The following is a 138,672-nucleotide window of genomic DNA, read 5'->3' as shown; positions in this document are numbered from 1 at the left end:
GCCTGTGTACACATGTATTCACACTACACATTGTGTATACATAGAGACTGTGTACACATGTGCTCACACTGCCCATTGTGTGTACATAACACTCTATATGGACATGTGCTCACACTGCCCATTGTGTGCACATGAGAGCCTGTGTGCACATGTACTCACACAGCACTTTGTGTGCACATGAGAGCCTGTGTGCACATGTGCTCACACTGTCCATTGTGTGTACATGAGAGCCTGTGTGCACATGTGCTCACACAGCCCTTCTTGCTTCCTGTTTGTCTGACCCATCCTCCCTCTGCATGTGAGCATGGGGCTAGTGCACATCCTGCTGAGGAGGGGACACAGTTTAAGCACACATTTTGGTAGTCACACAGAGGGCCCCCACATACAGAGACTCCTCTTTTTCCAAGATGAATCTAAGGTTCAGTGATCTTCTCTGGGATTGAGGAAGGTCCCTGAGAATGGAGCACAAGACTCTCTGGCTTCAGTGTCCTCCTTTGTGTCAGGAAGCATATCTGCCAGCTGGATGGCCACACAGTGTAGACAAGAAAGGTTCACCTCTGCAGTACTCACCCTCAGGGTGTCTTGATACAGGAGGCTGCACTTCTAATGCAGACTCACTTTCTTACCAGGGGAAATCTGCAAGTCAGTTTCTCGATGCGGTAGCCTGTCTCATCATCTTGTGGGCTAAGGGTATTCTCTAACAACTTCCAACAATGATGACATTTTATCTGCTCCATTGCAGAACTGGCCAGTGTGAATGACCAGGAAGGGACTGGTGAGTACACCTTGCCAACTTCCCTGGGGACCCTGGGCTGAGCAGTATAAAGGGCAGCTGAGTGAGGTCCCAGAAGAGTCTCCTCAGTCTGCCAAGTGACCTGCTGGGCATCTGTGAGCATAGACTCTGGAGATGAAGGCCCTGCTCCTGACCTTTGGCCTCAGCCTCCTGGCTACCCTGCAGGCCCAGGCCTTCCCCACCATACAAGAGAATCAGGATGTAAGGCTGAGATGGGCAGGGGCTTCAAGTGGCTTTATGGCAGATAGTGGAGCTGAGGCCCCATTCCTTCTCCATCTAAAAGGACATCGTTTTAGAGTCAGGCTTGAACCCTGACTGAAGGAATGCTAGATACAACAAAGGAGTCTACTTAGATGGTCCTGGGAGCAGAGAGCTGGAGGAGATAGGAGTTCCACATTTTGCACTATTCTTTGGGAGTGAAGGCGTCTGGGAGAATGTCTTGCCTGTAGAGGTTGGAGACCACACAGTTGTGTCCCTGATAGTGCTAATTTACTTAGTGTGTTGGTAGAATGATTACCTGGGAAATACTTCACGTGTCCAGAATTTGGGGGGCAAGGTAGAAGTGGGATATGGACTAGAGGCATTCCAACTTGTCTCCCTTAGTCCTGATAGCCAGGTACCTTCTCCAGGTTTCAGGAACGTGGTATTTGAAAGCTACAGCATGGGACAAGGAGATCCCTGACAACAAGCTTGAGTCTGTGTCTGTGACTCCCATGAACATCAAGATCCTGGAAGGGGGCAACCTGCAAGTAAAGTTGACTGTCCTGTGAGTATGTGCCAGATTCCTGTCATTTGCTTTCTCCACACAGGAGATCCGGGCACTGAGCTGAGTCAGCTCCCAGAACACCCAGAACACCCAGTACCACATGTTTTGTGTGCAACAGTACCACTCAGGGTGCCTCAGCTTACAAAGGACCATGGGATGGTAGGGCCATGGGTCCAGAGAAAAGATCTCAGCTGCAAGGGAGCACCATCTTTCTACTCTGATATAACATCCATTGTCAGGGACTCATGTTTGGGGAAGGGTTTCACTCCTAGACCCAAAGTGAGCACACAGTCTGGCCTTGTTCTTCCTCCAATGTGAACTTCTCTTTGGGACAAAGGCAGACACCAGGATTTCAGAAGGATCAAGAGTATGCACAGGACCCCAGGGAGAAAGGTTCTCAGGCTCTGCACAGACACTGTAAAATCCCAGCTTATTCCCCCTAGTATCTTCCATCACCCATGCGACCTCATTTTGGGGGGCTCTGTCACCTCCTCAGCCACTCACTTGTGTGACCTGCCATCTGTGTAGACTCTCACCTGTGTGCTCTCACACCTGTGTGACCTCCCATCCATGTGGCTTCTACATTTGTGCCTTATCTCACATCTTGGGGCCTGCCACCTTAGTGACCCCTGAACAACACGAGAATGTCTATGCTGTCCTCATGGGATCTGGCATTTGTCGGTCCCTGATGTGGCAGTTTATCTTGGAGTTTGCCCTTTGTTCTTTTCCCTGATCCTCCCCACTCTAGCTTGCCCTCGTTTGTCCAGGTGACACTGATTGTAGGGCTGGTCTCCAAATAGCTCCAGAGACAGGGGATCAGCCACAGGAGGCACATAGCATGAAGGTTAGGAAGGGAGTGTTTTGCTTGGGATAATATTTACAGATCAAGTAGATGAGACTCCTGAGGAGCAAGCAAGGGGCTGTCAGACTGCAGGCAGCAAGTGACCCAACCCAGAACTGGGGTTACTGTGAGAAGCAAGGCACTGGAACATGTGACTTGGGAGGCCTGCTGGTAACATAAATAGAACTGAGTGAAACCTGCACTTGCTTGGCCACCTTGGAAACAGAAAAGTGCAGGTCCTGATTTGGATGCTGCCAGCAGGGGAGATGTGACTGGGCAGTTTGTCTCACAGACCTTCTGTCTTTCAGGATTGCAGGACGGTGCCAGGAGATGAACACTCTCCTAGAGAAGTCAGATGAACCTGGCAAATACACAGCCTGTGAGTCCTTGACCCGTGATGGCTTCACCCAACCCTCAACCTCCAGTGATCCATTTGAGGCCAGTGTGGCCACACCAGGGTGCCCATGGCCTGAGAAACCTCCCTTCCTTCAATTCCTGTAGTATTCATGATCAATCACTCCCCAGGAGGCCGTTTTCCTTACAGATGGGAACAGCTGACATTGAACACTAAACTGGGTGTGGTAGATGTGTCCCTAGAAGAGAATTGACTGTTTTGTCTCAGGGTGGGTTGCTGCCATGCAAATGCATGAGAAAAAGCAAGATGAGCAGAAGCATAATTTTGTTAGCATTTCCACATCCCTGTCATGATGAAAGGAAGTCAGGGCAGGAACTCAAACAAGGCAGAGGCCGTGGAGGAGTGCTGCTTCCTGGCCTGCTCCTTATGACTTGCTCAGCCTACTTTATTACAGAGGTGGCCCTGCTCACAGTGGTTTGGGCCCACCCCTATTAACCACTAATTAAGAAAACTCTGTACAAGCTTGCCTACAGCCTGGTCTTATGGAAGAGTTTCCTCAATCGGGCTCTCTTCCTCTCTGATGACTCTATCTTGTGTGAAGCTAACATAAAAAAGTAGTCAATACAACTGCCCGGAGATGTCTCACTGGCTATGGCTGAGGTCACGGAGGGAGTGAGAAAGGGGCTGCATTTAGCTCCACAGGCAGACCCTCCTGTATGACACACAGGTTTGGGACATGGCCATCTCTCACATGTGTGGTTTTATGGAAATGAAGGGTCTTTGTACCCAAGGCTCTGGGGTGGTGGACAACCTGGGTCAGGGAGCCCTGAGCAACTGGGAGGGAGTCAGGGTCAAGAGGTTCCAGTCCACCCTTGCATCCTTGTTGAGGGTTCAGGGGCTTATTCAGAATGTACATCACTGTTCCTCTACAGATGGGGGTAAACACGTGCTCTACATCATCCCATCGGCAGTGGAGGACCACTACATCTTCTACTATGAGGGCAAAATGCACAGGCATCGTTTCCGAATGGCAAAACTCGTGGGTGAGTCACACCGTTGTGAGATGGGCCAAGGACTCAGGGTGAAAGGGGCCTTGCCGCTGTTGGGGTTCCACTGTAAGAAGGATGGGTATAGAAAGAGGAGCCTGAGTATAGAGTGCAGCCTCCATCACAGCTTCTCTCAGTGTGTTTTTTCTGGGGATGAAGGCCTTAGAGCCTCCTGAGCTCTCTCTCCCTTAGGCTGGGTACTTTTCCAAATAGAGAGCAGGGAGACAGCATGGGTCTCTCAGCCAATGGTGACTTATCTTCAGAGTGACACAGGTCACACTGCTCTCAGCTGCCCTAGGATGAACTCAGGAACAGTGCCTCTGTGTCTCCTAGGTCAGATATTGTGGAAGAATGCACGTGGTATGCTGGTCTTCCTCCCCCCCCCCACCTACCCCCCCCCAGGCTCTTCTCTCACACAGGCCTCTGGGTCAAGTCTTCACATGCAGCTCCTACAACTGTGTCCCTAATTCCATGTCCTTCACCTATAGGCAGAGACCCTGACATCAACCAGGAGGCCCTGGAAGATTTTCAGAATGCTTTAAGAGCTGGAGGCCTCAACCCAGAGAACATCTTCATCCCCAAGCAGAGTGGTAGGAATCAAGCTGCCATGTTGTGTCGCTACCATGAATGGAAGGCAGCCAGTCACCCAGGACAACTGGCTGCCTCTCATCCAGCTTTGTCCTTTAGGGGTGGGAGAGATGCTGGCTGATGGAGGGGTCTTGGGTTTCTACCTGAATTTTCTGGGTTTCTGAATCACTTTTTCTGTCATGTTTTCCTTTTCTTGGCCAGAAACCTGCCCTCTAGGAAGCAATTAGGGTAAGTGACCAGTTTTGGGGCACCCTTGAGGACCTTGAGGTCCTGGAGTCAATAGGGTTTCTAGAGACCCCATGTTTGAACTCTCAGGATAGAGACCCTTTCTTACCTGTGCAGACAGGTAGGTCCGCCCTTTCCTGCTGGGACATACTCTACCTCTGTGTATTTTGTTCATATTTCCTTCCTGGGTGTCGTCTCTTGAACTTCAGGCATCTGCCCTTGCTGATATTCTGCAATGGGCTTGTGTATCTCTCTTCCTGTATCCCCTGCTATCCTCTGCAGAAGGGAAATTCCTCCTCTGCCCCTCCCTTTCCCTCAGTCATCATGTTGACTCCATGTATGGCATGGATTTATTTAAAGCACATGGTAGTTGTACCTGGGGTCTAGCAGCCTTGCTTGGTTTCTTGTGCTGTGTGATGCCTGGGAGATGTTGTTCAGAGAATTGCCCAAGGCAAAGCCTGAATCCAACAGCATCCCCATCCTCCTTTTGCCCTGAAGTCACCTTTCCTCTCTTCATACATGGGCATGGAGAATTGTGAGAACTCACTTTGGGGGTGTGGTGGGGGAGAATGACCTTTGTCCTTTGTTTAGATCTGGTGAATAGAGCCCTTTTCTTTCTAACATTTCCCTCTCATGAATTATTTTGGTTCCACTGACTCTCCTCCTTTGCACAGCAACAGATAAGGCACTGGGCCTGCCTGACAGCATTTCTCTACTCTGCGCAAACCCACTGAGCACAGGACACAGAAGGAGCTCCTACACTGTCCCTTCTGGCTTTACCCACCCCTTCCCTCTGCTTCCCTCTCCCCTGTTCCTCCATAAAGTACTTCATCATCTCTTTGTGTCTCTGATTGTTTGTTGATATCAATGGACTAGGCAGGATGCTCTCCCTTAATCTTGGTCCTTAGCAGTTGTTTTAGAGGAAGAGTTGGAAAGTAATGAGGATGGAGGTATGCTCCTTTATGGTGGTCTTCCTTGGGCAAAGGCCATGAAGGGCTCGGTTCAGGGTTGAAGTTTCCTGTTCCCCAGGTTTCTTTATTAACTTCTGTGTCCTCTCAACACCAGTTAGTGAGTGTTATAGGAAGTGTGTGAGGAGGGGGGTATATGGCTCCAAGGCCAGTGCCTAGGTTCCCAGTAGAGCTTATTGGCAGGTAGTGATCACCTGGTGGCTATGACAGGAGTATGGAATGGAAGGCCACCTTTCAAGGAACAGGCATGTCACAGAGATCAGAAGATATGGGTTCCTCCACTGTAGATGAGAGCAGTGTTCTGACCTGTTCTGCATCTCTAGCACAGTCCTGCCTCTAGAGGTAGCCTATCTCTAGAGGATATTATTGCCAAAACATTCTAACATCATGAGTACAGTTCCCAAAAATCACTGTAAGGATTTCCCTGAGTCCTGCAATGAACAAACTATAATCAGGTACTCTTTTCTCCTGGGGGAGAAGAAAACCCACCCAGAATTTCCTGGATCCCATGGTAACTCCATTGAAACCTGTCAGGAATGGCCTGCCAACACCTCCATCTCTTCTATTTTTTTCTACCAAATCAGTGCTAATGCAGAGAATAGCATCAGTACATCTGTCACTACTGTAATCTTCCCCTTCAGGAACATGTTTTCTGAGCACACGTCAGCCTCAGTTTCACATGTTGTCATCCACAGCTGGGGTCATACAATACCATAGACTTTTTACAATTCTATCCTTCAACCATGACTAATTTTCAATCTCTGTGTTAATTTCCATCTACTGCATAAAGAAATTTCTCCAAAGAGTGTAGCTGCCTGCAGCCATGAACAAACTTGGTTTACCTGAAAGTGGGGTTGGAAATGAAAAGGAGACAAAAAAGGGGGGCAAGAGAAACATGGAGCCAAGACAAAGTTTTCTGGTCAAGGCTCTAAGTTTAATATTCAGCTCTTGTACTTAAAGAGAAAACCCCACAGAACCCATCCTTTGTTTCAGCTGGATTATGTTTCAAGGCAAGCTCAGCGGGCAGTCTATTCTTCTAAGTTCCTGTAGGAAATTGTACCTGCCTAGGTGGAGAACTCCACCTGGGTCCTATTGTGGTAAACAAGGTCTTTCACAGAAGAAGGTTGAGAGATGCACTAATCTAAGGGTAAAACAGTAGTCTAGGAATTGATTTAACACTATGTTCCTTTAGCAGAATAATAACACTAGGTTTGTAAGACCCCCATAAAGGGAGGACCTCCCTCAAGCCTCAGGAATTCTCAGCTACACAATAACTCACAAGACACCTTTCCTGATGCAAACAGCAAGAGGTATATTTTGGGATCAGTCTACTGAGGCTGAGACTGGAAACCCATGCAGGGGCAGAGGAGTGTCAACCCTGAGGCAGGGGAGTACAGGGTATATAAAGGAAAAAAAATGGAGGGGTGAAGGAGAAACCGAGGAAACATAACATAAAAACAGTGGAAAGCCCACAACCCATAATTTAGTCAGGGTCATGTGGAAAACATCTTATGTAGAGTGAAAAATTATAAAGGCCATTTTATGAAATATGTGTAGATTTTTCACCTTACAGAACACGGAACTGAAAATAAGATTTCAGGCCTTCACATTCCAGGTGAAGGACACTTGCTGGATTACATTCCTCAAGCCTTCCCCACCTATGGGTGGGAGAGGCCCAAGGCAGGAAGGCATTCCTGGCCACAGATAAAAGATGCAGCCACCTAGGTGGGGTTATAGCAGGAAGAAGCAAAGATAGTTAATCTGAAATAGTTGGTAAATGGCAGGATAGGACACAATGGCATGGTAAAACCACATTTTTGAGAGCGATTTCCACATGACTCTAGATCATTTGGGCTAGATTCTCTGAAATGTTCCACTGTTCTTGGTTACCCCTCCCTTGGTCTTCCCAGTGCTATGTTCAAAATTTGTAAAACAACCAATCATGTGTACCCACACGAAAATGCAACCATTCATGTGTAAGCGCGCGAAAATGCCTTCCTTCCCCCACCCCATGCTATAAAAGACCCTTTAACCCACCACTCTGGGCCAAAACCTTGCTCTTGGAGCTAAAGAGCTTGTAGTTTTGACCGCCGGCTATTTTCCCTAATAAAGCCTCTGCTGATTGCATCCAGGTATGGTTTCTTGTGATCTTTGGGTGGTCGTGACTTCTGGAGACTTGAGGAAGGGTCTCCCGAGTATGAGGGTCTTCACTTCTACACTTATCTTTTGCAAGAATTTAACCTTGCCCAACCATTTATCCTGTGGTAGACTAGTTCTTGGGACTACCCAGATGACTTGCATCTTTCTTTTTGGTCAGGAATGTATCTCCCTGTATTGGGCCTTCACCAGCCACAGGTGGGTTCTCTTCCCTGAGGTCTGAGGAATGTTAATCAGCCTCTCCCTTCCTGTCCTGAATGTTAATCCAGCAGGGGTCCTCTGACTCAGGGAGAATGTACCCCTCCTGGAATGTAGAATGTATCCTGGGGCAGTGAAGGCCTAAAATCTTACATTCAGTTCTGCTTTCTTGGTGTATAGAGTGAAAAATTATAAAGACCATTTTATGAAATATGTAGACTTTTTCTTTGCCCTTAGACCTGGGCAGAAAATGTGCAGGTTCCAGAACGAGGAACTGAAAATAAGATTTCAGACCTTCACTGCCCCAGGACACATTCTGGGTGGAGGACATTATCCCTGAATCAGAGGACACTTACTGGATTACATTCCTCAAGCCTCAGGGAATAGACCCCACCTGTCTTCCAAGGCAGGAAGACGCATTCCTGACCACAGAGAAAGATGCAAGCCATCTAGGTGGGGCTATAGCCAGAAGGAGTGAAAAATAGTTTACCTGAAATAGTTGGTAATGATCGTTTAGGGTAGGTTCCTCTGAAATGTTTCACTGTTCTGGGTTACACCTCCCACCCCCGGTCTTTCAAGTGTTACAACCTGTTGGTGTTCAAACTTTGTAAAGCAACCAATCATGTGTAACCACTCGAAAATACAACCAATCATGTATAACTGCGCAAAAATTCCTCCCTTTCCCTATAAAAGAAACCCCTCAGCTTTCTGGCCTTTTGTCAAAATTCTGTTCCTGCGTGGACAAGCAGTTTTGACCATTGACTAGCCAACTCCCCAATAAACCTCTGCTGATTGCATCCAGGTATGGTTTCTTGTGATCTTTGTGTGGTTGTGATTTCCTGAGACTTGAGGAAGGGTCTCCCGAGTTTGGGGGTCTTCAGGTGGAACTAGTATTTTTCATAAGTTTTCTATATCTTTCAGGTTCTCTCTAGGCCTGTAACCTGTTTAGACACAAGGCCTGTTATCAGTGCCAGATATGAGTTCTAGTGGAACAGGACTTATATCCAGTCAGAAAGTGAGTAGTTATTCCCACAACATTCATGCCACCACTACAGTAGGTAGCATAGCAGAATAACTGGTTATAGAATTCTAAAAGACGCAGGATCCCTCAACCATAACATTGCAGGCATCATTTTTCTTTTGATAGAAAAACTGATAGAAACAACAAGCCCTTTTCATGCTGTGGGGACCTTACATTTTTGGATCTTTGTGCAAAGTGTTTATTATGTCTAGAAGTTTTCTTGTGGAGTATGTAGGATCTTTGTAACACAAGGTAATGACACCTACAAACTAGGACAATCTCCTTACTTTTCTATTTAAACCCCTTTTATTTCTTTCTCTTGTCTTATTGCTCTAGCTAGGATTTTGAGCACTGTATTAAATAAGATAACAGAGAGTGGGCACTGTTGACTTGTTGAAGATTTCAGAGAAAACCCTCTGTTCTTCCAGATTCATCTGATGTCTGCTGTAGGCTTCTCATATATAATCCTTTTTGTGTTGATATATGTTCTCTCTATTCTCGATATCTTCAGGGCTCTTACTATGAAAGGATGTTGATGTTTGTCAAATGCTTTTTGGCTTTAGTGGAGATAATCATGTTGTTTCTGTTCTAAGTCTATTAATATAATGAATTACATTTAGGAATTTGTGACCATTGAACCAACCTTGCATCCCTGACATGTGATCCTCTAAATGTGTTCTTTAACTCAGGTTTCCATTTAGAACATTTTCATCTCTATTCATTAGGTAAATTAGACTATAGATTGTTTCTGTGTTTTGTCCTTTTTCAGTTTTCATATCAGGGTAACACTGACTGCGCTCAATCGTCTTATGTCAACTTGACACAAGCTAATATCATCTGAAAGGAGGGACCCTCACTGAGAACATACCTCCCTTAGATCAGGCTGTAAGCAGAGAAGCTTGTAAAGCATCTTCTTAATTACTGATTGATAGGGAAGGCCCAGCCTATTGAGGGAGATGCCACCCTCAATAAGAAAGTAGGCTGAGTTTTATTGATGATGGACAGTGCTGTAGAGCATAAGCCAAATGAATTCTTTCCTCCCCAGTTTATCTAAGGCATGGTGTTTTGTCACAGCAATAGAAACATAACTAAGACATGGCTTTGTGGAATGAGAGCAACAGTGTTCCTTTCCTTCCTATCTTATAGAACAGTTTGAGCAGCAATGGTGGTATTTTCTTTAATGATTTAGTACACTCGGCACTTAATGCATCTGATTCTGAACTTTCCTTTGTTGGAAGACTTTTTGTTACTGTTTTTATCTCAATGGCTGTTAAAGATCTTATGTCTTCTTAATTTAATTTTGATAGGTCATATGTGTTATGAAATTTATCCATTTTTTTCAGATGCTTCATTTTAGGTAAATATGTTTTTAAAATACTCCCTGAAAACCTCTGTATTTCACTGGAATCCTTGCAGCCTTCTCCACCATTTTCATCTCTAATTGTATTAATGTCAAGACGTTCTCCCCACTACCACCACCTTTGCGTGTGTGTGTGTGTGTGTGTGTGTGTGTAAGTGTGAGTGTGAGTATGTGTATGTGTATGAGTGTGTGTGTGTTTGTGTGTGAGTATGTGTGTATGTGTGTGAGTGTGTGAGTTTGTGAGTGTGTGTGAGTGTGTGTGTGTGTGTGAATATGTGTGTGAATGTGTCTGTATGTGTGTGTGAGTATGTGTATGTGAGTATATGTATGTGGGAGCATATGTGTGAATGTGTGTGAATGTATACGAGTGTGTGTGTCTCTGTGAATATGTGTGTGAGTGTGTGAGTGTATGTGTGAATGTGTCTGTGTGTGAATGTATATGAGTGTGAGTGTATGAATGTGTGTGTGACTGTGGTGAGTGTGTGTGTGTGAGTGTGTGAGTGTGTGAGTGTATGTGTGAATGTGTGTGTGAGTGTGGTGAATGTGTATGAGTGTGTGTGTAGAAATGTGTGTGTGAGACTGTGTGTGTGTGAGTGTGGTGAATGTGTGTGAGTGTATGTGTGAATGTGTGTGTGAGTGTGGTAAATGTGTATGAGTGTGTGTGTGTATAAATGTGTGTGTGAGACTGTGTGTGTGTGTGTGAGTGTGGTGAATGTGTATGAGTGTGTGTGTGTATAAATGTGTGTGTGAGACTGTGTGAGTGTGTGTGTGAGTGTGGTGAATGTGTATGAGTGTATGAATGTGTGTGAGTGTATGTATGAGTATATGTGTGAGTGTGTGTGACTGTGTGTAAGTGTATATGAGAGTGTGTGTATGTGTGAGTATGTGTGTGTATGTGTGTGTATGAGTGTATGTGAGAGTGTGTGAGTGTATGTGTGAGTGTGTATGTGTGTGTGTGAGTGTATGTGAGTGTGTGTGTATTGTATGAGTATGTGTATGTGAGTCTATGTGTGAGTGTGTGTATATGTGTGTATCAGGTTTTTCTTTAAGAATCAAAAATTTCTTTATCTTTTCTATTGTTTTTCAAAATCTATTTCATTGATTCCAGCCCTGATTATTAACTGTTTCTTACTGTGTACTACTTTGAGTTTAAAGTGTTTTCCTGAGGCCTCAAGGCAAATTTTTCTGTTGTGTATTTGAAATTTTCCTACCGTTTAATGTAAGCATTCATGGCTATAACATTTATCTTAGAACTTCACTGGTTATATTCCAAAAGTTAGTTATTCCTAGTACCTTTTTGCCATAACTGTAGTCATGGGTATATATTGCAGTAGCACTCATTATTGCAGCTCACATCTGCATTAGACTATTAAAGAGTATTGTCTTTAATAACAAAGCAAAAATAGCAAAAAATATGGGTGAGAGGAGGAAACATGGGGTCAAAAAAGAAAAGAGAAACCAAAGAAAAGGAAATAAAAATATGGGAAAACATATGAACAAATTTGATGAATATATGAACAGAAATAAAAAATGAAAATATAAATTTTTAAAATACACTACCTACCATAAGTCTTGTTTAACATATAGGAAGAAAAGGGAATCATGTGGCAGGAGACAAAAGAAAAAATATGATTACAGCAGCATCTTCCTTCTCAGTCCTCAGAACCCAGAGGCTGCTAGCTGTATGTATGCATGCAGGGATAGGGTTTAGTTGAACTTGTTGTGTCTCCTGTACTTGATGTTATTGCTAAGTGTACTGGGCAAGTGTGTGATATCCTCCGTGGCTGTCTTCACATCAACCAGTTTCATTCTTGGCATATCAGGGGCCTCTGCTGGCCACACTTAGCTTTGTACTGTGTGTTATAGGCTGATCCTCTCATCCTCTTGAGGTGCCCCAAACTGCTTTCTGAAATGAGCAAACGGCATTTCCAAAGTTTATTAGTCGCTCTGATAAAGTACTATGCCAAATGCAACTTAAGGAAAAGAGGGTTTCATTTATGGTTCCAAGGAGATAAGAGCCTATCATGGCAGGGAAGACAGAGCATGGTGGCCAAAGCAGAAAGCAGAGGTCACCTTTCATCTACACATAGGAAGCAGATACAGAGAATAGGAAGTGGATTGAGGCCATGACCCCTCGAAGCCTACCCCAAGGAGCTACTTCCCCCAGCAACTGGGAAACAAATGTTCAAATACACAAGTCTATAGAGGACATTTTTCATTGAGAATACCACACCCAGTAGTTTGGGGTGGGGAGCAGCCACATCCTGAAGTCTTGTGAGTATATATCACCCCCAGAAGGATGCCATGTTAGCTAGAGTTACTATTTCTATGATAAAACACCATTACCAAAGCAACTTCAGAAGAAAAGGGGGTTATTTGGCTTATATTTCCATTGTTCATTATTGAAGGAAGTCAGGACAGGAATTTAAACAGGGCAGGAACTGATGCAGAGGCCATCTGCTTATGGATGTAGTGATATGTATAGTAAAGCTTTTGTGTCTGATTTTAAGTGGAATGTTTCAGCAAAGCTGTCACTACCCACGTCCGACCAGCGGAATAAGGCAACTGCAACCGTGTTCTTCTACAAGCGGTTTATTCAGCTATCCCTGTACAGCGAGCTTCTCTCTCTTCTCTCCTCCCCAGCTCCCGCATCCCCGTATAAGCATTGCCTTAATCCTATCAGCAACTGCCACAAAGTCACTGGAGATTGGCCAGTCTCAATGATGCGAGGTGGGGTGATCGGGTAACCACACCTCTCAGCGCATACAACTCAATATATGGAGTTGTCTTTTCTCTCAAGCAATGCCTATGCCAAGCGCCACCTTGTAATGGCGAGAGTGGAGTCGTTTCCCACACAAAGCCTTTGCTATGTTTGTGTCAATTAGTAAAGGCTGAGGAATTGTTATGAAACAGAACCTTGAAGAAATGTTGCCTCTCTAGAGACTCTGCATTTGGAGCTATGTGAGAACTTGCAGCTGCACTGACCTTGGTCCTAAGACTCCTGGCAAATCTGGAGTTCTTATTTTTGATTCTTGCTAACCACGGTCAAAGGGGACTGACATTTGTGTGAGTTGTCTGCTCTCACAGACAGTAAGGGCAAGATAACTTTGGTAGTTAGAACCTTTCCCTGCCCCAATTAACCTTGTATAATGTTTGGATAAAGTAAGTGGAGTGAGCTAACTGGGTGTCAGTCTGTTCCATGAAGGCTGACCCCTCTGCTCCTTCAAAAAATGAAGGCTTAGATGAGCTTCTCTTTCCTGCAGCACCTATGACCAACATCAATCAATATACTGGCTTGTTTCTCATAACTTGCTCAGCCTCTGAAAGGACTCAAAGAGGGATTCTCACTCAAGTCTCAGGACGGCGTCCACCCAAAAAACTCACGAGAGACCAGCTTGATGTAAACACATGAGGCAGTGTAATATCAGAGCTCTGGGCCAGTCCATATCCCCATATCTCACATAGGGGATAGAGGGACTGACCTCGAGGCTCTAAGAATTAGGATTTATATAGTCAAGGGGTGGGGGAATTGGGAGATTTTTACATGGGTATACATGATTGGTTGTTTTACATCAGCAGACTGTACCAGTCTAAGTTAGTATAGTATCTAGTTAATTGTAGTTTCTTAGACCTTGAGAAGACCTCAAGGGGAGGGGGAAAGGGTCTGGAGGAACACCAGATGGCCCATTACTCATTTGGACATATCTCTGTTTTTCTAAGGATGTCCTTGTATACTTTTTATCTATGTGTCTAGCCAAGTCCTTGGGAGGCTCAACAGGCCTTCATCCTTGGTCCTATAACTCTATATTTTCTGTAACTAATTAACTGGGCCCAAACCTGCTGACAGGCATTTTTAACTATTTAGGTTAGGAAAAGGAATCACAGGGCCCTGTTGTTTTATTAGTTTGGGCCTATTTCAAAATTTTCTTTCATTCCCCCCTTTTTCTTCTGAATAATTTTAATCTTAAAATTATCTGTTTTAGGTTCTAGAGTCATCTTATTGTAGGCCAAAAGAGTTATTTAACTTTGGGTTAAATATCTTAGGTCCCACCCTCTAAGATTGTATTATCTCTATGTCTCTAGGGTAGAGATATCTCAGGAGTCAAGGCCTGTTGTTCTTTGGCCTTGTAGAACAGTGGTGATCTTGAGCTTGAGGGGGTTGTTCAGGTGTCTGGCTAGTCTTCAGTGGCATCAGGCACAGGTGCTGGTGAACTTTAACAGAGGTCAGATTGTCAATAGCACCAGGAACAGTCTCTTAGTAGCCTGAAAAATCATTTTTCACACAAGAGGGACATTTTGGGTTTGGAACAGGGACAAGGGAAGGGACAACCCCCAGCCAGCACCAGTTCCCGGGGGCAATTTAGTTAATGTCTCTGTTTATTCTCTCTACCTGTCTTGAGTTCTGGAGACAGTATAAACAGTGGAACCTCTAATTAGTCTCTAATAGCTCTGACAATTTTTGACTTATCTTAAAACTGTTATCTGATCTAATTACTTAGGACACTTGAAACCTCTATATTAATATCTTCTTGGTTGTCTCTCTGTATATGTTTTAGGCTGTTCTCTTTTAGGTATTTTCTTATTTATTTTAAGTCTCATAGGCGTTTGTTTGTTGGCATATCTTATATTGTCTTATTATTTCTCTGGCCCAAAACCTGAGGTCTATTATGTGTTTTAAATCTCTTAACTGTTTGGTTGTACTCATATCTCAAGAGTCCATCTGTGTATTTAGCCTAGCAAGTCTTTTGTTTTCTGGGGAGTATAGTTCTCTCTTCTTGTGTGCACCATTGTCTCTTTTCTTCTAGATAGTAGTTGGCAGGATGGTTAGCAATCTGAGTCCCATCGTTTTGTTTTGTTTTGTTTTGTTTTGTTTTGTTTTGTTTTGTTTTGTTTTGTTTTGTTTTAAGTGAGGCCATCTCTTAGGCCCATAACTGAGACAGGCTCCTGAATCAAGCCACTTGATCTGTCTGGTTATTGTCTCAGGCCACTGAGTCTCTTCCCTTCTGGAAGAGCTGTTGGCTTCAGCAGTTGTCTCTCTTGGTATATAGCCCTGCAGATATGGGCTTTGGCAAAGGCATATCTGCTGTCTATGTAGATGTTGATTTTCTTGTCAGCCCCAAGTTCCAAGGTTGTTCTCTGGACCGATGATCTCAGGGGTGGGGAGTCAGCCCAGATGACATTTGTGTCCACCATAGTAGCGCTGGCTTGTCTCTGACCAGCATGGAGAAAACTGTTTCCGTCTGTAAAGTAGGTTGTCTCAGCTCCCGGTCAGTAGGAGAAACCTTTCTTTTATCTGTGAGTTCTTGTCAGTTAGTTGTGGGTAGGAGGTGTATCTGGTCCCCCATCCTGGGGAGTAAGTCTTGACCCAACAAAGGGTAGGGACAGTCTAGGATGACCATGAATGAATGGGATACCCAGCCCATCTCTTGGTCTATCTTTTTTCAGGTAGTCCATGAATATGTTTTGGTCCATTGGCTTGGAGGAAGACCCTGTGTCTATCAAGAGTTGAGTGGCTCCAAACCCCTTCTATCTCAATCGCTGTCTTCACACAGAGTTAATATCTTTGTCATTTAGGGTGTTTTTTCAAGGCCTGGGATTTCTTGACCCTGGCTTGTATTTGTTAGGGCATTCTTGGTCTCCACAGCTGACTCTTTTATTTATAAAGTGTACACTGGTCTCTTTTCTTTTCTCTGTTTATTTTCAGCTTTCTTTTTTCTTTCTTCTCTCTCTCTCTCTCTCTCTCTCTCTCTCTCTCTCTCTCTCTCTTGCACGTGCCTCCCGTGTCCCCTTTCACCCGCGGAAGAGAGACACGAGAGACGGAATTCGGGTAGTTACCACAGCGAGGCTTTAATCTGTATCAGCAGACGTGAAAGACCGCAGAAGGGCCAAAGACAGGAAGAGGCACAGCTTAAATACACCCTAGAGTGACGTATTCACTTCTGATTGGCTGTTCACTCATTACCCATAATACGCCCCGGGATGGGCAATGACTTTTGGCGTGCTTTTGCCTTTTTGCACCTGTGCAGATAGTTATTTACTTGTGGAGGACACAATGTCTGAGCCATCTTGGAATGGCGCATATATCACCGCTGACCACGGCTTCCTACATCCCTCTTTTATTACGTCCCTGATATGGTAGACTTTCTCAGCAACTTATACTAAATCTTTTAATGGCTTATCTTGTAGTCTCTCTAGCCTCCCTGTTTAAACTCAAGTAGCTCTCTCTTATGACCTGTCAATGGGAACTGGCGTGGGCCTTCAGGTGTCCCTTACCTTCTGTCACATGAAGATCTTAGTCGCATCTGGTCAGAAGTAACCCTCTGTAGACCACAGCCTGATCAATTGATGGGGTCCCCATGTCTAAGGGAATGTTCCTTTTTTTTTTTTTTTCAGTATCTTCTCCCGCTTTTTCATCTTGAAGAGCACTCCTGAAAACCAGAACCTATAAAGGTCTTGGGAAAGAAAGGCTTTCATCTTATTTATTGTTTTGACCACCTGTAAAAGCAGTAAATAGTCTTCTAGAACTCTGTACAGACTGATGCATTTGTGAGGCTGCATGACTGCTGTTCACATCACATTAGGGACCACAACCTAGTTCAGTCTGCAAATAGTATCTTGTCTACAGGTGTAATGTGAGCTCACCTCTGAAGCTCTAAGAAAGAAACCAAATTAGAATGAATAGCCTTATCTATAGCATTTCACAGCAAGGACTATTATGATGTTGAAGGTTCACACAGTATTAACAATTTTTAAAAGGCAACTTGAGTTACATTTGACACTTATTTGAATTTAACTTTTGGCAAAATAGAAACTTTGGTCATAGTTCTATGAAAACCTTTTAAAGAGTTATTTCTGATTAGAATATTATTTTAGAAATGATATACAACAAGAAAGATAAAGTAAACATTTTTATATCTAACATAAGAGCACAAGTCTTCACCACTTCTTCATTTTATCTTGTCTGAACTCTCATCTTTGAACCAAATCTTGATGAAAGTCTCATATAAATAATGAAATCATCTCAGACAGCAATGGCTAGAAAGTCTATCAAAACAGAAGCCTATATTTTCTTTTCTGACTCAGGACAGCCTGTAACTTTTTAGCTGTAATTTAAGAAAAAGGTACTCTTTTACTTATTAAACTGGGGAAAACCACTATCAACTTTCTTATTACCTAAGCCAAAAAACTGTTGGCTTGCTTCCAAGAGCTGCTTATAAAAACAGTAAATTCTTTCAAGGTTTTTTCTGCTGGTGCCCTTCTCTTGGCCACAGAGCAGGGCAAATTATCAGTTTTTCTTGTGTAAATTGAGACTGTTTCTCAAGTAAGTTTTAAACTAAATTAAGTAAGCAATTTTAACCAGTTTTTTGTTTTGTTTTGTTTTGTTTTAATAATAATAACTCTCAGGTGAATAATCTTGCTGTGGCTGTTTCATCCAGCATGGCTCAGGGAAGATGTCTCTCCTCTTCTAGGTTTTTAATCACCTGGGCCTTATCTATCTTTATAGGTGGCTGGTGGAAAACCACCCAGTTGTCGTGGGTGGGCCACCTAAACTGTGGTGTCCTTCGGCAAAGGACCCGTCCACCTCTCTGCTCTGTAGTAGCACTCACTGGTGGCTCTATCTCTTTTTCTGCTGGTGGTTATCTCTTTTTAACTCAGGATGTTTTACATAGTAGTTTCAGTCCAAACAAAAACAACAACAACAAAAACGTCAGTTAGAGTCTAAGAACATATAAAATAAACAACAGAGATAGCTCACCCCTGCCACGGGCGGCACTAAATTACACAGTCAGGACATAGAAAAACTGTCAGAAGAACTTCTGTCTTAGTCACACTGTCAGAGCCGCTATCTTGGTTGCAGGTTTCAGAGCCGCATGGCCTGCTGGGAAATGTAGTTCCCAGGCCAGCCACCATCTTGGATGTAGTCTAATGGCGACAGAAGAAACACAGAAACAATTTAAAGACACAGGACCCTATTACATTTAAACACACTCATCTGTGTCTGGACTTAACAGCCAACCAAACGTCAGTTCCGATGGGGTAGGTCCTCGTACCTTCCCCTATAGTAGGAGAACCCCGTCTCCTTCATTCAGAGAATGGGCAGTCAGGATGCAGTCTCGACCCTCCTTGTCTTCTGGGACGTCTCCCAGATTCGCAGCTTGCCAGTACACCTTCCACAGCGCTGAGACTCCTCAGTCTCGAAGCGCAGCTGCCAGACAACCAGAAATCGGAACACAGAAAACAAAATCAGTATACTGCACTCAGACAACAAGACACAGATTCAGCAGCTGCACACTCAGACACCAAGACACACGCACACAGACATAAACCTACCTCCAAGGGGTCTTTGTGAGTTCTGGGTGGTCCCACAAATCCTGGATGGGCTTCCTGGTCAGGGAACCAAAATGAAAGGACTCAAAGGGGGATTCTCACTCAAGTCTCAGGACAACGTCCACCCAAAAAACTCACGAGAGACCAGCTTGATGTAAACACATGAGGCAGTGTAATATCAGAGCTCTGGGCCAGTCCATATCCCCATATCTCACATAGGGGATAGAGGGACTGACCTCGAGGCTCTAAGAATTAGGACTTATATAGTCAAGGGGTGGGGGAATTGGGAGATTTTTACATGGGTACACATGATTGGTTGTTTTACATCAGCAGACTGTACCAGTCTAAGTTAGTATAGTATCTAGTTAATTGCAGTTTCTTGGACCTTGAGAAGACCTCAAGGGGAGGGGGAAAGGGTCTGGAGGAACACCAGATGGCCCATTACTCATTTGGACATATCTCTGTTTTTCTAAGGATGTCCTTGTATACTTTTTATCTATGTGTCTAGCCAAGTCCTTGGGAGGCTCAACAGGCCTTCATCCTTGGTCCTATAACTCTATATTTTCTGTAACTAATTAACTGGGCCCAAACCTGCTGACAGGCATTTTTAACTATTTAGGTTAGGAAAAGAAATCACAGGGCCCTGTTATTTTATTAGGTTGGGCCTATTTCAAAATTTTCTTTCACCTCCTTTATTATAAAACCCACGACCACCAACCCAGGGATGGCACCTTCCCTCCAGGTGCCTTCCTCCATCAATCACTAATTAAGAAAGTAGGGGAGCACCCTTTCAGAGGCAAAGGGGAGGGGTAAAAATCTCTTGGAGGGGGTACTGAGAAGGGGGTCAATATTTGCAATGTAAATAAATAAAACAATTAAAAAGAAAAAAAAAGAAAATACCCTACAGGTAGATCTTCTGGAAGCATTTTCTCAGTTAGGTTCCCTCTTTTCAGATAACTCTAGCTTGTGCAAAGTTGACATTAAGCTAGCCAGCTTGGGTTCATGTACACCCACTGGAACTTTAGAATTGTAGGATGCTACAGACAGCTAGTTCCAGAATTTGCTTACAAGCTGGCCTCAGATGCAGACCTATCAAACTCCAGGGTGATTCCTGGTTGATAAGACCTCTTTCCACCTCCTGGAACTGGACTAAATCTCCTTGTGCTCTTTCCAGCCTATTCCAGCCTTAGGTCACCTGCACCCCTTGGACCTGTCAATGTCTGGCCCTTCTATTCTCCAAAACTGCCTCTCTGGGCCTCTACTCTTCTTTCAGTAAAGCTGGTGGGTATCCCTGTCCACCTGTATCACACAATGGCTTTGTAGAATTTGCAAGTAAATAAGCATGGAGTGTTGCAACCTGCTCCACTCTACCTGGCTTGAGACAAAAGACTTAACAATGCCTGAATAGTAACTATGTTGCAGCCTGCTCCACTCTGCCTGGCTTGGCCTTTCAAAGGCTGGGATTAAAGGCATACGTAAACCACCACTGCACAGCATCAAACTGCCGCTCTGGTCTTCAGGTCAGGGTCGAGAGAGAGAGAGAGAGAGAGAGAGAGAGAGAGAGAGAGAGAGAGAGAGAGAGAGGGGGGGGGGGGGGGAGGAGGGGGGGAATAGGGATAAGGGGAAGCGACGCAAGGAATGGAGACAAGACAGAGGTTCTGATCAAGTCTCTTTTTTATTGAAGGGAAATCTGGGGTATTTATATACTTTTGCCATGCCCCTTGTAGGTGCATGGATATGACGTAAGCCTTGGAGGCATGGCTAGCATGTGGATAGCTGCTTTCTAGCTGCTTTCTGCTAAAAGTCGGCTCTCAACAATGGAGGGAGATATACTGTCCATGTAAAAACTGGACATGGATGAGCACCTAGAACTCTGTGGACAGATGGGGCCTATTCTCCCCCTTTTCAACCTGTGTCAATCAAACATTTGCTCACCTAATGGGTGCCACGTAGCTGAGAGAGGCAAGAGGAGACCAAGAAAGACAAGTTTTATGAAGTCATGCTTCTGTGACTGTCTTAGTCATGTGTCGCGCCCCCGCTAGATCAGCAAGGAAGACGTGACAAACCGGATCCTTCTCAACAGCCTTTATTGGAAGCACTTTTTTAGATTTCTGGGAGAGACCTCGAATGCCCAGAATGGGCTGTTTATATACCCTCAGCCCTGGGCGGGACAAAGCGCATGGAGGTGCACGATTGGTCAATTTGCAGTGCCTCATATGCATACCCCTCAGCATACCCCGCCCAAGAGGGGGTGATTGGTCAGGTTTGTGGTACCCTAGTGGTACCTCATTTGCATGCCCTGTTCGGGAGGGGCTGGAGCCAAATTCCAAAGTGCAATGCGCGTGCGAATTTGAGTCAAAGTGGCGCTGCTTTACTCTGCCGACAGATCTGTGGCGCCGTTTCAGTCAGCTGACAGATCTGCAGCGCCGTTTCAGTCAGCCAACAGATCTGTGGCTCGGTTTAGTCAGCCGTCAGGTCGGCGGCTTACAGTCATGGTTTCTATTCCTGCACAAACATCATGACCAAGAAGCAAGTTGGGAAGGAAAGGGTTTATTCAGCTTACACTTCCACATTGCTGTTCATCACCGAAGGAAGTCAGGACTGGAACTCAAGCAGGTTAGGAAGCATGAGCTGATACAGAGGCCATGGAGGGGTGTTACTTACTGGCTTGCTTCCCCTGGCTTGCTCAGCTTGCTTTCTTATAGAACCCAGGACTACCAGCCCAGGGATGGCACCACCCACAATGGGCCCTCCCCCCCTTGATCACTAATTAAGAAAATGCCTTACAACTGGATCTCATGGAGGCATCTCCTCAAGGGAGGCTCCTTTCTGTGATAAGTCCAGCTTGTGTCAAGTTGACACAAAACCAGCCAGTACAGTGACTCACTTACTCCTCCTATGCCTTATCTTCCATAGGTTCACCACCAACTACACACATTCATCAGAAGATAAAACCATTAACTGGGACAGAGCCCTTGGGCCTGATAACATCTGGCCTAAAATGCCCTCCCAGACACACAGAGAGCTCTTAATCACACAGGTGTCTCCCAGTCCAGTCAAGTAGACCATTGATATTAACTGTAACATGGATGCTTGCGGATGAAATAGATTAGATGCCATAGACTGGTGTTGATGGTGGCATCTTTCTCTTGCTCAGGGGAGCTCTGCCAGCAAGATGTGGAGGACAGCCAGGATCCCAAGCTCCTAGGTCCTGGGCAGTTTCTGCAGTGTTCTCTCCATGCACTACAAATTTCTGTGTAAATCACAGGCATCTTAGAACCCAGAAGTGACATCGGGGGATACTTATGGGGTCATCATTTTACAGAAAGAGAGGAGTACCAAATGTACATACCCAGTGAGAAATACCAAGAAACAATGAAAAACTGTCATTACCAACAGGGGAGGGATAAGAATCTCAGTTCATCTCTGGAGCAAAACGAGCTCTCAGAACAGTCCCTTGTTCATCTCTTTGCTTTCCTCAAACTCCTCAAAGATCCTCTGGCACAGCCCTAACCTCTGAAAATGGAGAGAGTCATGAAGCCAGCACCCACTGCTTGACACAGTTCCAGCAAAGATGAGCAGACTGCTGCAATCACTGTCCTTCTGCCTCTAACTTTTGGGTTTTGGTCTCTGCATGTTGTATTCCTGAGGACTTTCTGCATTATGGTTTTATTTTATCTCTTTTCCTAAGAAAAATTACTTCTGAGTCTTTTTAGGAAAATCTTAAAAATAACTTTATCTAGCAACTATTCAGAAGTCTTTCTTACGCCCTGGAGGTCTTAGAGCACAGATAAGCACAAGCAAGACCAGGCCGCTACTCCAAGCATCCTCTTGAATTATCTGCCCCCTGAGCAAACAGAATAATTGGTGCAGGGCAGAGACAACTGACAAACTCTAACTGATCAGAAGAATAGGTTACAGATTCAAGGTCTCTTTTTGTTATAGGCTTAAAGGTCTCTAAATCTGTAATTTAAAGATAAGGGGGTCATACAAGGTACATTCCTTAAGGAGTAAAACTCGGTAAGTAAGGTAGATACACTAAAATAAACTTTTTCTACTTTATAGCATAGATGATGTAACATATAGTGAAAGAAGTTTTGCTACTCAAAAAAAGACTAGTTCAGATGTTTTCTTTTGTCTACAGTGCTTTCAAACGCTAAAAGCAGGCTGTCATATATTAAATGTGCTTGCTTTAGAGGCGGCATTCTTTAGATTCTTTCAACTGGAGTTATAGGGCTAAGTAAAAGAATCTTCTCTGTATTTTCTAATTGTGACTGAACTTGTAACCCTGGACATGTACTGAAAAGTCAAACATGTATTCTGTAACACTTGGATAATCATTCGTCTGTCTTTGTTCTGTGAGAGCACCTGGTTGCTAGTGAGTCAGAGCCACAGAAGCAGCTTGATTGCTAGAAAGTTGGGGCAAGATTCTCCTGACAATCTTGCCTGGCTCACTGCCTCCTCTTACCAACTCTTTATCTCCTCTGTGAGTTACCCTTTCAGGAAGGACCCTCTGTCTCTCTTCTCCATACCGGAAAAGCCCTCCTCACCCCAAGGCTCCTGGCCATCCTCATGAAGTCTGGTTCTGTATCTAGGCTGCACCCTATAGACACAGAAAGGGTGCTGAGGGGACATGCAGTGCATGAGGGGGTGAGATGACAGAAAAGGACTCTGCCCAGTCTGGTCACTCATTAGTCTGAGCACTGTCCCAGAGGAACCCGAGATGGAGCCCTAAACCTTCTGAGAAGGAGACTAGCCTTCAGGCTTAAGTAGTGCTGTGTGCACATGTTTGGGACATAAGCATTTTAGTAGGCAAATCTGCTGCAATGTAGACAGACCCTGGAGGCACCTTTTCCCTGGACTCTCCCCATGAAAGAATTTTCACCCATCCCAACATTAGTGAAAAGAGAAAGGAAAACCTCAGATCAAGGATTCTAACCTATTCAGGCTCCTGCTGAAGGGACAAAACAAAATTTGGCTGGGAGATCAGAAGGCAGTGGAAGAGAAATCCACACATGAATCACCCATCAGGTTCTCCTGTTAGAATCCCACATTTCCTCTAGGCTCCTCTTGGAGAGCAATGTGACTTCAGGTGCTCCCTTGTATTCTTCTTGGCCCCAGCCCCTCCTCATGGAGACCAACCCCCTAGTATCAGAGACTGCATACTGTACTTCTTTTGACTGAAAAAAAAAAAAAAAAAAAAATATATATATATATATATATATATATATATATATATATATATATATATATATATCAACCCCAAGAAAAGTCCAAGACCTCTGCGTTATAGAGACCACAGCCTGAACTGACACTACTTGGTATGGAGTATTGTCTTACACAGGAATCTGGGTGGCTGGAAGGAAAAGAGGAAAAGAAGACATGAAGTGAGTCAGCACCTGAAAGGATCTGGGCAGCACTGAGTGACTCTGAGGTCCAGGATCATAAGCTGATAATGGATGGTTGTTTCTGCTCCTGTATTCCTGTTCTAACAGAAGATACCACACAGATTGAGCATAATGGCACACACCTTTAATGCCAGCATTTGGGAGGCAGAGGTAGGCTGATCTCTGATTCCAAGGCCAATCTGGTCTACAGCATGAGATCCAGGACAGCCAGAGGTATAAAGAGAAACCCTGTCTCAAACAAAAATCTGAGTGACAAGAGCTTCAGGGCTTGGGATAGACGTGTAGGGTTGGAGGTGGTGGGAGGTAGTCAGGTCTTCACCAGCATTGGTATTCTTAGGGTATTTTCTTTGGAATGAGACATACTGTACCCAGATCCATCCTCTGGATCCTGGGCCCCCACCCCTGCTATGACATCAGCAGCAAAGACTGCAAATTTCAAGAGCCAGTGGTCCCCAGACAGCCTGTCAAAGCACATCATGCCAAAAACTCACTGAGGAGGAAGGCAGTAGCTAAGGGCATCATGGGTTAGAAGTGAACTTGGACTAGGGATACTGGGATTGATCACATAATAGCTGAGAATGAGAGAGGCCAAGAGATTATAACCCCTTTCCTATCTACAGATCGTCTATGTTAGGAACAGCTCCCTGGATGGAAGCCAAAGGGGCCTGGGCAGTGAGGCAGAGCAGATCCCGGTCCATGAGCGTTCCCAAAGAGACACACACCTAAAGCACAACAGACCCAGAGACACTATATCCATAAGCATCACCATCTTGTAGCCATCATTCTTGTCCTTGAAGTAGACAATGGCAGAGTTCCTCCAGACAGGAAGTTGATGTATATGATGTGCCCCCACCATACATGAACACAAACCATGCAGCCCTACGGTGTCTTTCTGAGCTTCAGCTTAATAAAAGAATTTTTATGTGACTGCTTAAAAGGAAGAGAAAGGGTCATGTTTGACCTCCTCATTCAGAGGCAGCTTGAACTGAATGCATCCAGATGGTTTCCTGGAACACAGGATCCAAGCATAGTTCTCCTTCAGACATGGGCCAACCCTTCCCTACACCCACTCAGAACCCTGGAAGTGGTGTCAGCATATTAACTCAGAAGGCAATAAAGACACTTCAACTCTACATCCAGAGACATCTCAGATTACTCAGGAGATACCCAGTGTAGCATCAGATATCCCTATTAAAGGTACACAAGGATGATGGAACATCCAATATTAGTGAGGACAGGTCAGGACAAAGCACCAACACAGACACTAGCAATGTTCCACCCAGCACAAGTTGGTTTTTTCTGAAGCTTTCTAAAGACTTCTAACCTAGTTCTATGGACAAAGACAGGACTTCCTTGCCAGTCCTTCCTTATGACAACAAGCTACAGCTCCAGGACATGGGTTACAATGAACTTCATATCCTTCCCAGTATCTGCAGATGAATCCGTGGGGGGGGGGGGGGTCATTTTCTCTAGCCTCCTTTCTAGTGATGTTAAATCAACATCGTATCATCTCAGCTGTCACATGAAACCTTTTATGAAAGGCTTTAGCCAAATCCAATTTTGGCGAAAGGGCAATTGCAATCAATAGATGTGACAGTTGAGATGCTACGATGCCGATTTAACATCACTAGAAAAGAGGCTAGAGATATCGTGACTCAATGCCAAAACTGCTGTCAATTCCTACCTGTTCCCCATACCGGAATTAACCCTCGGGGAATTAGGCCATTACAGATCTGGCAAATGGATGTTACTCGAATCCCATCCTTTGGCAAATTACAATATTTGCATGTCTCCATTTATACCTGTTCTGGAGTTATGTTCGCCTCTCCATTGACCGGAGAAAAGGCGGCCCATGTTATTCAACATTGTCTCGAGGCTTGGAGTGCCTGGGGAAAGCCTAAAATCCTTAAAACTGACAATGGACCAGCCTACACTTCTCAAAAGTTCAACAATTTTGTCGCCAAATGGAGGTGACACACCTGACGGGTCTTCCTTACAACCCTCAGGGACAGGGCATCATTGAGCGTGCTCATCATACCCTTAAAACTTATTTGATAAAACAAAAAGGAGAAGTTGAGGAAGCTCTGCCCACGGTGCCACAGGTTACTGTTTCTCTGGCACTTTTTACTCTCAACTTTTTGAATTTGGACAGTTAGGGCAATACAGCGGCTGATCGCCATTGCCTGGAACCAACTAGGCCAAAAGAAATGATAAAATAGAAAGATGTTTTGACTGGTCAATGGAAAGGCCCGGATCCTATTTTAATAAGATCCAGGGGAGCGGTTTGTGTTTTTCCACAGGAAAAAGACAACCCATTTTGGCTGCCAGAATGACTGACGTGGCCACCTGCGGTTCCTGAAAATGACTCCCCGAAGGATTCATCTGCAGACGCTCTCAGTTCTCATTTGGACACTCCTAAATTGGGTTCCTAGTATATATAGTGAATTTAGATGGCTATCCTATCTGCTTTTCCAAAACCTATGCCCTTGCCTTCTTAAAAGGCGCCACTTCTGCTAAACAGAATTTCTCCTATACCCTTAACTATAATGCCTCACTCCAGTTTGTGTGTATCCATTTCTTTTCATCTTATCCAACAACTCCTTTAATACTTGTACCAATGTAACTTGCTTTATGTCCCAGTGCTGGTCTGCTCTTGTCTATAAGCAGGCCCTATAGCCAGTATACCACTATGGATCCCTATTCCCGTTCAGACGTCTGGGACCTTGTCTTTATTTCGACAGAAGAGAGATTTTGATATAACTGCAGCCATTATCACTGCTATTACCATCTCTGCAGCTGCAGCTGTGACAGCTGGCATAGCCTTGGCTAATCAAGTTACAGCAGCTACTGTTGTTAATCAAATTTCAGAAAAGACTTCTGAGGCTTTGACCACTCTACAGAAAGTGGATGCACACTTGGCATCGGGCATTCTGTTGGTCAATCAGAGAGTTGATTTGCTCCAAGCCCATGTAGAACAACTCACAGATGTGGTTCAAATGAGCTGTGTGTCAGCAACCCCACATCTATGTATTACACCTCTGAGATTTATGAATGATACATTTATTCAAAGCCATAATCTTTCTGATTATTTACAAGGGAATTGGACTGGGGAGCTGGACCAGATGCAGCAGCAATTGCAGATCCGGATCTTGAGCCTTAATGGAACACGAGTGGACCCTGTTACCCTTGGCGATTTTACTTCTTGGCTTACCTCTGCATTTTCTTTCTTTCTTAAAGGGTGGGAATAGGCCTGTTTGGTGCAGCCCTATGTTGTGGATTAGTGCTCATGTTATGGTTGGTCTGCAAGCTCAGAGCCCAACAAAAACGTGACAAGGTCGCTATCGCCCAAGCACTCGTAGCCTGGAGCAAGGATCTTCCCCTGAAATTTGGCTATCTATGCTAAGAAAGTAACTGATGACTGAGACCCTCAGTTGATGCACCCCAAGGGTTCAGCCCATTGCACTGGGTCGATGAGAGGTCTAAGTCTAGCCAGCCCTTGCCTGAATAACTGTGGTACCTGAATATTTAGAGGTGTTTGCGAGTGGGTACTCGACAGGGAATGTTCCACGAGTGTGGATAGATTTCCCGAAAGTATGCCTGATTGCACAAAGGTTTGATGCCAAAACCTCCTCTCCGCGCAAGGATGGCTGCCGGGTGCTCCAGAGAGAAGGCTCCCTTTCCCTGACAAAAGGCATTGAGATGGGTATGGGAAGTATTACTCATTGCACGACGACAAGAGAAGAAACCCATTACAATATCTCATTTTGCACAGGGGATCAGGCCTCTGCTTTCCCTCACTGAGTTGGTGCCGCGCTTGATAGGCAAAAGGCTATTCCATCTTAATAAAATTGAAAGGGGGAGACGTTAGGAGCCGCAGTGAGCATGACAACATTCGCCATTACAAGATGGTGCAGGCATGCTGTGCTCCCACAAGTAAACAACTAACTGCGCAGGTGCAAAAGGCAAAAGTGCGTCAAAGTCACTGCCCATCCCTGGACGTAATATGGGGTGATGAGTGAACAGCCAATCAGAAGTGAACATGCCACTCTAGGGTACATATAGCAGTGCCTTTCATGGGCTTGGGGTCTTCCGCTTCTGCTGATACAAGAATAAAGCCTCATTGTAGTAACTACCCGAACACTGCCTCCCGTGTCTCTCTTGCTGGTGAGGGGACTTGGAAGGGGTGCGGAACAACTTCAGGTGACACCATCAAGATAAAACCAAGCAGAGAAAGAGCTGATGACCAGCTCATATTCTAAGTTCAGGACAACCTGGCCCACAGCCTCCCTGGCCATGTCCATCAAGGAGACCACACTCTTTCTTGTGTCTCCAAATGTATATCCAAAGATACATCCCAGATGACAGGATTCAAGACCTGTTCAAGTGTATCCTGTTCCCCAGCCCCTAACCCACCTCCCACTAGGTTCCTCGCTATTCACAAAATGTAGACAATGTAGGCTCTATCCCTGCCCAAAAATAATGTGCTAGGAAATCCTTGCCATTCAATTGAGCACCAACCAGAGCATGGTCAATGAACCATGGACTTCCTCGTGTCTTTGGGGCCTGCCATAGAGAACCGTGGAGGGGGCCTTAGACTATCAAGCCCTTTTTAATCTCCCGCTAAGGACTTCTCTACACTCCACTGTGGAGGCCACCAATTCAACCAAGCTAGCCAAGCCAGCCAAGCAAGTGCAGTAACCAAGAGTCTCTACCGGCAGGGTGTTGTCAGGGCTTCTCTCCCCCTCGACTCTCTCAGCTCTGGGCTACGTCCTTCCATCTCAGTTCTTCTGCGGCTTCCAATAGCGTCTGGGGCCCAAAGATAGAGACCAACAGTCTCCCAGGTCAGCCGCATCGGCCCAGAGACCCCTCTCTCCATGCCCCGGTGGAGCCCCAGCAGCTTCTCACAACCCAGCATCCGCCCGGCAGCGGCAGCATGGAGGGAACTCAATCAAATTCCCGTGCTTCTGCCTCCCTGAGCTGCAGTTCCAGCTGCCTGGGGTGACAGACACTTGAGATCCACAACTCCGCCCAACAGGACTCACAGCCAAGTGCAAGCTAACAGCCCCGCACCTCAGTTCAGCTCCTGTTCCTCATTCTCTTCACAACCTTGACCTCAGTGCCCTGTGTGCCCAGGGCTTCAGGGCCATGGATGAGACCCAAGATGGCTGACACCTGTCACTTTGTAAGGAAATAGGGAGGATCCAGATCAGAAGTTTGGGGTGAAAGGGGTAGAGAGGAAAGGTGGAATCCCCAGGACTCGATAGTCAAGAACATGACTAGCTAGCAACTAGACACTTCCCTGATGGAGGCATGGAGGACTTGGAGTTACCATGTGGCGGCCACAGCTTTGAGATGGATGGTTCCACAAGCTGGAATTATCACTAGATGGAGTCAGGGTACCTGGAGACTGACCTTGACTTGGCAGAAGCTTCCTGGATCCTGGGCAGGAAGCAGCAGGCTGAGCCTGGAGATCAGCAAGAGTAACCTCATGATTCTCAAGCCAGCTCTGTGTTCCTGGTTTGTTTCCTTCCCTGCCCTCTGGATGCTGTCATCACTGTTTGGGTAGAAGTGAATGCAAGACATTAAATATCAAAAGTAGCTTTCATGGGTGCTTTTGTGCTGAGGAGCCCTTCTCCGAGGAAGAATATTATCAGAGTGGGAAGTAGCCCACCTAGGCTAGAGTTTGTCAGATGACAAGGACTCCTTGTATTCCTGCCCTCTCAGAAGCGCAGCCCCGGTCCTGAGGTGTTCCCCTGAAGCCCCAATTCCCACCTAAATCAAAGTTGCCACACCTCCCTAGCCCTCCTAGACCTTCCAGCACTATGCATATTTGTCCAGCCCCCACCAATCCCCTCCCCTAGGTGTCTGACATGGCCCAGAAGCTGTGCCCTACTGTAAGGTAAGTTCTTTCCTCTCCTCTCCAACATCCAAAGTCCTCCATCTTCTGTCCACAAATTTTGCTGGCTGTTTCTACCCGTAGTCCTACTTCCCACCAGTCTGCAGTGCAGCAACTACAACTGTCAGTCCCACCCACCCAAAAGAAGGCCATGACCACAATGCAGAGCCAAACTTGAAACAAACTTTAATTAAATACTGGCCAACAAGGATGCAATCTGGCCAGGTCCATCTCTAGGTTCCCAGAAAATAGCCACAAGTCACACCTTGCAGGGGCTTAAAAAGGTAGCCCCACAAGGCCACCATATTCCCTGTCAGGTCCAATCAAGGGCAAGCATATACATCTAGATTATTTCCTGCCTATGTACTTTCCACCTACATCCAATCAGAAGCAAGCACACATCTTGATGTATTTCCTCCCCACATACCCCTGCTCATAAGTGATCAAGCACATCTGGTGCAGATGGGTCAGACAAAAACAAGGAATACAAGGACAAACTGGGGCTTATTCCTGTCTTGATTACAAACAGACTCCTTAACCTGCAAGGTATATTTTTCCTGGTTTGGTCTCATAATTGACGTCCTGGAAGCCTCCATCTCCCAGGACTGCCTCTTTTTTCTTTCTTGACTCCTACTTCCTCCAGGTATTGGGAAGGCTGAAAAGAAAAGCCACTCACTGAGCCCCTGACTGTTCTCTGGTCCCCTCCTTTATCCTCCTTTCTGCTCAGACTTTATGCCATGGGGGAAACTGCATCTTCTTGCACCTTTAAACCTATGAGCGTGTAAGACATGTGTATGCCTGTGTGTGTGTGAACATGCATACATGTATGCAGTCTGTCTCTGTGTATGTAGGTAAATGTTGATGTTTCAGTACATGTGTGAGTAAATTCATTTGTGCTTTGTGGATATCCTTGTGTCTCTGTTACCTTGTGACTTTGTATTTACGAATTTGTACTTAGTTGTCAATATCCATGCATGTATGTGCCTTGTATGTTTTTGTGTGTCAGTGTCTATATATCCATGCATGTTCTATATATCTACATGCATGTGTGTATACATTCATATGATTGTGCATGTCTATGTGTATATGCACATGTGCCTGTCAGCCATGTTGTAGAGGCATATTCTAAAACAGCCCAATCTACACTGTAGCTCTTACTCCATGGAAGGATCATTCTACATCCACCAGGCCCAAAGCATTCCTGACTCCTTTGTTTCAGTTCTATCTCAGTTGCTGGACTAAAATACTCTGACCAAAAGCAACTTGGAGAAGAAAAGAGTTTACTTGTCTTACACTTCCTGTAACCCAGGATCAGGTCTCTAGAAGATGATTCCAACCACACAGGGCAGGGCTCTCCTGTATCAATTGTCAACTGAGACGCTCCCCACCAACATGCCCACAGGCCAATCTGGACAATCCCTCCATTAGAACACCCTTCTTGGGTGTCAAGGTGACAGGTGTTTGTTTTTTAAATTGGACATTTTCTTTATTTATGTTTCAAATGTTATCCCCTTTCCTGGTTTCCTCCCACCTAACCCCCTATCCCATCCCCCCTCCCCTGCTTCTATGAGGGTGTTCCTCCACCCATCCACCCACTTCTGCCTGGTTGATGTTATTATTCTTCCTATGGGGTTGCAAACTCCTTCAACTCCTTCAGTCCTCTCTGTAACTCCTCCATTAGGGAACTCATTGGGGACCTCATGTTCAGTCCAATGGTTGGCTGTGAGCACCAGCCTATGTAATTGTCAGGTTCTGGCAGAGCCTCTCAAGAGACAACTATATCAGGCTTCTGTCAGCATGCACTTCTTGGTATCCACAATAGTGTCTGGGTTTGGTGACTGTATATGGGATGGATTCCCAGGTGAGGCAGTCTTTGAATGGCCTTTCCTTCAGCCTCTATTCCATACTTTGTCTCTGTATTTGCTCCTATGAGTATTTTGTTCCCCTTTCTAAGAAGGACCAAAGCACCTACACTTTGGTCTTCCTTCTTCTTGAGCTTCATGTGGTCTATGAATTGTATCTTGAGTATTCCAAGCATTTAGGCTAATATCTACTTATCAGTGAGTCCATACCATATGTGTTCTTTTATGATTGGATTACCTCACTCAGGATGATATTTTCTAGTTCCATCCATTTGCCAAAGAAATTCATGAAGTCGTTGTTTTTAATAGCTGAGTAGTACTTCATTGTATAAATTACCACATTTTCTGTATCCATTCCTCTGTTGAAGGACATCTGGGTTCTTTCAAGCTTCTGGCTGTTATAAATAAGGCTGCTATGAACATAGTGGAGCATGTGTCCTTGTTATATGTTGGAACATCTTTTGGGTATATGCCCAGGAGTGGTATATCAAATGAGTGGGTCCTCAGGTAATGGTATGTCAAATTTTCTGAGGAACCGCCAGACTGATTTCCAAAGTGGTTGCACCAGCTTGCAATCCCACCAATAATGGAGGAGTGTTCCTCTTTCTCCACATCCTCACCAGCATCTGCTGTCACCTGAGTTGTTGATCTTAGCCATTCTGACTGGTGTGAGGTGGAATCTCAGGGTTTTAATTTGCATTTCCCTGATGACTAAGGATGTTGAATATTTCTTAGGTGCTTCTCAGCCATTCAAGTTTCCTCAGTTGAGAATTCTTTGTTTATCTCTGTACCCCATTTTTAATAGGGTTATTTGATTCTCTGAAGTCTAAATTGAGTTCCTTGTATATATTGGATACTAGTTAGATGGCAGAAAATAAACTCAGGGCTGAAATCAACCTAGTAGAAACAAAAAGAACTATATAAAGAATCAAGTTGACTGTTAAAGCTAAGTAAGACACCTTGCCGTGCTCTTCCCTGCTTAGGATATATGCACCACATCCAATCATGACAGCTCAGGAGTCACTTCTTAAGAGATCTTCTGGACACATTAAGAACCTTGCCCATCACTGGGAGGGAAAAGGGTGTCTGCTTTTGGAAACTTGCTGGGCATGCTCACTTAAGACCCTAAAAACTTCACAGAAAGATTCTGGCTGGAGTCAGAAGCACCATGTATAAGCCTCTCCTATCCAGATGTGGGCCACACACAGCCAACAGCAGCACAAGAACAAATATGGCAATGTCCAGAGGAAGCTTGTGTCTGATAAATTCCCTAACAACAACAAAACAAAAATTCAAGGACTCAGATTCAGAATACTTCTTCACTTTTATTTTTCCTAGAAATAAATTTTCTCCATATAATAACAATTGTTCAAAGCACTCCTTGTTCTAGAACCTGCAGGGAGTTGATACTGGAGAACTCACCCTTCTACAGCATCTCCTATCAGTGGCCAAGTAAACCTTGAGTGGTGGCCTCATTCCAACTCTGTCCTCCAAGGTCATGAGCCTACGTGGAAGTTATTTCCCTCATCTCAGTCGTTCAAGGAAATGAATGTCTCTTGTCGGTTAAGTATCTAAAAAACTAACACACAACCATATAGGCCAGCAACTGCAATCCCATGAACATGTCCCATAGAAGCAAGCCTGTGTTGAGAGGGACACCCAATTATAAGTCCTCACAGATGTTTTGTAGTAATTTGTAATGGGCAGTTTTTCATCACTGTGACTAATAAATAACAAATAGTTTAACAGGAGGAGAGACATGGACTTGAAGCCCCAGAGAGATCAGTGCTGATCAGTTACACCTCAGTCACATCAATATCAGGATTTCATTTGGTTGGTTGGTTGGTTGGTTGTGACATTCTGCAGTTTTGAAAGATACCATTGGGACAGACATGGTAAAAATGTATATGTAACCTCTGTGTTATTTCTTAGAACAGCACCTTAGTCTACAATTAAAATAAAAATTGAGGAGCTGAAAGGATGGGATCAGCAATTAAAGGCTCTTCTTGCTCTTTTCAAGGATCTGTGTTTGGTTCCCAGCACCCACCACTAACTCCAGGGATCCTGGCATCTCCAGGCACCTGCACACATATGGCATACACTAACACAGACACACATTTATAGATGTGAATAAAAATAAGCCTTTAAAATAAAAGGATTAATTTAAAGTGGAAATGAAGGCCTCCTCTACCCCCAACTCGTATCAGTTTATCCTGCATGCCTGCCCTACCCAGCACCCACCTGCATGATGCCTGCTATTCATGAACTGGGCTCCCAGTGACTTTGGACATGTCCCAGGCTCACTGATGCAGTCCACACTGGAGAAGAGTCCCAGGGAGCAGCAAGGGAGGAACACAGCCTCCTTTCATGCCCTCAATAACAGCCAGAATAAGTTGGATGGCAATGGCTCCCAAATGAAACAGCTGCAGCAGCTTCTGGGAGGAAGTTAGCCCAGGCTGGTCCATCAATGTGGAGCACAGTAACAATGGCATGCGGTTGGGACCCCAGTACCAGGCAACCATGCCCAACTTCAACCCCACCAAACTGGCAAGACCCAGTCAAATGCGAGACAATCTTAGCATGTTGTTCTGTGTTGGGGGCCAACTTTTAGCAGAAAGCGGCTATCAGCTTTGCAGCCATCTTGAGCCATATACCCTGACATGAGATTTGGATTACAATAGCCTGCAACAGCTGAGCACACTCCGATAATCTTGGTTTAGATACCTTGAGATTAAAGGTGTGTGAGATTAAAGGTGTGTGAGATTAAAGGTGTGTGAGATTAAAGGTGTGTGACTTAAGAGTATGACTTAGAAGTATAGAGATCAGAGTTAGAGACAAGACCTAAGGGCATGATTAAAGGTGTAACTTAGAGGCGTGGCTTAGAAGTGAGACATATAAAAGGCAGAGACAGAACAGATCAGGATTCAGACTATAGAGGGAGAATCAGACAGGAGACACTTAGAGGAAGAGAGACTGAAGAATAAATGTGATTGAATCATACCCTGTCCGGTCTCCATTCTTTGAGTCTGCCCTCACCCTCACTCTTGCTGAACCCCGACCTGCAGACCGGAGCAGCAGCTTGGGCCGGGATACAGTGGCCTCCCAAATGTGGGTCGGCCCGGGCCTCAACATTTTGCCTGGGCTGCAACATTTATTTTGGCCGCCCCAACGTGGGGCTAGTGTGGACCCCAACATTATTTTGGCGCCCGAACAGGAACTCGAGCTTGGGCCTCAACAGGTCTGGTCACCCAATCAGAATCTTTCAGAAGCAAAACTGTATGAGTACATCAGTGTCACCAAACAGAAACACGAGTACAACACGGAGCATGCTCTTGGAATGCTCTTTTGGCATAAGCATAATACTGAAAAAAAAAAAAAAAACATTGGCCGATTTGTCCAACTTTATCCCCTTTCCAGATGAGTGGTCTGTGGGAGAATAAAGCCTTCTTTGAGCCTTCAGTTTTGGGAAAACTTTTCATAGAATCTAGCAAATGATTTCCTATGCAAGCCATCAGGAAATATGGGCAAGACTCTCAGGCAATCTCAGGTGTGATTGGGAACAAGTCAGTTGTTCAGGTAAAAAACTTCTTTCTAAGTTATCAGCCACTTCAACATAGATGAAGTTTTACACAAATGGGAAGTGGAATACAGTAAAGAGCAATGGACCCAGTAACCAGACACATGGTAAGTCCCCAGATAGCTCCATCAAGATCCACAAGGAAAATATGAGGCTGCCTCTATCCACGGCACCTGCCTCATGAAAACTGCTGGTAGCTTTGAACACTTGGTGTGACAATGTGTTATCTGGATATCATGTATTACAAGACATCACCTAGCCATCTACATCACATCTCTGTGGACAAGCAGCTAGTACCAAAAAAGTCATCTGCCTTAATTCTTTGCTCAATCCTCCATGTTGGCATGACATCCCAGAGAGTGCTGTTGCATCTCCTTCTGCCTAAGGGCTGGGGGACCCACAGCCTGCACGCCTCCAAGCTGAGACCGACCCTCTTCCAGTGGGCTCTTCGGAGCTTCATCAATGCCAGTGCTCCCTGTCAACAGTTTCAGAACAAGTAGTCTTGAAAGGCCCAGCTCGGTTCCTGCATGGCCTGAAGTTTCTATTTTGTGCATAGTGTAATTCTCAGAAGACCCAGTAGGCCTTCTAGAAAATTTCTCTCCCTCTTTCCTGGGGCAGCAACCTAAGTAAAATCATGCTTCTTTGGAAATCACAAGCCCATCAGCAGACCACATTGTCACCTTTATCATACCAAGCCTCCTGATACAACTCCTGTTCCCCTAAAGAGAGGGCAGAGATATGGCTGTAGATCAGGTGGCTTCTCTCTCCTTTCTCTCTCCCCTTTTCTCCTTTCCAAGTGGTAAACACTCCTCATTTGCAGCAACTGTCCTTGGACATTGTAGCCTAATGGGAATGTGGACCTCAGTGCTTTCTGCCTTCGTCCTTCAGTGCTGTAATCCCAGGAAGTGGGTGCACCCATCTCTTCTTGATCCCCAGCTACCACCATCGTCCCCCAGCTCCGAGAGGTTTGGTTCCTATCACTCACTGTTTCTGGTACTTGTACATTTGGAATTGGTGCCTTCTCCTCTGGCAACCATACTATCCATCCCTTTTCTGTTCAAGTGTCTTTCTTAAAAGTTTATTGCTTGTTAAAGATAACCTCATTGGGTATAACAGATGGGGAGAACTTCTGTAGATTTGACTAAGTGCAAACATTAAATGTCAGGTCAGCTCAGTAAAGGATATTAAGGAAGCCACCGATGGTTTCCTAGATGCTACACACCATTAGCTCTCATCTTCTTGGCTTGTCTGGCCACTGTATGTCACTTTATGTGTCCTTTGTGTCATTTATGTACTGGTGTGATCACACAAATACCATCCCCTGTCTTTTAGCAGCTGATAGAACAGGAAAGTGATGAATGTGTTGTTTAGGGAGACCAAGATGAAAAGGAACAATCTACAGAATGGTATGTGATGCCATTTGTTTGTACACTTAGTGATCCAAGATTCAGGGTTTTAGTATCAAGTCAACTTTGCCTCAGACTGACTAAAGACAGTTAGGTCACCTGAGTCTAACAATCATGCGCAATGCCCTTCCCATCATTCCCTGGGTCTTTGCAGCTTCTCCTCACTGTAGTAAAGCACAATTTCAGTCACATTACAGTTCAGAAGGAACAGACAGGGATCGCAACCCCATTGGAAGACCAACAGTGTCAACTAACCTGGACCCCTGGGAGCTCCCAGAGGCTAAGCTACCAACTAAAGAGCATTCCTGGGTTGGTCCGAGGCTCCCAGCACATACATATGGCTTATCTGGCCTCAGTGGGAGAGAATGAGCCCAATCCTGTAGAGACTTGATGACCCAGAAAAGGAGGATGCAGGTGGGGGGCGGGGGATGATAGTGGTGGTGGTAGTGGTGGTGGTGGTGGTGTTAGTAATGTGTGTGTGTGTGTGTGTGTGTGTGTGTGTGTGTGTGTGTGTGTGTGTGATCACATGTCAGGCACCTTCCTCAATCACTCACTACCTTGGTTTGGGGGACAAGTTCTTCCACTGTACCTATTATACCCATTTTATTAAACGAGCTGTCCAGTGGGCTCTTACCAACCTCTTTCAGCCAGATAAAAGAACAATAGAAGCATGCTGGGTTCAGCTTCAGCAGAGTTCAGGTCCCAAAGAGGAAGTGTGGACAACCAGGAACAGAGACTGACAGTGCTCTGAGAGTGAAACGGGATGAGTGTGTTTACTGGAAAAAAAAAAAAAAAAAAAAAACTCTATAATTGCATAATAGCTTAGCCACAGGTAATATTAAAAGCAGACTTAATGATTCCAAGAAATACATGATCTTTTCACAGATTGTTTTAATCTATTTTAACCCTATTTCTCAACATCCAGAATGAAAGAAATAATCAACTTTATTATAGCATTTTTCTTTGACGCAAAAACAGTAAGTTCAGAGAGCATCTAAGTCCCTATTGTTTTCTAAGTTTCTGCAACCCCACAGGCGCCCCTGTACATTTCCTCCTGTACTCTTTCAGCCTTGGTGATCAGGGGGTACCAGACACTGAGTCCTGAGAAACAAACCCTTAAGAACAATTTTCATTCCTCAAAGGGCACAATGCAGCCAGCATTCGTACCATGTAATACAATAAGCATCGAGCTGTTTCCTAATTGTGTTCCTTTGTGCCTTAGTCTGACAGTATGGGCCTGTTCTCCTTGTACGTTCCCCAAAGGGAAGGTCCTGATCGCTTACTCTTTTTCCGTTATACTTATCACCCTAATGCCTGCTCCTATATATGGCAGAAAGGGACTGAGCCAGTCTAACTTCTTAACAGAATCTGCTTATCATAGGACATACCAGATCTTGCCATTCATCTCCTAAATCACATACCCAGGCAATCAACCGTGGTGCTACTTAAAACTTACCAACTGAATGTTTGCCCTCAACTTCCACCTCAGACTCTGGGTCTGGGCCCATTGTTTCTCTCAAGTGTGCTTTCATCCTTGGGACCGGGTACACTCAAAGAGTTTCTGGCACCATCTTTCAGTTAGTAAATCTTTAACTTCTCTACGCTTGGTGCCAACAGGGGACACTAAGGGGATTCTTGTATAGGAATAGGCAGAGTTATCACACTGTATGATTCCACGTTGGTGGAGACTTTTTCCAAAGAATTACTTTGATAAGAGAGACTTCCATTGTACACATTCAGATCCTCTACCAAAGCCCATACAAAACCTCCCAAAGGGAAAAAGCACAAGGAAACTCCCATAACACATCATGAGAATCGTCACAGATGAAAGTGAAAGGAAACTGGAGGATCCAGGTCTGTGATGTCGATGTGCTGGAATTTGTCAAGCAGCAGTGGTCACCGTGCAGTCCATGCCAGATGCACATCACCATGTTCAGGCTGTAAGTGGGTTTGGGGAATCCAAATTCAGGCGCTCATGCTGTGTGTCCATGAACCAATCACCTCAACCCCAAAACATTGCAACAGAGCAACGAGTCTATGAAAATATGACCCAAAGGTTAAGGCAGCAGATGTGAAAAACCCAATACAAAGTTTTTTTAATCCTCTGTTAGTTTCCATCAGACATCTGCAGGCCCTTGCAAAAACAACCTTCGAGTGTCTTCAAACTAAACCATCCTCAGAATCCACAAGTCAGAAGTGTTCTCTTACAGCAAGGCTAGTAAGAGGATAAGAGTCACAGCCTGTCTGTGTGGCCTCCAGGGGAAGCAATGTTGAAGCCTGCTAAACAAATGTGCTATGGTCCGGCTGACAGACAGAGTGACATCTGCATTGATACTGGGGCCTTAGTGAGGACAAATTATTCAATTTTTTTACATACCAATTTACACCCTTGAATTTGTTTATTCTTTGATTTTGAATAGATCAAAGTAGACGTTACAGGCCAGGTGTGGTGGCACATGGCTGAAATCTCAGTTCTCAGAATGTAGAAGCAAGAGGATCAAAACTTCAGTGTCTTCCTGAGCTACATAGAGATCATGTGTATGGCCACTCCAAGCCCCACAAGTTTTAGCTGGTTTAATTACAGGGAACTCCTAGTCTGTAAACAGTCTGGCCTATGGCCTGATCTTGTTTTTATGTCATAACTGTTAAGAGAAATTAAGGAAAGGAAAGGAGACAAAAGGATAAAAACGGGGCTGGAGAGATGGCTCAGTGGTTAAGAGTACTGACTGCACTTCCAGAGGTCCTGAGTTCAAATCCCAGCAACCACATGGTGGCTCACAACCATCTGTAATGAGATCTAATGCCCTCTTCTGGTGTGTCTGAAGACAGCTACAGTGTACTCATATATAATAAATAAATAAATCTTTAAAAAAAAAAAAGGATAAAAACAATCCTCTGAGGTTGTCAGAAGGAGCTGAGTACACTCTGACGCAAATGGCTGTGCTCACAGAAAAGACTTCAGCACATAGAACAATTAGATACTATTACCGCCCAAGCTGCCCCATGTTAGGCACCAAAAATGTCAAGAACCACTCTAGACCAAGTTTGGGGGTCAAAATGTCAGGGACCGCTCTATCAGTGTTGGAACCCGCACTGCCAAAAGCCTTGGGGGCTAAATTGTTAGAGCCCACACTGCCCCAAGCTGCTCCCATCTGAGGTCGGGGTTTAGCAAGAAAGAGAGTGAGGACGGATGTGAGGAATGGAGACCAGACAGGGTGTGATTCAATCCTGTTTATTCTTCAGTCTCTCTTCTTAGTCCAAGTCCCAAGTCTTGAGTTCTTAGTCCCTAGTTCCAAGTTCTTCTTTCAAGTTCCTAGACTCAAGTACAAGTGTCTAATTCCTAGTTGCCTGTCTCAAGTCTCAAGTGCCTACTACTACTTCCAAGTTCTTCCTCCAAGTGCCAAGTGCCTAATACCTAATAATGATTCTTCTGTCTGCCTCTCGCCTTTTATATGTCTCACTTCTAAGCCATGCCTCTAAGTCACACCTTTAAATCACACCTTAAGTCACCCCCTTAAGTCTCGGGCTCTAAATCACACCTTTAAGTCTCACACACCCAAGGAAAAATCCTGGCTGTCTAAAACAAGATGTTATCAGAGTGTGCTCAGCTGTTGTAAGCTATTGTAATCAAGTCTCTTCTCAGGGTATATGGCTCAAGATGGCTGCAAGGATGATAGCTGCCTTCTGTCGGCTCCCCACAAGTTACCATTGGGAACATCTCTGGGAAAATGGGTTCCATCTCTCTTCCCCTAGAATCTGCTTTAGCCACAGATTGCCTTACAATTTTTTTATTTTGTTTTGTTTTGTTTTGGACTTGTTTTGTTTTGTTGTTTGCTTCTTTGTTTGCCTGCTTGATTTTGGCTTACGTTTTCCTGTTTTCTCTTCTTTTAGAGTTCTGTATATATTTATATGGGTTTGTGTTTACTTATTGTTTTACATTTTGGTAGTTCTGCTCTTTTTGGTAACCTCTCCCCAGATGGCCATGTCCTCCAAAGTTCACTAATTCCCAGACAACTGCCTCATCTGAAAATCCTGCCTTCTGTGTGCACAGAGCCCACACCCACCCTCCTCAGTGGCCTCACATCTGGGCCACCATCCATCAGTCCACTAGGGATATCTCAAAGCCCAAGATCTGCAATGACCCACACTAGCCACTCCGCCTCCTCCCTGTGCCCCTGACTACCCTTTGTGTCCCTCACTAGCCACCGTGTAGGCTCCAACCCCATCTCTCTGTTCTGCTTCCCAGGCTGCCCACTGCTGGGCCGTGTGACTTTGTGTGACGTGGCATAACACCTATGTGAGAATTTGAGAAAGTCAACAAAAGTCCTTCCTCCGGACTGTCATGTTCACACTTGAGTGTTGGTCTACACTTTAGAAAAGGAAACCTAAGAGATGAGGAAATGTCCCAGTCAGTGAAGTGCTTACTTACAAGCATGGGGACCTGAACTCCATCCCCAGAGCCCACATAAACAGCCAGGTACAGTAGCAGGCACTCCTAGGAGTGGCAGAGATAGAGGATCCCTGAGGCTCGCTATCCAGAAAGCTAAGTCGAATGTGTGGGCTCCAGGCCAGTGAGAGACCATGTCTCAGAAAATAAAGTGGGTGTGGATAGCTTGGCTCAGCTCTGTTCTTCCAGATAACCGCAGTTTGGTCCCCAGTGCACATATCAGACAGCTCACAGCCACCTAGAATTCCAGCTCCAGGAACATGATGCTCTCTTCTGGCCTCTGTGAGCACCCATATACATGTACCATGCATTCACGCAGACACATAACACAAAAATAAATAAGTCATTTATAAAGTGGACAGAACCTAATAAAACAACACCTGGTATTGACCTCTGGCCTCTACATGTGCACACACACAAATTACACATGGATCCACATACATGCAAATGCATGCAAATGAATAACTAAATTTTAAAGTTAAAAGATTAAAACCTAGGCCCATAAGGTATTATGTGACACACGTGGCCTGGGGACACTAACCAAATTTATTTAAGGCAGAGACCTGTTGGGAAGAGGTGTGGGCCCTTGGCGCCACCATTTCCTTTCTCGGCACTAAGTGTTCTGGCCAAGATGGAAAGTGCCTGGAGTAGCCCCACTCCTGCTGCTACAGTCTCTGAGATGCTCTTCCTGTGCTAGGAATCGCTGGGCAACTCACAGGCTTCTGCAGACCAAGAAGGAGATTAGCAGTTAGAAAGGCATTGTGCAGTCACTCTGATAAACTGAGCACCAGGAAAGAAATAAGGGAAAACCCTTTCTCATTACCAGCATGGGGAGGCTTCTTCGTCTTGGCATTTTTCCCCATTTTACTCATCATAAACATCTTGAAGACTCTCAGAGAATCTAGGTTGGTTTTCAGGGTGCGTGCTACAGAACAGATAGGGTGAAGCTCAGCGTAGGAGGCCAGGGCTTCCAAGTCCACAAGGAGAAGAGGGGAGCCACACTCCACTCTGGAAACAGGCGGCTCCTCCCAAGGGCCCCAGGCATTGACTGGAGCTGCTGACCTACCAGTGCCCAGGTGCAGCATCTCCCCAGCCCAGACCTGAGGGCAGCCAGGAGGAAGCTCTCAGGCTTACTTGAAACACCAGGCATCAATGACTATCCTGTGGGACTCAAAACCCCAAGATGCCTCCCTTCTGAGAGTCCCTAGGACAGGTCAGCCACCCTCCCAGTCCTGGTGAGCAGGAGACACATCTGGAAAGCTCTGCACAGACACTCCTCCTGGGTTCAGGGATGCCCTGCCCCACCCTGTCCCAGCCCCTCCACGACAGAAGCCCTGAACTCCATGACTGAGAAGCATCAGTTGAGAAGACAGAGTCTAGTCATCCATGACTCCTTTCCAAAAATCAGGGCCCAGCTCCTCCTAGTAGAACATCATCTTATGAGCCCTAAAGGCCCATCCCCCATCCAAGAAAGGCTCATCGTGCAGAATGATGTTCTCAGCTCCCCAGGGGTCCCCCTGGCAGATCCTTGGCCCAGGCCTCTCCCCAACAATACTGGGACTCAAAAGGCTGCACCCTGAATCCCTCCTGACCAGAGTTATGTGCTCCACTTTCCAAATCCAACCCACAGACTTTTTCATAATCTGAAGGCAAGGCCAGTGGACAGGTGTTTTTGTCCTGTAGCTCGCTGGTCCATGAAAAGACCCAGGTCATTGTTGGGACATGTGGGCCCAAAACCTCCATGAGGTTAAAGCCAATGGTGATTTTAAAAAAGTGACACGTGGAGATGAGCAAAGAATGTTAACAAGAGCCAAGGAGGCAGCCCTGTGAGGCTACACATCAGAAAGGATCTAGGGTACACCACTGAAGAACACTGGTAGAGGCTAAAAGTAGCGAGAGCTTTGGGGCTCAGAATGGACATGTGGCTCTCTCAGATTCTCACTGCTGACATTAGAAAAGTGTTCTTTCCCTGGGAGTATCCTGTGCCAAGCAGGGTATTGGACAACGTGCCAAGATCCACACTCTGGATGCCATACTCCACCCTTACCACCATAACAATGCCACATAGCACATAACACATCCCACGTGGCTCCGATGTCAAAAATGTCCCTGGGGCCAAATAAGTCCCAACTAGATCTAGGCAAGACTATGGCAAAGACTGACTAGGTCAGGAGTGCAGGAAACATTGAAATGCTGGACAGATCAAGGTGCACTCCAGATTCAGACACAATAATTAATAATATGAAAGGAGAGCAAGAGAGGACCAGATGCTTAAAGCCCAACCCGCCAAGCCAGGACATACAGAGGGGGCTCTGTGAGCTGGGGAAAACAAAGCAGACCTGATGAGAACACATGGGCCAGGTCCACGCCTGTGCCCAAGAATTCATGAGAAAACACAAACAGGGCTAGAACTTACCCATAAGCATCATCATCTGGTAGTACTCATAGTTCATTTTGCCCCTGAAGTAGGCAACGGCAAACCTCTTCTCTGGCAAGAAATGGATGTAGATGATATGCCTCCACCCTGAAAACAACACAGCTATGTGAGAATCCATGTGATGGGCCTTTACTGAAACAAGGCTTGGAATCCAGCTACTTACATGTGAAGAAAGTACCAGGGTCCTCACCCTCATACAGAGGCAGCTTGTACTGAATACAGCCAATGGGTTTCCTAGAACACAGGGTCCAAGTATGGCTCTGCCCAGGCACACAGTCCTTCCTTACTCCTGTTTCTGGGGCCCATGCTGGCCTCTCCAGGAGCAAGCAATCCTGTGCTAGAAACCCTCTCACCCGGGACTGGAGAGGTGGCTCAGCAGTTAAGAGCACTGACTGCTCTTCCAGAGGTCCTGAGTTCAATTCCTAGCAACCACGTTCTGGCTCACAACCATCTGTAATGGGATCCAGTGCCCTCTTCTGGTGTGTCAGTGTGTTCAGCACTGGCACAGAACACAGCAAATGAGATCCCTGACCTCATGGAGAGGTCACCTGGTGTGTTGCCCAGACAACATAGAGGATGCCACTTTCCCTCAATGACTGGCTGAGGTGAGGCAGTGTGTCCTTAGCCACAGTTAGAATGGGTTAGCAGCAGCAGACAGGGATCACCTCCGCAGAGACCACTCACGTCAGGTTCATCCTGAACTCCAACTCATCAAGACTGTTCCTTTCAAAGGTGAAGGGAGGCAGCGGGTCTTTCCATCTCCACTCGGGAATAGGCATGTCTCCTGCCCAGCGCCTTATGTACCACTTCCCTAAGATCTGGAGTTGGAGGACACAGGACACAGGGTTGCAGGGAGAGGGGAATCAGGAAGAGGGCAGATTATGAAGCAGGAGGAGAATGCAGTTGTGTCTCAGTGCAAGGTCCGAGATGTTGGGATGTCAGAAATAGTCCTGGTCATGACTGTCTCTCACCAACAGCAGCGGGTATAGCCAAACAGACAGGACAGAGGCCTCCCTACTGGGAGAAACACTTCCTGGGAAGAACCCTGACCACAGACCCTGCACAGCCATCCAGAGGGAGCTGAGAAAGGTGAGCAGGAGGGCAGAGCAGGGTGGACATGGCTGAGGAGGTGACCTGAGATAAACATGACTGCACCAACTGACTACTGTCCACCTAGCAAGCCTCCCTGGCCCTCCAGCAGCCTCTTAGTCTCTCAGTGCACACAGTGAGAAGACAGATGTAACTGTGGCCTGGAACACCTGCTCAAGCCCCACTCCCACCTCAGAAGACCCCACCAAGCACATAAGACAGGTATCTCTTCAACATCACCTGTGGCTTCCATCAACAAGCCTGAGACACACCCAGTCCAAGGTCTGACCTTGGAAGCCAGTTCCTATCCTCAGTCCTCCCTCCCTCCCCAGGGCCATCACCTGCTCAGAACTGGCAGGACTCAGAGGAGGCATCATGGCTTGAACCACAGAGAGCAGACCCAGTCCTGCAGTGAGTGTCAGCAGCTGCATGGTCCCAGCTCAGCTGTCCCTAGCCTCTCAGCTGCTGTTTGTCCTGCAGGGTGGCTCTGGAGCAGTATCTTGCCTTCCCCAATCCACACCCCTCTGTCCAGGAGACTGAAGTTTTGTTTGGATCAATGTGAATAGAGGAGCCAATTTGTGCAATTAACCTCATGACTACCTCAGGCACTTCTCAGGACCCTGGTCCAGTGACAGTGTTCTCAGAGTGAGAAGTGCCTCACCCGAGGAATCTGAAGCCAAGAGCATGACACAAGAGCCCCATGGACTCACACCCTCCTCAGGAGCCAGGATCAGCCCTGGTCCTGGGGGTCACCCAAGAGCTGCTTGTCTATGCTCAGGCCTCAGTCCCCACCCTGAGTGGAGTCTCCTTGCCTCCTGCTTGCTCCTGAGGTGGGACAGAACCACCAGGAGAATAAAAAGGCCACAGGAAGAGAGAGGAGCCACTCCACTGGGACTTGCACAAGAGTCTGCACAGGGGCAGAACCTCACAGACAAGGTTATGAACCATGTTCGTAATGTGAACGTAGTATAAGGAACAACTATCAGAAGTCCTAGATGTGGTGCCATGGTTCATCTCCATTGTCAACCTGGATGACATCTAGAGCAGCTGCGAGACATGCTGCTATTTGTGACTCCTCTCCACATCCCAATCAGGAACCAATAACAAACCAAAGATTACATCAAAGTCCAGATGCATGACTTCGCAGGCAAAGTTAGATATTCTACTCTACACATATCATTTGGTTGTGTTGCAGTAGCTTACCACTTTGAAGGTGACGGGAGGTATCTGGACTAGTGGGCACTTACAAGGGTCTGATGTTTTATCGTCATTTGTGGTTGAATCTAAGCTGGCTCAAAGCATCTTTGAACACAAGGGAGAAGGTAGAAATAACTGAACTGGAGCTAACTCTACACAAGGGTGAAGGGAGGATGGACATCCCACTTGCCCTCCAGGTTCTGCATGACTAAAAGCAGGAAAGCCTTGAGTTTCCAGGAAGCAGGGTCCCTACAGCCCTCCAGCACCACCTACTGTCCACACAGAGTCCCTACAGCCCTCTACCACCATCTACTGTCCACACAGAGTCCCTACAGCCCTCTACCACCATCTACTGTCCACACAGAGTCCCTACAGCCCTCTACCACCATCTACTGTCCACACAGAGTCCCTACAGCCCTCCAGCAGGGTTCAGGCCTAGATGATAGGGCTCCCATCCCTGTGTCAAGGTAAGGAAAGATGCACAATTCCCTACTCAGACCATCCCTGGGCTCAGGAACATCCTGCCTCACAGTGCCACCCGCCCTTTGCGAGGGAGAGCTGGAGAGCACAATACAGTGGGAAGGACAGGCTCACACGAGGTCTGTCCTAATCCTCTGAGGGACTCCTTCCACTACTTAGCAAGTCCACTATGGCTGCTACTTAAATGGCTCCAACTGTACTAGAGCCTGCCCCCACACAAACCTCATTCTCAGGTCAAATGAAACAGATCTGGAGTCCTTCAGTCACACCCCTGCTTTCACCGGATTTGGGCAGATAGTGTCAGGGGGAGCTAAGTGTCCTCTGAATGTAACTAGCTGTGCCCAAAAGAAAGGCTACAATGTGTGGAAATATTGGGCATGTCTGTGGGAATTTCTATGGAGATGTTAACCAGTTTCCCATTTTGTTTAACCAGGACTCAGTCATGTTCGTGTTCCTGTTTTATATTTTCTGAATTTTTTGGAGTTCTTGCCTCTGTGTCTCTGACAATGGAGAACACCACTCACAGAGACTGAGTCTCTATGGCTAGTAAATTCCTCAGCTGCAAGCCTTACCTTCTGTGTGCACAGAAGCCACATCCAACCTGTTGCATCACTTCACATCTAAGCCACCTTTCTTCGCCGGTTCCCCAGGACACTAGGAACATCTTGAGAGCCCAATCTCTGCAGAGACCTACACTAGCCAACCTACTCTGCCTGCCTGTACCCCGCTCAGCTTTCCACCTCCACTAACCACCATGTAGGCTCTGCCCCCAACCCCCATCCCTCTCTACATCTGCTCAGCTTGCCCATTGCTGTGCCCTGTGGCCCTATGTGCTCTGGCATGACACTAGTTTGGGGAATTGTGAATGTAAACAAACATCTTTCCTTCCTGATGATCATAGCCATATCTGAGTATCTGCCCACACCTAATTAACACAAAAATTGGGGCCCACTGAACCCTATGAGACACACATGATTGGGGGTAGCCACCAAATTTATTGAATGCAGACTTCTAGGAGAGAAGTAGGTGTGCTCTTTGACACTGAGAGTTCTGCACGCAGGTGCAGAGGTCCGTCTGGGGCCCAGCTCCCGCTTCTTGCATGGACTCTGCAGCACTCGCTGGTTGCACTAGGAATCTTGGACCAACTCACAGGCTTCTGTAGAGGGACAAAAAGCAGAGCAAACCTAGATGAGCTATGAAATATGATGCTGTTCATGTGGTCGCTCTTGTATAGGAGAAATATCCAGAGCACAAGCCTAGGTGAGGAGAGAGGAGAAAGAGGGAAAGGAGGAAATTCTCTCCTACCAGCATGGGGAGGGATAATGACCCTTCCAGTTTGGGGCATTTTACCCATCACAAACTCCTTGAAGATCCTCCCAGCATCTGGGTTAGGGCTCAGGGTGCGGCCTGCAGGGCAGATGGGGTGAAGCTCAGTGTAGGAGGCCAGGGCCTCCAAGTCCACAAGGAGAAGAGAGGAAGCCACACTCCACTCTGGAAACAGGCAGCTCCTCCCAAGGGCCCCAGGCATTGACTGGAGCTGCTGACCTACCAGTGCCCAGGTGCAGCATCTCCCCAGCCCGGACCTGAGGGCAGCCAGGAGGAAGCTCTCAGGCTTACTTGGAACACCAGGCATCAATGACTATGCTGTGGGACTCAAAACCCCAAGATGCCTCCCTTCTGAGAGTCCCTAGGACAGGTCAGCCACCCTCCCAGTCCTGGTGAGCAGGAGACACATGTGGAAGCTCTGCACAGACACTCCTCCTGGGTTCAGGGATGCCCTGCCCCACCCTGTCCCAGCCCCTCAACAACAGAAGTCCTGAACTCCACCACTGAAGGGGTACCAGGTGAGAAGACAAAGGGTCTAGCCATCAGTTTGTTCTTTCTCAACACTGGGAACCAGCCTCTCCTAGTGGAACCCCATCTTCCAGTCTGGGCCAAAGAAGCTCACCCACCCACCCTCATCCCCATGGAAGAAAGGCTTATCCTGCAATGTGGGGGGGTCCCTGTTAGGGACACTGTATTTTAAATGCTTCACCCAGAGTCATTCCCGACAGGAGACACCACATCACTTCAAAATCTAACACAAGGCCCTTTCACATCACAACCTTGCCAAAAGCCCTTCTCACTGTGGAGGCCTGTGCCTCCGATGATATCATGATGGCCAGAAAGAGGAAGGACATGGGAACTCTGTCTAATAGAGGAGTAAGCAGTGACCTGAGGATACCAAAGAGAGTTAAGGACAATCCCAGGATCTCTAAGTCCTTGTTTATGAGTGAAGTGGCAGGAAGTTTTGAACCCTGCAATAGCCTGAGACCCTGCAAAAGCCACTTTGGGGGCTTTTCATCCCCAGAGTCTACAACTGATGACTGCAATTGTGGCCGGCATGGGAAGAAAAGAGTCGGTAGGCAGAGACTGCAGGTTGGAAGAGGAGGCCACTCAGTGACACCCAATTTAGAAAGGATCATGGGTGCAGAGCTGCTGAATGCTGACAGAGACAAGAAGTGTGTGACGGCTGTAGGAAGGACACATTGTCCTCAGTGTGCTAACAAAGGTGACAGGGAGAGGCCTCTACGGGAAGTGTCCACCTGGCACTGCTGACCTTGGAAAACAGGACTTGCCTTGGGAGGCATCCTTTGCCCAGCAGAATGCTGGGTCATCTTCCTGTCTCCATCCATCCTCTAAATGCTGCAACCCCTCCTACCAGGACGACTACTCGTGCTGCCCAATGTTCCCAGTGATAAATGGGCCACAATTGGAAGCTGTACAGAGCAGGACCATACAAAGGCTGACTAATGAGAGAAGGAGTAGCCAGGGGCTGGCTGGGTCAGGAGTATATGGGAACTTCTGAAACTAGGATTGGTCATGTGAGGACTGAAAATAAAAAAGGCCAAGGGCTTAAACCTCCCCCTGCCGGTGACCTCAGGAAGTGCAGGATGGCTCCCAGGTAGTAGAAAGAAGCAAACTAGACAGAAAAATATGGGCCTGGTCCATGACTATCCCCAGGAGTCCATGCTCAAAGACAGAAAGAGTGGAACCTACCCATAAGCATCATCATCTGGTAGTACTCATAGTTCATTTTGCCCCTGAAGTAGGCAACGGCAAACCTCTTCTCAGGCAGGAAATGGATGTAGATGATATGCCTCCACCCTGAAGACAACACAGCTATGTGAGAATCCATGTGATGGGCCTTTACTGAAACAAGGCTTGGAATCCAGCTACTTACATGTGAAGAAAGTACCAGGGTCCTCACCCTCATACAGAGGCAGCTTGTACTGAATACAGCCAATGGGTTTCCTAGAACACAGGGTCCAAGTATGGCTCTGCCCAGGCACACAGTCCTTCCTTACTCCTGTTTCTGGGGCCCATGCTGGCCTCTCCAGGAGCAAGCAATCCTGTGCTAGAAACCCTCTCACCCGGGACTGGAGAGGTGGCTCAGCAGTTAAGAGCACTGACTGCTCTTCCAGAGGTCCTGAGTTCAATTCCTAGCAACCACGTTCTGGCTCACAACCATCTGTAATGGGATCCAGTGCCCTCTTCTGGTGTGTCAGTGTGTTCAGCACTGGCACACAACACAACAAATGAGATCCCTGACCTCATGAAGAGGTCACCTGGTGTGTTGCCCAGACAACATAGAGGATGCCACATTCCCTCAATGACTGGCTGAGGTGAGGCAGTGTGTCCTTAGCCACAGTTAGAATGGGTTAGCAGCAGCAGACAGGGATCACCTCCGCAGAGACCACTCACGTCAGGTTCATCCTGAACTCCAACTCATCAAGACTGTTCCTTTCAAAGGTGAAGGGAGGCAGCGGGTCTTTCCATCTCCACTCGGGAATAGGCATGTCTCCTGCCCAGCGCCTTATGTACCACTTCCCTAAGATCTGGAGTTGGAGGACACAGGACACAGGGTTGCAGGGAGAGGGGAATCAGGAAGAGGGCAGATTATGAAGCAGGAGGAGAATGCAGTTGTGTCTCAGTGCAAGGTCCGAGATGTTGGGGTGTCAGAAACAGTCCTGTTCATGGCTGTCTCTCACCAACAGCAGCGGGTAGAGCCAAACAGACAGGACAGAGGCCTCCCTACTGGGAGAAACACTTCCTGGGAAGAGCCCTGACCACAGACCCTGCACAGCCATCCAGAGGGAACTGAGAAAGGTGAGCAGGAGGACAGAGCAGGGTGGACATGGCTGAGGGGGTGACCTGAGATAAACATGACTGCACCAACTGACTACTGTCCACCTAGCAAGCCTCCCCCGGCCCTCCAGCAGCCTCTTAGTCTCTCAGTGCACACAGTGAGAAGACAGATGTAACTGTGGCCTGGAACACCTGCTCAAGCCCCACTCCCACCTCAGAAGACCCCACCAAGCACATAAGACAGGTATGTCTTCAACATCACCTGTGGCTTCCATCAACAAGCCTGAGACACACCCAGTCCAAGGTCTGACCTTGGAAGCCAGTTCCTATCCTCAGTCCTCCCTCCCTCCCCAGGGCCATCACCTGCTCAGAACTGGCAGGACTCAGAGGAGGCATCATGGCTTGAACCACAGAGAGCAGACCCAGTCCTGCAGTGAGTGTCAGCAGCTGCATGTTCCCAGCTCAGCTGTCCCTAGCCTCTCAGCTGCTGTTTGTCCTGCAGGGTGGCTCTGGAGCAGTATCTTGCCTTCCCCAATCCACACCCCTCTGTCCAGGAGACTGAAGTTTTGTTTGGATCAATGTGAATAGAGGAGCCAATTTGTGCAATTAACCTCATGACTGCCTCAGGCACTTCTCAGGACCCTGGTCCAGTGACAGTGTTCTCAGAGTGAGAAGTGCCTCACCCGAGGAATCTGAAGCCAAGAGCATGACACAAGAGCCCCATGGACTCACACCCTCCTCAGGAGCCAGGATCAGCCCTGGTCCTGGAGGTCACCCAAGAGCTGCTTGTCTATGCTCAGGCCTCAGTCCCCACCCTGAGTGGAGTCTCCTTGCCCCCTGCTTGCTCCTGAGGTGGGACAGAACCACCAGGAGAATAAAAAGGCCACAGGAAGAGAGAGGAGCCACTCCACTGGGACTTGCACAAGAGTCTGCACAGGGGCAGAACCTCACAGACAAGGTTATGAACCCTGCTTCCAACCAAATACACCCTCACCTCCTGTGGCTACGGTAAGAATTCTTTTGGCTTTTTTGACTGGAGTTTTTGATGCACTTAATGTTGCCTGTACACTGAGAACCGAAGAGGAGTTATTTGGGAGTGGGGGGGTGAAAGCATGCCTAAACTTTTTTTTGCTTCACTTTTTTTTTTAAGATTTGTTTTTATTTATGTGTATGTGTCACGTGTGTGTGGGTGTCCATGAAGGCCAAAATGGGGAGTCATATCACCATGTAGGTGTTGGGAACTGAACCCAAGTCCTCTGAAGAGCTGCAACTGCTCTTAACCACTGAGCCGTCTTTCCAGAACCATGATGCTTAGTCTTGATTGTCAGCTTGATGAGATTTAGGATCACCATGAAAGCAAACTTTGGGGGAGTTCCCAAATTATGCTAACTGAGGAGGGAAGACCTACCCTGAGTCTGGGTATCATCCTCCCATGGCCTGAGGTCCAAAGCAGGTTGAGTAGCAGCATTCGTCTCTCTCTGCTTCCTGACTCTAGGGTTAATGTGCTCAGCTGCCTCCGAGTGCTACTGCCATGTCTTCTGCATTGTGGCTGTACTGTATCCCCTTGAACTATAAGCCAAAACTACCTCTTCCTTCTTTAAGTTGCTTTAGTCCAGGATTGGGACAGTTCATTTCAATTTGCAACTTGATGAGATCTAAAATCATCCAGGAGATGACCCTCTGGGTGTACCTGAGGACTTATCTTGAGTAGGTTAATTGAGGTGGAAAGACCAACTCTTCGTGGGTGGCACCATTCTCTGGGCTAGGATCCTGGAGAACAGAAGGGAGTTATCTGAGCACCAGCATCCTCTGCTCTCTGCTCCTTGACATGCCGTGTGGACCAGTTGCTTCAAGCTGCTTGTTATGAATTCCCTGTCATGCAAACTGCAACCACAAACTGCAGCCCAAATGCTTTCTGCTCAATCTGCTTCTGTCTTGATATTTTATCACAACAACAGAAAAGGAAAACAAGACAGATAACTAAAGAAAAGGTGACCAGTAACAAGATATGAGGCCAAGATAAGAGCCTGCTCCTTAGGGAGCCAGCTTTAATTTCCAGCATCCACATGACAGCTCAAAACCATCTGTAACTCCAGTTCCAAGTGATCTGATGTCCTCTTCTGGCCTCCGTGGACACATGTGGTGCACAAACATACATACAGGCAAAATACTCATACACATAAAAATAAAATAAAACTTCAAAAATAAGTGGCACCATATCTGTGCTAAACATGACCTTGGAAGCCAGTTCCTATCCTCAGTCCTCTCTCCCCAGGGCCATCACCTGCTCAGAACTGGCAGGACTCAGAGGAGGCATCATGGCTTGAACCACAGAGAGTAGATCCAGTCCTGCAGTGAGTGTCAGCAGCTGCACGGTCCAGGCTCAGCTCTGTGCTCCTGTAGGTCTTTTGGAACTTGTCTGCAGCAAGAATGTATCAAAGTTTGATACCTTGGACCTGAAAGGCCTTTAAATACTGGAAGCAGAGTTTGGTGAAAGCTGAGAAGAAAACTGAAAGAACATTGGAGTGAATAGTATAGGCCCCAACTCGTGAGTTTCAGAGGGAAGCAACAACTCTATCCCAGGAAACCCAGGAACTGGCTTTCTGTCCTGCAGAGTGGCAGAGCCAGGATTTGAACCTAGACCCTTAGAGACCCACAGGGCCCACTGAAGGAGGCTGCATCCAGGTGCTTCAGGAGGGACTCCAAACTCCTCAGGTCTGTGATCTTTGTTCCTGGTGCCTACTAACAGACAGACCCCAGGACAGGGTAAGGCCAGAGCCCAGGAGCAGCCCCCTTCACTCATAGTCTAGCCTAAGCAGAGAGAGCTTCTAGTGTGAAGGTACAGTAACCAGCAATCTGGATACAAAGAGAAGTCGGTGGGAGACAGAGATTAGCAAGGAACCCTGAGGCCAAGCTCTGGGCCTGGGCCTGCTCAGCTCTGAGCCTCAGCACAGTCATCTGTTAAGTAACAATAGCTAAACCAGGTTGATGGGCTGTGTGAATTCACAGAGGCTAGGTAAAACACAGAGGATGGGGGAGCCTAGAGCCAAGATGTATCTTTCAAAAATAGATATGTCTTTGCCCTCTTACTGACACATTTTCTCCAATGAGGCCCTATCCCCCACAGCTGGACATCTCCCATTAGTATCTTCAATTTTTGAACCCACTGATGAATTAAAACATTGATCAGGTCAGGGCCCTCATGACCTGATCCTCTTAGGAAACATACTCAGAGAAGTACTGTCCTGGTCTGCTAAATATCTACCCCCAACCAAACTGACAGTCAAGATTAACTGTCACTGAGGACCAGAGAGGACTCCACAATTAAGAGAACTGATTTGCTCTTGCATAGGATCTGGATTTGGTTCCCAGCATCCACAGAGTGGTTCGTAGCTATCTGTGACTCTAGTTCCATGGGGAATCTGACCTCTATGGGCACTGCACATACATGGTTCACATACATACATGCAGGCAGAACACCCATATACATAAAATAAATCTCTGAAAAGATTAGCCATTACATACTTTAAGAGCCAATTCTTTGAAATAAGTTCCTCTCAATCCCCCATCTATGTAAATCTACCTGTGTAATAGATAAATGACATTTACCCACCAAATTTCTTTGTGTCTACGTCTCATTGGTTCTGTGTCATGGAGAACTCTGAATAACACATCTTATAACAAGAGGTTTTGTAACTCAAAACTCTTCTGTAAATAAAAGCCTGAGCCAGCTGGCCACAGTGAATTCCTCCCAAGCACTTAGAGCAGAAGTACCGAAGACTTGTCAAACACTTCAGGAAACAGAGAAGAGACCAGTTCTTCAAACGCTGGTGCAGGGTGAGACTCTGCTCTGCAGCAGACATTGCTCTGGCTTTTGTTTACCACTGATCCTTGACTAGTAGAGCTGGCTCTGTGCAGACAACGCTGCCTCCCGAGAGGCCTCCAGGACTGTGTCTAGCTCTGGAGCTGAAACTAGAAGTGCTTCTGCCGCTTCTGGTAGCTCTGAATCTCATGCTGGATCCCTGGTGAGCAGGTTCAAGATCTAAAGTTTGTGATGACGTTGCCTCTCTGAAAGGAGTCTGTGATGAAGGCGAATTGGGCAGCAGGGGTGGCAATCTAGCCACTTCCCATTCTGTCCGCAGAGACCTTGTTGCAGTTGGGGGTTGATACCTGAGCCAGCACAGCTCCACTGCTTCACTTGGCTGGGAAGCTAACTCTAGATTCAGAGTTAACAGGCAGCCTTGTGCTGTGGCTAGCCTGGGCAATGCTACTGTCTCTAGCTGGAGTTGGTGTCAGAGCTGGTTCTGAATTGGCTGTACCTCTGTGGACGGTGCTCCAACAGTTGCTTCCTTCCATTTCTGTCATCTGGAGATGGCTCCACACCCGTTAGCATCTCGGGACCACCGTGAGACCCTCTCCTGGCATGGAATGCAGCCCAGTCACAGACACTAGAGCCAGTGACGTGGTAGGCACCTGAATCTTCTTGGCCTTAGGACAGGAGTGGATTAAGGAGAAGCCTCATCTCTTGTTGCTCCTATCAGATCTGTTGGCAGAACAGTTCACCCTGATGGACCTGATCAATTCTTAACAGATCAAGTGAGCTTCCTCTGATCCCTGCTGCTCAGAAATACTTCCAGGGCTCCCTCCCAAGACCACCACTGGAATCATGTGACTAGGAAACAGTTCTTATTCCTGAGGTCTCAATTCCCCTGTGTGGGGGCCACAGTGAAGATGGGCCCCACACTCACATCTACTGTAAGATTCAAGGCTTTGGCCATGCATGCTAGTTCACCCCTCAAATCTAGTAGTTGGAAGTTAGGGACTGGAGGATCAGAAGTTCAAGTTATCGTCAACTACATAGCAAGTTTGAAGGTAGCCTAGGCTATATGAGACAGTGTATCAAAAACCAGGAAGAAAGGAGGAAGAGAGGGAGGTAAAGAGGGAAGGAGAGAGGGAGGGAAGAAAGGGAGGGAAAGAGGGAAGGAGGGAGGGAGGGAGGGAGGGAGGGAGGGAGGGAGGGAGGGAAGAGAGGGAGGGAAAGAGGAAAGGAGGGAGGGAGGGAAAGAAGTAAGGAGGGAGGGAGGGAGGGAGGTAGGGAGGGAGGGAGGGAGGGAGGGAAGTAAGGAGGGAGGGAGGGAGGGAGGGAGGGAGGGAGAGAAGTAAGGAGGGAGGGAGGGAGGGAGGGAGGGAGGGAGGGAGGGAGGGAGAGAAGTAAGGAGGGAGGGAGGGAGGTGAGAAGGCAGGCAGGCAGGCAAAATAAGGAATCAAGAATTTGGGACCATCAGCCAGTGTGGCTGGCCCGGCCCATCGGTAAAAGAAGAGTGCTCACTGGTGTGTCCCCAGGCTCACAATGCACCCCCACCACCTGGGGACCCTCATCAGTTTCAGGACTTAGTAGACATGTGATATGTACTTGTGCAGGACACAACACAGATGGTAGAAAACTGTCTGAGTGTATTATGTGTCTTCAAGCGCTGTCCTGAAGCAGAGGACAGTCAACCTTCAAGAATCTGCTGTGCACCTCAGATCCACAGACAACCCCCAAGTTGGGCTAGTTAGAAGCAGTTGGAATCCATGAACTCCCTGTAGCTCCTTCCTGACTCATCCCCAAATCCTCCTTGTAAAAGAGGAAGCAACTGGTCACCTCCTTAGCTCCTAAATACTGGTCAATCAAAGCTAGCCCTTCCTCTTTACGTAAAAGCTTTGGTATCACTAAGAACAGGAAGAGCAAGGCTGTCCCCACCAAAAAACAGGGAGTTTTGTAAGAAGGCGCAGGACTTCATGGGTCGTTTGAAAAGTCCTGTGAGCTTGGCAACACTCTAAATAAGTCTCTGAGATCCACTAGGCAAGGCAGGATCTAGGATCAAGCAGTACCAGAGAGGCTATTATGAGAAGCGCCGGCAAGGAGCGAAGGGGCCACTAGAGGGCGCTGCACTCAGAGGGCAGCGAAAGTCCCTCGCGGGTTGCCGTAGTCGCTACTATAAAGGACGTGGCGTGGCTCTGCTTCCCCTCTCGGTGGCCATGGCGGCTTGTAGGTTCCTATCCCTGTTGTTTCCGTTGTTGGCCTGGGACGCCGCGGATGACCCTACACAGCCCTCGGCCAGCTTCCCGGAAGACTGCGTCTCGTACTGACGATCGTAACAAAGATTACCGTGCTTTACTTCTGAGGTTTTAGTCGCACTAATACGTGCAGCAGGCTAACCACGTGGTAAGGGGAAGGGCAGTTCAAGATGTGCCCGAGGGCCGGGTGGACGGCACCCAGGAGTCCCGGGAAGGCAAGCCGAGGAAATCTGAGCTAGCACGACGCAGGAAGTTCCTGTGGTCATCGCTGCACCGGTGGGCCCCAGACTGGTCTCCCCGTCCTAGGGCTAAGGAATACCAGGGAAAGTGTCTGTCTATATTTTCTGCATGCATTGATGTAGGAGATCATTCTTGAAAGGACAGCTATTCCAAACCATTTTGAATACCAACTTGAGATAACCCAGATCCGACTGTTTAACCCAGTCCCTTGACTGTTTAGTGTAATGCCACTGAGTTGGAGGGAGAGGTGTACGTTTTTCACTGTTTTACTTGTAGAAAGCCTTAGCAAGGACAAGAAACTATATGGACTCATTGGGATAGGAATACAGTGCAGGCCTAGTGCGATACTCCGGTGTGATCTCGCCAAGATGTGCGCAGAATAATTGTTTTCTTCCTTTCCTTCCCTAGGAAGTTTGCGGGAGAGTAAGCGCCTGTGAGGACCTGTTGGGCATTTGGGTAAGTTGACCGAAGTCACAAAGCTTTACGTTAACAGTCTTGGTGTCACACCGGACACTTGGTTCATCAACACCCTGCCCCTAGAGGCGTTGCAGATGTGGCTGCTGTGTCACATGTGTGTCAGTAGGTGGCAGAGAGGAGCGAGGCTATGTCTACGCTCAGTGTTCTGACCTGTGAACATCTGAATGATTAGTAGCCAGACAGCACTCCCTAAAGCTGCAAGTGGGCTTGTACTTCCTGGCTGTTGATTGGCTTAGGTCATTTGATGGCTCTGCATAAATAAGCCCAATAGAGGTGCTGGTCCGTAAAGAGGACGCTTCAGATGAATTGGTTTGTTGGAAATCATGAAACCAGTAACCTCCAGGAATCGTGGGGCGTGGTGTTATGGCACGTGTTTCTCTTCTCATCAGCTTGGGTCAGGAGACTGTCTCAAAAAACATCAGTGGATGGAAATAATGATGGCGTCTGTCTTACAGGGTTTTTATTGCTATGAAACACCACTACCAAAAAGCAAGTTGGGGAGGAAAGGGTTTATTCAGCTCACACTTACACATTGCTGTTTATTGCCAAGGAAAGTCAAGGCAGGAACCTGGAGGCAGCTGATGCAGAGGCCATGAGAGGGAGCCACTTATGAGTGCTCTGCACACCAGGAGAGGCCCTCAGAGCCTCTTCTAGGGTGCTGGGAATTGAACTCAGCAGACAGTGTTCTTAACCACTGAGCCATCACTCCAACCCCAAAAAGAGGTTGGGCTTTGAGAGAGGGTTTCTCTGTGACCTTGGCTGTCCTCAAATGCAAAGGTCTGCTCTACCACCAGTCCAGGGATGGCACCACCCACAATGGGCTGGGTTGTCCCCACCGCTCACTAAGAGAATGCCTCACAGTTGGATCTCATGGTTCTAACACAGCTCAGTGGTGCTCGTAGGTCTGAGTCTCCATCCTTGGCACCACAGACAAGTGAAACTGATAATGGGAAGAGAAGTGGTTCATCGTGCAGCGCCATGATTTCAGAATATGGGAGTATAGTGGGACAGCTAACAGTGATGGGGTGCCTTAAAACACAAGAGTAAAGGGGCTTACTACTGCCTTAGGCTTCCAGAGATCTGGGGGTGCAACACTTGTGGATTAGGAGGGTCTACACTGATTGTTTTCTTTGGTACAGGAAAGTTGGTGACTACACTGCTTAATTTGGAATGCCCAGTTGAGGTAAGAGGGCTGGACCCACTGGAATATGCTCAGATGGGATGTGAGTGGCTGCCCTGAAGATGCTGCTTTAGATCAGCACCACAGGCATGGCTCAGCTGTGCCTGTGACACTGGGGCACAGAGCAAGCGGCTATTTCTACGCTCAGTGTTCAGAAACCAGTGAGCACTAAGAATGGTTTGTAGCCTGACATTTTACAGAGCCACGGTGGGGTGGCACTGGGGTTTGGCTTTGATGCTGTTAGCCAAACCCCAATGTCAGACAACCTCGAGGGCTCACCAAAGGGTTGCATGGTCAGCACTTTCAGGAGATGGAACTTTGGAGGTGGAGGGGTAGAAACTAGGTTTTCTAGGAGACATTCTGAGGGGCTGGAAAAATACAAGAAATTATCCATCCTTTTCATCTTCCAGATCCAGAAGCCAAGAAGGGGACCTACTTGGCCAAGATGGCTGTATCAGGATGGGTGCACATACGATTTTAGGCCATGGGCCTGAGGTATGCCCTCTGACCTCCCTATCCCATCCAGGCTTTGGGCAGCTCTAAATTTACCCTGGTAATTAGCCCACGCCCTAAATTATGAACTGGATTGGGTTGGCTTGGGTTTGACTCTATTTCTAAGGTTAGTGAAGTGAGATCTGTGGTAGTGGCACTAGGGATGGGGGACCCTCTAAGACTCAACAATCTCTGTCTAACTGTACTCTTTCTTCAAAGAAAATTATGAGTTGGTTGGTGATAGCTGATCCTTTGAGTTCAAGGCCAGCCTGGTCTACAAAGCAAGTTCCAGGATAGCTGGGGCTACTACAAGAAGAAACCCTGTCTTGAAAAACAAGAGAGAATGATACAGGAGGGGAAACTGGCTGGGTGCTGTGACACAAATTAAAACCTGTTGATTCTGGAGTCTGGAATCTTTCTTTGCTGTCAGTACTCTCCCACCTTAGGGTAAATAGCCTACTGAGTCTCTTCTCATCTCCTCTGGAAATAAAATATGCCACAGAAGATGATAAGATTTGAGGTAAGATTTGGGCTGGAATTGTAGCTTTAACAGAAGCTAAGCTTTCTGTATACTGTGGGCAAACATTTCCCCTAAGCTGAATCTTAGGCGGAAACTGGTCTAGGGGGTTAAGGCCCAAAGACAACACTAAAGAAATACTGGTCTGCTAAAGTGTCTGAAGCCCAGACTGGGGCTGCCATTGTGTGCCACGGGGGATATTTTGCTCAGTTGTAGAGCATGATGCTGGTGGCAGAAATGCACAAGAGTCTACAGGTTTCATCCCTGGGACAGTGTAGAACAAAGCTTACCATTGGTGCCCAAAGCTCTAAAACCCCACCCTTCCTGGCAGCTGTTTCATACCAAAATATCCACATGCCCAAGTGTCACAGAAAAACCATTTATTTACATGTTCGGCCCCCATGTGCCGGCCTCTGATGAGGTCTCCTGGCTCCTCTGCTGAGATGTTGGAGTGGGTGAGGAGACTTACAGCAAAGCTGTAGTGGCTGGAACCTGCAGTCTTAGGAGTAGTTGGTGTTGGAGATCTCCCTCCAGAGTAAGGTCTTAAGGTGGCTGAGCACCAGTGAATGGTGAGCCTCCACCTGGCTGGCCAGTCCACTCAGTGTGGTGCATGTACGCAGCTGTTTGCCCAGCTCCTCATAGAGGTCTGCAGGAGCTCCGGGCAGCAGATAGTCCCTCAGTAGCTCACACACCTTGGCCAGGTTGGGCTGGATAAGGTCACCCTTACACTGCCTCATGAGCCTGTCACATGGCGCCCTGCAATCTCTCCCATAGATGCAGTCAGAGCTCTGCTCACAGTGGCGGCCCTGAAGGAAGCGACGTACTGTAGCCTCTGGTGCCACCTGCTGCAGGTCAGCCATCTTGAAGTCATAGGTGGCCGTGTATCCCACATTGGCAAGTGTAGTCTCACACATGTAGAAGGTACCGTAGGAACCATGGAAGAGTTCCTCCACAAATTCCAGCAGACCAATGGCGATCTTCGCACGCCAGGGCCATGCAGGTCCGAACCATTGCTGGAGAGCCCTGTGCAGCACAGATGGCAGAAGTGGGCGCAAGGCAGGAAGCAGCACTGCCCCATGCCAGGAGCCATGAGGGATGCCCTCGGTAAGGTAGAGGTCCCCGCAGTAGCCCAGCAGCCGGGAAGCATGCTCCTTCTCCTGAAGGGACAGCAGCAGCAGGAACTCATTGCGCTGCAGCAGGGCCCACATGGACTTGGCTTCTGCCAAGGACACCCTGCTATCCTTGTTGAAGTCCGCCATGAGAAGTATCTGGTCAACCAGCGCTGGCAGGGAGGGCAGGTCTCCTAAGTTAGCCTGGCATTTGAGACGAAAAGGAAAGCAGTGAAGCATTCCCTGGTGATGCACATCTTTCAACTAGAAGAGTACCCTTGTCTCTACACCGCTCTATGTCAGCAGCATGTGCTGCCTGCGCCACACTCCAACTCTTCTCCCAGCTGTGCACACAGGCCCCAGGACACAGCACTAGCTTCCAGCCCTGTTCCTGTCTCCTTCCAGTCCCTACTTTAGCCACACGCCCAGTTTGTTCCCGCAAGCCCTGCTATGATGCTTCCTTGCCTGTCTCCTGCCCAGGTCTTGGTAGACATCCCCAGCTGTGGGCTACAGTAATGGTCTGAGCACTAACCTTGAGGAAGCTGAGGGTCATCTCCCGGAATTCCTTGATGGAGGTTCCCCTGGTGGGCTTGTCAAACAGCACCAGCTCCCGCCTCGGGGCTGCATCTGGCCAGGCCTTGGAGTTCAGGGCCTCTTCAATGCCACATTTGATGGTAACCTCTTTATCCTGCCAGAGCCCACTGTACACCTAGATGAGGTCACGGGTATATCCCTTTAGATGCCCAGCTTACTGCCAGCAGCAACCCACAGCAGCCCACCAGCCATGCCCAGCTGCACACCTGCTGGCCTGGGGCTGACGACAAGCAGGCCCTCCACTCCACCTTTTGCAGCTCACATAGGTCCTGGCAGACAGAGCCGGAGATGACACCCTTCCGGTACTGGTCACACTGAGGAGACAGGCACCACAGTATGGCTCAGGGCATGGGGCTTGGTACCCACAACCCACCTCACCATGTGCCTTCAGGAACCCCCAGAAGGGAAAGAAAAGCAAGAGGGGGGGAGCACCTGCAGCATTGACATGAGGATGGGTATCCATGTCCTGAAGCACAGAGGCTGCTGGGAATGCACCTATCTCCAAGAGCAACCCTTCTATCCCCTGGTCTCACTGAGTTGTCATCTCAGACACTGCCACTGGAGTAAACAGGTGGCCAGGACCCCAGGCAGGTCCCCCTATCAGGCTTCTCACTGCAGCCCCAGCTGGGCCCTCAGCAGCAGAGCTGTGGTCAGGGTCAGATGAAAGCAACAAGTCCAATGAGGGGCCCTGATCATGGTCAATAACTAAGCCTCAGGCATTACCCAGTGAGCAGCACCTTTGGGCGCTGAGGCCACCCATCCCTGGTCACCCATCTAGGGAGGCTGTTCAAGCTCTGGACTCAGCACGTCTGGGAACTCCTGAGGCAGCTCGGGGCACTCCTCTGAGCAGGTGCCACATTTTTCCATCCACTCTGATCTCTGTCCTGGATAAGCCTGCCCTGTTGGCTAAGGCAAAAGTAGCCCGATGGTAGGGCCAGGCCTTGATGTCTACCTCAGGGTCCATCTGGACTTACAGTCACCAACATAACAGGTGCTGTGAAGGACACCCAGTAACTCAAGTGGTCCAATCCTTCAGTTGCTAGTCACTATAAGGCTTATTTGTCACCATCCCTAAAGAAATGGCATCCAGGGGCCCCACAGCTGCTGGGGGCCTTACTTCCTGCCCCAGGCTACCTCATTAGCCAAAGGCTCAGGGAGAGCCTCTCATCAGATTAAGTCAGCACTACCCAGCCCCTAGTCTCAGGGTAAAGAGCCTGGTGGCTCTCACTTGGGTAAATTCCTGGATATACATCACTGGTTGCCATGGAGCCTGGTATTACTCAGGGCCAGTCTTGGAGGAAAAGAGGTAAAGAAAGTACCCAATATCCACAGCCCCATCCAAGATGCTGAGCCAGTCTTCATGAAGCATTGAGCCACCCATGTGACCCACAAAGACCTGTGTGTCCTATGGCAACATGAAACAGGCTCATCATATATAGATAGAAACAGAAAAGCCATGCCTGTCATCCCACCACCTGTAGGCAAACCCTTCAGCACAGGCCTCTGTGCTAAGACCCCATCAACACCAGTCACAGGACTTGGGGGATGAGAGGGCTCTGGTGCCCTTGGCTCACAACAGATGGAGAGGCAGGAACCTGCTGACCCTGCTCAGCGTTCCAAGGTGGCAAAAAGAACAGCAGAGTTCAAGAGCTCCACAAAAACCAAGGTAGGAGCCAGCAAGATGGCTCAGGAGGTTAAAAAAAAAACAAACAAAAAAACCCCAAAACAAACAAAAACTTACCACCGAGTCTAATGGCCTCAGTTCTAACCCCAGAATATCCATGGCCATGTATACACGTGTGTATACACACACACACACACACACACAAGGAAACTGAGGTGGGTAGTATGTTCAGCCATCCTCGGGATTCCTGCTGTTCCCAGGTCTCTAAGCCTCAGTTTCCCCATCTACAGAGTGGGCCAGAGTGGTTCCCACCTGCTGAGAGCCTGGCTAGCACCTGAGACAACAACCAAGGAGTAGAGAAGGATCTCTGGTTCCTGTCACCAGTCACAAGGAGCCGAGGTACCAGCTTCTTGAGTCTCATGGGCACACTCACACATGCACTCACAGGACATGCACACTCAGCAGCAATGGCTCCCTGGAGAGGAGGGCACAACACACTCTACCTCACAGCCTGCTTTCAGGAGTGGCCAGGTAGCCCTCTCCAGGCCATTCTAGTCTCCCTGAAGATCAATCCATGTTTCAACATTTAAGTCCACCCGAGCACATGCAGCAGCCAATTTCTCCATTTCCTTCCCTTGACCTCCCAGCCCTCTACTCCCCCACCTCAAGCCCACCTCCTGCAACATCTCTAAGGACCCACAAGGGTCAGGGCCCAGGGCCCGGGCAGACTTACGATCACCACCTGGCAGACGTGCCCTCGGCAGAGCTCTGAGTAAGATGAGTAGTGTACATATACCATCCAGCTGCCCACGAAGATGCCCAGCCAGACCAGCAAGACATACTTGACCCTGAGGCCTGGGAGCCGGCCCTGTGAAGGAAGGACTAGGTGAGGAGGTGCCCATCTGTGCACCTGCTGCACCCACAGCCAGCCAAGTGCAGCCTTTCAACCCAGCTAACACCCACCTCCAGTACTGAGAAGCATCTAGCTCAGCACCCCAACAAGTGGGGCACATGCCAGGGTCTGCAGCCAGGGGCTCTCCATCAGGGATGGGTAGAGGATTCAAAGTGAGAAGCCTACGCTGAATGGAGATACTTTTTACAGTCTGCTACCTTGAAATGCCTTCATTTCCTAACATCCCTGCCTCCAAATAAGGCCAGCTGAGCAGCTGAGCCAGCAGCCTGAGGCTAGTTCAGCCACTCCAGGGATTGACCCTTTTCCCCACAGGTCCCCTTGAGCCAGGACCAGCAGGAAAAGGTGTATAAAGAGCAAGGGCCCAACAACCTACTTCTGTTGCACCTTGGGAAGCAGTGAAAAGACATGGGGTCATGCACCCACATTCTCAGCAGCAGTATCAACAGCAGCAAGGGTGAAGGCCAGAATCCATCCTCAAGTGAGACACCACTCAGCCTCAGCGGGAAGTCTGGCACCTGCCACCACCGGGATGGCTGTCACAGGATACCTCCTGTGAGACTCAATCAGACAAAGTCCCCAGAGTCCTCAGATGCACAGAGCTAAACAGGTGAGTGTCAGGGGTAGGGTAGGCTGTGGGAAGGTGAGCTTTCTGTGGAAGGACCATGCCACAGGAGTGTCAATGCACAAGGCATCAGATGTATACGTAGAGACGGACAGGATAGGATATGTCAGGCTCTGCATTCGGCCACAATTTCTTTTAAAAAGTTGATGTGTGGCAAGCGGTGGTGCGGCACACCTTTAGATTCCAGCACTCGGGAGGCAAAGCAGGCAGATCTCCGTGAGTTCAAGGCCAGCCTGGTCTACAGATAGAGTTCCAGGACAGCCAGAGCTACACAGAAAAACCCTGCCTCAAAAAAAAAAAAAAAAAAAAAAAAAAAGCCAGCGGTGGCTTTAATCCCAGCACTCAGGAGGCAGAAGCAGGTAGAACTCTTGAGTTTGAGACCAGCCTGGCCTACAGAGTGAGTTCCTGGACAACCAAGGCTACACAGAGAAACCCTGTCTCAAACAAACAAACAAGCCGTGTGTGTGGTGGACACACTCCTGTAATCTTCCTGCTTGGGCTCTTACAGGAAGAAATCAGCCTGGTTCCCTGCACCCACTCACAATCACCTGTAACTCCAGTTCCAGATCTAATGCCTCCTTCCAACTCCCTCCAGCAGCAGACACACTCATGATATACGTGCATACATTCCGGTAAAACACTAATACACATAAAATAAGTCTTAAAAAAATGTTTTAAGATGGAAACCAGAAAAAAAAAAAACAAAAAACAAACAAACAAACAGGTAGTCCCAGCTCCACAACTCAAAATCCTGACGAGGGGCCTAAGACCTTTACTTCTGTGGATGTGGCAGGTCACCCTGTCATCCTCACCCCTCTGCCTTGACTTTCCCAGCTGTCAGGTAAGAAGAGGACTAGTGATAGGAAGAGGTCTGGTCTAAGTGCTAAGGACACTGGCTTCCACTAAGTACTCCAAACAGTGTCCAAAGTTGGCAGCTAGGTGCCATCTCCCTCTGGCAAGGAGGGTTTAGCCATAGAGACCAGGCAGCAGGGAGGGTGAGAAGGCCAGACTTGTAAAGCAGCCTGTTGGTCTTTCTGCTCAGATGGGAAAGTGTTCTAGGACTCGGAAGCCCAGGAACCACACAGCTCTGAGGTGGGACAGTGTCCTAAGGGAAGGGCATCCTGAGACACAGGAGCCCAGGAACCACACAGTTCTGAGAGGAGGCCTCCTCAGCAGAGGCACTGCAGCTCCCAGGGGAGGGTGTCCTCAGTGCCTCAGCCCCGCTGCCTCTCTTCCCTTCTTCTCTTCATTGCTTCCTGTCTTCCACACCAGGCAGTAAATCTTATAAAAGAGATTTATTGGAGAGTCCAGGGAGAAGAGGGACAAATCCAGGAGTGGCTGCCTAAGGTCCTGGGAGAGAGCAGATAGCCAGGAATTGGACAAAGCATGGTGCTTATACAGGGGCTCTTAGGGGGTGAAGCTTTATGAGTGAAGATTTCTAGGGTGAGGATTGGTGGAGTTTCAAGTCCTGAGCTTGGGGGAGCTCAGGGATTAATTGGTGAGCTTTCCTGTTCAGGGATTGGTGGGTGTACCCATTCAGGGATTGGAAGTTTTTGTTCAGACTTTTCACCTAAAATTAGCATAGTCTAGGGAGGGTCCTGTTGAGAGGCTGGAGATGACCTTTGTGACAGTTACAGAGGCTGGAATCAGTTACGATAGGGAGGCCTCCTTAGGCAGGGACCTGGCCTCTTTCCTACCTTGAGGGTTTACAAAGTATACAGAATTTACAAAGGAAGTCCGCAACAGGAAAAGCTTTCCCCTGCCTCTTAAGTGGCCTGAATAACCAACACAGCAACCCTAGAGGAGGAACTCTATGATGTCAAGCATTTCCTGTGGCTTCCGGTCAACCAGCAGCCAGCGAGTCTGAGAATGGGACCAGCCAGCATCTCACTTTTGGATCTGGGAGTCATGCTGAGTTCAAGTTTACCCTAGTTCACCCGGGGCTAAACAAAAGGCACCTCTTCCACAGGAGCAACGCTCAGTTCTTCTTCCAGAACATTCTTCCAGAAGGTTCTCCTAGGAGATGGTCCCTACTCTAGGGCATGGCTCTGTGGATTTCTTCTGGGGCCCTCATGGCCCTGGCACTCAGCTATTTCTTTCAGATTTGTCCAAAATGAAAACAAGAAGACTGAGAAACTGCAGGGGACACTGTTGCTGTGAGCAAGATCACAGGGCTCCAGCCACACCTAGAGCAGAGGGCCAGGGCAGGGCAGCAGCTGACCCAGGCTGGACCAAGTGAACTAGAAGCCTGCTAGAAGCCTGCAGGTCAGAGCCCACTCCAGGCAGGCCCCTCCCTGGACACCTTGGCACAGGTGGCTTACCTGCACAACCTTGGCTAAGCTTTGATGGTTTACCTGAGCCTTTGTCTGGCCCAGCCCTTCCCCAGGATCCCTGAGCCTTTACAGATCCCCACCCCAGGGCAGCGCTCACCACAGTGGTACTCGAAAACTCACGCAGATTTCTGCCACTCAGTGGGGAACAAGTTGGGAAGCCCTGAGCCCATAATTTTCAAGGCTGAACAGTCCAGCTCCAGGGAAACTACATGGAAGGTGAGAAGGTCATTACAGGGATAATAGCTGCACAGTGAACTCCCTGCCCAGGAAACCCAGGCCATGTACCAGGTGCCTTAGTGTTTCCCATGCAGGGAAACTGAGGCGCAGGGCAGGTAGGGCTCAGCCAGTGGCTCTCTCTAAACCAGCCCCACTGGGAACCGGCCAAAACCCCTTTCTTGCCACTCCTGGGTCCACCCACTGCTGAGTCAGGGCCTATCCTTCAGAGCGAGGGGTATGGATACATCCCATTTCCTGGCACAAGAAGATTCCCCCCATACTCCTCAGGTCACGGACCCAACCCAGGCCTAAGCATGGATCTTAGCGCAAGCTAAGGCCTCTGGAAGAGGGCAAAAAGGGGCATCTGGGCCTGAAAGAGCTCTGCATCCAACAGGCTTCAGTCCTCATCCTTTATCGAAAACAGTCTAAGGGAGGCCAGGCCCTGGGACAAAGGCATCCTCCAGCACCCTCCAGAATCCTCAGGACGGCCCTTCAGAAAGACCTTGGATGGACTGGTGAGTGCTGGCTCCTTCCTGTAGGCTCTAAGGACCCCGGCAGCCAGAGGCTGGAGCCCGGAGGCCTCACCCCATCACCTCAATGCATGAGCGGAGGGGCCTCTTCTGAAGATAGGAGCTGGCCCTCCACTGGCCCAAGGTCACAAGAGCCCCTGGTTCCAGCTGTCTTAAGAACTGGCCCAGGGACTGGATATGTCCCAAGTTTGCTATCCCAGATTTTTTTTTTTTTTTTTTTTTTTTTTTTTTTTTGATGTAGGGAAGGGAAGAAAGGACTTCTGTGCACCCATCGACCCTCGCCATCCCACACCCTGCCCCTCTCCGTGTGGCAGCACCTGGCCGGCTGCCGCTTACCTGCAGGCCCTTGGAGAAGGGGCAGAGGAGCACTAGGTGCACCAAGCGCCGCAGCCGCCGCATCATGGGCTCCGGCCCGGGCCGTGCGGAAGCCCGCGGCTGGCTCGGCTTCAGCCCCAGCCCGGCCAGGCCCGCAGCGGCTGCCGCTCGCTCTCCATGCGGGCCGCGCGTCCTCGGCCCGCATTAAAGGCGAGGCGCGTGCCTTTCTGAAGACCGACCGCGACGCACGCGCGAGGGGAGACGGCCGGGAGGAGGGGCGTGCACGCGCGGGAAGATGGACAGGAGGGGCGTGCGCGCGCGTGCGGAGACAAACGAGAGGGGCGTGCACGCGCGTGGGAGAACCGGAGCGCGGCCCCGAGTATAGTCTAGCCCTCCCCCTGGGGACCTCGCCCCCTGAGGACTCCGCGACACGCTACAGCAACCCGGACTGAGCTTGGAACACAGGGGCAAGGCTGGCTCTGGGGACCTGTAGGGTCCCCGCCTGCGCTTGCGCATTTCTTCCACCTTTTCAAAGGTAAAAGACGTTAATGGATCTGCCCCCATCACTCCCCGGTATGCACGTGCGGTCGGTCCTGCGGCCACCCCTGCTGACTGTCACCAAAAGTCTTCAGCCCTGGCTGCACCGGAGCATAGGGAAGGACCCACAACCCCCGCCGACCGTGTAACTGCTCCTGAGAGCCACTCTCTTCTGATTTCTGCCCATGGATAGACACGCCCCTCTCGTGTGACTCCCATTTGGGAGGATTAGGAAGGCAGCAGCGGACCCCTTCCTTGATAAGGGGCTTGTTGAATTCAACAATGGCCAGAATGCACCATCCACCATGCGCATCAGCTACCCTCGACCCTCAGCCACATCTTTCTTATGGGTTCTATGGCATTTGCATTCCCAGGGAATTCGGAGGCTGACTGCCTTCCCCTGTGCCCCAGTGCTGCCCATATATATGCCTTGCAAAATAGTTTAAGGATGCTTAAGTTTAAGGATGCTAATTACTTTGCAATTACTGAACCAGGCCAACCTTCTTTTCATAAAAGTGGAGCGGTGTGACCCATGAGCCCTGCAGAAAGGGTTGGATTTATAAGCTAGAAAGGCTGAAGACAGCTGGAGCCAAGCAAGAGCAGGTCATGAAACAATTGGAAAATAACATCAAGTCTGTATCCCAGAAACCAAGAAGCAGAGGCAGAGGGATCAGTGTAAGTTCAAGACCAGCCTGGTCTGTGTTTCAACTTCCAGGCTAGTCAGAAGCCCAAAGGGAGACCCTGCCTCAAGTAAGGAAAAAAGAAAGAAAAGGAGAAGGCAGAAGAAAGGGATAGAAGGAGGGAGGGAAAGAGGAAAGAAGAAAGGAAGGGGGAGGAAGAAAAAGACGAAGATAGGAAGAAGGGAAACACGGAGGGATTATTCCATTATCTCGCCAATTATAAACAAGCTGATTAGGCAGTTTGACTATTTTATTACATCTTTAATCTTGATTTTGCAGGTCAGACAAACAGTGTAGTTTAAGTTTGGTGACAGGAAGGCTAGAGAAGTGACTCAGCAGCTAAAAACACTTATTGTGAAAACATAAGGATGCAAGTCCAAATTCCAGCATCCATGTAGCAAGTCGAGCCTCCTACGCACATCTATAACCCAGGTCACAGGTTGAGTCAAACCAATCTAAAATGGTTGCTAGGACTTGCTGGCTCATAGCCTGGGCTAAGAAAACATAGCCTGAGGTTCAGGAAGACACCCTGCCTCAAGGAAGAGACAGAAGTGATAGAAGAAAGCACCCAACACCCACTTCTGGCTTCCATGTGCACACAAAGATGCACCACCCCTCCCACACACACAACTCCCTTCCCTTCACCTTCACACACAGATACAATCAAATCTTTTAATAAAAGAAAACATGAAGCCTGGTGACACAGACTTGTGGCAAGGGTAACTTTTTATTTTTCAGTCTGGTCTTCTGGGGGGGCCATCTGTAATGTTTGTAACACACACACACACACTCTGGAACTGGAGTTACAGACAGTTGTGAGCTGCCATGTGGGTGCTGGGAATTGAACCCGGGTCCTTTGGAAGAGCAGCCAGTGCTCTTCACTGCTGAGCTGTTTCTCCAACCCCATAAGATCATTTTATTTTATTTTTATTTCATGCCTCTGAGAGTTTTACCAGAATTTATGTACACCACAGTGTGTGCCTGGTGCCCTAAGGGTCAGAAGAGGGCACTGGATTTCCTGGAACTGGAGTTATGGATGAAGGTAAATTGCCACATGAGTACTGAGAATTGAAGCTGTGCCTCTACAAGAACAAGTGCTCTTAACTGCTGAGCCCCCTCTCCAGGCTCTTTTGCTCTTCAGCACCTCAGGGTACTCGTCCCTGGGTAAACTCTCTCCTGCTCACAAACTCTTGGCTCCTGAGAACTGGTTCGTAAGTGGTGATCAGAGAGACCTGGATGCAATATCAAGTTCGCCTTTTTTCTATGTTGTCTTTGTGAAACATAATATCATGTAGCTCAGGCTGGTCTCAAACTCCCTATGAGGCTGAGGATGAACTTGGCCTCCAAATCGTTCCGCCTCCACTGCCCAATTGCTGGGATTCCAGACCTGTCTACTACACTGGACCACAAGTGTATATGTTTGAAAAAAAGTTAAGAAGATAGGACGTGAGCCCTCGGGAGCTGAGGATGTCATTCAGTAGGTAGAGTGCTGGCCTAAATTCTCCCCCAGCAGCATATAAAATAAACATTGAAATACACACCTGTGATTCCAACATTCCAGACTTACAGGCAATAGGATCAGGAGTTCAAAGGCATCCTCAACTATGAGGTACATGAATGAGATTGGAGAGGGGGAAGGGAGTATACAGAGAGTGGAGCCATCACTACCTCTGTCCCTTGGGTGAAGCCTGTCAGGTCTCCCAACCATAAAGCCACTGTGCTCCCTTCCCTCTGTGACTGGTAAGGATCTCAGAGGCAACTCTGTGGCCATGGGAATGCCTTGTTCCTTACCTGTGCTCACCTTGTCACCTGGCACCCGCTGGACTGGTGCTTGAGATTGCTGATCACAGAGTATGGCCTCTGAATGCAATCAGTCCAGTCCGTTCTCCTTATTTCTTCTACTGTGGTAAGTGAACACAACAGACATTTCCCACATTCCTGTGCTTGCCAACTGTCACCTGCACTGTTGAGCTCCTGAGTGGCCAAGATTATTTTCATGACTGAAAAAGCATTCTCAGGAGCTAGACATGAGTGTGTGGTCACATGGCTGCCTAGCATGCCCGAAGTCCTGGGTTCAATCCCTAGAGGAGGGAGGGAGGGAGACCCAGCTCATCTCTGCAGCCTCTTGTTATGCTTGGCCTATTCCCAGAAAGTCTCAGGGCCCCACCATATCACACCTCAGCACACTCATAGGCTACCACCCTGGTAAAATGATGGTGGCGTGTGTGTGAGGGTGGGTGCTACCTGTCATTGGCTCTCTAGACCCATCTCTCTGAGGATTAGCTCAAGAGATTGTTCGGAAGACAACCACATGGCTAGTAAGTTTTTAAAGAACAAGCCTGATGATAACTCTGTGTCTGGTGGGATATTCCCCTCTATGTCCAAGTTTAAAGATTAAGTAAAATGGTTTTACATACTATTATTCAAAGATATTTTTTCCTTAGATTTTAAAGCAGATCGTGAAACCCACTGACAGGCACACACTTTTAACATCAGCACTTGGTAGATGGAAGCAGAAAGATCAGAGTCCACCAGACATTAGTGACACACACATTTAATTCCAGCACTTGGGAGGAAGACAATTGGATCTGAGTCCCAGGCTAGCCTGAACTTCATACAAATCTGTCTCAAAAGGGGATGGGGGTGGGGGAACCCCATCTTAATTCACTGAAAGGACCATAGAAGGTTAAGTGAGGGGGGTGTGAGGTGGCTTCAACTGTGGTGACTTAGGCCCTGGCTTAAAGCCACTCCTCCCACTAAATTAAAATAATGCCATTGTTTGGGTCTAGGCTTCTGCACTTAGCCCTGCCGGCCAGGATAAAAGCCAAAATGGAGTCATCTATACCAAAGCTCCTGGCCAACAAGGAAACTCTTTAATGGTTTATCTCACCTGGGAAATCAAGATTATAGTGATATAACAGAAGCTCCCAAACAGCCCTTTCACTGGATTGTTTAATTAAAAGCTCTTTCTGCCCTTGTGTAGGAAGACAGCCTCAGGTAATCAGGTGTCACTCTGCCCTGATCACAAGGAGCTTGTTCTGGGTCTGAGGTGGAGCTCAGCATGCTCTGGGCCCAGCAGAGTTCCATCTACAATGCTGCTTATAAAAATGAGGGGTGGCACAGTGACACAGCATTCAACCCCAGCACTCCATAGGCAGAGGCAGGTGATCTCTGTGGGTTCAAGGCCAACGTAGTCTCCATAGTAAGTTCCAGTACAGCCAGAGTGAGAGTCTGTCTCACAAAACAAAGGAACAAATAAGTTACGTAATGAGGGTGGGCGTAAGCACTCAGTGAGTAAGGTACTTGCTGTAATTGCAGAGGACCTGGGTTTGGTTCCCAACATCATATCAGGAGCTTGCAACCATTCATAATTCCAGTTCCAGGGATCTGTTGCATATATATAGTACATATGTATAACATATGTGTATGAGAGAGAAAGAGAGGGGGCGGAGAGGGAGAGGGCACTCACACAATAAAATAATTTTTTTTTTTAAAAAATCACCTGCTACGGCTGATCCCCTCTTTGTTCCTCTTCTGCCCCGCCCTCCTCCTCTATCTATAAAGGTTGCTCTCTCTCCCTCAGAAGTAAGAAAGAACTCCTGAGGGTGGAAATGTCTTCAAGGGAAGGATATCCACCTATTCTAGAATCACAAATGAAGCCAACTGAGTTTTGCTTTCTCCCCCCCCCCCATGGTGAGCACACCACCAAAGTACACCCCAGAGCACAGTTTTAACCTTCTCGTAAATTCTGACACCTTTGGTAGATGGTGTTAATAAAGGTATGTGGGTGATGGGAGTCAGAGCTGACGGTGGGGATGTGGCAAGTGACGGGATTAGAAGTGACTGGCAGCCCTCCTCAGCCTCCTGCCACTGTAAAGGTAGGTTTATGTCCACCATGCCTTATGTCATAAACAAGGTGAGCTCCCTCTGTGCCTGCAGTGGAATATAGTTCAGCCATGAAAACAGCTGGGATAGTGGCATAGGCCCCTCACACACCAGTGAGTCTCACAAACCCCACTTTGAGGAAAAGAAGCTAGCTATGAAAGGTCACACGTTGTAGAATTCCATTGCTGTGAAATGTCCATGATGGGCAGATCCAGAGACAAGACAGACTAGACTGGCAGTCAGCCGTCAGGTCGCCAGGACGATAACAGGGAGTGGTACGTGGCCAGCATCTAGTGGGCACAGGCTGTGGTGTGTTACATGAACTTTTCCTGGGGAGCATCATGACAAACCAAAGTAACACCCAAATCTAGTTTGGTGAACCAGTACGTTTATTAGGCTCATTCACAGGCTCTCAGGTGAGCCCCATCCCCAAGTAGTCAGATGACTAAGACAGGCACAGCCCAGAACAATGGCATCTCCCTAGCTGTGTAGATGGAGTGTTGCGACTTCCTTCAGTCCTCGGGCTCTAGCACCACCTCATTCAGCTGGGGTACATTACTTGTAGCCGGCAGGGCATGGCAGGACTCTCTACTGACCCTCTCTACTCTCTCCTCCCATGAGGAAAGTCAACAAGCCTGATGACAGGGGCTCGAGAAGTAGCAATAGCCTCTGTGATGAGGATGGCTGTGGTCAGCAGCACACTGTCACTGTTCTGAAAACTGGGCTGGTAAGATGAGAAAAGACATTGCCATAAAGCCTGACAAAGCGAGCTCCATCCCCAGAACCCCAGAGGCGGCAGAACCCCAGGAGGTGGGGACTGACTGTAGCAAACTGACTTATATATAATCAGGCTTCTCCCTTCCTCAGCCAACTTTCTGTGCTGCTGCAGAGCCAAACCGTACTGTACCACGGGTGACCCCCCCCACACACACATTCACAAGCAAGAAGATAAATGCTACAAAAAGATAAATCGTCACTTTTGTGTTTGTGAATTGCACAACTGTTTTTAAGTAAGCAGATCAAGTTGCCTGTAATTCCACAATCTGACAAGTGGTGTCGTGGGTCGCCAGGAGCAGGAAATTCCAGATAGTTTATTATGACGTGCTACTACATAAAGTGGACCATGCTCTCCCTTCCACCAGGGCTGGCTTCAGATGAGCTCTCATTCTGTAGCCCAGGGTGACTTCAAAGTTGGCATTCTCCTGCCTCAGGCTCCTGAGTATTGGAGTTACAGCTAGCTTCTCCTTTCTTTTTTGAGCTGATGTTTGTTTGTTTGTTTGTTTGTTTGTTTGTTTTAGTTTTAGCTTTAGTTTTAGCTTGTTTTAGTTTTGTTTTAGTTCAGAACAGGGGACCACAACCATATGCTTGGAGATCAACAAACTCTAAAGCAAGGATCACAAGCTGCGTTTTGAGCTGGGCATGCTGCTGTGCACCTGTAATTCCAGCACTCAGTAGGCTGAGGCAGAAGAACTGTTGTTGACAGTTTAAGGCTATATAGTTGGGCTTTGTCCCAAAAAACTATTTAACTCCAAGATCACAGCCGACTTTGGGGGCACAGCCCAGAATCTGCTTTGCTCACATCCATCCTCTGAGCACAGGCTCACAGTAAACCACCCCTCCCTGGCTGTGTGGAAGGCATGGCCTCACATGCCTCAGACGCTGCCTGTAGATACTGTTGGGGTCACCTCCCTCCCCCATGAGTATCCCCACTCCTGGCAGTCCTACCTGGGACCTCTCACATGGAGACTTCCATAGAGCAGGTTCCCCGGTGCAGGCTCGCACTGGATCTGGGTCTGTGGCCCTGCTGCACTGCTTCAGCTGGGGTCCATATTGATGCCCTCGGCCCATATTACCATCAAAGGCCATGTGGATGTCCGTGCTCCATACTGTCACCATGATCTGTGTTCCCACTGACTGTAAAGGGCAAGAGAGCTTTTTTTTCTGCAGTGGTATAGTAACTGTAGACTTGAAGTTGAGAATGGGAAACACACAGGTCTTCTGTGGCAACCTCTTCTCCCTACCCCCAACCCACCCAACCCCTTAGAAAGAAACAGCTTCAACAGGAAGCCATTGAAGAGAACTCTTAAAAACTCTGATAAGGATACTGAATTGTAGCTTTCCACAACTGATGGCTTCTGGTACGGGGAGCGGGGAGTGGAGGGTCTGGCCACTGGGAGTGTGATTGTGTTCTAATGAGTATAACAGCAACACAAATTGGACTTGGTTTTGGGAAGGGGGTTGGAGAGAGTTGGGTTTTTTTATTTTATTTTTTTTTTTGTTTCTGTTGTTTTGAAGAGGCATCACAAGGATGGGGTGGGCAGACCTAAGAAGACTGAGAAATGAGTATGATCAGAGTGCATGATGTGAAATTCCCAAATAATAAAAATATTATTAAAAAAAAAAAAAGGTAGAGGGGGTAAGTAGAGCCCCTCCCCTCCATGAGGACTTATGTGCAGAAGCAGAAACGGGGGTCTACTTGGAGACAGGAAGGGGGTGCACAGGAAGTGGGGGCAGAGAGGGTAATAGGAAGCGGGTATAATCAAAACTCATTATGCACAGCTTTGGTTTTCTGTTATGTGATAAACGCTATAACCAAAAGCAACTTGGAGAGAAAAGGGTTTATTATCTCAGGCTTACAGTCATCACGAAGGGAAGTCAGGGCAGGAACTCAAGGCAAGATCCTGGAGGAAGAGCGGAAGCAGAGGCCAGAGAGGAATGCTCCTCGCTGGCTTGCTCGCTATGGCTTGCTCAGCCTGTGCTTGTTTGTTTGTTTGTTTGTAATATAACCTAGGACTTTCTATCTAGGGTATCACTGCCCACAGTAGTGCTGGGCCCTTCTACATCAGTCATTAATTAAGAAAATGCTATACATCCGAGCAGTGGTGGCGCACGCCTTTAATCCCAGCACTTGGGAGGCAGAGGCAGGTGGATTTCTGAGTTCGAGGCCAGCCTGGTCTACAGAGTGAGTTCCAGGACAGCCAGGACTATACAGAGAAACCCTGTCTTGAAAAACCAAAAAAAAAAAAAAAAAAGAAAAAAAAGAAAAGAAAAGAAAATGAAAATGCTATACAAACGTGCCTGATGGAAGCGTTTTCTCAGTTGAGAATCCTTCCCAGATGACTCCAGCTTGTGGCAAGCCGACAAAAACCAACACAGTAATGGCATAATGAATCCATTATGATATATAATTTGTATGTGTTAACATCTTCCTTTGGCCTCCATGTGCACACACACAAATGTACTCATACCTGTATAGACACACACACACAGGAGGAGGAGTCACAATTGTGTTGAAGTTCAGGACTGTGGAGTGTTGGAATGTTACAGATTGAGAAGCAAAATTACCTTGTGCTATCTTCAGCCCCTTTATGATAGCCACTTGTTGTTCTCTTGTGTCTGACTTAACATCCTTGTGACTATCACACCAAACGTTTTGAAATGTGTTAACTTAATAGACCACTAGGTTCCACCAACCCCAAAGCTAAGAATATCATCAGACACAAAAGCTAAGAATGTCCAAGACCTATAAAAGACTCCCCGACTTTGCTGTAGCCCACCTACCCTTCTTTTATTCTGTGACTATAAAAGTGACATAGCTGCTTCCATATTGAAATGGAATGGAATTCATGGCAGCATGAATTCATGTTGAGGGTCACAGTCATTCATATCTGGCCCAGAGTAAGTGACCTCTGAGTCTCTTTGGAGCAGAGCTGAGTATTGCATGAACAGTGACATGTGCTCGCCCTGAATGGCAGCAGCCTGTGTGTTTAATTAGAACATTCTGTGGCCTGAGCAATACATGGTTTCTGCCCTGGCAGGGAAACAGGTGTGTAGCAACATGCACCTGGAGAGTGACCTTGGAAGACCCTCTGATACACACACACACCAGAGGTCCTGGAGGCATCAACACCATGATTCCTGAGTTTCCCTGTCTGTTCATGCATTCATTCTATGCTTAGCACTGTCCTATGACTTAGCAGCTGGGCTGGGAAGATGAGTAGGTAGAACCTCACAGGGGAGCAGGGAGACAGGCTCACTGCAGCACCAAGGCGCAGTGAAATACAGAGGAGGGACAAGAACTCTGTGGCGAAGACACAAGTGGGAAAGATCTGTACAGGAGCTGTCAACATACTAAGTGTCCCTGCCTGACCAGAGCAAGTGAGATTCTCACAGCCAGAAAGAAGGCAGCTGAGGCCCAGCCCAGGACCATCACCCCAGCTGGAACTACAGGGTGTGGTTGGAGCAGGGATGGGCTTGAGATAAGAGACTGGCAGGTGATCAGAGCCCTGAGCCCCAGAATCTAGAAGCTAAGGGATCTGGATTTCGATTTTGGAGCAGAAGTCATAGACAATAAGGGTGCAGAGGGTGAAAGAGAAAAGGGAAAGAGGAGGGAAAAGGGAAGGAGGGGAGAAGCAGAAGAAAAGGAGGCAGGCAGGAGAGGTAGGAAGATAAGCCCGCTCTCTGCAGGCCCTCAGGCACCTCTAAATGGCCTAGATTTCTGATCACAGCAGTGTAGCAGTTGCCAATTGGCCTGTCTCCATCACTTGAGACAAACCACTCCAGGCCCCTGCGTCCGTCCCAGCATCCATCAAGCCAGTAGCCAAGAACACCTTCGCAGAAATGCACTAGTCTCTCAGCCCTGGCAGGAGCTGGAAATTTGGGGTCTACCTTTTCCCAGCAGGCCATGGGAGTGTCTAGGAAGGCCAGGAATGGCTGAGGACAAGCAGGTGGAAGGGCAGTAAGGTGGGTGGGCAGCTCTGGTCTGGATGTTCCTAAGTCCCCAAGCTACAAACGCAGCAGCAAACAGGAATTTCTTGTTGCTCTCAGAATTCAGTAAGTCATGAAGAAGCCACTGGAGACAGACAGTAGGCAGGCATGGGTTGGGAGACTGGGGGTGAAAGAAAAGCAAGTTGAGGTCTCAACAGAGAGAAGTGCAGAGGCCATTTCAATCCTAGGAGTGGGCAGCAAGAGACACAGTCAAGAGTCTGTCTCTCTTTCCAACCCCACCTCTCTGCCTTTCTGCCTCTCTCTGAGACCAAATGATGTCCTGGGACAAGGTGGAGGAATAACACAAGGGACCCTTGGTGGCTGGCCCAGGCTGCCACACCAGATACAGTCCTTAGACACTGTGAGGGACCATCCTCTGCTAAATGACCATATTTTTCAAAAGGCAGTCGTGGCTCTAGTGGATCTACAACACAGCCTGGCTCAAGGACTAAGAGGAAGCTGGGATATGCTAAGAGCCCACCCAGAAGTCAGGATCCCTGTGCTCACACAGGGCACGGGCATGCCACAACAGGTCCCAGGACCGATGTCCCCAAGTCAAAGATGAATGCTTCATTTCACAAGCATGCTCATTTCAGTCATGAATGCCTAACACCCCTAGAGTAGAGGCAAAACACATAACTAACCTCATTATAAAGATGCATTTTGAGACAGGGTCTCATGTATCCCAGGCTGGTCTCAAACTTGCTGTGCAGCCAAGAATGACCTTCCTGCCACCACATCCTGAATGTTGAGATGTGCACCATCACACCTTTTTCAAGCAATTCTGTGGATCAAACGTGATCATGCCCTTGAAGACCCCCCATACTCGGGAGACCCTTCCTCAAGTCTCAGGAAATCACGACCACCCAAAGGTCACAAGAAACCATACCTGGATGCAATCAGCAGAGGCTTTATTAGGGAAGTAACCTGGCTGCCAGCGGTCTCACTACCACTCACGCAGGAGTAGAGTTTGACAACTACAGCCAGTCCGAGGAGGGTTTTAAAGGGAAAAACCACAAACCAGGGTAGTGGGGAGGGGGTGAGGGTTGTCAAGGATACAAAACAAAAATAGTGGGACATTTCAGAGGTACTCACCCTAAATGATTAGTCATGTGAAAATCACTCTACACACTCATTCTTCTCAAAAATGTAGTCTTACCATGTCACTGTCCCCTATACCGTCATTACAAAATATTTCTCGCTTCCTCCTGTCATAGCCCCACCTAGATGGCTTGTATTTTTTTTTTTTTTTTTTTTTTTTTTTGGTCAGGAATGTGTCTTCCTGCTTCGGGGCCCTCCCACACCCACAGGTGAGCCTGCTGCCTGAGGCTTGAGGAATGTAATCCATAATGTCCTTCACCCAGAATGTCCTGGGGTAGTGAAAATCTTACATTCAGTTCCGCTTTCTGGAACTTGCATTTTTCTGCCCAGGTCTAAGGGCAAAGAAAAAGTCTACATATATTTCATAAAATGGCCTTTATAATTTTTCACTCTACACCCTAACCAGTGGAGCAACAACCCTAGTCCCAGAAGAGGTTCTTTCTGTTTATAAGATAGGCTGGCCTCAAACCCACAGAGATTTATCTGCCTCTGCCTCCCAAGTTCTGGAATTAAAGATGTGCACCAACCACCATGCCTAGCTGAACAACTTTTTAATATAGTTCAGGGGAATACACAGGGCCTTCACTTTTGAGTCAAGAAGCAGCTGAGAAAGCCTTGGCCTGCTTGATGTAGTGGCACAGCCTTAAATCCCAACGGAGGTAGACAGAGGCAGAGACAGGTGAATCTCTGTGAGTTCAAGGCCAGCCTGGTCTATATAGAGATTTTCAGGACAGCTACAGCTACACAGTGAGACCCTGTCTCAAAAATACATACATACATACACACACACACACACACACACACACACACACACACACACACATGAAAGGGAAGGAAGAGAGAGAAAAGAAGAAACAAAGGAAGAAGACAATCCCTGGAAGATAAGCCCTGTTAATCCTCTGAGGAATTTGCCATTGAGTATAGCTAAGACTGACCTCCAGTGACTGTGACCTTCTGTTGGCCTGTGATACTGCAGACTGGAGACAAAGACTCAGAGACAACAGTCGCAATTGTCTGGAGCCATGCATAGGATCCCGGGTCTAACAACCTAACTCTTGAGCCCCACCTTTTCCATTGAGCTAGGGCTGGCTACTAGACAGCCAGTGCCATTGAGAGCTAAGGTCTAGAGAGCTGGACGGGCAAATTCCATTGAGGTTCTTGTTACCACTCCTAGACAGCAGACTGGTACTGTGAGATGCCACCCGCAGCAGGAGCAGGGGCAAGTATAGAGACCACTCAATCTTCTGACCCCAGGTGTTCAGGGCTAGGGCAGAACCTGGAAGATCTCCTGGGGTTCCTGGCAATCCCCAGAGGGTTGTAGAGAGGCCCTTCTGAGGGGACAGTGAGTGAGGAGCTGTTCTTATCCACACAGGAAAAAGAATGAAGCCAGATCTCCAGCCAGGTGGGGTTCCAGATCCCCAGTCAGGGGCACTGTACAGCGTGTCAGAGGCACACAATCATCTGGCAGGGAAGAAGCTCAATTGACTCCAGGGACATTAGCAAATCTAAGCTATATTCAAACCTAGAATGGATTACGGAAATGTTTCCTCTCTTAAAATCAAAGAGTGATGGCACGTGCCCTTGGGAGGTAGGAGCAGATGGGTCAGAAGGTTGCCTGGTGCTGTGGCACACAACTTTGATCCCAGTACTTGGGAGGCAGAGGCAGGCTGATCTCTGTGAGTTCCAGGCCTGCCTGGTCTATAGAGTGAGTTCTAAGACAGCCAGGGCTACATAGTCTGTCTCAAAGAAAAAGAAAAAGGAAGGGGGAGAGAAAGAGACAGAGAGACAGACAGAGACAGAAAGAGATGGACAGAGGGAGGAAAAGGAGGATGAAAAGGACAAGGAGAAGGAATGACCACCTAGAGTTGAAGATTTCACCTACTTTGGCACCTCTGTGATCAGGGTGGCACTCTTGCTGTTTTGTGGAAGAAGGATTGTGAGCAAACATGAAGGTGGAAACTCATGACACCTTGAAGTCACACCATAGCTCTGGCTTCCTCAGGTCTGACTATTAGGCAGCCAAAAAATCTGGGGCATGGGGAGCACTGGCCAAGCTGAGTAAAGACAAGGAAGGGGGAAAGAAAAGGCGTAGGAGGGAAGGTGACTCCTAGGAGCTGTAAAACCTAGGACAGAGGTCGTGCCCAGTGTCTCAGAGCTGACTGAGAAAGGGCAGGGGTGCAGGGCACCATCCTGGTCAGCAGAGTTTCACCCTCCTGTGTGGACATAGGAATGGGCCCTCTGTTCACAGGCAGAAGGCTTGATCTGCTCACAAACAGCTAAGAACCCTGTATGTAGGGTGAAGAGCCCAGAAGGGGAATGAAGCACACACAAGGGTTAGAGGAAAGGCCCTCTGCAACCCAGTGCACCCTTAACAATTGGAGCTACCCCTGTAGCTTTATTAAACAGACAGCGCTGCCAGATCTCTGTGAGTTCGAACCCAGTCTGGTCTATATAGTGACCTCTAGCCACTGTCTCTCCAGGGTAGGCACCAAGAATCCAGGCCCCACTGGCTTCAAGGCAATGCTGAACTCTGAAAGTGCCTGTTTCTGGGAGGTAAAGACAGTGGAGACTTGTTGAGTTCCAAAACACTGGTAGACTCTGTGCCTGTTTGTCCTATATCTGTCCAATAGAGGGCAGTGTGTTGTGACCCTTAATCTTGGCTCTAGCTCCAACCAAGGAGTTGCCAGAAAAGTACAAGGTGTCTGCTGGATTTGAATTTCAGATAGATGCACTAAGGCATGCTCATCTGGAACCAAAGCCATACCAGGTCTGCCTTTTCTTTGCTAACTCCAGAGAGCTTCCTAGGCATAGCACGGGCAACCCCAAAGACTGAAGGTGCTTCTTAGGAATTAGGGCAAAGACAACAGGAGACAAGAAGTTGGAGCTGGGTTGGCACGCAGGGAGGTCACACCTACCCTAGCCATGACTCTGGCGCATGCTCAGGAGGGGTGGGGCAAGGTGGTGTGAGCTCTTGGACCTTGCCTGACTCATTGGCTTCCACCAAAGACTCTCTGGTTGAGGCCTTCATGCTGTGAAGGGTGCGGTGCTGGTCAAAGACCAGAAAGGTAGGTGTGCTGGCTCTGGGGTGGCTGCACTCACACTTACCATTCTTAACATCCCCTAGTCTTGAACAGCACACAGCTAAAGTTCTTCCTTCAGAAGAACTTCTACAGTTTCCTTCTCACCCAGACAGACACCTGTCCTCTGCCTGTCTGGGCTCCTAAAACCAACGTACGTGTGTGTGTGTGTGTGTGTGTGTGTGTGTGTGTGTGTGTGTGTGTCTGTCTGTCTGTCTGTGTCTGTCTGTGTGTCTGTCTGTGTGTCTGTCTGTGTCTGTCTGTGTCTGTGTCTGTGTGTCCTGTCCTCTGTTTGGAGTCTCCCTGGGTCTTCTACATCATGAATCCATCTGGAATTTACTAGGTTTCTGATGTGAGTCAGGAACTGACTTTACACCTTTGGGGTTTGCTACTTGCCTTAGAACAACCTGCCCTCTCACAAAAGGGGAAAAGATGAATTCGGAGATCCTTGGATCTTGGGAAAGGATCTCTATAGAACAAAGAAGAAAAATGAATGAAATGGAGGATCAAACAAGAATGACAGACACTGAGGTCCTGTGTCACTTCCGTGCCCGAGCCCCTTTAGAGAACATTGGATTAGCATTGTCTGGATACTTATCTGATCCCAGAGGCACATCACTCATCTTAAAGCTTCTTCTGCATGGCCTCAAATCCCTCAGCCATCCTTCTTTGTGGGTTCTGGGCTTAGCTCAGCAATTCTGGACTCTCACATTCCCAGGTTCACCTGGGCTCTCAACCTTCCTGTCTACAGTATATGGAAGGGAGGGTCCTTCATTCAATCCTTTTCCAACAGGCTTCTTAGGAGAGGCATGAAGCAGCTATTAGAACCAGATGAGGAAAGCAAGATGATGGGGTAAACCAAGGCTGGGATGAAGTGGGTAAGAAACCACCTGCCCCTAACAACAGGGCCAGGCAGGATCCTAGGGATGCTACCTCTCCCCTACCTACATAGGCCTCATGGATCCCACAGCCCAGAGCCTGGCCTAGCTTACCAGAGGAACAAAGACAGCAGGCCAACTCTGCCCCCTCTGGACTCCATGGAAGGCCTGTATGGGCCTCTTGGGGACACAACAAAGTGGGGCTCTGGGAGTACCACAGTAACAGCTCACACAAGGATAGTCTCAGCACTGTCCTTCCTCCTACTTGACAAAGGAGGAGATGTGACCTGGGGGAAGGGCCTACTTGGGCTTCTAGTCAGAAGACACATGCAGGATCCAAGCCAGGCTTTAGAGTACGCACCTGTAAGCCTTCGGACAGTTTGCACCTTATCTTGCCAGGATGGTGGTTCCCACGGAGCTCACAAGTCCTTTGCTCCTGGGCAGAGCTGTTGAAGTCACTAGGTGTACATAAGGGCTGGGAAACAACCTGCTGTCGTTCCTGACCAGGCTGCCAGGAAGTTGGAGGGGATTGAGGAAAACATGTTCACACGCCTACCAGACCAGGGCCCTCCAACCTCTGTCATTCCCACCTCAGTCACAGAATAGGACCAGACCTTGGGTAGCTTCCACTGTGGCCTCTAGAAATCCAGACAATAAACAGCAAGAGAGCAGAGCCCACAAGGCAAGGTGCTGGCTTCATAGAGGAGAGAATGGGGCTCCTCTGCCCTATCAGGTGACAACAGCCCAAGGCAGGCACCCCAAGACTAGCCAGACAGAAAGTCCCTCCCTAACGGGCAGCATGGGGTGAGATAGTACTGCATGCTTGGACTCCATTCCTGTCCTTCTCCAGCTGACTTGAGGAGCAGCCAGTACAGCTGACTACATTGTGGATGCCAGCTGGGCTAGAGGTCAGGTGGTCTGAGGACTTTAACACACTCTGCCAAAGCCTTGGCATATCTGCCATTGCCTTCTCCTCACATGCTGGAAACCTCCTCACAGTTTATCCAGTGCAATGTCGCAAAGCATCTATGGCCTTGTCCCCTTTAAACAGACTGAACCCCGAGGCCAAAGAGGTGCGACTGGCTGCAGGGGAACTGGGAGAAAGATGACAGGGCTGAGTTGCTTGGCTTTGGCTTGGGCCTTTACAACAGGCCCCCCTAATTTGTTGGGGTCCCTAGGGATATGTACTCACCTTTGTAGGCCTCTTCTACCTGTCCAAGGATGGGGCTGGGTGAGTAAGCCACCAACTGCAGCAAGGCCTCTTTCCCTGCCAGGGGCCCCTCTTACCCCAGCTCTCCCCGCCCCACCACCACCACCACCTGAAGGTATCATTTAGATGCAAGTTGGGAGCAGCAGGGAAAAGCCGACTGTTCTGGGCCCTGCATCCCCTCCTCCCAGGCCAGTCTTGCTCCTCTTTGGACCCAATCCCTCTCCCCAATCCCTCGGCATCTTTTTACCCTCCCCATGGTTAGTTCTGATTGTCCACTTGACAGGTTCTCAATCACCTAGGAGAGATGCCTCTCGGTATCTCTGTGAGGGATTATCTAGATTAAACCAGATAAGGCAGGAAGACCCTCCCCTCAGGCTTGGCTCCAAGCTGAAACAAAGGAGAAAGGCCTCTGAGCAACAACTCTCTCTGTGCTTCTAGCCTGCAGAAGCGATGCAACCTGTTGCCTAACCCTCCAGATGTCATCATGACGGACTGGATCTTCTTCGATTAGTAAATCAAAATAAATCTTCCCTCCTTAAATTGCTTTCCAGGTATTGTGACCACAGCAATGAAAAAAAGTAACACACTCCCAGCCTGGAGACCCAGAGCTTGAAACAGTACTTACAGAGGTATGCAGAATCTTCCAGATGTGGGCATGTTCTCCAGCCTGTCCCTCCCTTACCCTCTGTTCCCTAGGGAATATGTGGATACCCACTTTCCTGGCAAGGCAGGAACCCCTGCACCGCCTTACTTCATTTATTTTTAAGCACAAGCCCATGAAACATTCACAGGCTCCTTTATTTACAGGTGGCAAGGATGGCATCAGTGTTCTTGTGACACATCCACCAAGAGGCTGGAACTCTCCGAGGGGACCCATAGGGGACAGGCCAGAGCCAGTTCCTCTGCAGTGTGCTCTGCCCTCCTCCCCCTCCCCCTTTTCTCCTTTCTCCACAATCCTTTCTGTCAGTCTTCCTTTCCTTCTTTCCCTCCTCTTTCTTCTCCCCCTCATGTCCTTCCCACTCCTTCTCCCCATCCTCCTCCTCCTTCCTTTCTTCTTTCTCCTCCTTTTCTTTATCTTCCAGCTTAGCTTCCTCTACTCTTGAGTTCCCCTTAAGGAGTCAAAACCCCTGGAGTGTCCCACCAGTGAGAACAGGATTCATAGAGGGCACTCCTACTCTGTCTCAAGACCCACTCCAGGCTCTCAGTCTTGGCTCTTCTCTCTCCTGGGTGGGGTCACAGCGCCCCTACATGTACTCCTACCCCCACTTGATGCTTTGATAGCACAATGAAGCTTCAATTCTTTCAACCCCCTAGTTGAGGCTAGCGTCTTCATTTTACATAGGAGGAAACTGCATGCCTGTGCACTCGGTAGCCTGGAGCTGGTGGCCAGGTCAACAAGACTTCAAAGTGGGTAGGTACCCGCCCTCCCTGCCTGGTATGCCACAGTCAGGAGTCACCAGCTTTTTGCCTCAGCTTCCAGGAAGTATGGTGCTCTTCTCCTTATATCTCTTTCCTCCCCCTGCTCCCCAGAAGAAACGCAAAGACTTCAGTGCCTCACCATATCGTGGGGAGGACACTGTCGGGGAAGGGGGCAGATGGGCTGGGCTCAACCTCTGGTTGCCTGCCTACTCCCTGTGCAAGCATTCCCCACACCCGGTTCCCAGGCATCCCCTTGCCAGCAAAGGCTCCCCTTCTGGGCCCAGAACTTTAGGTAGGAAGGCAGCTCAGCCCTGACAATGCCACCAGGTGTCATGTGCTGACTGGCTGCCTCCCAGCAAATGCCCAGGAGGGCTCTCAGCTGTCCTCAAGCTGGGACACAAGTTGTCTGGCACTGCCTGCTTGACACACACCCCCAGCACCTCCAGGGTAGTGGGGCCACCCTCCTTTCTACCTCTCTCTTGGGTAAACAGAGTAGACTCTTTAGCAGCCCCTAAGTGACTGAGAAGCACTTGCCTTAAGGGAAATCTCTCTTAGTCCATCAGATCCTCACGATCCTCTAGGTTTCACTTCTAAAAGCAGAACTTTTCCACAACTCAGAATGTGACTCTATTGAAAGTAACCACCCTTCCCCGCGAATAGGATGAAAACTGAAAACCGCCTTTCAACACTTAGTGGGCTAAGAGTGGGAAGAGATTGAAGAGAAGTCAAGGGACTGACTCTCTTAGAGGCAAACTGTCTTGCCTCCAGGGATGCCACAGACTCAACCAAAGCCCCTTACTCAAGCTGCCACCACTTCCCTTGGGACCAGAAGGGGCAAGGCAGCCTCCAAACCCTGGCTGGTCTGTGGAACCAGCCTCCTTCTCCACTACTCCCTGGCTGGTAACTTACCTCAATTACACATCAGTAAAATGGGGTTACCTTAGCTCTTGTGAGGAGTCTTTACTGAGAACTGTTACATACACTAAGGCAGAACAGTGTAGGGGGAGGAAGGAGGAGATAACAAACTTTGGCAGAGACCCTACCAAGAGTAGAATGAAATATCAAGAAGAATTTGGAGGTCACCCTCAGCTAGGTAAGAGGTTTGAAGGCAGCCTGGTTTACCTTGTTCCAAAACCAAATAGGAGCTGGAGCTGCCACAGCTCAGTGGTTAAGAGCACTTGCTGCTTTCATAGAGGACCCAGTTTCAGTTGTCAGCACTGCCTCTGACTCCCTCAGGGACCAGACATGCAGATGGTATGCATGCATACATGTACATAAGACACTCATACACACAAAATAAACCTTTAAAACTTAAAGACATAAAACAATACGATAACAGTGGGGGGCTAGAATTAAGAGGGCAGGAAGGACTCAGCATACATTTCCTTGGGGGGGAGGGGGGGAGCTGTGAGATCTGTCTTGGGGATCTCAGCGCCCCCAGCTGGATCCTAGTTACTCGGGTAGATACTACAATTTTCATCGCAGTATCTGAGAAAACCAGGGGCCAGAGATTCCCTCAGAATGCCTGGGCATAGGGGAGCCTTTGGGCACATTAAGATCACAGCCATCACTGAGTTCCACTCCCAAGTGCGGACTGACCTCACCAGAAAGGAAGCTAGATGCATTTTGTCATTGACATCTGCTCTGAGAGCGTGATCCGGAAGGGTGTATGTATATGCCAGGCCTGCAAGCCCAAGGCAGATATCCTTTTACTACAAGTGTAACAAGTGTCCCAGTGAGCATCAACTAAAAGGGGCTCTGCTAGGCTAGCGGGTCTGCCGAGGTGAGCTGAGCGCACGAGAACACAATCGCCTGATCCACACTGCTGGCCGGGCACCAGAAGGTCCCCGGTGACACAGTGCCCCAGGGACACCCCTACTCTTGCTCCAAAACTCTCACCACTCCTTCTGCCTCCCCTGTCTCATTGCATCATGGAGGTGGGACTTCAGTCTCCCTGCTCAAGGGAACCTAAAGGGCCCAGGCCACCAGCCAGGTGGTCTTAGCCAGGTCACTCAGCAGCGCCAGGTCACTCAGTAGCCGGTCAATGGTCCTTTGTGTGATGACAAGACTGGCATAATGGACACGTCTTAGGCCGGTTGCACGCCCCTGGGGAGCAGTGGTGCCCGGCTGGGGACTTGTGGCCGTGGGCCACGGTGCAGGGGCGTGGGAGGCAACGCCAGAGCCCAGGCCACCCGGCTGCTCAGAGATGGGAGCCGCGGGACGAGTGAGGGAACCTCAATGTCCTGCCGCAAGGGGCAGGGTGGCAGGGCGGAGCGGGGCGGAGAGGGCAACACCCGGAGGGCCGCGGGAGGCGGGGTCCGCGACCAGGACGCGGCGGGGCGGAGCGGGGCGCGGTGCCCCCCGGCAGGGCCAGGCCCGGAGGGGCGGGGCGGGAACGGGGCGGGACGGCCGCACCTAGCTCTGGGTTTCCACCCTGGCCCGCCCTCTACCCTCGGCGCTCCTCAAAAGGGGCGCGGGCGGCGGACGGCGGCGCCGTCGGGGCTGGGGTGCGGCCGCCATGGACCCGTGGCCATGGCTGACCGCGGCGCTGCTGCTGCTGTTGCTGCTTGTGCAGCTGAGCCGCACAGCCAGGTTCTACGCCAAGGTCGGTTTCTACTGCGTGCTCTGCGTGTCCTTCTCCGCCGCGGCCTCGATCGTCTGCCTGCTGCGCCACGGCGGCCGCACCGTGGATAACATGAGGCAAGGGGGCCGGACACCGGGATGGGCGCGCGCTTCCGCTTCCCTAACTTCTGAGCTCCTCGCGTTCTTTCCTTCCTGCCCCGCCCGCCCCGCTGTCCCCACGGTCCGGAGCCTCGGACGACGCGGCTTCCCGTCCCGGGTCCCCAGGAGCGCGGGTCACAGCGTGTACTGCTGTAGGGCTTGGCCCGCCGGCGCCCCCTGCGCGCAGTGTGGAGTGTCGGGTTTGTGCGCGCCGCTAGCTTTGGGAGAGGAAGGGGGCCGAGCGAAGGTGAGACAGGCCCGATCCCGCTTTCACCAGCAGGGAAACCGAGGCCTAGCCAGGCTTCCAGTCCGTGTGCCCACCTCTCCGCCGGTTAGAAGATACCTGTGCCCAGGTGTGGCCACAGGTTCTCCTTGTCATTAACTTCCTCTTCTGGGGGTGGGGATTGAGCTGTCTTTGGGCCTGGCTTGTTAGCAAAAGAAGGAAGGAGGCTGTGGCCAGAATCCTCCCAGAGCAGGGAAACTTAGTGGACAAGCAGAAGGTACAGGTAGGGGGATCAGGCTACGTTGTCCTGTAATGGAGGCTGCCCGAGAGAAAAGGCCTCCTGTCCTTTCTCCTTGTCCACACTCCCAGGAGACTGTTGCTACATTTCTCTCTGCCCCGTTTGGACTGTTGAGCCGGTGGGTTTTGCAATGTCCTGGCCTTGGCCTTGGCTGGGTGTTTTGGACCTTGTGGCCCCTGAAGCCCCACCTCCCCTGCGGTAGTTACAGGGACCGTGAATGATGGTTTCCTGACTCTGCTGTATCTGGTAGTCTTTGGGGTTAGGATGCTGCCCTGACCAGACATATTTTGTGGGTCCCAGTTCTCATTTCTCAGGTGCTTATAGGGACCTATCACCTCCATCCAGTGTCCCTGGGAGCAGACTTCAGGAGCAGGCAGGCAGGCAAGGGAGACCCCTACAGAGAAGACAGGGGTACCCTGGCTTTGCACTTTTCAGCCTGCTCCCCACCCTGTCTTAGGGTCCCTGTCTTAACTCCTCCTAAGGCGATGAGTTGAGATAGGCACCGCAGGGCCCTTGGAGCACTGAGAGCATGACATCCTCCAGGGATGATCTTGAAGAGCAGTGAGTGGGAGAGAAAGAGACTGGGTGTCTAGGAGGTGGAGGCTTGCTCAGTCCACATATGGACCCATCCCCATCTTGGGCTTCCCTGGGCAAGGCCAGCCAAGTTTGGGTTGCAGATGCTACTCTGCCTGGGCAACAGATGGGAGTGAGGTTCAGAAAAGCAATTTGACAGTAAGGCTTAGGGGCTGGGCGAGTTTGGAGGAAAGGATATAAAAGCCTAAGCTCCCCAGCCAGGACAGGGAGCTCTGGGAATTGAACCCCAGAAGGCAAGTCTATTCTAAATTCTGTTGCCATCCCTCAGTGCCGGCTCAGCTGTGGTGACGCTGCCCATGGGTACTGCATACAGTTGCTCTAAGGCCGAGAGTCTCAACCTAATGCTGTATGACCTTTTAATATACACTCATACTGTGGTGACCCTCCCCCAACCATAAAATTATTTTCATCGCTATTTCATAACTGCAATTTTGCTACAGTTATGCATCGTAAATATCTGACATGCAAGTTATCTGATATTCTACCCCTATGAAAGGGTCATTTGACTCCCAAAGGGGTCGAGACCCACAGGTTGAGAACTGCTGCACTAAGGGCTGTGGTCATAATCTTATTGTTTTGGTTTTGTTTGTTTTTCTAGACAGGGTTTAGAAAAACCCCATGTAGCCCTGGCTGTCCTAGAGTTCACTCTGTAGACCAGGCTGGCCTCAAACTCAGAGATCCACTTGCCAATACCTCTCGAGTGTTGCTATTAATTTTAAGGCACTATAGAGCTGTAAGCCAGATCCCAAGCTCCTGGAGGGGCAGCCCTGGTCTGCACCTGGTTTCTAGAGGAAGCCTTTGTCATTTGGTTTAGAGTTCTGAGATGCTAGGAACACAGAGACCAAGTATGACTATTCAGACATAGCTTAGGGCTGAGGCCAAGGAAGGGCTATCCATGTGGAGCCCTTCCCTGTGTTCAGACCAGAGTTGGGCAACAGGAGGCAGAGGCCTTGGTTATACCACTTGACAAGGGGATAGTAAAGCCCAGGGAGGCTATATAGAATTCTGCTCAGCTGCAAAGTTGGGTTACCTTAACAAGAACAAATTAGCCATAAAACGCACACAGAGACACACACAGAGGGGGGAACGAACCATGACCCCAGTAAAACAAGAACAGGCCTCTCTTCCCAACCCAGAGCTCTAGTGATACAGCCTGTCACTATATTATATTTTATCCAAGCATCTGTGGAGGGTGAGGGTTGAGGTCGGGGAGACAATGGATACCTAGCACTTGCAGGAACTAGTCTTAGTGTATAAGCTGAACTTTAGCTTTGAGCCCTGACCACACCCCTTCTCTGCTGCCTAGGTCTGGCATAGGCCATAAGTGTCAGCATCATCCTTGAAAGCCCTGGCCACTTGCAGGTTAGCAGAAACAGAATTATATAGAACATTGCTAACATGAAGAGCCCCTTCCTCTCCTGATTCAATGGTGGTGCTGATTCAATGGTGGTGGCATCATGACCTTTTGAGAACAATGAAGCCTAGCTCTGGCTGCCTTTAGGTAATGGGTCAGTCCCTATTCCTCCCTTCTCTGTGTTCTCCCTCTTGACCCCTGGCACCTACTACCTTCATTCTCTTGGGTGTCTGCCCAGGCTAGAAGCCCTATTCTAGCCCCAATCTCCTACCCTTATCATATTCTTCAGTCCTGAACACTTGTCAGAAAACTGTTCTGCCAAGTGACCCTAGTAGGATCTCCCACCCCCTAAGCCAGACCCCCCAGTGGCTCCCCTACCTACCATTCTCCAGCAAGGTAGCCCTGGTTGGCCCATGAAACTCCCTTTTTTTTTTTTTTTTTTTTTGTTGTTGTTGTTTTTTTTGGGTTTTTTTTTTGTTGTTTCAAAACAGGGTTTCTCTGTGTAGTCCTGGCTGTCCTGGAACTCACTCTGTAGACCAGGCTGGCCTCGAACTCAGAAATCCGCCTGCCTCTGCCTCCCAAGTGCTGGGATTAAAGGTGTGTGCCACCACCGCCCGGCTGAAATTCCCATTTTTATCTAGCAAGTCTCCACCTACCAAACTCAAGGCCAGAAGTCAGGGCAAGGGTCAACCAGTGACCTTCCATGAGAACAACCAAACCTGTGGTATAGCTGCCTGGGACAGATATGGGAGGAACCCAATCTGGTTAGAGCCCCCTCTCCTGGAATTACTCTTGTTCTAGATCTGCCCGTGTCCCAATCAGTAGACTACTGTTGGTACAGGCCCACATCGTGGAGTTACAACATCAGACAGCCCCATGCAAGATGGCTCTCTGCATTCTTCCCCTTGCACAAGTGGTAACAGAAACATGGAGGTCAGGTCACAGATGGAAAGTATTGATCCAGACTGAATTACAGACTGTCTGGTCCAAAGCAGGAGCGCAGGAGTCGTCCGGGGAGCAGGGGGCACTGCCTTACAGCTGGAAGCCATGCTTCCAGAGCAACAGGCTGGGCACTCGTTATCCCCAGGCTCTTGGGTTTCCAATGGTTTTGACTCTGCCCCTACTGGGGTACACTAGAGAGGCAGCAAGTCCCAACATGGAGCAGGGACTAGAGCACATGGCATTTCATCCTAGGTGCAGGGCTTGGGACCCAGATCCTTTAGGGGAAAGGATAGGACAGTTATGGATAGGTTAAGGATAGGACTAGACTGGGTTGGCAGCTCAGGCTGTCATACTAGGAATGACACATTCCTTTAGGGGAGTCACTTGCTGGGTGTGGCCAGGCTGCCAAGCCAACAAAACAGGCAAACAGGACAGAGGATTGACTGCTGGAACCCAACAAAGTTAGTTGGCAGTATGGGAAACCATGGTCCTGCCCCAGGGTGCCCTCTGAACATACACCTCACCTGGCTGGAAGCACTGTTAGGAGGTGGACTTGGGTCCACATGGCTTCCTCATTCCTGGGGACAGGTCACTAACCTTGCTGACCTGAACTTGTGCAGCTTTTATAGAGTGGGTATAAGGACCTATCTAGCAGCTGTGTCTGAGCAGAGCTCAATGATAGGCCTGCAGTCCTAGGCATGGTACATGATGGTGTCTCCCCTGTTAGAATGAAGATTCCTACTTAGACTTCTGGTGTCTGTCAGCTACATAACCTCTGTAGAGCTTAGCTGGTACCTTTGTCTGGGGAAAAACTCATTTTTTGATTAATTGATGGATGGAACCATGGCCTTATGAAGTCTGATCCAGTTTTCTATCACTGAGCCACTCTCCCAGCCCCCATGATGATAAATGTTATCTGTGTTTTGTCTCTAAAACTGGGGATGTTGAGGGATGTACCTCAGTGGTAGAGTGCTTGCTTAGTATGCATGAAGCATTGGGTCCCATCACCCTAACCCACCTCCAGTACTAGAGAGATGGACAGACAGAAAGAGGGCACATACATGTACATGCCACTGGCAGCAGGCACAGTCTAGATGTGGCTGAGAACTTCCCTTTGTAGCAAGACATGGGAATATGTGTTCCTACTGACAACTACAGGTTGACTGACTTCCTTATCCGAGATACTCATGGAGAAGATAGGTCAGCTACTTGCATGAAGTTGCCATTGCATAAAGCCAGGGTGTAGTGTGCATTCCTGTAAGACCAGCATTAGCACTGTAGAGGCAGGAGGGGCAAGAGTTCAAGGTCACCCTTGGCTACTTAGTAAAATTAGGCTATGTGAGACCCTGTCTTAAATTTTTTAAAGTGGGTTGGGATGGGGTGCGGAGAACGTGCTAGATTTTGTATGATTTGGGGTTTGAAAGAGGATTTATACATTTCTAATGAGGTGTCTTGGACTTGACCTCCTTTTTAATGTGTCAAATGTGCTGAGTACATACACCCAGAGGGAGCTCCCTAGAGCACTTACAGTGTGTCTGCCTTTGACTGGTTCCTCACGTGAGCTCAGATGTGGAGCTTTCTTGTGACACCGTGTCTAGAAAGTTTGGGATCTTAGAGCACTTCAGGTGCAGCCTGAGGGATGCTCAGCCCTCACCCTGAGTTTGGGTGTCACCAGAGGCTTTGGGTTCCACCCCCAACATATACACACCCTCCAGTAAATGATGTGTTCTTTTCAGCGAGTCAGTTATGACCCCTGTGCATTTCCTCTGCCTCGTGGTGCAGGTATTTCCAAATTCCCCCAATTGAAATCCTGATTATCCACATCTTTGTGGTGCTGCCTTAGAGGGAATTCCTGGGAATCTAGCTAGCCACCAACCTCTGCCTTCCAGATGCATCTGGCTCTAACCCAGAGAGGGAGCAAGGGACTGTGTTCCAGCCCTGTTAAGTCTTTCTAGTGTGCATCTGAGTAAAGGGCCAGGATCCTTTCCTGCCTCTGCCTATGCCTTTTGACAGCTGATGAGACTGGACAGTTCTCTGTCTCCTTTAAGTTGTCTTCTCTGTCCCTTTGGAGCTTCCCAGGGGTCCCAGCAGCTGTGACTTAAAAATGAGGAACTGGAGGGTCGGGGGAAGATCTCAAGCAGTGACCACTCTCTCATGAGGGTTTAGGATCTGTCTACCTGTCCTTGTAGTAATGGCAAGGTCTGATCCAAAGATGAGATGGCCAGAGAACTAGCTGAGGCGGGCAGGCCTGAGGAGAGGTCCCAGGTTTCAGGCCTAGGGAAGCAATGGCTAGTGTCATCATCTGGATTAGCATTTTTCCTCTTCAAGATTCAGTTTCTTCATCACTGAGAGTTGCTCCTCTACTGCTGGGTTCTTGATGGGGCAAGGCTTGCAGGAAGCCACTTGTATGGGGACACAGAGCAGCAAGTGTTTCCTGGGACTGGGACAGGTGGGGTAAGGGATTATCAGGACATCGTATTAGTTTGGAAAGAGAAAGTTCTGTGGACAGACAGTGGCTGTAGCAGTCCAACACTGGGGCCTTCACATACTAAACTGAGTGCATAAAAGTGGTTAAAATGGATTTTTTTTAATGGCATGTGGATTTTACCATATTTTTTAAAAGTAGCTGTGAAGAACCAGTGTGAATCTGCTGCATTGTCTAGTGGTAGCTATAACCTGTGAGGGGCCCTTTCCCTCAGAATTGTCAGGGTCCCAGGAATGGGGTATGCCAATGTACACGTAGAATGAAGTGTGTTGGGGTCTACCTCCCCTGCTCTGTCAGTCAAAGCAGGAGACAGGCTATCTGTGCCCTATAGTCGATGCCTACAACAGTCTCTTTTCAATGACTGGGGCTGAGTAGAGAACAAGTCAGGTGCCCTTGGGGGTAGGGAGCAGAGCTGATTTACCCCCAGGACTCTTATGCCCAAGTATCCTGTCCTGTGCCGCCTGCCGTACCTTCTCCCCATCTTGCCCTCCCTTCGTTAAAGGAGCTCGTTTTGGTTATTGATATCTCTGCCCTCAGCATCATCAGCTGGTTTGTTCGGTCCTTCAAGTACATGTATGGCCTTCGCTTTGAGGTCAGCGGTCAGAAGAAACTGGAGGTGGATGGTCCCTGTGTCATCATTTCTAATCACCAGAGCATCCTGGACATGATGGGTAGGCTACCACCAAGGCTTGGGCACAGAGATGGTCATCTTTTTCAGCCTGGGCCCTGGTGGGTTGGGGCCTCTGGCTGGGGCTGGCGCAGAAGAAGACCTCCATCAAGCTGGGCGATAAGAGCAACAGGCTGTGCCAGACATGAGGCACAGGACTGCACCACTTTGGCTATTCCCCAAGAGAAAAGACCAGGCCAGAGGCAGGGGTGGGCCCCTTCTCCCCGAGGGAGTGCCAAACTGGGCTCTGAAGCTGTTCTCTCTTCTCCCTCTCCCCAAACCCTACTTCTCTCTCCATTTTGTCTGTGACTCTATCTCTTTCTTCCATCCTACCTTCTCTCTCTCTCTCTCTCTCTCTCTCTCTCTCTCTCGCTCTCTGTCTCCTCTTCTCTCTCTCTTGTATCTCTCAATCTCCATCTCTGGTCTCTGCCTCTCCACCTCTCTGTCCTCCCCCAACTTCTCTCTCTCCTCTCTCTCTCTCTGTACCCATTCCTAGGTCAGTCTCTCTTGTCTCTGGTCTCTGCTTCCTCTATCTCTCCCTTGCCTGCTTATCCATTTGTCTGTCTCTCGTTATCTCTGTCTCCCTCTCCCTCTCTGTGTATTTCTCCTATGCTCCAATCCTCTTTCATTGTCTGTCTCCTATGTCTCTCTCCTGTCTCCATTTCTTACTCTTTCTCCCACCCTCACTTTCTCTGTCCCTCTCTCTTCCACATAGGTCTCATGGAAGTGGTCCCTAAGCGCTGTGTGCAGATCGCCAAGCGTGAGCTCATGTTCACAGGGCCTGTGGGCCTCATCATGTACCTCGGGGGTGTCTACTTCATCAACCGCCAGCAAGCCAGAACTGCCATGACCATGATGGCCGACCTGGGCGACCTCATGGTCAGGGAGAACGTGAGTGTAGGCACAGTATGGCAGGATAGCCTAGTACAGGAGCAGCATGGCTTCGGGGGTGGTTACACAGGGTGTGGGCAGCCTAGGGAGCAGCATGGCTTTGGGGGGTGGTTACACAGGGTGTGGGCAGCCTAGGCAGTTTTTTCCTTTCTACTGGCAGCTCAAAGTGTGGATCTACCCAGAGGGCACACGCAACGACAATGGGGACCTGTTGCCCTTTAAAAAAGGTGCCTTCTACTTGGCCATCCAGGCCCAGGTAGGCCAGGCTCTGCCCTCCTGGGATGGGAGGCTGGGACATGGGTCAGGGTGCTTTAGGGTTGAGGATGAAATCCTAGCTAGAATGGGGACTGCTGACCTTCAGGGACCCCTTCCACCTTATTAGAAAAGGGCCTCCCCACAAACTCAGCCCATACTACTTGGACAGGTTGGTGACCATTGGCAGCTCTAAGCTCGAATGCCAGTCTCACCACACCCTAGCTGCCCAGGTAGGTAGCCTTCATCACTTAGGGGTTTATGAAAAGTGGAGATGGGCAGCCAGTTTACTCAGCATATTAAGACAGACATGCCTAGAAATCCCCCTGATGCCCCAGGCCCTGGGTTTTGACCATAGTGAGGCTGAGGAGCAGGCATAGGCTAGCAGCCAACCCAGTTCTGAGCAGCATACAGGACCTCTGTCCTGGACCTTGTTCTTCCCTTGCCTCTTAACCTGCGGCAGGGGAAGGTAGTGTGTATCAGAAGTACCTCTGACCGTCTGCCGTGGCCCTTGTCCCTGCTGTGTGGGGAAAGCCACCACTGGGCAGACAGGGGAAGGAGTTTTATCCTGCTTTACTGATTGCTGCCTGGCAAGCCTCAGCCCCATCAACCCTGTGGCAGCCAGTCTCCTGGGTTCCTGGTGCCCAAGCCTATACAAGGTGGCATGTACCATATCCCTGAGGTTCCCATCGGTTCCAGGGAGACTGCACTATGACCTCTGATCTAGTGACCAGGTGGTCCTTGGGCCTGGGATTGAAGTCATGGTCTTCCTTGGTCTTGAGGTATTGGTAAACCCTGGGGAAAGAGAGAAACTAGGGGCTGTGGAGAGGGCAGAATCCAGACCTATCGTTTCCTGCCCCTCCCCCAGGGCCTGGCTAGGGTACAGCCTACCTACCTTCTTGCCCAGGCTCTGGCACCCAGGGTTAATTATTACCCCCAGTACTACCTGCCACCACTGGAATTGACCCTGGGGCCTTCCAGGAATACCGAGAGGCTCCAGCTCCTCTTCTCTAGTTTCCTGGGAATGAGTGAGAGATGGGGTGGGAGGGCAGAGGAGGGTCCATCCTCCACCTCCCCAGTGCTGACTGAAACCCCACCCTTCGATTTCTAGGATATTTTACGACCTGGGTGGGGGGCATGACAAGTACTTGGCCCAGGGGGCTTCCTGGAGGAGGTGGTATGGGGAACAGGATGAGTCTGTGGAACTCCAGGCCAAACTGGATGGAGGTGAGGCACAAGGCTACCTAGCAGTAGCACTTGTACTGTTGACCTTCAGCATGCACCCCTGCCCGCAGGTGCCCATCATCCCTGTGGTGTACTCCTCTTTTTCTTCCTTCTACAATGTCAAGACGAAGCTCTTCACCTCAGGTGAGTGAGCCATCGAGCACACAGGAGCTCAAGAGCCTGCCATGTTCTCTGTTATTTACTTCTGAGTCAGGGTGGTATGTACCCCAGGCTGACTCCTTATGTAGCAGAGGATGACCCTGACACTCCTGCTTCCCAGTGCTAGGATTGACAATAGGTTTGTACTGCCATGCCTAGTTTATGTGGTGCTGGGTTTCACACATGCTAGACAAGTATTCTCCCAACCCCCTCATGGGTCCTTTCTAATTCATTTCTAATTGGGCCCCTACTAGCAGAGTCCCCACTTCCGGGTAGTGAATGAATGAATGAATCTGGAACAGCCATTGCATCATCTCATTGCTCTTTCTAAATGGGTGTTTCTGTTTTTTCAGGTTGAAAAACAGGTTCTAAACAGGGTAGAGTTCTTGTGAGCACGGCTGGTCCAGGCTGTACAACAGAAATGGGGACCTCTAGCGGCCCCTGCTGGTGAGGGGTGGGAATTGTAAGCTGTCTAGGCTCCCCTACATGGGGCAGATCACAACTGCAGCCTCTGCCTCTTCCACGCAGGTACCGAGTTGGCATGTAGGTGATGCATGTGGGAGTCAGGGTAGAGTCAGAGGTTTAAGGGCAGTGGGACGAGCCAGACTTTGTCTCCAGCATCTGACCCCAAGTGCCCAGCACCAAGGACAGATGAGCAAGTGTGCTGGGGTATGACTAGGGGTCACTGAGTGTAGTTTTGGGGGCAGGGAAACCCTGAGTCGTAGCGAGTAGCTTCATGGAGGTCGAGTTGCTAAAGCTGCCTGGGCACACATGTTGCCTCAATCTCAAACATGTGTACCTTGCCTAGGGGTTGAAGATGGCCAAGCTCTGGTAAGGAGAGGGTGGGCAGCAGGGAGCCAGGTGAGTAGGGTGAGGGGCCTCTAAGCCCCTGACATCCACTGCTTCCTTCCCAGGAACAATCAGGGTACAAGTGCTGGATGCTGTCCCTACCAGTGGCCTTACAGATGCTGATGTCACCAAGCTTGTGGACACTTGCTACCAGTCTATGAGGGCCACCTTTCGACAAATTTCTGAGATTCCCCAAGAGAACTCTGCCATTAAGGAGCCTGGGGTCTTGCCAGCCCAGTAGCCCAGGCTACAGGGGTAGGGGAGCTGGGGGAGACAAGTGGGAAGCAGAGGCTGAAGGATGGACAGAGCCACAGCCTTCCACTTAGCAGACACCACCGTACCCTGCTCCCCTGCTGGCCCGGCTCTCACCGGGGCCTGGAAACAGGAAGCCCTTTCTGGCACAGGCCTTATACCCAGGACCCTACGTAACTTCCCACCTCAAGCCTATGCCTCCAGAATCCAGGGGTGGCCATCCAGCAGGTGGGCTGACCACAAGACCACAAGGCACCTAGGAGCAGGCAACACGTTACCTAAGGCCCATCCCATCATGCAGAACAAACGTACAGAAACCAGGCAGTGGCCTGCATCAGGCCATCAGGAGGAGGAGGAACTCGGTCTCCCAGTGTCAAGGAAGCCTGGTTCACATAGCACCAAAGGACAGAGCCTGCCACCCCCACCGTCCGACGGCCTCAGTCACAAATCACTGCTGTACTTGGTTCTTTTTTTTTTTTTTTTTTTATAAATGAACTCTCAGAAGTGCCTGGAGACCAGAGGTCTCTTTCAGAGGGTGGGTAAGAGTTCTTCCCCAGGCCCTCATCCAAGGATAAAAGGCAGTAAAGATGGCTGCCCATCTCTGGGGCTTCAGTGTAAGTTCCCTCCTCCCCACAAATTGCCTGCAGGTGAGCTGTGATCAGCCAGTATTGCTTTACTGTGGGGTCCATGGACCTGAAGGGCATGCAGACATGGGCTTGCCCATGAGAGCATAGGCTGAAGAACCGCCGTTTAGCCTCTGGCTGTGTAGGGAACCAGCAGATCACCAAGGGAAAACTGGGGCCTCAGGACTGCCTACTGCAGCTCCTTTTTGCAGAAAGGCCCTTCACTTTACCTGAAGCCTACAAGACAGGAGTGTCCGACAGTGTCTGTGCAGTCCCAATTCAGCCATTGACAGCAGCTCAAGTCCCAGCTTTATTATGACAAAGATGGAGACAGTCTCCACCTTACCTCTTAGACAGGGAGCTCTCATACCTTTCCTGGAAGCCCCACTGAAGAGTCACAAGACCCCACTCCCCATGCCCTAGTCCTGGGAACCTCTTAAGAAAGAGGGGCAACTGGACTACCGAGTGAGTTCCAGGACAGCCAAGGCTATACAGAGAAACCCTGTCCCCCCCCCCCAAAAAAAAAAGAAAGAAAGGAAGGAAGGAAGAAAGAAAAAGAAAGGGGCAAACAAGCAGGGCCTTCTGCTCACAAGCACTACCAGACAAACAGCACCAGAACTATGGCTAGAAGGGATCTAGGGGTGACAGCTCAATCCATCCTGGGCGGTGAGATGCTATCACAGATCTTTTTTGCAAGAGCCTAGGGCAGGAGAGGAAAGAGGGTGTAAACTTGCACGTCTGCCCATCCCAGAGGTAGTTCCATCCACCCAGCCCTGCTATCCACCCAGTAGGTTCCCTGGGATCTCTGTGGGTGGGGAGGCGTCTTCTGGAACTCACAGGATCCCAGCTGTTCCTCCAAGAAGGAGACTTGCTCACTCAGTGAATCAATTCGGTCCAGCTGCTGGAAGGAGTGGGCCAGCAAGCTGCCAGGATCTTGTAACCCATGCTCTGTGGACCGAGAGGCCAGGCTGTGCAGTGGGGCCAGCACCAACTGCAGTTTCTGTTTGGAAGGAAGGTTGCAAAAAGCCCAGTGGCCTCTTTGACCTCTATTCCATGGGACTGTAAGGAAGACTAGGAAAGGCATGTGTGATAAGTAAGGCTTCTGCTGAGCTGTACAGCAGGGCCCTGCTTGCAGAAGGACCCCAAGGTCTAGTAGGCATGGGTGTACAACAGACCCACCATATAGCTACAAGGTCCTGGGACCCCAGAGACAAGCTAGGAGAGTCTTGGGGCCTGTGGCTTGAGACTTGCCAGAGTCCTTGTATAACAGGCTAAGTTCTTCCCAGCCTGAGGAATCCTATTCGTGCTACCTGGCATAATATGAAAGCCAGCATCCTTGTGACCTTTCTCCATAAAACTCCCAACCATCCCATGATTTGGAACCACAGCCCCAGAGACTTGGGTCTGTGGACACCAGCAAGACCCACTCCCAACCAAGCCTCACCTGTTCTAGCACATCAACCCGGGCCTGCAGCCTGTACACCTCCTCTCTCACCATGCTGTCCACTCCTGGGGGCAGATCCAGGTGCTAGTCAGGGAGGGGAGTTTCCTGTCCCACACAGGCCTGGAAGGCCTATGTCCGCTGCCACAGCTGTGGGAGCAGAGCCTGAAGATACAAAGCCTCTGGCTGTAAGTCTCAGGCCCTGCCAAAGCACACAGCTCAGAGCAGCCTCTGGCCACCCGCGTGCCCGCAGTGGTCCTCACCAGGTCCGACGCGCTCCCGGCGCTGGGCTGCTGACGGCGCATTATTACTCACGGTACGAGTTTGAAGTGTCACAGCGCGTACCAAAAGTAATAATGTGCCGTCACCGGCAAAGACACGGCGTCTCCAGGCTGCCAGAGCCAGGGTGGGGCTCCTTTTCACTCAGTTGGCTGAGATGAGGCTCCCAAGTATGCCTTACACCCCACAGTGCCTTCTAGAAACCTCTTCAGGGGAAAGTGGCCCCTTCCACCCAGTTGAGGAACCTCCCTCCGGTCCAGGATGTCTGCAGTCAGCCCTCACAGCGTAGTGCTGGCCTCCACCCAGGGCTAGCTGCCCCTTGTCTTCCATGTTCAGCTCAACCACACAACAGTGCTCACAACCCAACAACTACCCGGCTCAGTCATAGCAGGTCAGAAAGGCAAGTTTACCTGCTGTGGGGTTTGGGGCCACCGGGGAGGGCCGCTCCTTAGACAGGCAGAGCCTCCCATCTGCAGATGGGCTCTGCCCCTCCCAACACTGGCACCAGTAACTTCCCACAGTATTGACACAGCGCTGGGGACAACTGGCCTCTCCTGTACTGCATTCATCCACATCTGTAAGAAATGAAGGTGTTAATCTAGCAGTGTTTATAGAAGGCAGGTCCTGGCCACAGAGCCCTGTTCAGATCCACCTATCGGTGAGAGCCCACTTCAGCCAGCAGTGACCTAGGATATACAAGGCACCAAGAAGACCCCTCAAGAAGAGTGGTGCTTACCTGTCTGGCAAGTATCTCCCTGCCATCCTACGGGGCACCGGCATTGGCCTGGGCGGACGCAACTCCCTCCATTCCCACATGGAGGCTGGCATACTGCTGTGGGTAGGAGAGGCCTGTCTGTCACCTACTCAGGAGAGTCCCCAGAGCCCTGCAGAGCCAGGGAAGGTTGCCCTGCAGCAACAATGCACTGCTTGAGGGGTAGAAGGCAGTAGGGACTCTGCTGCACAGTGGGAAGTGGAGTCCTTCACATCAGGCATAGTGCACACTGTCCTCACCTGCTCCACAAGCCCCAGGGAGCCCGCTGGTCCTCTTCCAACCAGGGCAGCAGGCATAGTGAGGCCTGGTGGGAGTCAGCCCAGGGCTACGGCGATAGGCAGTCCGGTAGATGGTTCTGTGGTGAGTAAGGGCAGTTCAGAGGGGTCCAACATGGAGTGACCCTAGCCAAGCCTTCCTCAGAAAAGATGCACCCTGCCTACATCATATGCTTGTGGACACCTGGCCAGCATCACTCCCAAGGGCCCAAAGGTTCCCTTCCCAAGCCCTAGCTCATTTGGGTCAGCATACAGGCCTGTGTGTGCCACTTGATCCACCAAGTTTCCTATGACTTGGCCTATGACACACAGACTCAGGGAGTACAGCAGGGCTGGCCCCTTCCTGCAATGGCCACCTCAAAGCCAGCTGGAGCCTGGCTTGCTTTTCTTCCCTGGACTCTAGGCTGCTCTCTGGTACTTAAGCTGCTCTCTTGACTTTAGCACTCTGCTAACTTTGGAGGTCCAGGAGCCTCTGAAACCTGGCATTTTGAGCCTGGGAGGGAGCTCATGCACCTAGGCCTTTTTCAGGTACTTTGAAGGCAGGGAGGAGACTGAACTCCCCACATCAGAACAAGGACCTGCTGTCTTGGCTGTGTCCTGAGGCCATGTGCTGCTCAGACTGTCCTGTTAGCCTGATGGGACACCTGAAGGTCCACATGGGCCATTATGGGGGGAGGGGATCCTGATGGGGCTCCAGGATAGGACCAGGATGACAAGGACTTGGGGGAGGTAAGCATTGTCCCTGTGAACAAGGACTTTCTAGCCAGCACTCCTGGGAAGGAAGGAGTAAACACTTAGAAGGGATGCAGACACACTGAGAAACTTCTATACATATGGAATATGCCCTTTGAGGTGACATCCTCTCAGGGCAATGCTGGGTGTGATCAGACAGCATCCTTGGGTACCACCTTGATCCCTGATGTCAAGGATGCCTCACTGTTTTGGTCTCAGCTCCCCAGCTCAGGGTGAGGTGGGCGCTTGGGCCCCAGGGACTATTCCTGTTTGGGTGTGGCGGAATAAGGAGTGGGCACTCACCGGTAAGTGCTGCAGGTTCTGTGTCCGTCACAAGTGGTGAGGTAAGGCTGGTATACACGCTGCACAAAGGTCTCTGAGACGGAGGCTCCGGAAACCCCCATAGTACACACTCTACGGCTACAGGGGGTGGGATCAGCTAGTGGTCTAGAGGCAGGACTCGTCCAGCCCAGGTATGTAGAAACATGGAGCTTCTCTCCCAAGTGTGGGGGCCTGCTGTGGGCAGAGCTAAGGGCCTCTGGGACCCCAGTACCCCAAGGCCCAAGCCCTTGCTCACCTGGGTCTGTAGACATGCTCAGTAGTACCTGCTGCCAAGACTAGAAACCATGCTACGAGCAGCTCTCTGGAGCCCCACATGGTCTGCAACTGTAGGTGGGGTAGCCTTCTTTTTGTGGCCTAAGGTAAAAGGTTGGATCCTGTCAATCTCCTATAGAACCCCCTGGTCCAGGCCTCTAGCAGAGTCTGTACCCTTGGGCATTTCCTGGGTTCTGAGGCCACCCCTATCCCAGGGATAGCATCCAAAGGCAGTGCCAGCTCTCTCCTGTCTCTGGCCCATCTCTAGCAGCCAAGCTCGTCCCTTGTCAACCACAGAGAGCTAGGCCTTCTGGGGCAGGAGGAACCTGAATCATGCTAGGGTCAGGGGCAAACCCCTGAGGTTCTGGGTGGGGCCTATAGTGAGCACCAAACCAGTCCTTCCCCAGCCTACCCTGAGTGGGACTGAGGGCTTTCTGGTATCTTTCACTTGTCTGCAGTAGAATGCTGTGGGTGGAGCTGAAGCCAATACAGCAGGAAACTTGCCATCCTATGTGGCCCTTTGGGGCTTGGGGTCAAATGCTTGTCAAGCCCCCAGGGCACTATGGATTTCACAGTGTACAGATGTCAGCTACCTGACAAGGCCATTGTGAGGTGTGACTATTCTGACCAGCAAGTGATCTACAGCAAGTGATCTCATGAGGGCACCACTCTTGGACTAGAGCTCGTGTACAAACACCTCCCAGCTGCAAGGGCAGTGGCCCTAATGTGCTTACCCCTGGGACGTAATGGACCCTCCCCACAACATGCCTTTGGAGCCCATCTCCAGCCCTCTTCTGGCTGTGTTAAGAGGCAGGAAGGCTGGTGAGGAATGCAAGAAACCCCAGCCCAGATCTAAGGTCTGTGACCATGCTGGAGTGGCTGGGTCAGACCTGTACAAAGCTGTCTCACTGCCCTTAATAGAGTCGGGGGGGGGGGGGTGGTGACTCAAGGTACTTCCTAAAGGGGCAGTTACCCCCACCTACCCCAGACCCTGTACAGCCCTACAGACCCTGAAAGGAAGAGGCCAGGAACCCAGTAAGCGAGCCAGAGCTAATTAATCCCTTACTTTGAGACTCGGTTTTCTTAAAGACATCACTAGGGTATGGAAGCCCCTGTCACCATCAGTAGTTCTGGAAGTAAACGGTGGTGGCATTAAATGGTTTCTGAGCTCTTGCTGCTGACCAAGCCCCTCTTCAAGGAAAGAGCAAGACCCTTCCCACTTCTCAGAGCTACACCGTCCGTTCAGCCCTGCGCCACAGTCCCAGGCAGGAAGTGGCTGGGAACCTCTTCCTATGCCACCTATTTGTCGAAGTAAAGCAGGAAGGCAAGGGGGCTTTGAGATGAGTAATTGAAATGTAATGTAGGGTAAGAAGACCATAGGGAACTATCTAAGTAGGACTCTGTGCTATAATCTGTCTGAGGTGGCTGGGAAAAGTCAGCCCTGAAGTGGTGGGGAGGGCACCTTCAGCGGGTGAGAGTTACCCTGCCAAGCACAAATCAAGTGGTCCTGAGGAATAGTACCGGGGAAGATAAGTCAGAATGTGGCATGCTCAGGAGGGTGTCAGAAGTCTACCGTGCTTGTGTGCCTAGCCCCCGGGGCCTGGAAGGTTTCTCTCCAGATGTCATTGCCCCACAAATCTTCCTAGAGATAAGCTGTCTAGAAAGGGGACTGTGTTTTAAAGCAAGAGACGCAATTTTTGAAAAGTCATGTTTTGTTCAAGGACAGAAGAGGCCAGAGCAGCACGAGACTGGAAGTTCCTTTCCTTTGATGTGTGCCCCTGGCACCCTTTAGGCATAGGCTGTGGTATGGCCTGCAGGTTGACAAGTAATCTTGAATCCTCAAGTTATCACCATGGGCCCTAGCAGCTATCTCCCCTCCCCACCTACGGCTCAACAGCCCTGTACGGGGTGGGGGAGGGGCGCTGGGTCGGCAGAGGAGGGACTTGGACACATAGGGAGAGGGCCCTGGGTCACTTTGCTACAGAAGTGTCTGGACACCAGTGTCCACAGATTGGTGTGGAGAGACCAGAAAGGCACAGTAACCAGATTCGGTGGGGGCGTCCTCTCCATGGCCTGGGCCCTGCTCTGTCCCAGGCTCCACGGCGGTAGGGGCAGGGTGTGGCAACCCTCACCCCCGACCCAGGACGACCGACTGAGCTATGCAGTGGGGGTGTTGTGACCAGATGGAGGTCGTATAGAATGGGTAAGGGGAGAGGAGCCCCGGCTGCCGGCAGGGGTCGCCATTTCTCAAGGCCGCTGGGCTCATTCTCCCGGCGGCTGCAGGACCTGTGCCGGGGCGAGGGGTCCATGCGCTGCCCAGCCGCGGGCCCCGCGCGCTCACCTCTCGGGTCCCTGCGATCGCTCAGAGTCATGTGAGTGGCCACCCCCAAGCTTGGCACCTGACAGTCCGGGTCACCCCGGCCCCGCCCGGGCTGCCTCCATACTCTCGCCCCCCCCACCCCCCCCCCCCCCCCCCCCGCACCCTGCTACCTCCACACTCACCGCGCGGTCCGGGGCGCGCACGCGCCGCCACTGCCGCCGCCGCTGCCGCCGCGCTATGAGAGACCCGAGTCCCGTCCCGCCCCGCCTTCGGCCCCGCCCCACCTGGTGGCTCAGCCGGAGCCCTACCCCCGCCCCACAGGCTCCCCGAACTGTCCGTTCCCATTTCGCGGATGGGAAAACTGAGTCTCTGCAGCAGCAGTTCCCGAGTGTTATGGCCAGTAAGCCAGACCCGGTGCTCTAGATGCAATCCAGCCTCTAAGTGCTGCCGCGCGAGCCCCCTTCGTGCATCCTGACTGCCCCCAGCCCTGCAAAGGGATCACGGGGCTGCTGGGGACGTAGAACTAAACAGGTTCTAGCAGTCAGAGAGCCATGAATGGTTCCCACAAGGACTTGGCTAACTCTCAAGCCTCCTGACTGATGACTTGCTCCTGAATGGTATTAGAAGCCATGGAAGAGGTAGGCATCATGACACACTCAGCCACAATACTAGGCTGAGATCCCTGGGCAGAGTAGAGATGAGATCTAGGTATGACTACAAGGTATGACACCCCTTGGCCACTTTCACTGGTGTCACTGCCTTATTGGAAACTCAGGACCACTCCTGGTGCTCCTATGAGCTGACAGCCCTCCACCCCTAGACTTCTGGATTGGTCTTATTTTCTCTCTCCTAGTCTCCATTTCTGAATTAGTTCTGCAACTCTGCTGCTTCTTTCATTGTCCCAGCTCTTTGGGTGCCTGAGCCTTGTCGAGCCATGTGTTGGTTAACACATGTTCCTGTGCATGCTCCCTACAAGGCAGGGCTCCTGGTTGCTGTCCAGAAGGTTTACTGGGGACTCACCTGTGGTCCGGCCTCTGGTCATCCCCTGGGGACTGATGGTGGCTGTTCTTGTGGGCAAGTGGAATGGCCAACACCTTGCTGTTGCTGCCAGAGGCTATGGGTCAGAAATGGAGTGTGAATTGGGGCCTTGCTTTCTTCTCTCATATCTAGAGGCTCAGAAGAAACCTGGAGTCAGGTTTCCATATAGCTACGGTATTTCAACCTGCTCTCCACCTACATATGCCCTCTGTATCCCCATCATGTCCCAGTTTGATTTGGCCTTCAGGATTTGCTTGCAGAAATAGCCCCTGACAACAGAAACACAGGGTACCCTAGCTAGTTATACTGTTGACTCCCCCACTTTCCCATCATCTGTCAAATGTGATCTCTACCTCCATCCCCTAGCTCTGTAAAGACAGGTAATAACCCTGCTGAATAGAACTGATGACCCCCGCGGGGCAGTGGTGGCACATGCCTTTAATCCCAGCCCTTGGGAGGCAGAGGCAAGTGGATTTCTGAGTTCAAGGCCAGCCTGGTCTACAGAGTGAGTTCCAGGACAGCCAGGGCTACACAGAGAAACCCTGTCTCAAAAAAAAAAAAAAAAAAAAAACACAAAAACAAAACAAACCCCTCCCCTCATGAAGCTGAGTACAGTATACAGAACCTGTATACTAACAGACAAGGCCTAGCAGCTCTGAGCTCTGGCCCACCTTGTTTGTGCACAGACGCTAAAGGGAAGGGTTCCTGAACAATGCCTCTCTTCTGTTCAGTGGCTACCACCCTGCACTAGAGATCCTCCTGTCAAATGGGCCTGTGCCCATTGTTGTAAATGGGGTTCCTGGGTCCCCTGGCCCTCTAAGCCCATGCACGACATCTGTTACTCAGTCTTAGTCCTAAAGAGCTGCATCTGAGAAGGAGGCGCCCTGCACAGCCCTTGCCTTATCCCATTTTGGTTTCTGGAGCTGTGGTCACTTGAACCTTTGGCCAGCTATTCCCTCTCCCTGTCTGTTGGGCAGAAGGCAACTTGGGTTAGCTATTTACTGGTCCCCTCTGCCTTCACCTAGGTTGAGCCTAACCAGATTCTAGTCTAGAGAAGGCTTGCTTCCCAGAGATGCTACTGACCTCCCAGAGATGCTACTGGCGGGGGGGGGGGGGGTGTCAAGAAGCCCCACTGGGTTTGGAGCTGAACAGGGAGAGGGAGATCAAGAGGCTTCACTAGAAGATAAGACAGACTGACAAACCCCCCAGGTAGCCCCACTGCACCTCACGATGTGTCTCTAAGTCTAAAGCCCACAAGAGACAGGTTCATCCTAGCCCCCTGTTCTGTGCCCCCGATGTGCATGGCTCATCCAGGTTACAAACATGACTTCAGGGTTCCCACTCTAGGAGCTGATTCCTGGCCAGCACCCCCGTTCCCTAGAAATACTTACTTGACCCCAGCAGAATGGAGGACATAAGCCCTCACCTCAGTCCTGCTGGGCTGAGCTACCCAGGGGATCCTCCAAAGAGGGAAAGAGTGGGCCAGGAGGTGAGTTGGGTGCCAAGCTGCTCTCAGCTTTTCCCTTCAGGGGTTGGTTCTATGCTGCTGGGAATCCAGGGGTGAGGGGTGGAGCCCAGGCTCAGCTACCCAGAGCAAGTGCTGGGCCACAGGCCCTACGTTCTCCCCTGCTAGATAGGGATGGCTAACATCAAGGACAGCACGCCTCCCAGTGGAGCAGACCCACATCCAGCTAATGGATGCCACAGCCATCTATTTGAGTTCTGGGGCACTCAAGGCTCCCTCCGCCCACTTTCTACCCTGCAGTGCCATCCTGCATACCTGATGCTGCCCAGGCCTGGCCAAGGCCTCCTCTTCTGCCTCCATGAGCCATCCATGCAATTCACCCTGCCCTTCAAGGGAATGTCTGCTGGCCAAGGCCCCTCTTGAGGTCTGCATGCCTGTCCTGTCAGCTGAAGCCTTCCTTGTGGCCTGCATAGCAGCCTGCTAGTGCACAGAGGCTCCTCCTGGGCGAAGAAGGGTGGCTTTTTATGCTCCATCCCGTGTAAATCAGGATTGGGATGGGCCCTTCCCGCCGGACTTCCTGTGTGTGTTCTCTGCTGATAACAGGGCTCCGTCAGCGAGCAAACAGGAGGCCAAGGGGCTGAGGGGGTCATTAAGGGAGGGGGCGGCCAAACTGTGGAGGAGGGGGTTGTTGTTCCCCTGGGACCCCAGGGTCTAGCCCTGAAGCAGCCAGAGACCCTACCCATGTTCAGGGGCACTTAGCTGGTAACAGTGAAGCAGAGGGTATGACCAGGACCTTCCCCTTCCACAGAGATAGTGGGACCACAAGACATTCATGCAGCGGACAGAAGTAGCCTTCTGCTTCTTTGGGACACAGGAGCTTGGGCCTTCCCTAAATGTGTGTGACACAGGTACCTAAAAGCAAAGCCTGCCCCACTGCCGTGACCAGGGAGGAATGCTGGTGACGAGCACTCGGGTGCGAGCTAGGGGTGGGCAACACAGGCCAGATGGTCTGAGAATAGCTTACTCTGTGGGTCCAAAGGCCCAGGACTGGGGCAAACACCAGCTCAAACTCAGCTCAGACTCTCAGCCAGGCTTTCCTTCCAGGGCAGCTGCCCGGGCTGCCAGTGAGCACCCTGGCTCCATAGGTGTGCAGATGGAGCTGAAAGCCTCCAGGCTCAGTTGACACAGGTGCTAGGGAATGACTGCGCCTAAGACCTGGAAGGAAGAGTCCTCCTAACCTCTCCTCACCTCCCTTATCCCCTAGCAGGCTGTGGGAAGGAGAAGGTCTTTCAAGAGGGCGCTATAATTCCCTAGGGTCTCAGATCCCAGCAGTGAAGGATTCCGGCCAGGCACACAGACTCCATAGGAAGGGATGAAAGGGATAAAGTACCAAGGATTGGGCCGCTGCCAAGAACATGCCCTGTAACCGAGGGCACCTAGAGCAAACCTTCCCACCCAAGGCTGAGCTTGCAGTATCAGCCTTGCATTGGCTCGGCCTGCCTGATGATGCCTTGGGTACCTCCTTTCTGCACCCTGCCTCTCTCCCATCCCACTCAGCTGGACAACTTGGTCTGGGACAGAGGTGGGGCAGCCTGGGAGCTTCCTGGTGAACTGATGAGTTGAAGTGCTGCCCCCACCCTTGCTTCACATCCTCATCACCCTCCCTCCAACAAGGCCTGGGGTGGAGACTATTCTAATGTTCATCCTGTGTACTGGGAACAAGGCTCCAGCCAATTAAGATACTGTACTTCTCTTCTCAGAGCTCAGTTTCCCAGATTTGTCCCAGGGGGACCAGAGAGTCTTGTTCAATAGAGCCATGATAATTGAAGGGGCTCGTGGCATTCAAATGTTGGTCTCAGGGTCTAAAGATTGTTCTTGGGTTTTCTTGTCCTAAATGCATACCTGATAGGTGGAGGCCCCATTCCCACCTCCTCTTTCAGTCACACAAACTAGCTACACAGTCAGCCCTCCATTGGCTTGTTCTGTTGGGCCTCTGCTTCCACCCAAGGGCTTATCCTGTCCACAAGGGCCAGAGTATCCCACCAGTAGTCAGGTCAGGTAAACTATGCCCACAGCCCTAGAGATACCCTCGTATCATGTCGCCTGGGCCTGCCCCTCTCTGTCCTAGCTCTTGTACTAAGCCACCTGCCTTTCCCTCATCTACAAAAAGATCAGCAAACCTTGGTCTGGCTAGATCCAGATCCTTTTGCATACTGAAAGGGAAACTGAGGCTCAGAGAGGAAAGGGACTTGGCCAGGTGAGTAGAGGTGAGATAGGTTAGCTCAGGAGCAGAGCCCTCTTCTCCTCAGGGGATTCAGAACAGTCTAGGAAACAGTCATGAGACTGGCTATGCCAGCAATGGCTGGAGGGCTGCACAGTTGTGGTCCAACCTCCTTGTGGTGCTCAGTGTGTAGGGAAGCTACCTAACTTACAAGTGTGGAGGGAGGACTCCAAACCAGAGCCATATGGAGACCTGTGGAGACCCACAAGCCAGTATGGATAGTTTTGCTAGGCAGTTGCCCGAGGGTATGCATGCATCATCCCTTGACTATTCTGCCTTCCCCTCCCACAACCTGACCAGACTGAGACCTACCTAAGAAAAGAAATCCTTGGTTCAGAGCCTCAGAGTAGCACCTAAATCCTATCCTGGGACCTGACTCACAGGCAGCCCTCAATCCCAGAGACAGATACAGAGGGCAGGCTGGAGTCACACCTTGACACTGGACATGTCAGCGAGACAGAAGAAGGAGGGGCCCCAAGGGGAGGAGGCGCTGATTGACAGTCCCTGGAGCTACAGAAGGAACTGTGGTATAGGGAGGTGCTCAGAGACTCTCCTCTCCACACCTGAAGTGCCTACTGCTTCAGGCCTCTCTTCACTGGTAGAACTTGCTTACTGTCATTGCAATTTGGAAGGAGCTAGGGACACTCCCTACTCGGGCAGCTATCACCCATTGCCACTAGGATGCCCCATATACCCTCGGTTTCCCACAGCTCCTACAGATTGGAGACCAGATGGGCAAGGCCCATTTCTGGGCCTGAGGCTCTGGACCGAGAGTCCCATGCTGACTGGAATGACACTAAAGGCAGCAATCGCCGCAGTAGGAAACTGAGGTTCTTCACCCCACACTGTGCCTCAGTTTCCCCATGTATCTCAACTACCTTCTAGCCTCCCTGTCAGTGCTCTGAGGTCGATGGTTAAAGGAACACAGTTGTCTTACCTTCCCACAAGGAACAGGGACAGGGGATGGACAGAGCCTCCCCCGTCTCCCAGGACTCTCCTTGGACCCCTCACCACTGAACTTCTGGCCTCTGCAGCTCCAGGAGAGGGAAGACCCAGGTCCCAGCAGAGACCTGCATGGGCATCTTGAACAGTGCAAGGCCGAGGGGCAGCAGGCCCAGGCGTATGAGCTAGCTGTACCTCAGGAAGGAAAGACCAGCACACTGCACAGCAGAGACATGGGCTTCCTGTTTATCTCCAAGCTTGGTGGTTGGCCTAGGGATAGGATGGCTCTGTCAACCAAAGCTGGGCCTAACTTCCCATCAAAGGATGCGCCTGGCTGGATGACCGGTCCTCATTGAAGGCTCTAAAGGACGTGACTGGACAAGGTGCTGCATGGACGAATAGGTAGTCCACCACAGAGTTAAGCAGTGAAAAGGGGGTTTATATAGAAAGAAATAGGGTCTGCAGCATGAGCTGGGTTTCCATTCCCCCTTCCCTCCCTGTTCTCTCTCTTCAGTAGGCATCACAAGTTATGGATGTCTAGTGCATCCAGCTTCTAAGGAGACAGCCCTTCTCAGAAGCTCACAGAAGTGAAGCAAGAGATGGTGAACCAAGGCCCTGCAGAGCCCAAGCATAAGCAGTGGAGGTTGCTGGGAGACATTGCTGGGGGACACTTGGCCCTGCTTCCCCACAGCTCTCTTCCTGGAGACTAGAACACATCCTCACTGACCCTGCTGTGCACTCCAGTCAGTGTGTAAGCCAAAGGTAGGAACTCTCCATGACCTCCCTACTTGGCCCTCAGAGTGTTCTGTGGCTGGGAGGTATCTGTGACTGCTCCTCAGTCAGCCTCTACTATCTCCCCAAAAGCTGTCTTTCTAAAATGACCCAGGAATTGCCACTGCTGCACTCTGTGGGGCCTCTCAGAACCCAGGATCCTCCCAGACCTAAACACTTATGCATTCTTTGTACCTGGGCATCTTTGAGGGCTTACTAATCCCAGGAAAAGCAGGAAGCCAGTGACTGTTCCCTTCACACCCTCAGCAGGCAGCCTGCAGACTGCCATCATTTTAGCTGCTCTGGTGAGTGTACCGTGGCATTGCATGTTACTGCTTTATCGGCGTCAGGACTTGAGCAACAGGATCCACCCTAGGGAAAGATTCATTTCCTAAGCAGATTCCTTGACTCCTAACTCAGTGCTGGGGACCCAGGAGGAGCAGGCCGGAGTCTGGAACCCTTGGCAGAAGCATCATAAGAGCCCCAAGGGAGGAGAGCAGCGTCATAGACTAGACTGGGAAGAGGTGGGGCATGTCTCTGGGTAGCTTCTTTCTGGGATCTAGGCTCCTCCCACCCCAATTTGCTGAGCTTCATGGACAGGCAACCTAGCCCTTAACAACAGGGAAAAAGTACTCTATCTCCAGGGTGCAAAGGGAAGTCCCCAAGAATTCAGGTCCTAAGTCTGGTCAGTGGAAGTGGGTGTTGGGTCAACGTCCCAGCCTCCATTTAGAACCATCCTGTCCTCTTCTGCTCTCCCTGGTAGAGAGAACCACTGTGGGCACTCACAAGCAGAGAGAAAGAGAAGCTAGAGAGGCAGTCGGGCCTACCAAACAGACCCTGTGCTTCTGGCCACGTCTAGAGGGGAAGGGCTGTCTCAGTACCCTCACCAAAGCCCCAAGGGAACATCTGTTCAAGGTCACAAAACTGTCTAGACTGCCAGGGGTGAAGCTTTCCCAGGCTCTGCAAGGGTGGAGTAAGGGGGGACATCCCTATCCCAGGTGACTGCCAATTTGCCACAGTGGTCAGTGGGGGCACGGATCTCTGGGAGATGATGAGTGAATGTCCACCTTGAGAGGCAGTTTGGGGCTTCCATGGAGTTTCCCCATACTCCAGGTCAGAATGGAGAGTATCAGGCGCGCTGGGGGGATGCAGATCTTCAATGACACTACTCATGGTACAGACTCCAAATGCAGGGGCTGGGCCCTAAGATTCCTCTTGCCTCAAGCACCCATGCTGTTCAGCTTCAAGCTGTCTACTCTTGTTATTTTTAATATCCTTTAAAAGCTTGGGGGTAGGGAAGCAGGCATCTGTGGCCCGCCAGAAATCTCTGTTTCCTCTGAGCCAGGAAACAGGAAGTGTGTGTGTGGTGGGTGATGGGGAATCAGGCCTGAGAACAATAGAAGCACCGGTGGAGGGGAAGGGGAACTACGTCAGGGCCTGGAGCTGCAGGAAGCCTGACCTCGCCTTCTGTGAGCCTGAGGGGGGCTGGCATAAATTTAGCTTGAGTTCTTTTCCTGAGGAAAAGCTCAAAGGCTCCATGATGGGGGAGGGGTAGAGAGACTGATTTCAGTCTTTAGGAAGTCAGGGCTCCCTTCAGCTATGGATAAACAGAGGCTCAGATGGGAGAAGAAGCTGAGGCTTCTAGGTTCAGAGACATTAATGACCCTCTTTCTCCACCTCTCCGCTAGCAAGAGTCAGACAAGAGTCTCCTGGAGCTGCTGCTCCCAGCCCAGCCCGGTTCTGTCACGGTAGCAGTATGTCTACAAGCAGCACAGGTCACCTACCAATCCTACTTTCCTAGTTCCTCAAGGATGCCAACTCTGGCTGCCATGGTGTGGCAGGTATGTTGGGGGTGAGCACCCCTAACAGAGAGTCCTGGGCTCCTGTTATAAACACTGTTTATAGCCCTAAGCAGCCTGGGAAGAGAGCCCCATGAGGGTCTAGGCTGGGCTCAGCAGATAACTTCCTCTATGTAGTGTAACAGCTTAACAAGAGGATGTTCACAAACACAGTCCACCTGTTCATATGTAAGATTCGGTGTGCTGGGGACAATCAGAGCTTGTGTGACCGTCATCACCCCAAGTCCTAGAGTCCTGTCACTACAGCAAGGGAGCTCCAGTTAACACAATTGCCAGGCCATCCCCACCTGTCTGTCTCTAGGATTAAGGACTGATCCCCATCAAGACAATACTTATTATGCCTGCCTTCCTTCCCAGTGTAGTTCCGAGCTTCCTCCAAATCACAGTGAGAATCACAGCTTCCCTTGTGGCTGAACCATATTCTGTTGTATGGTTGGAACACATGTTGAGTGTCCATTTATCTGTGGATCACGCCCTCCTTTAGCTGGTTTGAACCTGGTGCTGTGGTTTTTCACACCATAGACAACATTTTGTGACAGTGCAATGGGCTGAGAGGCCAGGATCAGTATTTGGATCTCCCAAAGGGCTAGACCCAGCTGTTTTCTGTAGTACTGCCCCATCTATTACGCACGGCCTCTGGCCAACTCCACAGGATTTGAGGCGTTAGTGAGGACAGGGACATTTGGTGGGGACAGTACACCATTCTGTCAGAATGCCTGTCAGGGGCTTAGAGTGAGGGACGTAGGAGCCATTGCTGCTGTGGCCTCCTCTGGGCCACCACCCCTGTAAAGCTCTTGAGGCCTGGGCCAGATCCCTCAGCTTGCAATAGCTGGGGCACAGAGACATACAAAGGAGAAACTGGCCTGAGCCCGTTGCCTGGGACAGGCAGAGTGAACTGGGCAGCGCCTGTGACCTCAAGTCCACTTCTAGGAGAGGTGGCCAATACAGCAAGGAATACCAGCACCCAAAATCCTGGTGGGAGTGAGCTAATGGGGTATCATACATATCAGGGCTAAGTAAGCATAATGGCCCACGAGCCAGGCCCAGAGCCCTGGATAGGTGGGCTAGGAACAGGGCCCTAGAAGCAGCCTCTATCATAGCTCTAAGGGCCAAAGCATGAAATGTCCTTCTACAGACCCCAGAGGGACAAATCTTAGCAGGGAACTGCAGTGGGTAAGCTGGACCCTACCTAACCCAAGGGTGATTCCTGGAAAATTTGCCCTTTCTTTTCTGCCTCAGACTCCAGAGCAGCGGTGGCCCTGCGGGCCATGGTCTCTTCACCTTGGTTGGAGGGGCCAGACCCTGTGTCAGGACAATGCCAGGTCCAATCAAGCTGTGCTCAGGGATTCCCTAGGCCCCTGGGAACCCCAGCTCCCTGTGCAGTCTCTGTCTTTGTCTCAGGGAATGAATGCTAGTCTCTGTACCACATGGAAGTGGGGAATGTCCCAACCCTTATCACACCAGGAGGACCACGGCTGAGGAAAAGGCCGATGTTTGCTCAACCGTACAGCAGTGTATTCAAAGCCAGATTAGAACACAAGTCCCTGAGCCATGTCTGCCTAGTGCTGCTGTTCTCTGACTTCTCCAAGCTCCTGACTCCAATTCTAAGATTCAAGTGCTAGAGGCCAGGTCTCCTCTGTGTCTCCAGCATGGCTTCCTGGGCTCCTCCAGTGTCCCATGCCCTGATATTTCTCTCTTTTCTTGCCTTGAGCGTGACCATATGAAGATGGTCCTGCCCTTGGCTTTACCAGGCAGAAGTGGGATGCCCAGTCTTTAATCCCTAGCAGTCACAGTACACAAGGAGAACCCCCTTCAAGCCCCATGCCATTCCACATGACCCCTTCTGGACTCAGCCAGGATGTCCCCAAAGCCCCTCCCCCACTATCACCCTTTTCTGAAGATCACAGCTTCCTGAGCCAGCTCTAGTCTGGACAATGCCCGGAAATTCCTGGCTCAGGCTTCAGGGTCAGGCACGTGTGCTCCAGGAGCAGTGGGGGACTGGTGAATGGGCGGCTGGTAAATGAGGGAGATGCTGATAAGTGTGTAGGGGCTGGTGAGTGGGGGTTGAGTGGGTGGGGCTAGTAAGAGTGTGTTGGTGGATGGTAGGGGCTGCTGGGTGGTAGAGGCTGGTAGAAAGTTGACTGAGGGATTGATTAGCTGTGGGGTGGAACTGGTGGTCAGGGAATCCAAGGAGCTATCCAGGCCCTCCAAGCTGTCTTTAAGGGGCCTTTCTGCTGTGTGTCCAGGCCACGTGTGAGAGACAAAGAGAGCAGAGTATTCAGAAGCAGGCTACTGAGCTCACAGGGAACCCTCGAGCTTGTCCTGGTTTCCTCTAGGAATCTGTTCTGAAGTAGAAGGGCCACAGCCCCACTGGAAAGAGGCTAATTTTAGAGAAATAGCATGCACACCACCTCCAGAGCTCTGCCCACACCGCTACTGTGTCTTAGAAATGGCCACTGCTCCAGCCTCACAAGCCACTAAAAGACAGAGCCCAGGTCACAGCCCAGCAAGGCCTTTGGACTAACAAGCTGTTCCTGCTCTGTCCCCGGAGAGGGTGGTGGGAGACACAGCTGCTTCCTAAGAGAAGCCCCACAGCCTGTGCCCAGAAGGTGCCTAGAAAGGGCTACTCCAGGACAGGACTACTTGTTTCTTTCTTCTTTTTAAATGAAAATTAGGATGAATGTTTGTTGAGTGGACTGTGAAGTAGTTTGGACTCTTTAGAAGAGACACCTGGATCAATGCTCACAAGCATAAAAAAAGATGCCCCCAAATCTGGCATTTGTGGGGCTGTGGCACCAGTTACACACAGCTCGATGACAAACAGGAGGTCCTGGGGGCTGAAAGGCAGTAAGCTCCATCCCAGGCCACCTCCCCGTCTCCAAGGAGGTGAGAGGGGCCGCCAGCCTACAGATCAGCAGAGGGTTTTTAAGAGGCCTTATGCTTTGTTTTGGGTCTGTTTAGTCACAGCAGAGCTGACTGAGCCAAGTAGAAAGATTTCTGTGTGTCTGTCCTCACCACAGGACCTTAGCCATCACAACTGGGGACTTGCCTCACGCTTAAGGATTGCTTAGGACCTGAGCATTCTTGGGGTTGGAGAAGTGTGATGATGCATATCCACTCCAGGGCTTTCTGTGCATCCCTGGCTGCCATAAAGTTCTCTACCCCAAGAGCGCCAAGCAGCAGGTTCTAGCACTGGGCAGTTGGGTTTGGGGAATCTACCACCATGGACCTACCGTGAGACATTTTTCTGTTCTGCAGAAGCACCCTCATGCCCCACACAGTCCTTAGGAGACCCCTGAAAAGTCTCCACTACTCCCTGGATCTCCATGGCCCTGGAGCTGCCCAACAAGGACTCTTCATCACCTTGGAGATGTTGCATGGCACAAGACAGTCTGTGCTTGATTCTCTTTTACTTCTGAATGAGAATCCATGGGTTGAGGGGCACAGTTTTTCCAAAAACACATATGAAAAGGAAGAGTCTTGTGGTTAGGGATGAGACTGGATTGGTAAAGTGCTTGCCTAGAGAGTGTGAAGCCCTGGCTCCCCACTCTGGTACTGCAGAATAACATACTTGAATGCCAGTGCTTGGGAGGAGGCAGGAAGATGAGGAAGCTCAAAGGATGCATGACACCCTGTCTTAACAAGAATAACATGGCTCCAGTTTCTAAGTCACCACTGATTCCAGCAGTTATGCTCCCAGGTAGCCTCCAAAAAGGATGGAAGTGGATTTTCATGTCTGCATGGTCTGGGCCAGGATTCACAAGAGCGGGAAGGAGAGCATCACAGATGGGTGATAAGCAGCAGGTAGCAGAATCAGGACAAAGCTGGGTGGCTCAGAGCATGCATGAGGCCCTGGCTTCTGTTCCCAGAATACAAACAAGTAAGTAAAAACTAAGGAAGAGTCCGGGTGTGGCAGTGCAAGCTTTTAATCCCAGCACTGGGGAAGCAGATGGATCTCTGCAAGTTTGAGGCCAGCCTGGTCTATATAGCCAGTTTTAGCTACATAGTGAGACCTTGGAGAGAGAGGTGGGGGGAGAGAGAGGGAGAGGAAGAGAGAGAGAGAGAGAGAGAGAGAGAGAGAGAGAGAGAGAGAGAGAGAGAGAGAGAGAGGAAGAAGAAGAAGAAGAAGAAGAAGAAGAAGAAGAAGAAGAAGAAGAAGAAGAAGAAGAAGAAGAAGAAGAAGAGAGAAAGAGAAAGAGAAAGAAAGAAAGAAAGAAAGAAAGAAAGAAAGAAAGAAAGAAAGAAAGAGAAAGAAAGAAAGAGAAACTTGAGTTCTGGTTTATGCTATAGTATGGGAGAATTGCCCAGGAAGTGCCCAGGGGAGGAAGCCAGTGGTGTAGGACACACATGTACCTGCAGTGTCCAGTGCACAAATAGCTTCTCAGTAGTCCCAGGAGTTGGTCATGGGGGAAGGCTGTCAGTGGAGAAATCTCAGCTTGAAGGAGGTTTTGGAACGAGTGACTCTGCAGTCACATTGTGAGTACATTTATTCCACTACAAGACACTTAAAGATGGTAAACACAGCCTGGAAGAAGTGTGGGCTCCTCTAGACATCAAAGGAGAAGCACTGTGGGGTCAGCAGCCCCCTTAAAGGGTGTGGGAAAGAACACGAGGTCAGTGTTGGAAGGGCCATCACCCTCCCATGTTCACTGTAGAACTGTGACAGAGCCGGGGCAGCTGTCAGCCCAGCAGTCCACCCACGGCGGATGGAGAGGACACGCACTTGCATTGGAGCACTGCCCGGAAGCAAGAGAGCCTGTCACTCACACCAGCAGAGTTAGCCAGGCAGGGGAGACAGTTCCGTGATCCTGCTCATGCAGAGCCTGAGATTTGAACCCTCATAGTGGCCACAATTGCCAAAGTGGTCACTCAGCCACCAGCCACCAGTCACACAGTGACTGCAGGATGACCATGTAGCAATCGTACATCACACAGCAACTACACAGTGACTGCAAGGACTGTGTAGTGATCACATGATAATCTCAGTGGCCATAGTGATCACATACTGATAGTGACCATGTTGTCACCACAGTGGCCATGCAATGGTCATAGAGTGACCACTCAATGAGTGACCACACAGTCCATTGAGCAGGTAGTGAACAAATCATGACCGGGTAGTGATCATGTAGTGACTACATTAGTGATCCCATTACCACCCAAAGACCACGTGAGACCACATAATGACCACCAAGTGACCACATTGACTGTACAGTGGCCACACAGTAACCACCAAGTGACCACAATAACCACAAAAGTGAATGCAGGAGCCACACAATGACCACAGAGTGACTACCACCATCCAATGATCATGCAATGATCAACTATACAGTGACCACACAGTGATCAATGACCACAGTGATCACAGAACTTCAACAGCACAGTGACTGCCAAGTGACGATAGTAATCACCAACAGTCATAGCAATCATGTAGTAACCATGACTACAATGATCACTAATAACCTCCCATTGAACACAGTGACCCACTTCATACATGCCACTGTAGTTACTGGTCACTGCACGGGGACTGTGAGTTCACTGTGACCTTGTGGTCACTGTGCCACTGGATGTCCACAGTATGGCTACTGTAGTCCGTGTGGTCATGGGTAGCCAGTAATTGTGAAGCTATTCTGAGGTCCTTCCATCAGCACAGTACCCATTGAGTGGTCACTACTGGCAACTAGATTGTCATTGGGTGGTCACTAGGTCACAAAGGGATCACAATGTAATTATTGATGTTACTGTGTGGGCTCCAGGTGGTCACTGCTTGGTCACTGAGTACTGTGAGGACCATGGGGGCAAGGATGTCAGTCTCTCAATCTGTCATTGGGCTGGAGTGGAGTGTCACAGAGGACAGACAGAAAGAGCAGACTAGGAGCTGCTCTCAGGTCAACGCCTCTTTGGGTGCCCAGGCTAGAAAGCCACAGAGGGACCCTGGAGTGGAGTCAGATGCAGGAGTGCCAGGATTCCTAACGCTGTCAGGGCAAGTGCGAGTAGGAGGGCTGTCCATCTCCCACACCCTACTCCACCTAAGAGGATGACACAGAGCCCTGGTGTGGGCCTTATGCTCTCCGTAGGCCTGGGCAGCACCTACAATGTGGGCACTCTCTTTGTCCCCCACCCAGGTCTGAAAATGCTGTGCCTGCGGTATGTGCTGGTCCCAGGGGTTGCTGTGCCCGGCGCTTCACATTCTCTAGCACCCCAGGCTAAGAGATGCAGAGAGAAGGGAGACACAGGCAGGCCACAGTCCCCCCCCACCCCACCCCCACCCCCGCCCTGGCAGACATGAACAGGAAAGGCTGGTGGGGCTGGGACAAAAGGCGGACGTGCAGAGGGCCATGTGTGCCTTATCAGGGCCTGCACTTGCTCCCCCTGGCCCAAGAGGAAATGCTGTTCCACTCTGCCCGCCTTCCTGTCTGTCCCCTATGCTACCAGGGGCAGGAGAAAAAGGAGGCCTGTGAGGGGACCAACACCTACTCCCAGCAGGGAAAGGAAAAGGGCAGTTGGCAGCCACTCTGGAAAGATTCCCACTATGCGTGGACATCATTACAGCCTTGGGCTGCACTGTGGCAGCCAAAACTATCCACATTTGTCAGATGAGACAACTGAGGGAGGCCTAGAGAAGCTGTGGCCTCTGCAGGTCCTACCAAACTAGGAAGGGAGCTCAACACGTGTACAAGGTCCCACCCCCACATTTACTGCCAAAGCTCGGCAGTCCCCAAGGACCGCAAGCTGCTGAAAATGAGAGACTGTCTAACAAGCTCCCAACCCTTGTACAACTTGAAGGTGATGTAAGAGCTCAGGCCCCAGCGCCCCCTAGTGGACGCGGAACAGCACTGGACAGGCTAGGCTGCCCTCCCTCCCCCCTCGCCTGCCCTCTCTCCTGGGAAACTAGGCAGTAGGTTGGAAACCTTGCTATTTGCTCAGGTCCTTCTTGAATGGTCTCTGTTGTTGTTGTTGTTGTTGTTGTTGTTGTTGTTGTTGTTGTTGTTGTTGTTGCAGCCTCCAGCATGTAAAATGGGATTGTCAGTCCAAGTTAATTTCTTCCACCCCGGCATAAATCACAAATCCTTTCCATCCTTTTTCTATTTCCTTTTTCACTTTGATTAACGAACAGTCTGTTTGGTGTGTGTATGTCTGTGCAAATGCATGTGTATGCATACACATGTGCTACAGTACGTGTGGCAGAAGACCACACACTTCTCTCCTTCTACTATGGGGATGGAATGCAGTCTTTGGACTTGGTGGCAAGGACCTTTATCTGCTGAGCGATCTCACCCTTTCCATTTTTTTTTCCTTCCTTAAAAGATACAGTCTCACTGTACCCAGCCGAGGCTGGCCTGAAACTTGTAATCCTCTTGCCCGCCTGTCTTGAGTACTGAGACTACAGCATTCTCCAGCAGGGCAGAGCTACAGGCTTACTCATTCAGACTTTGGAGGCCTGGCTCCTCTTCTTTAGCCCTGTAACACCCAGGGCAAGGCCAGCCTGCCACCTACAACCTACGGTGGCTGACCAGGTCTAGCATAACTGTTGGACCCAGCTGTGCCACAGTTTCTTGTCCAGCAAATGTGTTTTGTTGAGCAGTAGTGCTTGCTTTGACCCTGTGGTGCATGGCCTGTGGAGACTGCAGGGGTGAGACATGGCCTAAGAAGATGCCTACACTCATGTCTGAACTCATCTGAATGCTAGCTCTGGCCTGGCTTGGCCTGGTAAAGGCCCTGCCTCCATGAATCCCAGAACCAGAGGAAGTTCCAGTAGCTTCTGACTTTCCCTGCCGACTTCACCAGGAAACGTGGGCTGTGCTGTGGAGGCCTGACCTTTTTGGCTGCTGACCACCGTTGCTCAGGGCCAACACTACACTCTACAAGGCCTGCCTGCTTGGAGCCCTGGAACGGGGCTAATACTTGGGTTTCATCTCTGAACTAGGTTCACTGAGACTGGGGCTCAGACCCCAGGTATCTCTGAGTCCCCACCCAAGACACAAAGCCTACCTGCCCAGGAGCCATCACCTCCAAGTCATCAATACCTCCAGGAATTTAGCTGGGTAGAGTCCTGATCTCATGACCACTGGGGTCTCCTGGGACTGGGATCCTCCCCTCATGAAGATTCCCCCTCATGCAGTTTACCAACTAACCACATGGGGGCGGTGTTTCCACGTATAGGCAAAGATCCTGAATCAGGACTAACTCAGAACTTCCTGGCACCAGTTATGGATGGACTCCAGACCACTGAGTGTGGGAGGCACACTGCCAGCTAGTAGCTTGAGGAAACTTTGCATAGCTTCCTTTAAAGGGTCGCTGAGAAGCAAAGATGGAAGGCCTTGGTAATTCAGTTTTGACACAACATCCTGATTGACAGCTTCTGTTCTTTTTTTTTTTTTTTTTTTTGGTTTTTCGAGACAGGGTTTCTCTGTGTAGCCCTGGCTGTCCTGGACCTCACTCTGTAGACCAGGCTGGCCTCAAACTCAGAAATCCGCCTGCCTCTGCCTCCCAAATGCTGGGATTAAAGGCATGCGCCACCACCGCCCGGCCTAAAACTTTTTTTTTCCCCTCATGAGGTGCGGGCGGAGACAAACGGGACGGAGCGGGATTCGAACCCTCGGATAAGTCTCATGAAAATAGTGTGGTGGCATTCTCAAGATGGGACGAGACATGAAGCAGAGGCTGGGGAGTGTCTGTCCAGAGGAGGCTGTGACCCCTGCTTTTAAGCAGGGGTTTGGGATGGAAACAGACTGGAAAGGGGGAGTCTGGACAGCCAGAGTCTGGTACTGATTCAGCTCATCGCACTAGTCTTTGAAATTCCCAGTCAGCTTCTGACCAGAGGGTGGAAAAACAGAGGTTTTAATGTTCATGTCTCTCTCCACCTCTCCCTGCTTGCTCTCCTGCCCTCCAGCACCTCCACATCCCAAGTTATGACCGGAGGTGACAATTAGTGCAGGTAGTGTTCCAGCTGCATAGTGACCGCCACAACCGGTCCCTCTGTATTTACCCCTCCTACCCCAGTGCTAAGAACCCAACCAGGGCCCCCACATAGTAAGCACTCTTGTGTAGCGTGTAGTTTTTGCTACCCCGCTTTAAGTTCCGTAAATGGGCTATGCTACCAGCCCCCACCCAGATTCCCTCAGATCCAAGGATGAAATACACATACATGTTAATATAATTTCCAACATGCCTTATGGCTCAATTTCTCAGTGCTTCTAATCTCCTGCCTGGGGAAACGGCTGCTCAGCCTGAGATGTCACATGGCTGGTCACCTTTGCTCTCTCCAAAGCTTGGCAAAAATCCTCTCTCTCCCCTGTGTCTCTAGTTTGCCTGCAGTGACCCCAAAGTCTCACCTATTCTGCCCAGCCCATCGACCGCTAGCATCTTTATTGATGCATCAAGAACCAATTGGGGAACAGGACCTTGTACTGAGCCATATCTCCAAGCATGTTGTTCCGTCTCCACTGCGCTCTGGCCTTCAGCTGACTAGACAAGGCCCCCTGGTTGCTAGGGTGGGTAATCAACTTTACTCTGTCACTCTAGTGTCACCTGGAAACATTCCACAGATAAGTCCAGAACGATAAGAGTCAAATATCTAAGCACATGGGAGTTAGTGAGCATCAACTTCACACGTGAATGCTCTTGAAAAATGGAGTTGCAAACGTTCATCCTTTAGCAGCTGGCAGCTCTGCGGAGTGTGGTGTGACTTGTGTGTGAGCTCCCTTCCCCTTCAAGGCTCCATAGAGGTGACAGTGTGAAGAATGGTGACACCACTCGATGTTCACTTCCTGGGATGCAGTAATGGATGCCTCTCTGCTTTGCATCGTGGGGAAGTTCTTAAATGATACGAACAAATCCTTTTAATTTAAAATAAAATGAAACAAAACAAAAAACCCTGGAAGCCAGGTGGTGGTGGCTCAGGCCTTTAATCTCAGCACTTGGGAGGCAGAGGTGGGCAGGTCTCTGAGTGAGGCCAGCGTGATCTACACAGCAAGTTCCAGGACAGCCAGGACTACATATAGAGACTCTGTCTTGAAAAACAAAAACAAAATCGAACCAAACCAAACCAACTAACCAACAAATAAACAAAACCCCAAAACAAAACCAAACACAGAAAATAGGGGTTTTGCTGGTAAAGCGTTAGCTGTGAACGCGTTAGGCCCTGAGTCAGATTTGCACCCATTCACAAAATCACACACAAGAATCACACAGTTTAAAGTACCCAACACTAGCCAGGCAGACACAGGAGGATACCTGAGGCCCACTGGCCAGCCAGCCATTCTGGCCAGGTCTGTTGAGCCTATGTCTTATCGACAGACTCTATCTCAGATAACAAAGTGAGAAACACTGCCTGCAGGCCCACACTTACCCAGGGTTCCTGTTTTGACCTGACTGACATCCCATCTCTGTCCCAGAACACCTCATGCTCCATGCCCCCTTGGGATCCTCTTGGCTATGACAGCGTCTCAGACACTCAGTGCTTTAGTGGACCTGACAGCTCAGAGGCCAGCGAGGCAAGTGTTTTAACTCCCCTTGGTGGCCTACAACGGCTATGACTTTGGTGTTGTCCTGCAGAGGCCACCCTCATCACACACCAGTGTAGACTGTCACCGTTGTCAGCCTTGATGCCCAGGCAGAGCCTTGCTAGGCTGCTCTGTGGTAAACTACTGTCCCAACCTGCCCCCAGAAAAAAAAGTGACTCTGTCCCCGCCCCCATGTGGAGGTGTGGGTGTGGCCTGTGTAGTGCCACAGGTTTAAATGTGTTTAAGTGTTGCTATTGACATCTGCCTGAAGTTGAACCTGAGTCTGACAGTGTCTCGGATGCATTAGCACGGGGATCCCTGCCCCCTGCCTCTGTCTAGCCTCTAATTTCTGTGGTAGTGGGGACAGTCATTCCCTAACTGTCTTGCCCACCTGAGTGCTAAGTCCAGGGTCAGCCACTCAATCATATTAATGGGGTGCTCTTGGTACCCACTGGGTTGGATACTGCACTGTCTCCTTTACTATACAGCTAATTATGGTACTGATCCCCTAGGTACTGATTTGCAGCCAGTTGACAGATATCCAGCCACTTCTGAGTTTTGGCTTGGATGTTATTGTCAATGTTTCATTAGCATTTCTTGTTTTATTTTTTTATATATCGAGGGGGAGTGCATGCACATTAGTGTGCAGGTGTGTACACCCATGAATTCACATGTAGAGGTCAGAGTAGGTCATCTTTCTCTATCACATGACTTCGAGACACTCTTTCACTGAATCAGACACTCCTCACTTCTGCTAGGTTGCCTGGCCATCAAGCTTGTTGGTCCACATATCTCAGGCTATCTGTATCCACATATCTCAGGCTATCTGTATCCACATAGCTCAGGCTATCCATATCCACATATCTCAGGCTATCTGTATCCACATATCTCAGGCTATCTGTATCCACATATCTCAGGCTATCTGTATCCACATACCTCAGGCTATCTGTATCCACATAGCTCAGGCTATCTGTATCCACACATCTCAGGCTATCTGTATCCACATAGCTCAGGCTATCCATATCCACATGTGCTGTCTGTAGCCATGTCCACGTTTCATGTTGTTGCTGAGGATTTGAACTCAGGTCCTCTTCATGTCTGCTATCTTGTTACAAGTCTTTCCAGATTTAACTGTGTTACACTGACTTTCTGGTTGGTCCATTTTATTTATTTATTCATTTTAAAAAGACTTTTTATGTTTATTTTTATGTGCATTGGTGTTTTGGCCTGTGTGTATGTCTGTGTGAGGGTGCCGGATCCCCTGAAACTGGAGTTACAGACTGTTGTAAGCTGCCATGTGGGTGCTGGGACTTGAACCCAGGTCTTCTCCTCTCCAGCTCCTTGTTGGTTCTGGGATTTGAACTCAAGTCCTCCCCTCTCCAGCTCCCTGTTGGTCCACTCTAATTGCAATTCTAACTACTCATTTTTCTTCTGCTTTATTGCTATGTAATCTCTTCGTCTACAGTCCTTGGAGGTGGCAGTCCTGCTGTGCCTCCCCCGCAAGCCTGGATCATGGGGCAGAGCAGGTCCCTACCTACCTCTGTTGGCCCTGGTCCTGCTTCTCTGGAAAGGTCCTGAGTCCTCTTCTTCAAGCACTGGGGTGGATGAGAGAAGTGTAGGTTTTCAGGCCAGAAACCCTGGCTCTGAGTCCAAACCACAGTGTTTAGAGCAAGAGGCTCCCAGTTTCTTCCCTTCCTCAGTCCCTGTGGGCCCCAAGTGGCCAGCATCCTTGCCAGTCAGCTCTCAGCACCTTGTATCTATCTCACTTCTAGTCTGGAAGGGAACCCAGCTGATGCAGAACCACAAGTGACCACAAGGGGACAGTGTGGCTTTAGAAACAGCCATGGACATAGCTGTATGTGTGATCCCACTCCCTTCCAGGTACCCACGGTTTGTCTGGATCCTGTACCTTCCTCAGCTTCTCTCCCACCTACACCCAATGGTCAGAACCAACAAGGAGCTGGAGAGGAAAGGACCTGAGTTCAAGTATCAGCACCTATGGCACATATGGCAGCTTACAACTGTGTGGAACTCCAGTGTCAGGAGATCCAGCACCCTCACACAGACATACATGCAGGCAAAACACCAATGCACATCCAAGGCTCTAAAAACCCTTCAGTATCCATGGCCTACCAAGGGGTACCAGCTGCTGGAGGACTAGGAAGGTTTGTTGGGGATGAGAGAAGACATGACTGTGGGGGATGAAGGAGGGAGCACTCCTGAAAGAGGCAGAGGAGTGTTCCCCACCCTCAGTCCAGGCCTCCTCTCTAGCCTCCCCTCAGAGGGGAGCTCCCCATTCACAGAGACACAGACCTCAAGAGCTGAGGAACTTGATGGTCCTGTCTGGAAGTCAGCCCAGGGCCACAGGTGGGTGCACACCAATGCTGTTGTAGAATGGAGAGGCCTTTGTCAAGGCAGAAGAGGATGAGGACAGGGCTTCCTTTACTGCCTCCGGGGCTGATGCTGCTCTCAGGTTGCATGTACTGACATCCCCTTGTTAGCCCCTCACAGGGTACCTAGTGCTTAGCCAGCAAAGCATGGGGCTGAGTTGTAACTCCTTTGGCTTGTGGCAGCTGGTTCGCTTGTAGCCCAGTTGAGGAGGCATTCTGAGAAGGGTAAGGGGGCACAAGGACACGTACAGCCTGACTGTAGGGTGTTCCATTGTGCCAAGGTGGGTAGGGTAGAGTGTGTCAGCCACTTCCAGCCCTCGCCCCAACAAATCAGAGCAGCAGCATATGGTCAGCAGGCCTTTGTGTGCCCAGAAGAGTGGGCTGAGACATTGCCAAGGTCCCATCACAGGCCCATCCCTGTTCTGCCTTACTGTCTCTGTTCAGCTCCATCCCTGGCTCTGGCAACAGCCGAGTCTGGCCCCCAGCTGGCCCAGAGCAACAGGTAACTGTGCTGTCAGAGAAACCAGGGTACAGAACAGGCAGTGGGAGGGTACAGTGTCCAGTGAGGACCTCAGTCTCCAAGATCCCTAACAAGATACAGGCCACATCTGAGTCTGCACATACAGAGCTCTGTTAAACAGAGGCATGGTGCCACATCCACACTCACAGTACTGGAAGGCAGGTTAGGGCTCTGTACTCTGCACTCAGGTACAACAGCTGGGGAGGGCAGCCTACAGGCTTTGTCCAGAGATCTGTCTAGTTTTTCTTTTCTGAGAAATAGGGTACAGTTTTAACTTTAGGGTGCCTGGCTGCAGGCCTCAAGCTGCTTGCCCAGCATTCACAGGACTGAAGAAGGAAGGTGGGCTACATCCTGGATGGCATGCCTCAGTGTCTCTGAAAGCCTTTAGAAGCCAGTGGAGTGTGACAGGCCCCAATCAGGTGCCAAGACAGACTGTGGAGGACAAGGACTGTGGGATCAGGGAGAAAGCAGATGTCACTGGTGGCCACAGGCTCCCTGGGGATGGGAAGAGCTGTTATTCACAAGCGAGGTAGAGGGATGACTTTAGGCTGACCCTGTGTGGCTGCTAGGCAAGCACCCCCAGGTGGCTGGAGGGGGTCAGGGGTGGGGTGAGAAAAGCGGGTCCAGGGCTTTGTGCAGGTGCGGCTACAGGCCCAGTGCTACCTGAGCCTCAGCTCGAGATGCTGGTGAAGACTCTTTCCCTCAGCCCACACCTCGCTCCTTGGATTTAAGCAAGCTCTCCAAGGCTGTCTTTGCAGACTGAAGCCTGTCCTCTTGATCTGTCTAGCAGCTTTTCTGCCCAGTGAGCCTGTGGAAGCATAGGAGCAGGCACACGTAGCTGTCTACACCCCAGCAGCCTCCCTGAGGCCCCAGGCTGCAGCCTCAGTTTGTCACTATTCCCAGCCCTCCTAGTCCAGTCTGACCTGCTCTGAGATTCAGACCAGACCCTGGACTTAGACTCTACTGAATGTCCAGGGTCACAAAGGCCACTGGGCCCCTCTGCCCTCCGCTATACAGCTTACCCTCCTGACAGACTTCTCTGTTCTCTGACAAACAGACATGCATAGCACATAAATTAGCTTTTTAATTACTTACTTAATTAATTAATTAAATTACATCCCTACTGAAGTTTCTCCCACCTCCTCTCCTTCTAGTCTTCCCCACTCCCCCATCCACTCCTCCTCCCATTCTTCTTCAGGAAAAGGGAGGCCTCCCATGGTTATCAAACAGCCCTGGTATATCAAGTTGCAGTAAGACTAGGGCACAGGGCATCTTCTCCTATTTAGACTAGATGAGGCAGCCCAGGAGGGGGAAAGGATCCCAAAGGCAGGCAACAGAGTCAGAGACAGCCCCTACTCCCACTGTTAGGAGCACATGAAGACAAAGATACACGTCTGTTACATATTTGCAAAGGGCCTAGGTCTGTCCCAAGCAGGCTCCTTGGTTCAGTCTCTGTCGGCCCCTGTGGGCCCAAGTTAGTTGATTCTCTGTTTTCTTGTGGTGTCTTTGACCCCCCCCCCCCCCGGCTCCTGTAATCCTTCCTCTCCATCTTCCACAGGATTCCCCAAGCTCTACCTAATGTTTGGCTCTAGGTTTCTGTGTCTGTTTCCATCAGCTGCTGGGCGAAGCCTGTCTGGACAGTGATGCTCGCTCCTACCTGCAACTATAGCCAAAAATCATTAACAATATAAGGGGTGGGCTCCCTCTTAGAGCATCACATGGATTATCTTAATTTCTTTTAAAATGAGGTAGAAAAGTGACCTTTGGAGGTAATAAAATGTTTTACTTATAGTATTAATAGAGTTACTTTTGCTAGTTTGGTTTTCTTTTTTCTTTCTGTCTTTTTTCTTCCTTCCTCTTCCTCTTCCTCTTCCTCTTCCTCTTCCTCTTCCTCTTCTTCTTCTTCTTCTTCTGTTTTTCGAGACAGGGTTTCTCTGTGTAGCCCAGGCTGTCCTGGAACTCACTCTGTAGACCAGGCTGGTATCGAACTCAGAAATCCACCTGCCTCTGCCTCCCAACTGCTGGGATTAAAGGTGTGTGCCACCACTGCCCAGCTCTTTCTTCTTTTTCTAATATAAGTCAGTTATTGTGCCAAAAGACACCCCAAATTATACTTGTAATCAGAATCTTGTTTCTGAAGCTGGTTAACTTAGGTCTTACTTGTCAACCTGCTGTTCTGTTCCCTTTTTAGACACATAGATACCATTCAAAAACTTTCTGATGCCACTGCTTTTGCCTTTGTTTTCTGATGCCCTGTTGTGGCTTGCTGAATCAGAGCTGATGAATTTGAAACAAATTCAATATCATTTCCTTCAAGGATTAATTCATCCTTCTGGGTTTGAGAAAAAGAACAAGCAACACCCTGCATCCAGGCCCTGCAGATGTACTTTTTTTCACCTGAGAAATTTTGGATTTCAACCAAAGACCCATTCTTCTAAACAAGGACTTTGATGGGGAAGTGAGCTTCCATCTTGTTATGGAAGCCCAGCATTGCACCCTTGTCATGTTCTGCACATGACTGCAGATGGTTCGGACAGTAGCCAGGTCCTTTCTATTATCCCAATATTTGTCAGTCCAGAGCCTCTTCTTTTTCTTTCCAAGGAGACTCAGCTCTGCACTGCTGTGGCTGAGTTCCTTTCTGAGGGTTCCTCACAGTCACTGTGCATCTTCAGAGTGATTTTGACATTGTCCGGGGCATCGACAGTCTAAAGCTGAGAATGGTCTTCTTTCTCCTAGTAGATGAGACAAAGAGCTTTGTAGGTTTGTTTGGTTTTGGTTTGGTTTGGTTAATTGGTTGGTTTTGGTTTTTAAGACAGAATTTCTCTATAAAGCATTGGCTGTCCTGGAAGTCTTTCTGTAGATCAGGCTGGCCTTGAACTTGTAGAGATTTTGCTGCGTCTGCCTCCTGAGTGCTGGGATTTCCTGAACTAGTTTGACTTTCTGTGGTGGGAAGGGAAGATGACTTGTGTACCACATTTACCAGCCCCAGCCTCTCTCATCTCAGCCTGACTACTGTGACATCCTGCTGGACTGAGAGCAGGGCCAGCTACACATGGCTATGATACCCACAGGTCTGACTGCCCTACTGAGGTCCTCAAGGACAGCAAACCCACCTAGCTCCCCAACATGCTCTCTTGGCTTATAGCCTGTGGGGTGGCCCCATGGCTCTACAAAATGTATAGTTCTTCATATAGTTGAGGTTTGTTGACAGTTTGACAGTGAGTTCATCTTCTTCCACAAGGCTGGGATGAGGTACCACAAGCAAACCAGTGTGTGTGTCTACATTATACATGTGTATGTAATATATGTATGCACAGTGGTGCTCATGTATGTATATGTGAGGGTCAGAGGTCAACATTAGGTGTCTTTTTCTATTGCTCTATACCTTATGTTTCGAGACAGAGAGTCTCCTTAAACCTGGAACTCACCATTTTGGCTAGGCTAGTTGGCCAGCAGAGCCCTGGGGTCTGCTTGTCTTTCTGTCTCTAGTATTGGTATTACTGTACTGATGGGCTCCACCATTTCCAGCTTTTTACCTGTTGCTGGCAATCCAAATTTGGGTTCCCATGCTTAGGACACTCAGCAGACACTCTATCCAGTGAACCAGTTCTCTAGCTTGTTTGTTTGTTTGTGGTTTTGATGTCGTTTTGTTGTTTTTTCAAGACACAGTCTCACTGTGTAACTCTGGTTGTCCAGGAACTCACTATGTAGACTGAACTGGCCTTAAACTTACAGAGATCCACTTGCTTCTGCTTCCGGATTAAAGGTGTGCACCACTGTGCCCAGCTTCCATTTGCCCAGCTTTAAGCATCTCATTTTATAGCCAGAAAACTGTGGCTCGTTAGTTTCATGATGCTCTTGGCAGTGACACCTTCTGGGTAATCAGTGGCAGGTTTCTCAGTCTGGCATTCCATGGAAGGGCTCTGACCCAGGGCAGGGCTCTACTTCCTGTCACTCCCCAAATCTAACCAGTTGGTAGAGCAAGAGCCAGAGCCATGTGTGAGGCTTAGCCCAGCTCTGGACCCACTGAGGCTCTCAGCACAAACAACACAGCCTTGGGGCTTTCCCGCAGCACAGGTGTGGTCCCAGACAACTTGGGAGAGTAGCCTGTGGGAGCAGGGAGCCTTCCTATGAGAAAAGGCTCTTCCAGCCCTACCGTTGTCAGCCTGTATCAGAAGCCAAACACAGAGCTGGGGAATGTCAATAGCTCAGGCTTGCCACCTGGAGCCCAAGTGCTAGGCAGTGCCTGTGGGGGGACCCTGCCACCACCCACTGCCAAGAAGCTCCAGGCTATTTATAACATGGTTGAGAGTAGCCGGGCAAACATCAGCTGTCCCTCCCCACTCCCCTCAACCTCCAGGCCCTGTGTTTAAACTCTCACTGGGCAAATAGGAGGCAGGTGAGGGGCAGAGATTCGAGGAGTAGTTCATCTCTGACAAGCAGCTTCCTCCCTAAGTACAAGATTGCTAGCGTGAGACTTGGGCAGGCATGGGGAGCTGGACAGGCATGCTGGTGCTGTCTGTTGGCTGAGTCTCTATGACGTTCCTGCCCTCTGCTGTCTCTAGTTCTCCTGGCCACGCCCATTTGAAGAGCAGCCTATCCGGGCACCCTGCTTCACGTGTCTGAATGTAACTGACTCAGTCAGAGTTCAGCACACCAACCACAGTTGTACATACTTAAGCACAGGGTGGACTAGCCTGGGCAAAGCCCAGTGAGTCCTGTTTACTCCTTGGAGCTAACTAGGAAAAGGCCAGGATACAGCAAGTGCTCAGAAGACCTGGTAGCCCAGTTCCACTCTCCACCTCCCCCACCCCCCCCACCCCTGCCCCAGCCTTTCTGTAGGTCTACAGCCCAGGCTCTGTTCTTAACCCTATACTAGCTGCCCTAATTTACTTTGAAAATGAACACAGCACCCAGGGAAGGTTCAGAGCCCAGTGGGGAAGGGTTGTTACCGTCTGTGTTCCACTGTCCACCTCAGCTAAGGCAACTAACCCTCAGTGGCTGCAGTCTAGGAAATGAAGGGACATAGGGCTGAGACAGGTACAGCTAGAGCTGGAGACTTGCAAAGAGAAAGCAAGCTCGGGTTGGAGTTGGTCAGTCCGTCATTCTGTGCTTTGTCAGAGCTCAGTGTGTGGCAGAAGTCAAGGTTTAGTCAGTGCTATGTCAGTGTGTGGCTGGGATCAGGACTCAGTTTATGGCTAGGACCATGGCTCAGTTTGTAGGTAGGATCAGAGACTCATCTATGAACTTTGATTAGGGCTCAGCTTGGGTTAGAATCAGGGCTCACCTTGGACTGTTGTTGACAGACTCAGGCTGTGCCGAGGATCAAAGACAAACTTGTACGTGATTTGTTCGTGGCTTGGATCAAACATTGTTACGCAGATAGAATCAAAACTCAGTGTGTGAATCTCCTTAGCCAGTCTGTATCTGGGATCAGCGATCAGGAGGGGTACTCATGACTACGGCAGTCTGTACCTGTGCAGAGCCTCCATCTGTGGCTGGGATCAGGGATCACACTATAATTGGGATCCCGGCTCTGACTATAGCAGGAATTGGGGATCATCCCAAGGTTTGGATTGGGGCTCAGTCCGGGCCTGAGCCTGGACAGTATACATCCACCCAAGGCTTCTTCATTTCCCAGTGGTCTTGGACATTGTACATCCACCCAGGACTTCCTCACTTTCCAGTGGTCTTGGGTCATGTTGGGCAACTGAACTGTGCTTCCTCTTCAGATCAGAGTGTTCTTGGCCAGCACCCAGGTGCTGATTCCCGGGGGAGAGGCCTGTTCCTGCCAGCCACATTCCCACGCTTGCCTGGAAAGGTGCCAGTGGGTGGGAAGTGTTGGGGGGCTGCCTTCTAGGGGGCTTGTGTCTTACCCTCCTAGGTGTTGCCACTGCCACCCATAGGAGGCTCCTGCAGAATAACCCCTGCTCAGGGGTCCATCATTCTCCTACCCTAGCAAGGATCAGAAGATGGAGCATTTGGGGGATTTGCTCCCCAAAGCTAAAAGACCAAGTTACTTCCCCCAAGGGAAGTAGTAGTTCCTGAGGTTGAGTGTGGGCTTGTGATTCCTTGGGCCTCAGCTTCCCAAAATGATAACAGAGTGAGGACAGATGACAACTAGGACAAAATCTATTCAAGGGCCCTCTGCTGGGGCAGCTCTGATAGGTCAGAGATATGCAGGGGTTTCATTTTTTTTTTCCTTGAGGACGTCTGTTAGCCTGGGTACTCCTAGAGAGGGGTGTGTCCTTAAAAATACAGGCCCATCCCAGGGCCTGGGGGGATGGATAGAGGCAAGATTCAGGGGTCTGAGGGCCTGGCCTGGCCTCTAAGGATTTTCACTCTCCTCAGGCCTGTTACCAGAGGAGTGCAGCTAGCTTTCAGAAGGCAGGTACACACAGGAAGTGCAGACCCATGGCCAGACAGCAAGAGAGTTCTTGGTTCTGTGGGGCCAAGGAGATCTGCCAGTGTGGCTAGACATATCCAGGGACTGAGTCCAATATCAGATAAGATCAGAGAGGCAGAAGCCACAACCAGCTCTGTTAGTCACAGGACCTTAAGATTCCTGGTTTTGTGCCTTAAAGAGACGACCACCTGGTGGAGACAAGAGCTGTACACTCAGGTGGCCATTTCCATCATCGTGTTTTTCTCCAAGGAGTCTCACTGGGGCCTGCAATGATGGTGCCACTGTCTGTGGTAGAGATAAAGTATGCAACTGAGCAAGGCTCCACATACATGTCCCAAACAACTTTATCACCCCAGCTTCAAGAGGTGAGAATGGGACCAGAGAGGGCCAGGCCTCTAGACTAGCTTCCGGGAGGACAGACAGGAGCTTATGCCCTAGCTGGCCTAGGAGCTGGGAGGTGTGTTTCTCAGGGCCTCCTAGAGCTGTTTGGCCCGTGTTACAACTTCTCTATTCCTGCCATGTCCAGACTTGCCACAACTCCTGCCCCCAGGCCCAGAGGAGAGCCTCACCTACCTTCCCAAGACGAGGACAGCAAGTCTCAGCATGGCCTGGTCTCTGTGCCAGCTCCGAGCGTGAGAACATGCTGAGCAGAGGAGGGAAGAGTGGCAGGTGGCCAGGTATGAGCACCAGCAAGTGCCCCTCGAGAAGCCACAAAGCTGTCCAGCCCCAGCTGCTCCCTGGCTGGTTGTCCAGGATACCACTGGGGCTGGTAAAGGACCCTCCCTCTCTACTCTCAAGTTGACCAGGCTGCAGCTCTATCTACCCATTAGCTTTACCCACATTGACATTGCACAGTACACAGCCGGCGCTCAGTAATCGCTTCTACCAGGAGGTAGATAGAACTGAGAATTTTGACCACATGATCAGTAAAGGCCAGAGTTATGGAGTCTAAGTACCCCTTGAGGCTACTGTCCCCTTGTGTGAGGATGGAGAGCTGGGTCTAGAGTCTTCTGGGACCACTGTGACTGCTCAGATATGGAGGTGAAGAACCACTGCACTGGGGACACTCAGGGCTTGGCAAACGGGGGTGATCTCTGGTCCCTTAGGAGCCACTCAATAACTGAGAGACAACAAGAGGGATCCCTGGGATGGGAGTGAGCTCTAGGGGCTAGGAGATCCATCTCTAGCATCTGGTTGCAGCGAGCATTGCCCGGGCATGTGCCCTGCTTGATACAGCAGCTGCCCTGAGAGGCATCACTGGTAAGTAGCTTACCACTAGAGAAGCTGAGTAGTGGTCTTCAGGCACTGACAAGTAGCTTGCCCAGGACATCCAGCCTCTGTACCCTGATGTGGTTTCAGAGCCTGTCCAGGTCCTAGGACATGAAGGAGTTGAGTCAAGGGCAGGGAGCCCTGGGAAGGCTCTTGGAAGAGGTGGCCATGCCCTGGACCACAGAGTCAGGCTCTGTTTGGAGTGGCTGAAAAGATGCATTCTGAGGAGCAGAGGCTAGGGAGGAACATGAAGCAGGGAACTTTAGCCATGAAGGTCCAGGCTGGGTGCCCTACAAGGCAGGAAGGGGCAGGAGGTGTGGACTGTCACTTGCTGCTGAAGACTGTGCCTGGCCCTGACCAGAGCCCCTACCCAGGGCTGTTTGTTGCCCCACTTTGTTCAGCCATGTCTGTTCTGAATCCTTCCCCACCACTACCAAGCTTCCATGGGTCTGTGTCCTGGACACTGAGGGCAGAGGCCCCCAGAGAGGCCTTACTCAGCTTCCTACTAGCCGTAGCAAAGCCCCAGAACAGTGAGTGCAGAGGTAACTCAGGCTCTGTACCATGACTAAACACTGATGGGACAAGAAAGAAACCAAAGAAAGAAGAGACCAGGGAGCTTTAGAAGAGTTGTAGATGGATAAGTTCCAATTTTTTTTCCAAGTTGTAGGTGGATAAGTTGTAGGTGGTTTAAGTTCCAATGTGCACCATTGAAAGAGGCCTTAGGGTAGGCCTGGTGCTGCAGTGCTAAGTCCTGCGAGCAGTATACAGCTTACATAATGGCACAGGGGGGCTTTGCTGGCCACCTCCAGAATGGCCAAAGAAGCATTGGCTTGGTACAGAGAGGAAGCTGCTACCCCCAGGAGCCTCTGTAGAACCCTCTCTCTCACCTCTAGCAGTGAGATTATCTTCCTGGTTTATCCCCAACTTACTACCTCTACTTCATCTGCCCAGAGGAAGGAAAACCTGCCCTCCCAAACACACCCCACACCCAACCCCACAGCAGCCTGTTCTGTGAACAGGAAGCCTAGGGCATGAGGCCACCACCTACCTGCCTACAGCCATGAGAAGCAAGCAAGGAAGGGGCCATTTGGGTCTTGGCTACACATAAGCCCCCCCCCCCCCCCCCACACACACCTGTGAGTCTACCCTAAACTGCCTTTCTCTCCAGCTCTATCCACACTCCAAAAAGACTTCTTGGTTTCCAGACATGCCTAGGCAAAACTCATAGTTCCGTTAAGTACCCAGGGTCTCTGAGAAATAGGACTCTTACCACCCAAGGGCATAGGGTGCAACCGGGGACCTGGAAGAGGAGCCAATCTCAATGTGTCCCTCTGCTCACATACATTTCTCAGAAGTGGGCCAGGCTGGCTGAGAAGTGCCATCCCTAGGCATCTGATGGGAGGTTTGGGCAGAGGACCCTTTGAAGATACGGAGACCAAGGCAGCAGGACCCAGTAGTTATTGAGAAGGCCCTGGTTGTTTGGGGTCTGGGCATAGGGCATTCTTCCCCAGGCAGCTGAGGTACGCAGTGCCCACCACCACTCTCTCAGGGACCTGCAACCCAGGGACATGTCTCCACAGGGTCTTTGGGCTGATACCCCCTCCCCCGTGGGAGAGGCGCCTGGGAGCCCGAGGCAGGCAGCAGGTTGGGGCCTGAAAGTGATGAGGATTTCCGCCACCACAGCCTTCATAGGATGTTGCAAGAGGAGCAAGAAGGCTGGCTGCGGGCACTGGGTGGGACCGGGGCGGGTGGGGGTGACTGAAAGGCTCTGGTGTGGGAAGAGGGGCTCTGTGGGATCCCAGAGAGCCCCAGTTTCTCTGAGAACCCCCACATGGGGAGGCAACTCCTCATCTGCTCCTAGGAAGCCTTTGTTGGTGCCCCTTTGGTAATGTTGGGAGAAGCAGGTGTCTCTTTTCTGGTCTCCAGTCATGAATTATATGCCTGGCTGCAAAGAGATTTCAGAGTACGGCCTGAAACAGCACAGGCAAGCTCTTGGGAACTGGCTGGCTGTCCCTCCATCCCACTTACCCCTTTCCAGAGAGCATCTAGCAGGGCTTGCAGTGTTGTGGACACAGGATGAGAGGAGGAGGGTTCAGTGTAGTCCACAGAAATGTACCTGTAGCCCCAGGGTATGTCACCTCCCTTTTCCTAGCCTCGATTTCCCTCAAAGAGCCACTATGGCCGAATCAGCCCCTATAGACCTCTGAGATTCCCTGGCCAGGGGCCACAGCCCCTGATCATGTTTGTGAGATCTCCCTCCTTGGTCCTGTGACAAGTTCCCAGCATCTGCTCCAGCTATAAACAATTATCTCTGGCAGGGCAAGGCAGCCCCAGATAATGCTGCCTGGAGGACAGGGGGAACCCACGCTCCTCCCCGTGCCAACCTGGCTTGCTGAGGTCATGCACACAGCCCTGATAGTGGTGGCCAGGGTGGAGCCCTGGAACTGTTCTATGCTTAAGCAAGGGCACCATAATAATCAACTGCCCCTTCCCTTCCCTCCCCTGAACTTTCAGGGTTGTCCCTCAGGACACTGTTACTCCTGAAGGCAACTGGGGCACTTGGAAACCCACCTGCTTTCCGGAAACCTTTCTGTGGAGGATGGGCAGGGCTCCCACAAAACATCTTATGTTTATTGCTGCCATTGCTCCACGCTCAATACAACCCAGACCCTCCCGTAGGCTCGGGGGAAGAGGGTAGCTCCTCCCCAGTTTATCTTGCTAGTTAGGGAAGATGCCAAGCTCAGTGACTATGGTGCTTGCCCTTGCTCCAGGCTCCCTAGGCTACTACAGATTTTCCTTCATAGCCTAGTTCAAGGTCTTCCCTGGCACCTTTCCTGCCTGCTCTACCCAGAGTGCTCCAGTGCTCACCCAACAACAGAGAAAGGACCTGCTTCAGTTCCCACAAGGACTTCTGAGAGAAGGATTTGGACAGACCATCTTCAGACCAGAGTTTGGCTCTGACCCAAGGGCCAGGCCACCAGCTTTGTTCTAAGAGACACCAAGGACTCATCCGGGGTTGGCAGGGAAGATGGTGTCTACATATGTGGTGAGGAGTGTGGTCTTGTCCCCCAGGCTCTAGAGTAGGTGGCACAGGAGCCACATCAAGGGTAGGTGCAGAGCTGAGGAGTGGCAAGTCTGTGGTATAGGATCCCCTGGCCAGTTCAGCCTGCAGGATGGAAACCCAGCTGGTGGGTCCAACCCTGGCTATGGCTCAGTGGAGGCGCCCTGGCCATCGGGTTACTCCTGATGACCCACAGCTGCCTCTCGCGTGAGGCCACAGGCAGCCAGCTTTCCAGGCCCCACATTCATTGCACAAGCTCATGGGTCATCTACACAAACATCTCTCTTGCACCAGAACTCGTGTCGGCTTCCTCTTTGCTCTGCTGAGATCTTAGCCAAAGGCAAACAGAGGCCCATTTGCTGTGATCCTGCTCATCCAGGGAGCCCGTGTGCTTAGTAAATCATTGAAACTTCAAGCTTTGTGAGGTGGGTTCAGCCCCCCAGATCACCCGGCTCCCCAGAGAACACCAAAGCACCATGTCTGGCAGACCTGTCCCAAAACACAGAGACAGAAGCACAGACTAGGAAGGAGCCTGGAACCTTGCCTACAGGTTCATCTGTCCACATGAGAAACAGCCAAGGCAGACAGGGCCAGCCAGCTCTGCTTCCCATCACGCAGACGGTTGCTTAGCCTCTGAAAACCCCAGAAATGGTCCTGTGCCTCCAGGAAGGCCTTCTGGATGGCAACCCTCCCCACAGAGGTGTTTGTCTTCTCAGGGGACAGGCCTCTGTCTGCCTCCCTAACTTCTTGCATCCTCTATACATTTGGCACTCCATAAGTGTTTATTGATTTCTTCACCTGATTAACACATCCTTTAACTATCCGCTCTCTACCTAGACAGCCATCCTGGCATCGAAACCTTCTCTAAACCA

The 138,672-nt window shown here is 49.8% G+C and overlaps 6 protein-coding genes, 3 long non-coding RNA genes and 2 other non-coding genes across 25 annotated transcripts; 6 read left to right on the top strand and 5 right to left on the bottom strand.

Annotated features, from left to right (window-relative positions):
• Nucleotides 1–870: 870 nt before the first annotated feature.
• On the top strand, nt 871–5,450 carry LOC117712024 (von Ebner gland protein 1). Its single transcript, XM_034508021.2, has 7 exons — nt 871–994; nt 1,423–1,559; nt 2,709–2,779; nt 3,688–3,798; nt 4,290–4,391; nt 4,591–4,617; nt 5,289–5,450. The coding sequence occupies exons 1-6, from the start codon at nt 908–910 to the stop codon at nt 4,614–4,616; spliced, it is 534 nt and encodes a 177-aa protein (XP_034363912.1). The 5' UTR covers nt 871–907; the 3' UTR covers nt 4,617; nt 5,289–5,450.
• Nucleotides 5,451–16,047: 10,597 nt separating this feature from the next.
• LOC143442914 (uncharacterized) lies at nt 16,048–18,910 on the bottom strand. Of its 2 annotated transcripts, XR_013111548.1 has the most exons (3): nt 18,650–18,899; nt 18,370–18,524; nt 16,048–18,241 (listed from the first exon to the last, which is right to left on the bottom strand). It is a non-coding gene; the product is annotated as an uncharacterized LOC143442914 (long non-coding RNA). The 2 variants fall into 2 exon arrangements; XR_013111547.1 differs by having other exon boundaries at nt 16,048–18,524; nt 18,650–18,910.
• Nucleotides 18,911–41,767: 22,857 nt separating this feature from the next.
• LOC143442554 (major allergen Can f 1-like) lies at nt 41,768–45,325 on the bottom strand. Its single transcript, XM_076935257.1, has 6 exons — nt 45,110–45,325; nt 44,364–44,497; nt 43,843–43,913; nt 43,659–43,766; nt 42,066–42,167; nt 41,768–41,964 (listed from the first exon to the last, which is right to left on the bottom strand). Exons 1-6 carry the CDS (start codon nt 45,197–45,199, stop codon nt 41,936–41,938), a joined length of 534 nt encoding a protein of 177 aa, XP_076791372.1. The 5' UTR covers nt 45,200–45,325; the 3' UTR covers nt 41,768–41,935.
• A 2,095-nt stretch (nt 45,326–47,420) lies between these two features.
• LOC143442553 (major allergen Can f 1-like) lies at nt 47,421–51,148 on the bottom strand. Of its 3 annotated transcripts, none has more exons than XM_076935254.1 (6): nt 50,937–51,148; nt 50,190–50,323; nt 49,669–49,739; nt 49,485–49,592; nt 47,751–47,852; nt 47,421–47,601 (listed from the first exon to the last, which is right to left on the bottom strand). In XM_076935254.1, exons 1-6 carry the CDS (start codon nt 51,024–51,026, stop codon nt 47,573–47,575), a joined length of 534 nt encoding a protein of 177 aa, XP_076791369.1. In that variant the 5' UTR covers nt 51,027–51,148; the 3' UTR covers nt 47,421–47,572. The 3 variants fall into 3 exon arrangements, with proteins under 3 accessions (XP_076791369.1, XP_076791370.1, XP_076791371.1); XM_076935255.1 differs by having other exon boundaries at nt 47,796–47,852; nt 50,937–51,145; XM_076935256.1 differs by lacking the exon at nt 47,751–47,852 and having other exon boundaries at nt 50,937–51,145.
• Nucleotides 51,149–56,565: 5,417 nt separating this feature from the next.
• LOC117711526 (uncharacterized) lies at nt 56,566–59,427 on the top strand. 2 transcript variants are annotated; one of them, XR_013111546.1, is made up of 5 exons: nt 56,566–56,781; nt 57,282–57,329; nt 58,490–58,533; nt 58,941–59,025; nt 59,242–59,427. It is a non-coding gene; the product is annotated as an uncharacterized LOC117711526 (long non-coding RNA). The 2 variants fall into 2 exon arrangements; XR_004607132.2 differs by having other exon boundaries at nt 56,567–56,781; nt 58,941–59,427.
• LOC117712183 (small nucleolar RNA SNORA17) lies at nt 57,403–57,534 on the top strand. Its single transcript, XR_004607250.1, has one exon. It is a non-coding gene; the product is annotated as a small nucleolar RNA SNORA17 (small nucleolar RNA).
• LOC117712155 (small nucleolar RNA SNORA43) lies at nt 58,595–58,725 on the top strand. Its single transcript, XR_004607224.1, has one exon. It is a non-coding gene; the product is annotated as a small nucleolar RNA SNORA43 (small nucleolar RNA).
• A 475-nt stretch (nt 59,428–59,902) lies between the features above and the next one.
• On the bottom strand, nt 59,903–68,062 carry Dipk1b (divergent protein kinase domain 1B). 2 transcript variants are annotated; one of them, XM_034507248.1, is made up of 5 exons: nt 67,817–68,062; nt 63,600–63,734; nt 61,449–61,556; nt 61,181–61,357; nt 59,903–60,852 (listed from the first exon to the last, which is right to left on the bottom strand). In XM_034507248.1, the coding sequence occupies exons 1-5, from the start codon at nt 67,880–67,882 to the stop codon at nt 60,040–60,042; spliced, it is 1,299 nt and encodes a 432-aa protein (XP_034363139.1). In that variant the 5' UTR covers nt 67,883–68,062; the 3' UTR covers nt 59,903–60,039. The 2 variants fall into 2 exon arrangements, with proteins under 2 accessions (XP_034363139.1, XP_076793775.1); XM_076937660.1 differs by lacking the exon at nt 67,817–68,062 and adding an exon at nt 61,675–61,886 and having other exon boundaries at nt 63,600–63,729.
• An 11,566-nt stretch (nt 68,063–79,628) lies between these two features.
• LOC143442913 (uncharacterized) lies at nt 79,629–86,292 on the top strand. The gene is made up of 3 exons (XR_013111545.1): nt 79,629–81,830; nt 84,482–84,559; nt 84,738–86,292. It is a non-coding gene; the product is annotated as an uncharacterized LOC143442913 (long non-coding RNA).
• A 1,515-nt stretch (nt 86,293–87,807) lies between these two features.
• On the top strand, nt 87,808–98,860 carry Agpat2 (1-acylglycerol-3-phosphate O-acyltransferase 2). Its single transcript, XM_034506558.3, has 6 exons — nt 87,808–88,049; nt 94,504–94,637; nt 95,349–95,524; nt 95,685–95,780; nt 97,072–97,144; nt 98,074–98,860. The coding sequence occupies exons 1-6, from the start codon at nt 87,868–87,870 to the stop codon at nt 98,247–98,249; spliced, it is 837 nt and encodes a 278-aa protein (XP_034362449.1). The 5' UTR covers nt 87,808–87,867; the 3' UTR covers nt 98,250–98,860.
• Nucleotides 98,725–111,171, bottom strand: Egfl7 (EGF like domain multiple 7). 10 transcript variants are annotated; one of them, XM_034506552.2, is made up of 10 exons: nt 108,115–108,299; nt 106,317–106,410; nt 102,960–103,078; nt 102,686–102,802; nt 101,615–101,730; nt 101,340–101,435; nt 101,014–101,178; nt 100,328–100,392; nt 99,721–99,883; nt 98,725–99,583 (listed from the first exon to the last, which is right to left on the bottom strand). In XM_034506552.2, exons 3-10 carry the CDS (start codon nt 103,037–103,039, stop codon nt 99,561–99,563), a joined length of 825 nt encoding a protein of 274 aa, XP_034362443.1. In that variant the 5' UTR covers nt 103,040–103,078; nt 106,317–106,410; nt 108,115–108,299; the 3' UTR covers nt 98,725–99,560. The 10 variants fall into 10 exon arrangements, with proteins under 10 accessions (XP_034362443.1, XP_076793770.1, XP_034362446.1 ...); XM_076937655.1 differs by lacking the exon at nt 108,115–108,299 and adding an exon at nt 111,018–111,171 and having other exon boundaries at nt 102,686–103,078; XM_034506555.2 differs by having other exon boundaries at nt 102,686–103,078.
• Nucleotides 111,172–138,672: the final 27,501 nt, after the last annotated feature.

The sequence above is a fragment of the Arvicanthis niloticus genome, chromosome 6, assembly GCF_011762505.2.
Source record: "Arvicanthis niloticus isolate mArvNil1 chromosome 6, mArvNil1.pat.X, whole genome shotgun sequence".
Classification (NCBI taxonomy): Eukaryota; Metazoa; Chordata; class Mammalia; order Rodentia; family Muridae; genus Arvicanthis; species Arvicanthis niloticus.
Note: the sequence above shows the minus strand (reverse complement) of the source record. Positions and strands in the feature narration are given on the sequence as shown.

What these genes read in the sequence shown, in the direction of transcription:
- LOC117712024 (XM_034508021.2), top strand. Translation starts at nt 908, where the DNA reads ATGAAGGCCCTGCTCCTGACCTTTGGCCTCAGCCTCCTGGCTACCCTG. An exon ending in CCATACAAGAGAATCAGGAT is followed by an intron (nt 995 to 1,422) that starts GTAAGGCTGAGA and finishes TACCTTCTCCAG; the next exon opens with GTTTCAGGAACGTGGTATTT. An exon ending in CTTCATCCCCAAGCAGAGTG is followed by an intron (nt 4,392 to 4,590) that starts GTAGGAATCAAG and finishes TTTCTTGGCCAG; the next exon opens with AAACCTGCCCTCTAGGAAGC.
- LOC143442554 (XM_076935257.1), bottom strand. Translation starts at nt 45,199, where the DNA reads ATGCAGCTGCTGACACTCACTGCAGGACTGGGTCTGCTCTCTGTGGTT. An exon ending in GAGTTCAGGATGAACCTGAC is followed by an intron (nt 43,914 to 44,363) that starts GTGAGTGGTCTC and finishes CCTGTGTTCTAG; the next exon opens with GAAACCCATTGGCTGTATTC. An exon ending in GAAGAAGCCTCCCCATGCTG is followed by an intron (nt 41,965 to 42,065) that starts GTAATGAGAAAG and finishes CTTGGTCTGCAG; the next exon opens with AAGCCTGTGAGTTGCCCAGC.
- LOC143442553 (XM_076935254.1), bottom strand. Translation starts at nt 51,026, where the DNA reads ATGCAGCTGCTGACACTCACTGCAGGACTGGGTCTGCTCTCTGTGGTT. An exon ending in CCCTGGTACTTTCTTCACAT is followed by an intron (nt 49,593 to 49,668) that starts GTAAGTAGCTGG and finishes TGTTGTCTTCAG; the next exon opens with GGTGGAGGCATATCATCTAC. An exon ending in CATTATCCCTCCCCATGCTG is followed by an intron (nt 47,602 to 47,750) that starts GTAGGAGAGAAT and finishes GTCCCTCTACAG; the next exon opens with AAGCCTGTGAGTTGGTCCAA.
- Dipk1b (XM_034507248.1), bottom strand. Translation starts at nt 67,882, where the DNA reads ATGATGCGGCGGCTGCGGCGCTTGGTGCACCTAGTGCTCCTCTGCCCC. An exon ending in CCTTCTCCAAGGGCCTGCAG is followed by an intron (nt 63,735 to 67,816) that starts GTAAGCGGCAGC and finishes CTTCCTTCACAG; the next exon opens with GGCCGGCTCCCAGGCCTCAG. An exon ending in CGTCAGCCCCAGGCCAGCAG is followed by an intron (nt 61,358 to 61,448) that starts GTGTGCAGCTGG and finishes GACCTCATCTAG; the next exon opens with GTGTACAGTGGGCTCTGGCA.
- Agpat2 (XM_034506558.3), top strand. Translation starts at nt 87,868, where the DNA reads ATGGACCCGTGGCCATGGCTGACCGCGGCGCTGCTGCTGCTGTTGCTG. An exon ending in CGCACCGTGGATAACATGAG is followed by an intron (nt 88,050 to 94,503) that starts GCAAGGGGGCCG and finishes CTCTGCCCTCAG; the next exon opens with CATCATCAGCTGGTTTGTTC. An exon ending in GAGCATCCTGGACATGATGG is followed by an intron (nt 94,638 to 95,348) that starts GTAGGCTACCAC and finishes TCTTCCACATAG; the next exon opens with GTCTCATGGAAGTGGTCCCT.
- Egfl7 (XM_076937655.1), bottom strand. Translation starts at nt 102,975, where the DNA reads ATGTCTACAGACCCAGGTGAGCAAGGGCTTGGGCCTTGGGGTACTGGG. An exon ending in AGAACCTGCAGCACTTACCG is followed by an intron (nt 101,731 to 102,685) that starts GTGAGTGCCCAC and finishes TACTCACCACAG; the next exon opens with AACCATCTACCGGACTGCCT. An exon ending in GGCCCCAAACCCCACAGCAG is followed by an intron (nt 100,393 to 101,013) that starts GTAAACTTGCCT and finishes ATCTGCCCCCAG; the next exon opens with GAGTGGACAGCATGGTGAGA.